The sequence below is a fragment of the Diospyros lotus genome, chromosome 1 (assembly GCF_014633365.1).
Source record: "Diospyros lotus cultivar Yz01 chromosome 1, ASM1463336v1, whole genome shotgun sequence".
Lineage (NCBI taxonomy): Eukaryota > Viridiplantae > Streptophyta > Magnoliopsida > Ericales > Ebenaceae > Diospyros > Diospyros lotus.
Genome location: NC_068338.1, coordinates 44,276,036 through 44,420,214, shown reverse-complemented (window position 1 = coordinate 44,420,214; position 144,179 = coordinate 44,276,036). Strand labels below are relative to the sequence as shown.

The 144,179-nt window shown below is 34.3% G+C and overlaps 11 protein-coding genes, 5 non-coding genes and 1 pseudogene across 21 annotated transcripts in view; 10 read left to right on the top strand and 7 right to left on the bottom strand.

Annotated features, from left to right (window-relative positions):
* Nucleotides 1–1,397, top strand: part of LOC127796701 (uncharacterized) — a 3,285-nt gene extending 1,888 nt beyond the window's left edge. The window contains exon 3 of the mRNA XM_052329006.1: nt 586–1,397. Within this exon, the coding sequence (XP_052184966.1) occupies nt 586–1,212 (627 nt within the window). The 3' untranslated portion in view covers nt 1,213–1,397. The remainder of the gene's footprint in view (nt 1–585) is intronic.
* Nucleotides 1,398–11,992: 10,595 nt separating this feature from the next.
* LOC127793554 (17.9 kDa class I heat shock protein-like) lies at nt 11,993–12,870 on the top strand. Its single transcript, XM_052324309.1, has one exon. The coding sequence runs from the start codon at nt 12,141–12,143 to the stop codon at nt 12,636–12,638; it is 498 nt and encodes a 165-aa protein (XP_052180269.1). The 5' UTR covers nt 11,993–12,140; the 3' UTR covers nt 12,639–12,870.
* A 784-nt stretch (nt 12,871–13,654) lies between these two features.
* TRNAD-GUC (transfer RNA aspartic acid (anticodon GUC)) lies at nt 13,655–13,726 on the bottom strand. The gene has a single exon. It is a non-coding gene; the product is annotated as a tRNA-Asp (tRNA).
* An 8,022-nt stretch (nt 13,727–21,748) lies between these two features.
* On the top strand, nt 21,749–25,509 carry LOC127793571 (7-deoxyloganetic acid glucosyltransferase-like). The gene is made up of 2 exons (XM_052324335.1): nt 21,749–22,340; nt 24,357–25,509. The coding sequence occupies exons 1-2, from the start codon at nt 21,833–21,835 to the stop codon at nt 25,289–25,291; spliced, it is 1,443 nt and encodes a 480-aa protein (XP_052180295.1). The 5' UTR covers nt 21,749–21,832; the 3' UTR covers nt 25,292–25,509.
* A 21,014-nt stretch (nt 25,510–46,523) lies between these two features.
* LOC127795059 (7-deoxyloganetic acid glucosyl transferase-like) lies at nt 46,524–48,713 on the top strand. The gene is made up of 2 exons (XM_052326504.1): nt 46,524–47,192; nt 47,664–48,713. The coding sequence occupies exons 1-2, from the start codon at nt 46,697–46,699 to the stop codon at nt 48,596–48,598; spliced, it is 1,431 nt and encodes a 476-aa protein (XP_052182464.1). The 5' UTR covers nt 46,524–46,696; the 3' UTR covers nt 48,599–48,713.
* A 10,542-nt stretch (nt 48,714–59,255) lies between these two features.
* On the bottom strand, nt 59,256–62,338 carry LOC127791384 (uncharacterized). Its single transcript, XM_052321228.1, has 5 exons — nt 61,544–62,338; nt 61,164–61,469; nt 60,630–60,981; nt 60,057–60,179; nt 59,256–59,874 (listed from the first exon to the last, which is right to left on the bottom strand). Exons 1-5 carry the CDS (start codon nt 61,853–61,855, stop codon nt 59,756–59,758), a joined length of 1,212 nt encoding a protein of 403 aa, XP_052177188.1. The 5' UTR covers nt 61,856–62,338; the 3' UTR covers nt 59,256–59,755.
* A 6,882-nt stretch (nt 62,339–69,220) lies between these two features.
* Nucleotides 69,221–94,520, bottom strand: LOC127805252 (guanylyl cyclase 1). 6 transcript variants are annotated; one of them, XR_008024018.1, is made up of 12 exons: nt 94,309–94,515; nt 92,406–92,695; nt 92,097–92,221; nt 88,492–88,603; nt 87,234–87,308; nt 84,648–84,736; nt 84,493–84,554; nt 74,921–74,993; nt 73,166–73,241; nt 71,108–71,150; nt 69,897–70,112; nt 69,221–69,723 (listed from the first exon to the last, which is right to left on the bottom strand). XR_008024018.1 is itself a non-coding variant. In XM_052342238.1 (11 exons), the coding sequence occupies exons 2-11, from the start codon at nt 92,571–92,573 to the stop codon at nt 69,985–69,987; spliced, it is 951 nt and encodes a 316-aa protein (XP_052198198.1). In that variant the 5' UTR covers nt 92,574–92,695; nt 94,309–94,515; the 3' UTR covers nt 69,829–69,984. The 6 variants fall into 6 exon arrangements, 5 of the variants coding, with proteins under 5 accessions (XP_052198198.1, XP_052198200.1, XP_052198199.1 ...); XM_052342238.1 differs by lacking the exon at nt 69,221–69,723 and having other exon boundaries at nt 69,829–70,112; XM_052342240.1 differs by lacking the exons at nt 69,221–69,723; nt 92,097–92,221 and having other exon boundaries at nt 69,829–70,112; nt 92,446–92,695; nt 94,309–94,520.
* Nucleotides 94,521–98,341: 3,821 nt separating this feature from the next.
* On the top strand, nt 98,342–101,645 carry LOC127805236 (rop guanine nucleotide exchange factor 5). The gene is made up of 7 exons (XM_052342237.1): nt 98,342–98,943; nt 99,118–99,234; nt 99,325–99,479; nt 99,797–99,871; nt 99,957–100,247; nt 100,451–100,810; nt 100,891–101,645. Exons 1-7 carry the CDS (start codon nt 98,664–98,666, stop codon nt 101,422–101,424), a joined length of 1,812 nt encoding a protein of 603 aa, XP_052198197.1. The 5' UTR covers nt 98,342–98,663; the 3' UTR covers nt 101,425–101,645.
* Nucleotides 101,646–101,767: 122 nt separating this feature from the next.
* Nucleotides 101,768–101,839, bottom strand: TRNAP-AGG (transfer RNA proline (anticodon AGG)). The gene has a single exon. It is a non-coding gene; the product is annotated as a tRNA-Pro (tRNA).
* A 1,199-nt stretch (nt 101,840–103,038) lies between these two features.
* TRNAD-GUC (transfer RNA aspartic acid (anticodon GUC)) lies at nt 103,039–103,110 on the top strand. The gene has a single exon. It is a non-coding gene; the product is annotated as a tRNA-Asp (tRNA).
* Nucleotides 103,111–103,221: 111 nt separating this feature from the next.
* Nucleotides 103,222–103,293, top strand: TRNAD-GUC (transfer RNA aspartic acid (anticodon GUC)). The gene has a single exon. It is a non-coding gene; the product is annotated as a tRNA-Asp (tRNA).
* Nucleotides 103,294–103,404: 111 nt separating this feature from the next.
* Nucleotides 103,405–103,476, top strand: TRNAD-GUC (transfer RNA aspartic acid (anticodon GUC)). Its single transcript has one exon. It is a non-coding gene; the product is annotated as a tRNA-Asp (tRNA).
* A 4,990-nt stretch (nt 103,477–108,466) lies between these two features.
* LOC127805313 (uncharacterized) lies at nt 108,467–109,277 on the top strand. Its single transcript, XM_052342243.1, has one exon. It carries the CDS (start codon nt 108,611–108,613, stop codon nt 109,184–109,186), a length of 576 nt encoding a protein of 191 aa, XP_052198203.1. The 5' UTR covers nt 108,467–108,610; the 3' UTR covers nt 109,187–109,277.
* A 1,849-nt stretch (nt 109,278–111,126) lies between these two features.
* On the top strand, nt 111,127–111,762 carry LOC127805345 (putative lipid-transfer protein DIR1). The gene is made up of 2 exons (XM_052342245.1): nt 111,127–111,484; nt 111,594–111,762. Exons 1-2 carry the CDS (start codon nt 111,160–111,162, stop codon nt 111,608–111,610), a joined length of 342 nt encoding a protein of 113 aa, XP_052198205.1. The 5' UTR covers nt 111,127–111,159; the 3' UTR covers nt 111,611–111,762.
* A 297-nt stretch (nt 111,763–112,059) lies between these two features.
* Nucleotides 112,060–114,018, bottom strand: LOC127805329 (uncharacterized). The gene is made up of 5 exons (XM_052342244.1): nt 113,620–114,018; nt 113,131–113,394; nt 112,950–113,022; nt 112,532–112,590; nt 112,060–112,404 (listed from the first exon to the last, which is right to left on the bottom strand). The coding sequence occupies exons 1-4, from the start codon at nt 113,752–113,754 to the stop codon at nt 112,574–112,576; spliced, it is 489 nt and encodes a 162-aa protein (XP_052198204.1). The 5' UTR covers nt 113,755–114,018; the 3' UTR covers nt 112,060–112,404; nt 112,532–112,573.
* A 12,886-nt stretch (nt 114,019–126,904) lies between these two features.
* LOC127805377 (cucumisin-like) lies at nt 126,905–131,042 on the bottom strand. Its single transcript, XM_052342247.1, has 8 exons — nt 130,960–131,042; nt 130,756–130,847; nt 130,446–130,686; nt 129,726–130,343; nt 129,310–129,528; nt 129,080–129,191; nt 128,752–128,965; nt 126,905–127,655 (listed from the first exon to the last, which is right to left on the bottom strand). Exons 1-8 carry the CDS (start codon nt 131,034–131,036, stop codon nt 127,126–127,128), a joined length of 2,103 nt encoding a protein of 700 aa, XP_052198207.1. The 5' UTR covers nt 131,037–131,042; the 3' UTR covers nt 126,905–127,125.
* Nucleotides 131,043–133,020: 1,978 nt separating this feature from the next.
* Nucleotides 133,021–142,042, bottom strand: LOC127805393 (cucumisin-like; annotated as a pseudogene).
* Nucleotides 142,043–144,179: the final 2,137 nt, after the last annotated feature.

Below are 144,179 nucleotides of genomic sequence, written 5' to 3'. Positions count from 1 at the left end.
GTTTAAATATAATAATAAAATTTATGCTAAGAGATTCATATTTAAACTTTATGCTTATGCAATAAAAAATAACAATTAGAGGGTGTATCGTTTTTTCTGTCCAAACACTCCGACACTTAAAATTACAGTTACTCGTTTGCATCTAAATTAATTAGACATTTCTTTTGTCATGAGTTAACTGAGAGAGTCTCTCAAACACACCATTCTCTTGAGAGGATCTCTTAGGCTCATTGTGACTCTCTCCTCTGTTTTGTCCCTTTTGTGAGCTTCATGATTGAATCGATGCATATTCATTAGATGAATTCATTTATCTCAAATTTTTTTCTCTTAGGATTTCCTTTTAATTTTTTTTTTCATAATTTTTCTCTAAATTTTTCATTGAAACTATTGAAGTGGATCTTGATCCATATAGGCGACAAATTCTAATATTATTCATATGTGAAAAAAGTTATATATAATAGTAAAGGAAGATAATTAACATCAATTATGTTGAAAATCTTCGTTGCGCATGCATGCGTCCTTGATTTTCATTTATTAATAAATAATAGCGAACAAAAAACTCAATATTTGATCTGACTCAAACAGGGTCTTGATCCGAGGACTACTGCCAATTTGTTCAGCAACTCAGTCTGCATCGGCGAGAAAATCGTCAACGGGGAAGACTGCTTCGTGCTGAAGCTCGAAGCGGAGACATCGACTCTCAGAGCCAGAAGCAGCAGCAACGTGGAGATCATCGGCCACACAGTCTGGGGCTACTTCAGCCAGCGAACCGGCCTCCTCGTCCAGCTCGAAGACTCGCACCTCCTCCGGATCAAAGCCGCCGGAAGCGACAGCGTCTTCTGGGAAACCTCCATGGAGTCGCAGATCCAAGACTACAGGGCCATCGACGGCGTCGTGATCGCTCACAGAGGCAGAACCGCTGTTTCGCTGTTTAGGTACGGGGAGAGCTCCGAAAGCCAGTCGAAGACTGAAATGGAAGAGGTCTGGTCAATCGAGGAGGTCGATTTCAACATCAAAGGCCTGTCGATGGACTGTTTCTTGCCTCCGGGGGACCTGAAGAAGGAGGAGGAAGGCTGTGGGGTGGCAGCGACCGGCGTTAGTGTGCGCTGGCCGTTCGGCAGGGTTCCGGCGGCGGCTGGCAAGGTTGGAGTTTCGAAGGTGGTGGCTATTGATGATACGGATCGAAGAGTCGAAAATCATCAAGTAATGTAAATTATTGATTAATTATTATTCTTCGAATTTCTTTGTACATACATATAGCGTTTAGTTAGTAACTGAGGCACACAGGTGGTAGTGCTAATTAAGCATCCAGTTTGCTGTGCCTCTTTGCTCATTATAAGACACTAAGTACCAGCAAATCTACAAATCTTTTTATAAATGAAATTACAATTTCTAAATGAATGAAATTGTTAACTTTCTCATTTCACACCACTTGATTTGATTATCCCTCATCTAACCTCAAGGGTAGTTTGGGTGTAAGTTGATTATATTTCTTTATCCGTTGCATTTATTCATAATTAGTTATATAATTATATATTTTTTTATTATTACTTATCTAACAATATTTAACTTTTAATAAAGATGTTACATCCCTCAAATGTCACCCTAAATCATGGCTGAAATTGCATTCGATGAAATTGTAGGTTTCCTGTGTTGGTGATTTCAATTTAAGGTTCTTTTTGCCTTGGAAGTTGATTACAGTTGTTAAGCAATTATGACTGTAAGATAGGGTTTGAAATTCAATTGTAAGGGCCCTTTTATAGCCATTTTTTTCTTGGGAAAGGGACATTTTTTCCACAGAATTTTACACTTATGTAATGTTTGACGGACAAAATTTTCTAAGCAACCTATTTTCTAATTTCTTGTCATGTGATTATTTTTTTTTTCAAATCACGGAAACCATTTTTCTTGGAGGAGGAGCCCCGATTTTCCAAGCAATTGAAGCAGCCAACCCATTGTGCTCCTGTCTTCATCCCCTTCCACTTCCCCTGCAAGATCTGTAGCAAGAGAGGGACAGAGAGCAAACGAGAGGGAGGGCGAGCGGGCGAGAGAGAGGGCGAGCGAGCGACTGGGTCAACGGCGGTGAGTGGCGACAGGTGGGTGAGCGGGGAGGCAGCTTTCCAAAAATATGTATGTATGTGTGCATATATATAGATACATGTATGTATCTGTGTGCAAACAAGAGAGAGGGCGGGCGAGCAAGGGAGAGGGGCGACAGCGAGAGAAAGGGCGAGCGTGTAACACCTGAGAATAATTTGAGGATAAAAAGTGATATTTGATAAAGGGCATAATTGGAATTTTGGAAAAAATAAGACTATATGGTACACTAACACAGCTTTGGACGACCGAATTAGTCAGGGGGAGTACCCCGAACCCTAGATGGCCAAGGAAAATTGTATAGAAACGACAAGTGATTTAAATTATGATTTTTAGTGAAAAAAGAAATGAGATCGGGAAGAATTTTCAGTACAGCAAAAATACAGCTGCCAATAAGCTCGTATTACCGAATTGTTATAAACGATGTCCAAAAAGTCAATGGAGAATGTCAAGGACTAGTATTCGATGCGTAGAACAACCCTTAAGTAGTTTTAGGTAGAATCGAATGGATTTGAGGTCAAATCAATCAATCGGGCCTAAGTGTAATTTTCTAAAAATGCCCGAGGGAGGTCAAAACAGTAAATTTTCAGAAATTTCAAGGGAGAAATGAGAAGTACTAATCTTGAGGGTCTTAGTGATGGTGCTAAAGAGATCAGGGGCTTGAGGGTAAAGGCCAAAATGCAAAAGAGAAATTTCAAAGGGCCAAAGTGCAATTTTCGAAAAATTGTACAAGCATGGCCGATTTGGCCATAGATTTGGCCGGAAAATCCGGCCATTTGGCAGCCTAGGACCGTCAGGGAGTGGCCTGGGGAGGTCTAGGAGGCGTGGGGAAGAAGCTTTGGCCGGAAATTGGCCACGTGGGGGTCGAATTTTGGCTATAAATAGCCAAGGGTTTCGGCCGAATTTGAATTATCAAATCGCTCAAGTTTGAGAGCGAATCGAGGGAAACCAATAAGGGGCTTTTGATCCTTGAGGGAAGAGGATCATTTCTGGAGAGTTTAAGAATTTTTGGAGCTGTGTAAAGGTGTTTTTGCATTCGGCAGCATGTATATATATATATATATATCGAGTGAAGGTGAAATCGGGTTGTAGAGTAAGCGATTGAGCGATCTAATAAGGGGCTTTTGGTCGCAAGGCGATGGGTAATTGATCTGGAAAGTTTCGTGTCAATCGGAGTTCAAATCGAAGGTCAATTTGACTCGCCAGAAAACGCAAAACTTCGCCGGAACCGAACTGTAAATCGTCAAATCGGGCAGCTTCCGGTAAGTTTTTTCGGCCATGTGATGGTTCCATTGTGATCAACTTGAAGAGGGATTCAAGATGGTGTCTTCAGATCAGCCATCGGAGAAGGTCGCCGGTCGCCGTCGCCGGAGAAGATGATCGGAGGTATTTTCTGTATTTTTTAAATACTGAAAATAAATAAAATTAGAGAAAAAATAGAATTAAAGGAATTAAAATTCTGGAAAAATATCCATAAATTTAAGAAAGATGAATAGTTTATTTTTATGAATTTTTATCTTGGAAATTTCTTGGGGAAATAATTATTTTTGATTTTTGAAAGGAAATGTAAATAGAAAATAAATAGGAGGAATTTTTATAAAATTCTGAAAAAATTCCAGAAGTATAAGGAATTTATTTTATGAGTTTTGGTGATTTTTCTTGAAGTATATTCGAAGTAAATCGATGAGAAATAAATTTTCTCAAGGAAAAGTAAATTATTGAAATTTGAGAAAATAGGAGAAAAATCTGGAAAATTTCCATAAAATCCCAGAGGCTTATAAATATTTTTTTATTAATTATTATGTAAAAATATTTGAGAAAATAGTTGTGTAGATATTTATTTTGGATTATTAGAGAGAAAATGGGAGAAAAATAGGAAAATTGTGAGAAAATTAAGAAAAATTATAATTGTTGGATAAATGTGATGATTATGGTGCCTTGAGGGTTGAGACGAAGTGACTCATGCGAAGTTCGAAGAAGACACGCAAATCGAGGCAGGCACGCAAATCGAGGCATACCGCGCTTGTCGAGAAGAATTTGAAATTTCGCCAAAGGTGAGTGTTCGCCCCCAACTTTGTTTTGACTTGTGAGTGGTTCTACCCGAAAGGACCTTGAGTGACATGTGAATGGTTTACTGTAAATGTTCATCCCTATGGCTTGGTTTATTATGGTTGTCCAAACAATTATTTACACATGCATTGAATTTCGTACGGTAAATTGCATACATTGAGATGTTGATTTTATGCATGTTATGATTTTTCGGCATTGGCTTGTTTTGTGTCGTCCATGTGGAACGTGGGTTGGTAACATGTGACGTAGCCCAGAGTGACAGCACTCGGGATGCGTACCTAGGATTAATGCTAGGTGACCCACTTGGGACGGGGCTGAGACGGACTTCACCCTACGGGACCCAAGTGGCAGGGCTGAGAGTGGACACCACCCCGGTTGTTGGCTCAAGTGGCGGGGCTGCGAGTGGACACCACCCCAGGTTCTTTTGAGCAATAGCATTAATGCCGAGGTGACGTCGATTCCGAGGATAGTGCTGATGTGACACTCTTGGGGCTGGGGTTGCGTTGGGTTTTGGATTGCTTTTGAGTTGGAGCGTAAAGCCTAACAATGATAATGGGGTGATTCCCGGGTTCATATGTCGAGGTTGTCCCTCTTAAGCAGGATTGTTTTGCCAATGGGCCGAAGTGGTCGTGTCGCCTTTAGAGAGATTGCATTTTCCCCAGTTAGGGTTAAGTGCTATGTGGGATTCTCTTAGGCTGGTACATGTCGGGATTTATCGATTTTATATATGATTTTGCATATCTGCATGAAAATGTTTTTGAACTCTCACTTAGATGATTCAGCATCTAATTTGGACTATGTCCCTGGAATATTCAAACGTTCCAGGTGAAAGCAGTGGCGCCAAGGGAAATAATGTCGTTGAGATGTAGCTGCTATGTTTAGTTTTCATAGGGTTTGACTATGATTACGATGTTCAGAGGTTATGTAATATTTTGATATTTTCATGTGAAACATCGATTTGGTTATTGTAAAGGAATTGTCGGTTATATATCATTGAGGTTTCGATCTTGCTTCCGTTGATGTGATTGTTAATACTTGTCTTAGTTTATTTATTATTAAATTTTGATATGCTAAGAAGGTACGATCGGGATTGACGGGAAATGATTATGATGAAGGTATATGTATCGAGAGACTTATGTTGTGTATTTAATATATATATATATTCCCGAAATCTCGAGTTAACGCTCGCGTGGGAAAAATGAGACGTTACAGAACGAGCCAGTGGGTTGACAGTGGTGAGCGATGGCGGGTGGGTGAGCGGCTATATTGAACGGGAAGGCATCTTTCCTATATATGTGCGTGTATATATATATATATGTATCTGTATGTGTATATATATGTCGAGTGGCGGAGCTAAAAATTTTAGGTATGGTGGATAAAAATTAAACCTTAAAACTCTACATTACGTCTAAAATTAAATAATATAAAATATTAAAAATAATATAATATTAAAATATATATATCAATAATTTATACAATCGATGTATTTTCATATTTTAATAAAAAATGCAACAAATTAAAATAAGAAATCTTGCTTTGATAACCAGATTTTAATTTAATATTAATTAAAAGTTATTATGGATTGGTCTTTATATTAATTTTGCTAACTTTATAACTAATAAGATCTTTTTTTCTCTTTAGAAAAGTCCTTATAACATATGTACTATTATAATTATACCAATAGGTCAAATGGTTGAAACTAAAGTAAAAATTATCATATGTATATATGCACACATATATAGCTGCCATACGTGTTTGTATGTGTTGCTATCATTATTATTATTTTATTGGTCACGAAAATTTATTAGTAAAATATATGATTGTGGGTAGAGAAGAAAATTTTATTTGATAGTACATGTATTCATTCTCACACAAGCAGAATAAAGACTAAATATGTTATTGTTGTTGTAAGTATATCCATCCATGTTAGCTCTCAATTTATTTAAAAATAAAATAAAATTATAATTCTAAAGCCACAACCTCTTCCATTAAATAATAACGTGCAACGCACGCACATGTTCCTAAACTAGTAGTATCTTAAAGTGCTGGGATAATTTTTTTTATTATATATATTTTTGGTTATGCTAGCTAGCTAGCTAGGGAGTCCTCTACGTACCCATTTTATGTCAAATTAATATTGATTCTTATATATGGGCAACAAAGATTATTTGATATTGTTGAACCATTGGAAGTTCCAATAGAAAGACACAGAAATTGAAGAAAAATTTGATTGCTTTTTTATAACAAAGATTATTTGATATTGCTTTTCCATTCATCATTAATTTCTAATTTAATTGCGTAGCCGAGTCTTGATAAATTTTATGACAGACTGTCATTCAATCATTAATCTCCAATTCAATGATAGACTGTCATTTAATCATTAATCTCCAACTCAATTACGTAGTCGAATTTTGACAAATTTCATGATAGAAAATATCGACGTTCGAAATTGGTCGACAATGATTCGTTGGCTCGCACTGGTATTGTGAATCCGAGAGGGAAATAAGAAGGTGTCTGATTCGGTTTTCTGACCCGTCGGCCTATCCCTGTAAGGTAGTCCGAAGCCCAAGTCAGTGAGTGAGCAAGAATATCGGGTGTTTGTAAGTTGACGAAAAATAATACATACCTCCGCCCTTAGAAAGGCTGATCAATATATATATGATAAGAAGCCCTCATGCATGCATTGTACGTTTGTAGGTAATGGGATAGAATAGTCGGCGGGGATGTCCCCACAGCAGCAAGGTGCCGATGAGACTTCCATTAATATGGATAGGATCCGTCATTAACAAGGATGAGATCCATCATTAAATGAGGATGAGATCTGAGATGGACGCCCGGAAACCTAGGCGCGGCTGTGATGATGTTGTTGCGAAAGGGTCAGGATAGGACTGGCATGGGCCGAAGAAATGGGCCTTAACAATCCAATTGGGGCGGCCTTTGGCCTAATAATATATTGTGGCTTACATCATTTCTGTTACGCAAGCTAATCGACTGAGCCAACGAGTCATAAGGATCGCTGGGAGCTCGCCCGAATACGTTGATAAGTTAGAGGCATTACAGCGAGCTCGCTTGGTCCTACTGTATGAGCCTAGGCTCTAGTAATGCGCGAGCTCGCTTTGATGGGCTTAGCTCAAAGTCTCCTGTATCTCAAGCGGTTGGGCCGGTTTACCGAATTAAATCCAACCTACATGTAGTAGAGTGGGAAATACCCGCAACAGAGAATATGTTTTTTGTCATAGTTTCAAATATGTAATTGACAAATTTATAACAAAAAATAAAATAAAAAATTAATTCCTTTAATTAAAACATAGTTAAAGAAATGGTCAAGGAGGTTAACATACACAAAAAAAAAGTGGATCAAATTTTCATATATTTTATTTTTAATTTCCGGCCAATACTGAAAAAAGCACTAACAGTCGCCACCGGCCACTATGACCGATGGTTTTCGACGATCAGAGGCAATTACTCGATATCCTTATTCCTATCGATCAACATACACAAAAAACTAATAAAATCTAACGGCCAAATTTCATAAATCTAAGTTTAAACTTTTGGTCAAACCCAATGTGCGTAAATAGACTGGGAATTGCCACAAGTCATCGTGGTCAGTAGTTTTTGGCAATAAGAGGCAATCACCCGATACCCTTATTTTCATCAACTAATATATCCAAAATTTAGAATTTTTTAATTCAAGGTGGGCATTTAGAAAAAAAATAAAAAATACTAAATTATTATATATAATAATTTTTTAAAAAATCCACGGTGGGCAACAGCCCACCCTTGGCTACATGTGTGTAACGCCCCACTTCTCGAGCGCATTATAACTCAAGACAATTCTGGAATAATTTTTTTTTTTCATACTACTAAAACTAAAACTAAACCATATCATTGCTCTTATACATCCCAAAATTTTCATTCATTTATCTCCATGGAGAATTATCATAAACATTAAATGCGGAAGCTAGAATCGAACCTAATATCATAACATTAATAAAAAATCAGCTCTTACATCACAAGAACATAAATTTCTCAGCAGGACTTAATCATAAGTTCTCAACTAACATTAACCCTAAATAGGGTTTTACATCATCATTTCTCAAACATTTAGAATTCGAAGTAGCAGAATTTAAATACATGAACAACATAACATACGTTTAACTGATCATACAATTTATCGTGCACTTTGCTAAGTGCCATGACATGCCTCATTCATCCTCGTTTCTGCTGCTATTTTCATCTGGAACGTTTGAATATTCCAAGGGCAAAACCCAAGTTAAATGATGAATCATCTAAGTAAGGATACAAAACATTTAATGCTCATGTATGTATGCAATGCACATAACATCATAGCTCTTATGTTTGGGTCGACTGCACCTTAAGATTACCCGTTATTTTTTCAGTCTCCCTTCCAGACCGAGGTGTATGGGTGCACCCTTGGCAAAGTAACGGAGCCAGTACCTAATCCCAAACCCATACAACGTATGACCGTGAATCATCTATGTAAGGATACAAAACATTTAATGCTCGTGTATGTATGCAATGCACATAACATTATAGCTCTTATGTTTGGGTCGATTGCACCTTAAGATTACCCGTCATTTTTTCAGTCTCCCTTCCAGACCGAGGTGTATGGGTGCACCATTGGCAAAGTAACGGAGCCAGTACCTAATCCCAAACCCATGCAACGTATGACCGTGAATCTCATCATGCTCATATGCATATTTCATAAATCAAACATGTAAATGCAATTTACATGACATACTCACATCAAGGCATGACAACATGATAAAATCATTTACGTAAAATCAGGTTTTGGATCGAACCACTTACAAACCAAATATTTTTATAAAACTAAATTCAGTTGGGAGGTACCACTTACCTTGCAAAAAAATAATTTTGTCCATAACATAATTTTGCCTCAAAATTTGCATCGGACTTCCAATCATACTCAATTATAAACCTTGACATATCCTGGGCATCATAATTACTTAAGAAAATCAAATTTATAATTTTCTCTAATTTTCTTAATTTCTCCCATTTTCTTCTATTATTTCCTCCATATTATGAAATAAATAGCTTCTCATAAAATTTTCTCAATTTCTCTTCATAATAATTCCTAAAAAAATATTCCTAAACCCCATAAATTTCCTCATAATTTTCAGAATCCATATTCTATTTATTTCTCATTTTCTCTTTATTTTCAAGTATCTATTGCCTCAAAAATTCATAATAAATACCAATCATGCATTTCTCTTCTAATTTCGTCATAAAAAATTCTAAAATATCATTATCATATTTTTGAAATTTTTGAAGATAACTCACCTTCCCACGGAGCGATTCGGTATTCTTTTATATTACGACGAAGTCTCGATTTGCGCATCCAACAACATCTTCTATCACAAATTTTAACATAAACTACTAAACCTAGCCTATGAGATTTTTCTAGGAATTTTTTTGGTATTTTTATCTCTCTCTCTATTTTTTTTTTTTCTCTTTCTCACTCTCAAATTTTTCTTTCAACCTTTCTCCTTCTAATTTAAGTTCTCAAATCTTTCAAGTTTCCTCTATTTATAAGAGGTTGAATTAAACTTAACATAATTGTAGTGACCCATTATCTTTAATTATTTTGTCACATTTCTTAATTATTTTTCACTAAATCTCACTAAAAATCCTTAATTATTTATCTACACCTTACTTTGTCTCCCACATTTCTCAATTATTTCACCCATTATTTTTTATTATTTGTCCACACCTTAATTTATCTCCCACATTTCTCAATTATTTCACTTATCATCCTTAATTATTTGTCCACACCCTACTTTGTCTCTAACATTTCTTAATTATTTCATTCATTATCTTTGATTATTTGTCCACACCTTAATTTGTCTCCCACATTTCTCAATTATTTCACCCATCATCTTTAATTATTTTGTCATCTTTCTTAATTATTTTCCACTAAATCTCATTCATAATTTTTAATTATTTGTTTACACCCTACTTTATCTCCAACATTTCTTAATTATTTCACTCATTATCTTTGATTATTTGTCCACACTTTAATTTGTCTCCCACATTTCTCAATTATTTCACCCATCATTTTTAATTATTTTTGTCATCTTTCTTAATTATTTTTCACTAAATCTCACTCATAATCTTTAATTATTTATTCATACCCTACTTTGTCTCCAACATTTCTCAATTATTTCACTCACTAATTTTAATTATTTTGTCACCTTAATTATTTTTCACTAAATTTTCTTCTAAATAGATTATTTTTTTTATTTAATTCATTAATTTTAAACATATTTTCTTAGCCTACTAATTAACCCATTTTCTTAACCTTTTATTTTTTTCAACTTAACCCACTAACTCCAAACCCATTTACTTAGTCTTTATTTTTTCAATTTAGCCCACTAACTCTAAACCTTTTTACGTAGTCTTTATTTTTCTAATTTAGCTCACTAACTCTAAACCATTAATTTTTTTTTAATTATAATCTCTAATTGATGTTAAAAAATAAAAAATTAATTATTATTATTCTCAAAATATTAGGATATTACAATGTGGCTCCGCCACTGTATATGTCTGTGGGGATATATATATATGTGTGTGACTGTGATTGTGTATGTGTATATGTCTGTGTGGTTGTGTAAAAATTAGCAGTTTGGAAAAAAAAAATTTAATTTTGTGATTTGATTTCATTGGAGAAATTATTTCATTAATTTAAAATAGGTTATTATTTTGATTTTTTTTGTGCATACGATTCAGTATTTTTTAATACATTTTCATGAAAAATAATACCTATTAAATATGAAATGTCATGAAAATAATCAAATTCTATAAAAAAAATATCACTAATTAAACATAAAAAGATAAAAAAAAACATCATTTTTCAAGTAAAAAATTATAACAATCAAACAGTTTAATCTTTTAATTTCTAGAAATTCATTTTTCTTATAATTCAATTCGCTATAATTTATTTTCTTTTCGTCCAAATTCTACCCTTATAATCAAAAGCATCATAAGTTCTATTTCACAATCACATATCAATTGCAAATAATAATAATAAAAAAAACACAATCCACTTTAATAAAAAAATAAACTCAAAGCCACGTTGTACCCTTAATTAAATTCGCCTCATAATCATGTTTATAAATTCATTTGCAATCAAGGAATCCTAGTTCACCCAAATCAAACGTAAGAGCTCTAACACCAACTTTTACTAAACACGATTACAATTGGAGCTTTAATTTAGGGTGAAATTAGGAAATTTAAGATTTAATTTAGAGAGATTTAATATCATTAACAGAAGTTAAATGACGTTGGATAGCATTTTAATAAAGCTTATTTGAATTTGTTAAAAGTATAAGAATTAATTTCACCTAGCATCAAACTATAAAGGTTAATTTGGCACTATAGTCTATGTAATTTATAGAAAACAATTTTTTTTAGATTTTCTAATTATTACTTACTTAAAGTATGTTTCTCATTGTTTTTGGATTTAATTTTTTTGAAAATAAATTTCATCCAATTTGAGATTTGAAGAATTATTAGGCATAGACAATGCAAGTTAATAGTAATGGATGAGACTACAGGCAAAAGAAACAAGGGCTGCTCCTTCAACGGGATAAGCCCATATGGTTGGAATTATGATGGGTGATAGTAGAACTGTTAGTGCCAGCCCGAAACGGCGCTTGGGTTGGGTCTTGGGCCGTGCTTGATAATGGACAAGCTTCATTTTATTGAAATCTGCGGAGATTTTTATTTTTATTTTATAAGTTCCTTTTGAAATAGCCAGATATTTTTATTTTATTGAAACCTGCGGAGATTCGAGAAAGAGAGCCGTAGAACTCTCTGGAACCATTGTGATTCCTCCAATTCTGCTTATAAATCACCATCCTGCAGTTCCGATTCGCACTAGTAGTATCGATCCGTTGAGTTTTCTTGCTTTCTCAATCTGCAATCACTCGAAAATGTCGCTGATTCCGAGCTTCTTCGGCCGCCGATCAAACGTTTTCGATCCTTTCTCTCTCGACGTTTGGGATCCCTTCGAGGGCTGGCCGTTCAACAACAACAACAACTTGCGATCACTCTCCGACCAGCTCCGCTCCGGCTTCCCCTCGGAGACAGCGTCGTTCGCCGGCGCGAACATCGACTGGAAGGAGACGCCGACGGCGCACGTGTTCAAGGCGGACGTGCCGGGGCTGAGGAAGGAGGAGGTGAAGGTGGAGGTGGAGGACGGCCGGATCCTCCAGATCAGCGGTGAGAGGAACCGCGAGCAGGAGGAGAAGGGCGACACGTGGCACCGGGTGGAGCGCAGCAGCGGCAAGTTCCTCCGCCGCTTCCGGCTGCCGGAAAACGCCAAGGTCGAGCAGGTCAAGGCGGCGATGGACAACGGCGTGCTCACCGTGACGGTGCCCAAGGAAGAGGCTAACAAGCCCGATGTGAAGTCCATTCAGATCTCTGGTTGATTTGCTCCTTTCCTTCCGTCGGATATCTACTATCTAGGGTTTTGAATTCCTCATCATCGTAGTTGTTGAATGCTGATGGTGTTTGGTTGTCTATATGTGTGGTCTTTGTGTATCTAATCTGGTGGCTGTGCCTTAATGAGCGTGTCAGTGTCAACTCTCAAATTTCTGTGCTTCGCCTATATATATGTAAAATTGCCTGGTGGAATCGAACTACATTAGTGGTTTTCTGCAATTGAGCTTATGCTTTGGGGAAACTTGTTAGAGATTTTGCTCGTTGGATTCTTGACTCTGTTTCCGGAAACAAACAGAAAACGATGAGAGTAGTGGGCAAGTGAATTTGGTTTTGATGGGATGGGTTTCCAGCTCTCGTTTTTTTTCAAAAAAAAAATTAACATTCTTAAAATGATTTCCATCAAAATTAAGAGGTACACAGAAGCAAATGGTAAATCCCATCCATGGCTTTTTGAGTCGAGGGAAAATGGCAGAAAGAGGCGATCACTGATCAGATGCTACTTACGAAATAATTTCAATCAACTTTTATAAGAATATGAAACCGAAACCAAATTAAATAGATAAAACTAATCCAAACTAAAACAACTCGTGAACATACATGGGTTAAGTTCATTCTTTTTTAGATGAACATAATAATTAGTTTAATTTTTAAAATCCACTATAAATTAGATTCATAAGAATTAATTAAATTACCTGAGCTCGTCTTTTATCAAGCGGATTAAAACTGACATATAATCAACTTAAAAGATTGATTAAGCTCATGACACAGCGATTTTACGAAGGCAATTCGCACCAATTTTTTAAATTTTCTCTTAAAAATCAGTGTACAAAATATGCTTTCCCAACCAGTAAACAAAATAGATTCATTTTGATTCTTAAATACTAAATTAAGAGCGCGCGGCTGGCTCATGTGGAAAGCCAAGCCCGCAAGCCGCGCTTGTCAGAAAATTATTGAGGCGCCGCTCGCCGGCTTTCAACAAAATTTCAAAAACGATATAATACATCGCCGTTGCCGGGGATCGAACCCGGGTCACCCGCGTGACAGGCGGGAATACTCACCACTATACTACAACGACCTGCTGTTTGTAACTTTCTTCGTAACAATAAAATATCATCCAACTAAAACAAACTCTCAAAGATTTTTATTTTTAAGGATAAATTATCCCCCCCCCCAAAAAAAAAAAACTCAATTTTTTTTTAATAAAGACATCTAGTCCCTTATTTAGCTTCAATTAAGCGTAAATTGGTTATATTTTTACTAAACTTTGACTATTTGACTTAGATATTTCTTACACTTTAAAATTGAGTTGATTAATATTTTAAAATTAATCACAACACTCTTCTGTTATTAACAACGTTAAGGAAATTAGTTATAAAATCTCTTAATAATTTTATGAACTTTTTTTTTTAGAAATGTATTTTTAAAAAAGTTCAGGATTGATTTGATAAAAAATAATTGTTTAATAAAAAATTATCAATTTATTTAATGTCATTAGTAATAGACGGGTGTTTTGACTCATTTTAAAAAAAAATAAAGACTAATTAAATAAAGTTTGAAGTTCAAAAAATATTAATCAATTTAGTTGAATTAAATCAGCGGGTTGGACTCTCGAAATTAGTGGGCTATAGGCCCGTCGTTTCGTTTGGACATTTTATTTCAAGGATTTTGAAGGCGGATTACTCACTTCACTATGGATCTCCCTTATTTTTCTGTGTAAATGGCCCACGTATGTGTGTACATATATACAAATAAACATTGTTCTTTTGTTTTGAAATGATTGTTCTTTTTAGATTTTCGATGTTCATATTCTGAATTACGATAAGGAAAATAAATTGTAGATTGAGGCTTTTTCCCTTATGTAGGATAAGAATCAAATTCACAATCCACCAAACTAATACCGATATATTATTCATCTGACTGCTTGATCGATATCTTAGAGTATCATTATTCTTTTGTTTTGTTCATAGGAATTGCAACAAACAAATAATACTAGCGGTTAGCTTGAAACCATCCTAAAATCAATCATAATCAAGTCCAAGCTAAACCATCCTAAAATCAATCATAATCAAGTCCATAAAGCGAATGAATGATTAAGAAAGATTTGAACTAACTCAATTATAATTGCTAATATTATACTAAATGTTGAACCAACTTGTTCATATTAATTAAATTTTGATGATTAACAAAAAGAGAATTTTTAATATACAAATTATAGTATTTTTTGTAATTAACAAAAAAAAGTATTTTTCTTAAATATATTAATTATAATATTAAATTATTTTTTATTAATTTATAAAATATTTTTTTCATAGCATATGTATTACTAAAAATATTATTTTCTATTAAAAATATTTTTTAGATTAATTTATAAAATATTTTTATATATCATATATAATATCAAAAATATTACTTTCTATTAAAAAAACTTTTTAAATATATTTTGAATTAATTTATATAATATTTTTATACCGTATGTATCTTACAAAATATTTTAACCACTGGGAGCATTAGCTTGGATTTGAACCCAATATCTCCACTTAGTCATTGCCTTCCTTTTCCAGTTGATGTATAATTTTCTTTAGTCATATGTGTGTCCATATTAAATTTAAGTTATATTAATTTTTTTCTGCTATAATGGTCAGATTTTTTATCGTTGAAAAAATGGTTAAAATGCCTATAAATATCCCTCAAACTTATTTTTTGAGTATGTAAGTGCTTCCATTGTATATTCAAAGCACTTGAAAACTCTTAAATGCTCTCAAGCAAAGCATTCAAGCAATCCAAGACTCTCAAAGCATTATTGCACATCCACTGAAGAGCCACAAGACAAAAGGAGAAAGGTTTTTCAAGTTTTATACGATAAATCCGAACTTTCTCCATTTGAGGTTACAAATTTATTTATTTAAATATTATTGTCTTGTATAATTTATTCTTAATTGCTTATTTGTGTTTAAGTGTTGACAAATTATTTGTAATATTTAAATTATCATTGTGAATTGTATAAGTTTCCTACAACTATTAAAATCTAGGTGAATTTAATTGACAAGATAAGTTAGGAAGAAAATCTTGGTGTAGTGGTTGCCTAGAACTCATTGTAATCTAGATGTGTATTTAATTTCTAATGTGAGATAGTCTGAAAATCTTTGTGATTTTGATTTAGTAAAATTCCAAAAGTGATTAGAATTTGGGAGAATGGATTAAGTGTGTGTGGAAATATCAAATTACTATAAATTGTGTTTTGCGCCATATTATTTATTCTTTTTATATTTTGTGACTTGCATTAATTATTAATCTCAAATATAATTTATTATATTTATGAAATATATATTTTTAAATAATTATTAATTAATAATATTTAAAAAAAAAATTTAATTACTCAATTCATCCCCCTCTTGAGTAGCCATACCCCAAAGGACCAACACTAAATAATGTACTATATTTGTTATTTGGTATCATATGAGGTTGATACTTTGCAATACAAATGTATGATTTTAAATTAAAAATATATTATAAAATAACATAATAAGATTTTCAATATAAAAAAAAAAAAAACTCCATAACCTAACATAAACATATATAATTTAAAAAAATAATAGTAATTTTTCCCTAAATAACATAGTGAAGATTTGGAGTTTTGGTTGTTATCTTAGTTGAGTGGTAAATTATGAAAAGGAAAATAAAAAGTAAGAAAAAAATTGCTTAAAGGCTGGCAAGTTTATTGTCGGTGTCCTAATATCTTAAGATTTTGAGAAATTTATTGACCGACATATGGATTAAAATAGTGGTAGGCATATGTAATACTTTTTAAGAAAGGTAAATTAATTGACAACCACAAGTCCAATTCAATAAAAAGACGGCTGGGTTGAATTTCTAATTTACATACAAAAACTAAATAAAAGTTGGATTCAGTGTGTGAGACTTAATTTTCACACTCTATTTCTATTTATTAATTAAGGAAATTAAGAAGAAATGGTGGGGGCGATGGCGAACGAATTCCAATTCATGCATGCACTTCCAGCTAATCCACCTGCCTGCTTAAAGTGACACCTCAATTCCAATTCCAATGCTCCTTTCCTAATTAGGCCACCTTTGCCTGCCGGGTTTGGATTTTTATATGACTTCTTATTGGTCTTAATTTATTATTAATTATTATTTCTAGCCAGCAAGCAAACTAATATATATATATATAGGATAAATCATACTAACTAATAATAATAGGATATTTATAGAATGAGAAAGAGGTAAACTTTAAATATATATTAATTAATCATATAAACTCATAAATTACTAAAAATATTATTTTCTGTAATTGAATTTTTACGTAAATAATTGAAAATAGTTAGTTGGGCGTTGTGTTCTAAGGATGATGGATGGATGGATTCCTATGTAAATAATAATAATTGTATTGTCGGGTACGTTGGGGGGATGGATGTGGCCGTTGTTCCTTTTTTTTTTTTTAACTTTGTTTATTGAAGTTGTCGGTGCTTATTTCGTATTGGATAACTCTTTGTCCGACTTGGATCAACACTACGTCACTCCTCTTGTTTGGTTTTGGTTTTGGTTTTAAAAGAAAGCCGTCTCGATTCTCGGAGGCGCCGGGGCCCCAGTTTTTTTATAATAAATTATTTAAGCCGACATCTATCGAATCTTTTTTAAGTCTCTTTCAAAATATTTGCTAATTTTTAATTATAAACTTTCTAACTATTTTTTTAAAATATTTTAGATATTTTTTAAGAAACATCAAAAAAGAAGATTTTTCTAAAGCAAAACAAACATTTTTCAAATAAAAATTAAAAATAATTTTTTTAAATTAAATTAAACTAATATATATCATACGTTAATTAGATTATTTTTATTATATTAATATTAGATTAAATTAATTGGTCAAAAATTAATTTTATCTCGGAATACCTTTTTTTGGCAAAATTTTTGTGATTTTTATCACTCAATCCCATAATTTTAACATAAAAATAAATTTAAATCTGATCTAGTCTCATAATTTTAATATGAGAAATAAATTAATGTAGGTCAAAAGATAAATTAATGTGAATCTGAGTCAATCTTTATCTTCTCAGATGAGTTGGAATGGCCTTCATTATTATCGCTATCTCTTCTTTCGAAGCATATCCAAAAGTTTGTTTTCTCCTCGTAAAAGGCGCCCAAATTAATAACAATAATTATTTGGTCATTTTTATATATATGTATAATAATTGAATACACAACCATTTGTCTTTTTCCTAAGGCAAGCGCGTTCAATTCTGCTTTCTGATGTCAGAGGGGACTCACTTATCTTGGTTTTGTTGCATTAACGGCCCCACTTGGGTTGGGGTTGGGGTTGGGGGATCCCAAAGACAACCAACCAAGCCAGCAAAATATTTGCCTAATTTAGTAAATTTTTGTTAACAAATTTTGCAATTAAGAATTTAAGTAAATTTCATGTGAATTTATTTTTTTTTGGCTTATTAAGATTTTTAAATTTATATAAGTAATGTTTATCTCAACTCCAAGCGTTAAATTATTTTGAAATGATTAGTGAGTTATGACTTGATATGTTGAAGATTGTGGGTAAGAATTGTTTATAATATTATTAATTAAGGATGTGAAATACTATTAATTTATTAATATGAAATAATGATCTCATAAAAAAAAAAACATGGACTAGTGATGGGCCGGGGCTTTCAACGCTTGAGGTTGGATTGATTTATAGTATTGCTTCTTAATTTACTTGAAATCTATAGTTAAAAACTGCTTCATCCAATTCAAGAGGTCTTTCTCAATCTCATGCTTAAGCCAGCCAGCCAGCCAGCCAGCCAGCCAAGGGACACTTGCGTACAGAAAAATAAGTTCATAGTCGCAACATAATAATAATAATAATAATCAAAGTAAAAGAAAGGAAGAAAGGGCGTCACTACAGAGAAGAGAAAATGATTGTATTAATTAGTTATTAGCGGCGGTGGCTTGTATATATGCATGTATGCTGCCTGCTGGTGTTGGTAAGAGTCTTAATAGGAGTTGTACTTCCACACCTTCTGCTCAATCCGTGATCTCTTGGTGTTGGTAGCCTGCCTTCATAGGAATTTATGCCTCTCAAATACTCTCTATATAATATAATAATTAATTTTGGCTTGCTTATCTTGTGAAGACCAAGTCATAAATGATAGTTGTTGGGAATGTTGATAATTCTTTCTTTCTTTTTTTTTTTTTCTTTATTAGTCTGATATTAAGATTTCGCTTGACTAGCTTTCAGGAGAAGTGAGTTTCACCCCAACTCACATTTTAAATAAATAAATTATGATATAATTTTCATATAATATTTTTAAAAAAATTTAAATCCGAGATCTCAAACATATATATGCACTCCGTGATCTACGGTTCATTTCCTTGCTTTTTTGAGGTTACTTCATGGGTATTGCCTTTCAAGGAACTGCCTTAAAACTTTTTTACAGTGGCTTTCTTACCTGCCTCCTTTCATAGAGAAGCTCAAAGTGAGTCTACTTATTCCATTCATTTAATATTTTTTTATTGTCACATTAACATAACATAAAAGATATTACTTCGTGTCTATCTCTTTATATAAAAAGTTTAAAAATGATCATATATAATAATTTAAAAATTGCAATAGAAAAAGAGAAAAAGAATGGATTTTGTGATGATTTTTAAATTTTTTTATAAGATAATCTAGTATTTTTATGCATGAATTAGATTATCAATTCAATAATTATGGTCGGACTCTATTATGAATTTCTAATTATATTTTTCATATAATCCTCTTGTTTCTTCCTTTTCCATGCCCAAGTTATGAGAGGAGAAATTGAGAAGAATATATTAATATTAATTAGTTTGATTATGGAATAATTTATGATATTTATATCGATTTATTATATATCTTTTTATCTAATATTAGATAGATTTTATATAATAATTATTTTATTTCTGTGTTATCTTTTGTTTCATTCATTCTTAAACAATTATGAACGGTGTTCTCATTACGAATGTATTCCCCAAAATTCAATGCATAATCTCAACATTCAATTAGTATTTTTAAATAATCTCATTTTTTAATTATTTTATCCATTTCATTTTACGTTATTGAACCCAACAAGAAGGGTATCCTTATCCCCTAGACTAGATGGTGCCATATATACGAGAAGGGTCTAGAGTAATGTGGCATCTAGGTAGGTAGCTCCCATACGTGTCAGTTTTTAGCTACAACCTTGGGAGCCACAACCTCACGCCAAACCCTGCGCAGATGGCACCACTAAAGGGTGAGGTAACTAAGGAACCTGTTAAAGCCCTCCACGAGGCAACTTCAAAGGACAAGAAAATGATCACATGTCACTCAACAAAGTGGTTGGCCATCATAAGTTAGGTTATTAATAGCTCGAGGGTGGATTTATTTATTTATTTATTTATTTTTTTTGTAATAAGATAAACAACAAACATTAAGACATAGCAAAATCCATGGAGCGACGTACTTCAGTCAAGAGCCAAGACTAGTTCAAAGTCATGACTAGTAGCTAATTAACAAACAATTATTTTCACTTCTATCAATTGAAGTTTTTTATCTTCTCTTTCATTATTATTATTATTATTATTATTATTATTATTATTATTATTATTATACTACCGTTAGCCTATTTTTTTCTCCTTAAACTTCCATTGATTTAAGGATTAGAGCATTTGCTTAAGATATTCCCTTAACAGTTTTTGAAGTGGTCACAAGTTTCAATTGAGTCAAGATTGAGAATTCAACCTCAGACGTTGAATTCTCATAAACTAAATCAATTGAGAAGTTTTGTTTATAAAAACTAAACTAAACATAAGAATTTATATGAAAAGGTGGTATTATTAGAAGTAAATCTTTTTAAGTGTTGTTTAGGGAAATAATTTTTAGTAAATTTAAGAAAAATAAAAACTTGAGTAAATAAAGATTTTGAAATTAAGATTGTAAATTGTAAGGGTGAACGAAGAGTTTTTATGAAAAATATTCTTAATTTTTTTAAATTATAACATAAAAATATGCTTTTAAAAAAAGTTTTAATATAAAAAAAATAATTATCATAACTGGTGACTAAGGATTAAGCCAACAGTTAGAAGTGGTCCCTATTAATTTATCAATCATAGGTATAAATTAAGATAAGATGTCAAGTGATTAGATCATAATAAATTGTGATTGACATTAATAAGTCGTGAATTTTTTTTTATATATAATAAAATAAATTTTTTATTTATAATTTATTTTTTTTCATCAAAATTAAGAACTTGAATGAATGATGAAGGATTGCGCAAATCCGATAGTCTCAAAATAGGTGAGCAAAAATTCATTAATGTCGTGACCCGGTGCTTCAATGCCATTGAACTACCACCCGTTCGTAGTGAATTCTGGACACAAATACCATATTCAATTGAGCACATGTTTAAAACACGCCCAACCAAGTACCCCACACATTAACAGAGGAATTCAATCACCGCCGACTCAATCCATAGGCACCATGGCCGATGTCTAGGACCATCCATCACTAAAAATTGAAAAGAGCGTGTAAGTAAAGAAAATTAATTTAATTTAATAGAAATTATATTAAATAGAATATTTTTTTACATTAATTTATTTTAACATAAAAGATGTCTTACTAAATGTAGAATAATATAAAAATAAAAAATAAGAATATATAGTCATAATTATTAATGGTGTGAATAATTTAAATTAATAAAAAAAAATTTAAAATTATAATTAAACAAACTATTATTATATTATATTTATAAATTAAATTTATTATAATATATTTTATCTCTCCTCGAAGATTGGACGAGATAAGATGTTAAATTTTTAATAAATTTTAATTTATATGCTCAATTTATATATGTCTAATTTGACTTTTGATGTAAATAAATTTAATTTATTTATTTATAAATTTGAATCTATTATTTATGTAATACCTAATTTAGTTAAAATGTTTTGAAGAAAAAATATTTAAATTTTAAATTTTTTCTAAAATATGACATAATGATTTAGATTTATTTTTAAAATAAAAAATTTTAAAGAAAATTATAACTATAGAAACACCTGGTCTTAAGCTGGCCCTCAATTCAAGTAGAATCGCAACGTATACCTGCAGGCTTTATATTTATAATAATCCATGATCCGTCTCAACGTTCCCCGCAGATCTGAAACCCAACTTCAATGGAATCCTCACCCCAAACCCACCTCCATCTCCTTCTTCCTCACGTTCTCATCTTCCCCATTCCAGTCCAGGGCCATGTCAACTCCATGCTCCGCCTCGCCGAGCTCCTCTGCGCCGCCAATCTCCGCGTCACCTTCCTCATCTCGGACTTCGCCCTCGCCCGCCTCCAGGCCCACTCCAACGCCCAGTCGCGGCTCTCGCTCTACCCAGATTTCTCCTTCACAACCATCTCCGACGGCCTGCCGGCCGACCACCCTCGCGCCGGCGACCGCGCCATGGAGGTGGTAATGTCGCTGAGAGAGACGGGGAGAGCGAAGCTAAGGGAGATAATGATGCGGCTGCTGCCGGTGACGTGCGTGATCGGAGACGGCGGCTACAGCTTTGCGGCGGATGTCGCTGACGAGTTTGGGATTCCGTTCATGTCCTTCCGGACCGTCGGGACTTGCTGCTTCTGGGCTCATTTCTGTGTTCCGGACATCATCCAAGCTGGTGAACTTCCCTTCAATGGTATGTTATGTATGCCAACCTTTTCCTTTTACATGATTTTTTTTCTTTCTTCTTTCTTTACATGGTTTTAAGTTGGCTTGTTTTCGTGTCTACTTATTTCCGGTTTTATATATGTTCTAATATAAACCGGTTTCATTGAATCTAAAGTCATGGTTGGATAAATCATAAATGTATGTATATATATATATATTATTAGCTAGTGGGTATATATCTGATATTTATATAAGTTATTTAGAGCCAACCTAGCTAATTTAGTATTGCTTGGCAAAGGAGAATTTTGTCATAAATGATTATTGTATATCATAATTAAGTTGAAACATAGAATTGTGAAAATAATAGTCACAAATAAATTTTAGTGACAAATTATTAACAAAAATTAAATAATATATTTATCTTAATGTTCGTACGAAAGAGTTCATGACAATACCTTTGGGATTAAAAGATCTTATGATTTTTTTTAAGTAATTTAATTAGTAGTTGTCACGGTATTACTATACCTTGCTTATGGAAATTATTAATTTATTTAATTAATTACTATATTTGTCATTTGAAAGGCTTAATTTATGCTTAAGGTGGTGTGTGAAAAGAATAGTTTATTCATCATAAAAAAGATTGTTTTATTAATTTTCATATTTGAAATGCTTAACCCGTTGCGTTGTGGGGGTGGGAAAAGATTACTTTATTAATTTCTATATTTGAAATTTTAAAATGCTAACTTTATGTCGTGGGAAAAGATTCCGACGCCGTAACTTCAACATGTCAAATATAGAATCATTAAGATTTTCCAACTACAGTATAATATATGTAAATGTATTAAATAAATTTAAAGCTGACATCATAAAATTAAATAATTAAAGGTCTATCCTATATACAAAAGAGGAAATATATATAAATTAGAATAAATTACACTTATTACATACTTGGATTTACTGTAACTGTGCAAAATATTATTCTACTTATTTTGCAGCTAATAAGTTAATGATTAATTGTGTAGATTGACTATTTCCTTATTCATTTAATTGTATAATAATATGGGGTACTCTGGATAAGTAATTCATGCAATCTAAGATCATATATGCTGTAAAGAGAACAAGATTAATTAAATATATTATTTAAACTCGTAAATTTAATTTAATTGCAAAAATTCTATTTTTGTAATAGTTTAAATTAAATTATCTAAATTTAAATTCAAGAGAATCACAAAACTGATTAATAAACCCAAATTAGACATGTAGTTGGGGCCTAGCCCATATGCAAGTCTAAATTTTTAGTTTTTGAGCCGCCCGCACTCACTAGACATGATATGTCATGTCAGCCTAGGTTAGCTTAGACCTAGTCTAGGTTCGCCACACTAGACATAACGGGCTTAAATTTAGGTTGAACCTTATCCATGAAATAACAAGCTGAAATTGGTTGAAGGATGAGGCCACAAAGTGAAGTGAATAGATGTTGATAAAAAAAAAAATCAAATTAAAAAAATGAGGTGAAAAATGCAGTTATTCTCAAAGTGTTTTTGGTTTAATTTTACAAAACTATAACATTTGGAATTTTTTTCTTTTATGTTATCAAACATCAAAACTTGCTAACTAACTCGGCCTTCCTTCAATATATACAATACTTAAGCTTTGTCAACTTATCGTATAACAAAATTTATTGACAGGACAAATGGCAGTTCACTGTTAAAAATAAAAAATTAATTAAATATTACTGTTAAAAAATAAGTCTAAAGTTAAATACAATTAACCCATTAACCCTCTTGAAAAACACCACTCACCACTAACAAATGTTTTCTTTCTTTCTTTTTTTTTTTTTTCTTGGGGGTGGGGGGTAAAAATACTATTTAAATAATTTATATTAATATTTTACATAAGACTCTTAACGTTAATTTATTTTATTGTACACTCACTTTGACCAAGATTAAACGTCTCCAATGTTAAGTAAAAATATTATTTTACTTTTTTGTGTGTTTTGTAGCTGGGTGAAAAATGAGTTACTAATGTCATCATCTGGTTATAGGAAGTAGCGACTATGAAATGGACTTACCGGTGACAACCGTGCCGGGAATGGAAGGGTTTCTCCGGCGCCGGGATCTGCCGGGCTTCTGCCGGACGGAAGACCCAAGCGATCCCCTTCTGCAATACATCCAATTCGAGACCAGGCAAAGCACTCGAGCCAAAGCAGTGATCCTCAACACATTCGAAGACCTCGAAGGCCCCATCCTGTCCCAAACCCGCTCCCAAATCCCCAACCTCTTCACCATCGGCCCGCTCCACTCCCACCTAAAAGCGCGCCTCGACGGCGCCGCCACGCCGCAATCTTCCACCAGCTTCTGGGAGGAGGACTGGAGCTGCATGAAATGGCTCGACGCCCAGCCGCCAAAATCCGTGCTCTACGTCAGCTTCGGGAGCATAACGGTGCTGACGAAGGACCAGTTCATGGAGTTCTGGCACGGGCTGGTGAACAGCCGGCAGCGGTTTCTATGGGTCATTCGGCCGGAATCCGTGAGCGGCGGTGGGCAAGGGAATATTCCGGCGGAGCTCTTGGAGGGGACGAGGGAAAGAGGGTGCATGGTGGGGTGGGCGCCGCAGGAGGCGGTGCTGAGCCACCAGGCCGTTGGAGGGTTTTGGACTCACAGTGGCTGGAACTCGACTATGGAGAGCATCGCCGCCGGCGTGCCCATGATCTGCTGGCCGTACTTCGCCGACCAGATGATTAACAGTAGGTTTGTGGGCGAGGTCTGGAAGCTGGGCCTAGACATGAAGGATTTGTGCGACAGGGAGGTGGTGGAGAAGATGATCAGAGATTTGATGGAGGTGAGGAAGGAAGAGTTCGTGGAGTCTGCGAATCGAATGGCGGAATTGGCCAGAAAAGCCATCGGAGACGGCGGTTCTTCGTTCCGGAACTTGGATCGTCTGGTTGAGGCCATAAGATCCTTGGCATTTCGAGCCTAATTCACTAACATAATCTGTAATAGGAATAAAGTTGATTGGATAATATGATCTTTAATGTCTCCAATTAGAAGAAGGCCTGAAGCTCATTTGCTTAATTAATGAGGAACAGGGCTTGCTTGGGAGTGGAATTTATCCTCTTAGGACCATAATTGAGGTGTTGTGTTTGATAGAATTATAAAATGATAATGCAATTTATGGATTTACCAAATCACAAATAGTATTAATTAAAATTTTGAACAGCACGTACGTCTCTGCACCAAAATCAAAACAAACACACTCATTTGATTTGGCCTAATAATGGTTTACTTATTGTAGAAAAAAATAAGATTTGATTTAATCGTTTAGATCAACCTAAGTCGTAAATGTAAAAAATGCAACAATAATTAATTAATTGATAGTAATCGGCAGTCATATGTTCAAACATATATTCGTAAAATTAATGCAGCAAATGGATAGGTCCTGGTCCGGCATCTATATCTGTCGGCCAATAAAATCATTTCCAACTCACCTCCTTATTTCACTTTTTATTATATTATAAAAAATTTATTTTTTATTTTAATTTTATTTTAAAAATTATGTGTGTTCCAACTAAACTCTTTATTTTTTTCTATATTTCACTCTCTATCCCACTTATTTATTAATAATTTTTTACTCTATTTATTTGACCTTACTTTTAATTTTGATTACTCTAAAAATTTATTATTCATTTGATAATTTAATAATAAATATGACGGTGTTAGATTTTTATAATATTTAATATATTTGTAAATAAATTTATTAATATTTTTTAAAAATAATTATTTAACAAAATTATTTGAAATATTTTCATAATTCAAAATTTAATATTTTAATATATTAAAATTAAAATTTCAACAACCCTCGTATTCCAACAACTATATTTCAATAGAATATTACAAATTGCTCATATTCTAATGGCTATATTTCATTGGAAGATTCTAACAACAATCATATTCTAACGGTTATATTCCAATAGAATATTCTAACGATGATCATATCTCAACGGCTATATTTTATTAGAATATTCCAACAACGGTCATATTTCTATACATTACAAATAGATGATCCATCTGGTCAAAAAATTTATAACCCAAAAATCTACAACACCAATTGCCATCACCAATTTCACTACAAAAAAAATCAGTTTTAGTGACGGAAAAATCCGTCACTAAAAACATAAAATCTGTCACTAAATTTTCTGTGACGGGTTTAGTGACAGGGTGAGTGCTACCCGTCGCAGATCTGTGACGGAATTGCTATCCCGTCACTAAAACTGTGACGGGACAGATTTGTGACGGGACACCCGTCACAGATCTGTGACGGGGCAGTAGTACCTGTCACAGATCTGTGACGGGGCAGTTCCACCCGTCATAGATCTGTGACGGGGAAAGTGCTGCTCGTCACAAATCTGTGATAGGGAAATAATGCCTGTCACAGATCTGTGATGGGGAAGTACTGCCCGTCACAGATTTGTGACGGGGATTCCCGTCACAAATCTGTGACGGAGAACTGTCCGTCACAAATCTGTGACGGATATGACAAGCCGTCACAGATCTGTGACGAGAAGTACTGCCCCGTCACAGATTTGTGACGGGCGCTACCCGTCACAAACACTCTTAAAATAAAAAAAATAATTAAAACAAACAATCTGTGACGGGTAGTACCCCCGTCACAGATCTGCGACGGGAGTACCCATCACAAATATTCTTAAATATAAAAAAAATAATATTAAATAAATAATTTTATTTAAAAATAATAAAATTAATATGATCAATCTGCGACGGGACAGCCATCGCAGATATTTTTTAAATAAAAAATAATAATTTTGAAAAAAAATATTAAATTAATATTAATATTTTAAATCAATAATATATTTTTATGAAATTAATATATTTTTAATTTCAAAAAATATATTTTTAATTTTTAAATTTATAAAATTAAAATTTATATTTATTACAATTAATATTTTCTTTTATAAGAATAAAAAAATTTAAAATAACAAGAATTTTTTTAAAATTTTAAATAAAATATTAAAAATAACATTAAATAAAATTAATATTACCCACATTCACATTAAAAATAAAACAAATTTAACATTAATTTTTTAAATAGAATTATCTAATTTATTTCATATGTTAGTTTTAAAATTTTTAATTAAAATTTTATTTATTATTTTTTATTTTTTATTTTTTATATTTTAAATAGAATTCTTATATTTTTAATAGAATTTTTTAATGTATACACATAAATATTTTCTTATGACAATAAGAAAATATTAAGTTTATTTTTAGTATATAAACTTAAAATATTTTATTAAGTTTATTTTTAGTATATATTTTTAGTATATAAACTTAAAATATTAAGAAAATATTTTTAGTATATAAACTTAATATTTTTAGAAAATATTAAGTTTCTTAAAATATATGCTTTCTTAAATAGTAAGTTTATTTTTAGTATATAATTTTTTACGTATTTTATTTAAAATTACAATATTTTTTATTAAAAATATATCTAAACTTAAAAATAAAAAAATAAACATTATTTACACATGCACAAGTTTCCTAGTCCAATTATTACATATCAAAATAACTAAATAATTAATTAGTTGTAGTTTAATTATTTAATTAAGCATTACAAATAATATAAATAATTAAACTAAAACTAAACTAATTAATATAAAAATAAACTGCTAAACTAACACAAAAATAATAACTACAAATAAACTAACACAAAAATAAAATAACTACAACTAAACTAACACAAATAAATTATAATTAAACTAACATAATATAATTAAAACTAAAACAAAATAAAAAACATAAAATACTTAGCTTGAGAGCACCGAAGATAACTGAAGAAGAAGAAGAACCAAGAAGACTGTGAAGAACCAAGGAGACAAAGAGACTGTGAAGAAGAAGAAGAAGAACCAAGGAAACTGTGAAGAAGAAGAAAAATCGAGACAGTGAGAGAAAGGGAAGGGGGGCCGTTCAAAGGTGTGGAGAAAGAGTGGGAGGGAAAGGGGGGCGGGGGTTATTTTAAAGGAACGATTGTGACGGGACGTCAGTCCCCGTCACAGAACTGTGACGGGGTGTCAGTCCCGTCGCAAAACTGTGACGGGACTGACAAGTCCCGTCGCAGTTCTGCGACGGGGCGTCAGTCCCCGTCACAGAATTGTGACGGGGCATCAGTCCCGTCGTAGTTCTGCCACGGGATTGACATGTCCCGTCGCAATTCTGTGATGGGGCGTCAGTCCCGTGGCAGAACTGCGACGGAACATCAGTCCCGTCGCAGTTCTGCGACGGGAAACCTCGCTCCCGTCGCTGATTTGCGACGGGAGATTATTTTTCGTCACTATTTTGTGACGGGATACACTATCCCGTCACTGATTTGAGACGGAAATAGATATCCCGTCACAATTTTGTGACGGTAATTTCAGACCGTCACTAAACCACTTTAGTAACGGCTTTCCATCACTAAACCCGTCACAAATTAGTGACGGGAGCATCCCCGTCACTAAAACTGATTTTTCTTGTAGTGTTTGTAGTAATCTTGTGTTAGCCATCATATCCAATAACATCCGTATGTTCCTTCGAATGATCCATGAAGAAGTTGAAGAGGATGAAGCTATTGCTACAACTTTAGTTGAATAATATGCTTAGCATGCGGATCACGTGTAATACTTGAGAATTTTAAAAGGACTCAAGAGTAAATTATTTTGGGGAAAAAATAAAATTTGCAGATAAATTAAGGATATAGGGTAATTTATAACTGTCTCTATTGTGTCATCAATCGCAATAAAGGTGAAGGTCATGAAAGGCTTTATCGTGATTATTTTGTGGACTCCCCAACATATCCACCATAATTATTTCATAGAAGATTTTGTATGCATCGATTATTATTTCTACGAATTCAAACAGCAATTGAAACACATGATCAATACTTTGTTCAAATATTTGATGCCTTAGGAGTTCCTAGATTATTATCATTCCAAAAATAATAGTTGCATTAAGGATACTCGCATATGGATCACATGTAGATGCTATTGATGAATATGTTATGATTAGTGAAAGTACAACAACAGAGAGTTTGAAGAGGTTTGCGAAAGCAATAATTGAAGTATTTGGAGAGCAATATTTGAGACGTTCAAATACTAGTGATATTGCAAGGTTGATGAGCGTGGATGAGTAGTATGTGTTTCTAGGTATGTTGGGGTAGTATTGATTGTATGCATTAGAAGTGGAGAAATTGTCCAATTGCATGGTATGGAATGTATACAGGTCATGCCCGTGAACCAACGATTATTTTGGAAGCAATAGCTTCTTATATATGATCTGTGGATAGGCATGCCTTTTTTGGATTACTGGGATCATTAAACGACATTAATGTGTTAGATAGATCCCATGTATTCTCTGAATTGGCAGAAGGTCGTGGTCCTGAAGTTTCGTATATTATCAATGAACATAAATATACCATGGTATATTATTTTGCTGATGGTATATATTCCTCATGACGTACTTTTGTTAAAACCATTCCATCTCCTAAAGGGAATATGAAGAATTTTTTTACTGCGTAACAAGAGTTCACTAAAAAGGACATCGAACGAGCATTTAGGGTCCTATAATCACGATTTGCAATAGTACGTGAATCGGGATGTATGTGGGATGTTGAAATACTCAAGTATATAATGATGTCTTGTATCATAATACACAATATGATAATTGAAGATGAACGTGATACAATTCATGAAGATGTAGATTTCAATTATGATACAATTGTTGCTACTCTAACAATTGATTTGTCTCGCACTTGCAAAGGTGAAGTTATGGAGTTCATATAGGTTTATGATCAAATTCGAGATAAACAAACTCATATTGTAGTGGCCCACTACCGGATAGTCCCGCTAGCATAGGATATCCGAAAGGAGGTCATCACAAGTGTGATATAGAACAATAACATACAACACCATAATACTATCCTTAGATAAAATCAGCTGAAGCTAACATAAAGGTTTACAACATCTTAGACCATAGTCTAAGCAAAATGAAATACAAGGGCACTAACAAATTTTACAACATAAAATTTCCTCACACTTGCCCTCATCACAAATGCTAACATAGACCATCTAATTTGGAAGGTCTCTGTACACTTCTAACCCTGGGCTTTAGCCCCACTGGGCTCGCCCTCAACCACTGCTCTACTTGTACCTGGAATGACATGAGAGTAAACAAGGTGAGCCACAAGGCTCAGCAAGTGTATTTATAAAGCATGGAGATATAGAATCAAAGGCAGGGATAATCAAGATAGAATAAACAACTCTATGAGGAGATATTAGTATAACGCGACTCATAAGTTCTCGGTTTACATTAATTTCCCATGCCGTGATTATTACATATATTATGCACTCGTTCCCATGCTCATGCATATGCACCAATAGTAGGGAATTTTTCTGCATAATTTTCAAGGCTCTCACGGCCTATATATATATATATATATATCCATTCATGAATATATATGCATCATGAAAATACATCAACAAATGATAACAATTTGAGCCACGCCTTCTGGGTTGATGGCCACCTCACCCGCGTCAAGCGCTCATAGGATATCCTCTCTCATCCACGGACTTAGCCGTCGCGCAAAATAATAGGTGCGCAAATCAGTATAATCATGCATCACATATGCATATCCCCATTTCATGTCAATCCTCAATGATTAAGAAAAATCTCAAATCATGCTTAACATGCACAATTACATAAATTAAAGTGTGCACTATCTTATGATCACAGGGTAAATTTTAATACATTTATTGACTCATACTTATAGAAATGCCCAAACCAATATTTACGGTATATTTTTACTCCAATAATAATCGCAAGGAATCAAAATTTATACATGCAAGAAACACTAAATCTTGCATGACACTAGACCCTAATGAATAAATGTCATTCCTTAAGAAATGTAGGGTGACACAAAACCCTATTTAGATTTTTGCAATGTTCAACAAGAAAACGAATTAATATTGCAAGATTTATCGAAATAAGGAAAATAAAACCCTTTTATCCAACAATGAGGGTTATCAAGAATAATTCAAAAAAACAATGGAATAACTATACAAAAATCATAATTTTAAACGTAGGAAGGATAGACTACATAGGAAGAGTTGAATAACAACATATTTCAGAAATTTCCAGATTTCAAGCATATTTTCAAAAATCCAATCTGGGCTCAATATTTGGTCAAATACCACAAACGATATACCAAATCAAAGCCTAATGAGTCTAGTTTCTGGAACATCAACTGGATTTGAAATCGGAAATAACCACAAGGAGATATTCCACAAAAACCGAAACAAGGCAGAATTTGTAACAGTAATTTACAGAATTCTACATAGAATTCAACAAGGTTGTTATGGGTACAAATCATAACCAAAAATTTCAAATCTTATACCGAATCGAAGCCCATGAAGTATATTTTATAGAAAAATAAATGGATCACAATTTGGATATAACCACAGAGCATTATACCCCAAAAACCGAAGCAAGAACAAATTATTCAAAAACAGAGCAGAAAATTTTCAGATTCTGGGCAAGAATTTACAAGGATACTGTAGGCTCAAAACATAGCCAAAAATTCTAAAAAATTTACCAAATGAAGATTATCAAGTCTAGTTTATATAGAAACAAACAGATCTTGAATCGGATATAACCACAGAGAGTTATACCCTAAAGAGTACAACAAGGTCAGTTTACTCGAAAGCAGTAAAATTTCCAGATCTTAGCAGGGATTTACAAGGCTATAACATGATCAAATCTTAGTCAAAAAAATCGATTCTTGTGTCTAAAATTGAGCTTAAGATGTCTAGTTTACAACCCAACAAACGGATCTCAATTTGGATATAAACACAAGGAGTTATAGACCAAAGAACATAACATGGTCAGTGAATCCGAGAATAAGAATTTAAGAGCAACAACTTAAAAATGAAGGAAACAAGCCTTCTAAGATGGAAACAGGGTTCAAGAACTTGCATTAAAAGATAAAAAAGAGAAGAAAAACTTACACAATCATAAGGAGAAGAAGAAGAAGAAGATCTTGAATTTGAAACAAGAAGGAAGGGAACTTGCCTTAGATGGTTGCAATCCAAAGAGATGAAGACACCCCTTGAAATTGAAAATTCCATAGTCTCCACTTAAACCTTCAATGAAGAAGAACAATGGAGGAAGAAGAGACAATCGGGAGAGGGAGAAGAAGAAGGGAACAAGAAAGTAAGAAGAAAGAAAAGGAGGAAAAAAAATGTGGGAGACTTGTCTCCCAACTCCTTTCAATCCATCTCCCTTTTAATTTTCTCTAATTTACCCTTCATACTAACACACACAATTCACATATCTCTTACCCATTTTGGTCATTTTACCATTTTCTTAATCTTTTTTTCTTTTTAATTAAGATACCATTCTCTATGCCCATGGCCCAAGCCCAAGTCAAAATATATAGCCCAAGCCCAAGTCAAAATATATGGCCCAATCCAATTAAGGCCCAATGGACTTTTCTTGAGATTTGGGTTTAACCCAATTCATTTACACTTAAGATTTAATTATTTATCAATGGTCTAATTCAAATAAGGCCCAAACCCATTTAGTCCACAACTTTGAGACTTTTTCACACCAAATATTATTTTCATTAATTTACCCCCATTACCAACTCATATAATATTTTTAACAATTAATTAATAAAGGCAACAACTCTAATGTGCAAACTAAAATACCCATAACACCTAGACCCACTAACGGGTCGTTACACATATACAAATTCAAAATGATCTTGTGGAGCATTTGTGGGAATTGTATAGTAAATATTCGAATTGAAATAAATTAATGTATTTGGTTTCTATTGTATTAGAAAAAAAATAGTTAGTTTTGAGTTAACACTCATGAGAAATAGCCATCAATAGTAAACGCAACAATACATTATTAGAAGGAAAATATACATTACTAAATTAATATTCATGAAGTTCACTTAATCCCAACTCCATACATTATTAAAAGGAGAAGATACATACGTTAATCCTAACTGCATTTTTACAAATCTAATAACCTTGCGCGTTGCCTTTTTTGAATAATTTCGAGTTTGAGCATGTAGTAATATTCATTATGAAATTCATCCATATTACTAGTTGACTGCACTCTCACCCTGCAATTAAAACACAATAAAAACAAATCATAATAAATTTTTTATATTTTTTTTATTTTAGTGAGAGATTTATACTCGCCAGTGTACGAGTGCAGTTGTAGTCCAAATTTAAATTTATATTTTCTGGATGAATCCAGGTCGTCCACTGAGAGATTTATTTATGGCAAAAGAAAAAGAATATCACACACACGCACACGCATTTAGACAAATTGACAACAAGATTTTTTATGGTTTTGTTTTTAGACAACAGATACTAGAAAATAAAGTAAGGCAAAAATTGAAATAAACATTAAACGTAAAAATATGAATTTGGATAGTGCTTGAGTTAAGACAATTTCAGTACCAACTCGTTGATTCCCAAATTTTAGCATAAAAGATTAGCAACATTAATTTAATTTCAGATATGAGGGTTTGTTATTAAATGCAATTAGAGATGATGATAGTTTTAGGTTAAGCAATCCCCATACATGATATGTGGGATTCTAATTTAAGCAACCACCATAAATCCAATTGCAATTAATACACAAAACAACTAAATTAATAATCCGGGTTTGGGTATGATAGCGTTTTCAGTTCTAGTAACTCTCATACATGGCATGAAAGCTCTAAGTTAGGCTTACGCTCCAATCCAAACCTATTGATTTTTCAATAATTAATATACACTTATACTGAAATTTAAATTAATATTACTTATTTAAAGCGCAGTTTTCTTTGTGAATCATTGGCGTTGGACACTTTCCTTGCCTTAACCCAAGATTAGATTTAGCTACTCATCTTTATTTGAAAGTTAATTGACAGGAATTTAAATGACGTAATTTAAATAACAGAATTTAAATGACAGGAATTAAAATAGTAAAAACTAACCAGCCATTTAGGCGGTGAATAATTAAATGACAAGAATTAAAATTACAGAAATTTAAAGGCATAAACTAACCGGCCATTTAGGCGGTGAATAATTAAATGACAAGAATTAAAATTGCAGAAATTTAAAGGCATAAATTAACCGGCCATTTAGGCGGTGAATAATAAAGTAATAATAAATGACATAAGAATTTAAAAGAAAAAAGGAAGGAAGTAAGATCACAAGAAAGAATACTAAAGAAAAGGGGAATGAACAAGAACAATTTTCAAAGAGAGAATTCTAAGGAAATAACTAAACTTTGATTCAAGAATAATAATCACACTTACAAATGCAATCAAGTGATCTATTTATAGGCCACAAGATGCAATACAAACCACACAATTTCAATTATTCAACTAGACATAATTATATCTAATGGGCACTCACACACTTAAAGTTAAATAGATTTTAGCTATAATACACACTTAATATTAAATGAATTTTAGCTAAAATACATATCTAATAAAGCACTCATAAAGTTAAATGGATTTTAGCTATAATATCCACCTAATAGTTAAATGGATTTTAGCTAAAAACACACACCTAATAAAGTTTTCACATAAAAAATAAAAATAGATTTCTATAAATTGGTTTTTAATCTTCATTAGGATTAAAAATAATCCTTGGGTCTTCTCCAAATAATATCTTCCATGGGTTGCTCAAATTGGGCCTTAATTCTTCATGGGCTTGAATTCTTCATGGGCTTGAATTCTTCATGGACTTTAATTTTTCATGGGCTTGATTTCTTCATGGATTTGAATTCTTCATGGACTTTAAGTCTTCATGGGCTTGAATTCTTCATGCCTAAAAAAAAAATAATAATAATTTAATGTTATTAATAAATTATATATTATATATATATGTATTACACATGGCACATATATATTAGATTATATTATATATATATATATTACATGCATGCATATAATGATGTATATGTATTATATATAATTTTATATATTATTATTATTATTATTAAATTTTACTTTAAATTTTCATTTCATTCATTTTTCAATTTAAACTTGCATATAACCATAAAATATATATTAATACCTAATTTAAACCATTTTTAAAATCAAAAGAAGGGTATAATTATAACAAAATTTTTACAAAATTAACCACTAATCATACCCCCAACTTAAACATTGCTAGTCCCTTAGCAATCAGATTATACTCCTGCCAAGCTTTATTCACAATAACTGTATGAATGTAAAAATTTCAAATTCGAAACCAAAATGCATAAAATCGAATAAGTAATTTAGCATTCTAAATCAGATTTTTGGTTAAAGGTCATACAATCTCAGGAATAGAAATTAGGATAACCAACACACAGACTTACTCCCTCGAAGTTTTGACTTCAAATCTCACTATGGATTTTCTCTCCAATAAAAAGGATTCCTCAGGTGTACACACAAGGGGGTGCACCATTATAAGAGTAAATGCAGAACAAGTTCAAAACTCGGTGTCATCCCAAATACAAGGAACGTATTTTCATGAAAGAACAAGGAAATTGACATAGCTTCATGATTGGAATAATGCTCTAGATGAATAACTTCTGAATTTAAACATGATTCCCTACTCCAAACTCGAATTCTGAGATCACATGATTTATAGCATCAAAAGGGACCAGACTAAATTGTAATGGGGCTATAAGGTTAATACGGATTGTCAAAGAAAAGGTAGAGTGTGCAAAGGGTGTGTCGGGATTTTTTTTTTTTAGCATTTATTTTGAAACAGTTATGCTGAATAGCTAAGAGAATTTGCCCCCTTTTTTTCACTTTTTTTTTTCTTCTTTTTTTTTCTCTTTTTTTTTTTCTTTAAATATGAAAATAGATAAATAGACTAATTCCCAAAATCACACCAGGTTGGATAAAATTCATATGGTTATGGGTTAAACGAGGGTAATGAAAGAAATTGTACTACAAATGGCTCAAATGGGATAGCAAGTGAGGTTAAGGTAAAGAAAGAAAAAAGGTTTAATAAGCTCAAAATGAAAGAAATTGATCCCTCTATCATGCTTCTACAAAACGATGATACTCAGTCATCTAATTCAGAGTTTGAAACCAGTCAAACTTATCCGCTATCATACTAGACATTCAAAGCAAATTGATGTTTTGAAGCCATTGAAAAGATAAGATAAACAATAAAGCATATTTAGAGTAAGTGTTATTTCACTTAGAATTAACGGTTATTAGGCTCAAACACTCACTTGGGTAATAGTCTCCACTTCTGTTGAGGGATCATACAGTGTACTAATCAGCTAATTACTGTCACCTTTGACTTTATGACCGATAAACAATTTTTAAATTTTGAATCCCCGATGAATGCAAATTACTTATTCTAATGCATATACGTTTTCAAATAAGAAATCAATGCATTCATGTTTCGTATTGCAAACTTAACCGGCTATCAGTGCATAACTTCAAAACTTTAGGAATAGCGTTATTTAAAACACATTTTTTTTTTTTAATAAGAGCAGATAAAGATAATCAATTCACACAAGACTACAAACTAGCAATAGCAAACTCACACTTAAATATGAACCAAATAATTTATAACTAAACCTTACACCCCCCAACTTGAATTGCAGTAATAAATTAGGGTTGTTAAGAATACCTGTAACTCCACAAGTCCATTTTGCTGTGAACTGCTAAAACTTAAACAACAAATGAGCACACCATATATATATATATATTTATATTTTCACACTAAAATAAAAAATTCATACAAGTCATAAGATAAGTAAAATGTGTCTCAAGAGTACAAAAAGTACTCCTTACTCAGCCATCTTATCAAAGACTTTGCCCAACAACATTCCACAATTTTTTTCTTCTTCTTTTTTTTTTTAAGAACACAACCAAGAAAAATCCTGCAAGTTGTACAATAACTAGATGCGTCTCAAGAGTACAAAAAGTACTCCTTACTCAGCCATCTTAATAAAGAGCATTTCTCACAGTGATAAATCTAAATTAATCGGACCCCTTTGGCGCTTGTTACTAATTGCCTTAGACCAGTCTATCCGAGGCTCATGAGGATCGTACTGTGGAACATAAGCGTGTAATTTCTCTAGCAGCTTATCAATGGTGGATGCAGAAATGAGAATCTTTCTTGCTGAACGAGAAATGAACTGTTGGTCCACAGCCTGATCAAGAAAAGAAAGTAACCCATCGAAAAAATGGTTAACATTTAAAAGTCCAATGGGTTTGGTATGGAGATTACTCTTGGCCCAAGAGATTATACAAAAGATTTCTTCAAGTGTTCCAAAACCTCCTGGTAAAGCAATGAAGGCATCTGACTGATAAATCCTACAAGCCATGCGCTCAGACATAGAAGTCGTTTCTATAAGTTGACCGCGTGTAATCCCGGAAATATGTGGTTCAGCTAAAGGGATTGGCATTACACCTACCACAGATGAATTTCCAAGATGTACAGCTTGTGAAACATAACCATTCAATCCACGACTTCCCCCTCCATATACCAAATTAATTTTTTTCTCTCCTAATTTTTTACCAAGTTCGCTCGCTGCAAGTGCGTAACAAATATCGCTCCCAAGTTGAGAGCCACAAAGTACACATATGGTATTGATTCGACGAACTAACTGGCCTTCCATGTTTGTTCCTTTTGTATGTCCTGAAAAGAAGTTTGACGATCAAAAGTAGCTATACAACAATTCAACAAGAAATAAATACAAACAAAAATCATGTGTATGTATAAGTAGTTGTGATTTGGCTCACATTTTCCTCTGGTTTTACGTCCAGAAACGACTTAAACACTTTCTATGAAGTGGGGATAAGCTTCCCATCCAATTTTCTTATAGATTGGCAAACAGGGTCGTTTTTAGTCAGATTCCCAAGACTATAGCGTTGGTGGTCACTTCTGAACTGGGTCCATAAAGCAAGAAGTTCTCTTTGCACTATTCCACATGGATGCGTCTCAAGAGTCAATCGAATATCATCCAAAGACTCCTTACTCAGTCCATCCTTTATGAAACTAATTTTATCTTCTCGATTTATGGACGTAAACCCCACAGATTTGCATCGTGTGTTACAGGTCGATCGAGCACATTTGTAACAACCATTCACTCTTTTTGCTCTTATTTTCTTCGCAAAACTACTCTTCCCTAAGCCTGAAAAATGCTTAAAACTAGGTGAAGTTTCACCAGCTAATCGAACTTTTGCTTCGATCAGCCAACGAATATCTTCAGGGATGTTATTACGCATCAACAGCCTAAGTCTTTCACACCTAGCAGCATAAATTTTTTTCAAATCATTCTGCAGAAGAGATGGATAGTACTTGTGAATTTTTGAGAAATAAAGATCCATTTTTTTTTAAAAAAAATATATACTAAGAAGAAAATAAAGAACTATAAACTTTACAAAAGGGATGAGAGTACCTGATCGAAGAATAACACAAAGGAGAGAAGATTGAGCTCAAGAGGGGTGACTTGCCTCATACAGATATGGAGTCTCTTATAGAGCAATGAGCATCACTATTCTACACTCGACTCGAGGCATGCCATAATTGCACCGTCAGACTTGACGTCATTTAGTGTCTCATTTTTCAACATTTGGCAGTGCCTTTTTTTTTTTTAACGCTCGGCGCCTCTGTTTTCAACATTTGGAAGTGTGATTGCACTGCCCAAGAAAAGATGGCTACCACCAGCGTCAATTCTGTCTCTCTCAATTCAATTTTTGTTTTTAATTAATTTTGTTTTAATTTTTGTTTTTTTTTTTAGGTAAAATTTTTTAGACACCTTACCCCCCAACTTAAATTGCGCATTGTCCTCAATTGGCAATAAAAGGATAGAAGATAGGCATACCTGGCGGTCTTCAATACATAAACTCGTATGGAGAAATTTTATTTAGACTGCACATAGAGAAACACTAGTTAAGTAATGCAGAAAAGGAACAACTTATATGTATATATAAAATTATTTTATTATATATTTTTATTTATTTATTTTTTAGAATTTTTTTTTTCTTTTCTTCCAATTAAGGATCAAATGAGAGGTTGCCCACCTAATCGTATAATATCTCCCATTCACTATACCACTTTTAAAGTTATTTCAAAATTATGTAAATTGATTTTTCTTATGAATGCACATACATATTTTGAAAATATATCGTCCGGAGGTGTTGGTTTTATTATATCCGCGTATGGCACATTAATTTGCACAAACATCTCACACGTGTTTGGTTTAATTTGATCCTCAATAATATCGACTAACTTAAAAGATAGAAATTGAGGGGTAAATGTGGATAAACTTATGATTTTTTCACATTTTGGCTCTCGAATTTTATCTTCTTCTTCCTCCCAGGTTTCTTCTTTTCTTACATCATTTTGGTCTTTTTCTTCCTCCAAGGCTTCATTGACATCTACCTCACTGTGATCAACCACTCTCTCTTCTTGCACCAAAGGGTGTACTGTCCTAGGGGCATCAAGTTTCTCAATTATTTCTCCATTCCTTAAGACAGTCACTCCTATGTCCTACTCCTGACTTTCACTTTTGATGATGGGTTTTATTAATGGGATTTGGAGTGAGTTGGGATGGACAGGCTCTAACATGCTCAAAGTCTGTGTTAGCTGTGTCAATTGGTTCCTAATGTCCTCTGTAACTCTAGTGGTATGTTCTTGACATTTGGACATTTGTGTAAAAATTTTCATTTGGCCTTGCATAAATAGATTGAAGGTATCTTCTAATGAACTCCCATGAGGGGGTTGATATGCATCGAATGTAGACCCTTCATTCGTTTGAAATGATTGAGGCTGGGAAAGGAAGTGCTCATGTGGTTGGGTTACAAAATCATTTTCCCATGAGAAATTTGGATGAAAGTGTGAATTAAGGTGATATGCATCAAAGTCCGAATGGTAGTTTTCCTCATGGTTCTGGTAATACATTCCCTCATAGTTGTGTGTGTGTGTGTGTAACTGGATTGACTATACAATACCTCCTTAAAAGCAGGTAGTATAGGGCAGTCATCCGTTAAATCAGCTGAAGTTTCACACACAGCACACCAAACCTCAATTTCATGGTAAGTGGGTAACAAATGGGTAGTGTCTGGTTGCAAATCAAAAGTGGTTTGCCTAAGAGGGTATAGATAATCCTTAAGAGGTCTAGATAAATCGGATTCAAAATGATAATTTTCATCATGATAAGTATCTTGTGCAGACAGATTGTAGTAATTTTGAGACATGAATGTAAAGTTGACAATCCAATTGCAGGTAAAGACTCAGAATGATATGAAAATACTGTTTCAAAATTCTACCTGATCTCAGTCTCATATACAATGCACAAACAAAAATAAAGTAAAAGAGAAATAGAGTTACCGATTTTATCAAGAGATGCTTATTCTTTTATTTTTTTTTATTATTTTTTTTCTTTTTGTTTTTGCCTTAATCTCCCCGACAACAGCGCCAAAATTTGGCTGCACTCTCACCCTGCAATTAAAACACAATAAAAACAAATCATAATAAAATTTTTATATTTTTTTTATTTTAGTGAGAGGTTTATACTCGTCAGTGTACGAGTGCAGTTGTAGTCCAAATTTAAATTTATATTTTCTGGATGAATCCAGGTCGTCCACTGAGAGATTTATTTATGGCAAAAGAAAAAGAATGTCACACACACGCACACGCATTTGGACAAATTGACAACAAGATTTTTTATGGTTTTGTTTTTAGACAACAGATACTAGAAAATAAAGTAAGGCAAAAATTGAAATAAACATTAAAAGTAAAAATATGAATTGGATAGTGCTTGAGTTAAGACAATTTCAGTACCAACTCGTTGATTCCCAAATTTTAGCATAAAAGATTAGCAACATTAATTTAATTTCAGATATGATGGTTTGTTATTAAATGCAATTAGAGATGATGATAGTTCTAGGTTAAGCAATCCCCATACATGATATGCGGGATTCTAATTTAAGCAACCACCATAAATCCAATTGCAATTAATACACAAAACAACTAAATTAATCATTCGGGTTTGGGTATGATAGCGTTTTCAGTTCTAGTAACTCTCATACATGGCATGAAAGCTCTAAGTTAGGCTTACGCTCCAATCCAAACCTAGTGATTGTTCAATAATTAATACACACTCATACTGAAATTTAAATTAATGTTACTTATTTAAAGCGCAGTTTTCTTTGGGAATCATTGGCGTTAGACACTGTCCTTGCCTTAACCCAAGATTAGATTTAGCTACTCATCTTTATTTGAAAGTTAATTGACAGGAATTTAAATGACGTAATTTAAATAACAGAATTTAAATGACAGGAATTAAAATAGTAAAAACTAACCGGCCATTTAGGCGGTGAATAATTAAATGACAAGAATTAAAATTACAGAAATTTAAAGGCATAAACTAACCGGCCATTTAGGCGGTGAATAATTAAATGACAAGAATTAAAATTACAAAAATTTAAAGGCATAAATTAACCGGCCATTTAGGCGGTGAATAATAAAGTAATAATAAATGACATAAGAATTTAAAAGAAGAAAGGAAGGAAGTAAGATCACAAGAAAGAATACTAAAGAAAAGGGGAATGAACAAGAACAATTTTCAAAAAGAGAATTCTAAGGAAATAACTAAATTTTGATTCAAGAATAATAATCACACTTACAAATGCAATCAAGTGATCTATTTATAGGCCACAAGATGCAATACAAACCACACAATTTCAATTATTCAACTAGACATAATTATATCTAATGGGCACTCACACACTTAAAGTTAAATGGATTTTAGCTATAATACACACTTAATATTAAATGGATTTTAGCTAAAATACATACCTAATAAAGCACTCATAAAGTTAAATGGATTTTAGCTATAATATCCACCTAATAGTTAAATGGATTTTAGCTAAAAACACACACCTAATAAAGCTCTCACATAAAAAATAAAAATAGATTTCTATAAATTGGTTTTTAATCTTCATTAGGATTAAAAATAATCCTTGGGCCTTCTCCAAATAATATCTTCTATGGGTTGCTCAAATTGGGCCTTAAATCTTCATGGGCTTGAATTCTTCATGGGTTTGAATTCTTCATGGGTTTGAATTCTTCATGGACTTTAATTTTTCATGGGCTTGATTTCTTCATGGATTTGAATTCTTCATGGATTTGAATTCTTCATGGACTTTAAGTCTTCATGGGCTTGAATTCTTCATGCCTAAAAAAAAATAATAATAATAATTTAATGTTATTAATAAATTATATATTATATATATGTATTACACATGGCACATATATATATTAGATTATATTATATATATATATATTACATGCATGCATATAATGATGTATATGTATTATACATAATTTTATATATTATTATTATTATTATTATTATTATTAAATTTTACTTTAAATTTTTATTTCATTTATTTTTCAATTTAAACTTGCATATAACCATAAAATATATATTAATACCTAATTTAAACCATTTTTAAAATCAAAAGAAGGGTATAATTATAACAAAATTTTTACAAAATTAACCACTAATCACTAGTATTAATGCCCATAATTCTTTTTTCATAAAACAATTGTTCTCGCCCTTCCCTTTGTATTTCTATTTCCACTATTTCTCTTTCAAGCTTTAACATCTTGTTCGATTATTCAAGTAATAATATTTTGGACTGTGTTCTCATTTCAGTAATTTCCATCAACATATTTTTTATTGAATCAATAGAAACTTCTGTTACCTTAGATTTTTTTTTTTCTATCCACATTCTTTTGAAGCATTTTTTCCCATTGGTTGTTCCAATGAAGGATCGTTGATTTGGACATCAAAATCATATAAGTTTGCTGAATCGGGAGTAGATGGCGATGATTTTTTATTACTTGCATGTTCAGAAATTTTGGATTTCTTTTTCAAATAATCCGAGATGAATTTGGGTGCATGTCCTGACTCATGCAAGCAATGTAGAAATGTTAAAGAAAATTTTTGTATGCTCTTGTACATCTCTATTGCTTTAGAAATCTAGACAGTTAAATAATAATATTAATAAAACAATGACTAGCAACATGATATTAATAATTAGCAAGCATCAAATAATGATGGAGGTTACCTTATTTTGTTATGTTGTTTCACTTTGATTTATGTCATCTATTTGATTATAGTATCCAGAGAATTTGCTCACAACAAGTTAAATTGTAGACCAACGATGCATCAACGAATTAGGATTTTGATTAGATTCAAACTCTTTATATTAATTGAAATAAGCATGAATCATTTTTCAATACCTTTGTTTTGTTTGATCGTTATCGTGTTTAGCATCTGTACTAATATTTAGCCATGCTGACACAAATATTAAATCCTCTTGCGTTGAGAAATTTTTTATTCATGCCTTTCTTTGAGTGTTGAGTTCAAATATATCAAGTTGGAATGGAGTGGCTGCCACATTCGTATACTTGTCATAAATATTCAGGTTATCGTTAGGGGCTTTTCACCTGAGGCCTGTGAGGGCAGTTGCCCTGATTAGGCCAAATTTTTTTTTTAAAAAAATATTTTTTATAATGATTTATTATTAAATATTATTAAATATATATATTATTTTACTACTATAAATTTAAAAAAATTAGCATTGAAGAAAGCAAGTATATAACGGCCAGTAGTAACTATCATAGTATTTTTTACAATTTGTTCATAATTTTATTTTTTTACAATGATGATGCAAATAAAACTAAGTATTTTAGAAAATTTGAAGTAAATAAAGCAAGTATGGAGGAAATTTATATTGAAGAAAATGAACAAATTAACAAAGCAAGTATTGAGCAAATTGATGTTGCACAACTTCTTATGGATCCCGGGCTAAGAACTACAATAATGGATTACAATGTTAATTTTTAAGATTAAATTAGAAGAGTGTACTTGCAAAGATGTCTGTGTCAATATCGAAATTAAAACGATTCATTCTAACTTGATTCAATGAATTTGGTAATTTGTTGGAATATAATATAAGCAAAGATGTTGCATTTTGCTTATAGTGTTATCTTTTTAAAACAAATAATGCGAAATAAAGAGATAATGATTCTTTCATAAAAGAATGGTTCAGTAATTTAAAAGAAAAAAGATAGACTTAATGAATCAAGAGTAAAATATTGAGATAGCTTTCTTCAGATAGTCAGAACAAACATTGTGTGATTATCGAATTCGTCTAAATATATCAATTGATTGTGTTTGACTTTTTCTACAACAAAAACTAGCATTTCATGGTTATGACGAGTCTAAAAATTCAAATAATCAATGTAATTTTCTTAAACAATTACAATTTCTATCATAAAAAGGTGTAAGAAATAATTGTAAAAAAAATTCATTTTAATATTATCACTATTACCTTATTTTTAAAATTATATTTTTTATATTTAACTTCTCCCCTGCTGGACCAAAATCCTGGCTTCGCCCCTGGCTGTCGTTGAGCAAATTTGTGTAGTATTATTCATTATCTCATTTCATGGCAAACAAAAGGTAATTGGTCAAATTGCATAAAAAATCACAAAAATAAATACTCTCCTTGTGATACAATGACTATTATTTTAAATACAACATTAAATAATTTAATTGAGTAATTTTGACATCAATTTTAGGATCACCTTCAAAACATTACATTGAAATAATGCAAAACACGTATATATAATTAATAATTAAATACACAAAATAATAAAATATACACATAAAATAAATAATTAAATACACAAAATAATAAGATACATGCACACACAAAATGTATAATCAAATACATAAAATATAATTAACCCAATATTTCAATATATACAAAATATAAATCAGGAACTCAGTATTTGAAGGAGGGAGTCGTTGCCGTTGGAGGAGGGAGCAGTTGCTGCCGTCGCTGCTAGTAGTTGGATCTAGTTTTTCTCCACCATTGGTAGCTCGATTTGTTCGTCATTGCTCTTTCTTCTCTGTCGTTGTCGTTATTACTTGTCGTTGATGTCTTCTTTAAATTTCAAATGTAATTGAGTTATTGAAAAAATATAAAGAGCAAATTTTCACTCTTTAATTATAGAGAGCCATTTGAAACTTCATAAAAAGTTGGAGAGAAAATTGTTAGATGGAGAGGTTCGTTGAAGATAATTTTCAACGGTATCGTCATCAAATTTTGGCTTAGCTTGGATTTGGCCCCAACATTCTAGATGGCCTAATATAAGGGTGGTTTGGGCTGGTGGAAACTTGGGCCAAGTTGGATCCACGGTCAAAGTTTAATTTTTATTTTTTAAAATAATTTAAAATTACAAAACATGTTACGATCATAGCATAGCTCTCTATTTTACAAAACATGTTAAAATTACAAAACATCTCTCTATTTTTTTTGGGGGGGGGGGGGATAACGTTCCCTCGCAGATACCCCCATCATCCCACCCAGCCTAAAAATGACAAAAGGAGATAAATCAGAAAGTCTCTTATCGAACACGGGTTTACGTGAGAACGATGTGACCTTTCATGCAAACCCCTGCTCTGTCGCCGCCGGGGGGGTGGGACCCTCAAGAAATACTCCTCCTGCCCATAAGAAAACAAAAATGAAAGAATATAAACAGCATGTCTTCTTTTATCTGTGCCAATCACACTGGCAGTAGCAATTTTTAGATTCACAAGATCGGCTTTGATCCTATGATGGTACTTCTAAATTTTTAAAATCTCTCTTTTATTATAAACTAAAACCAAAAAAAAAAAAAAAAGTCATAGAATTTTATTATTGTTGGTTGCTTTTAGATTTTTAAAAACTTTTTAGTATATAAAAAATTTAAACATTTTACTATTATTGCCTCCACATTTACTATTCTTGCGGAGTTGTATACAAGTTTAAATGTTTACTTTTTTTTCAGTTTTAAGTTGTATTTATTAGGAGGAGTCAATATGGTTGGGGTTAATAATAATAATAATAATAATAATAATATTTTTATTTATAAAAAAATCTTAAGTCCGGAGCAAGTGAATCTGTTCCGTACCATGGCAAAGATTTAATTAATGATGACAAAAGAGAAAGGAAAAAAGTTACTGATAAAAATACCAGACTATGGATTCAATGAGATATGCCGGCGCGGGAACTTTGTTAAAGATAAGCCCTTCTTTATCAGGGAGCAGGTGAGCTTCCATATTCAACGAACCTGACAACCCTTCTTCATTACATTACTTTGCCCTTGATTTCCACGGACAGCCTCTCTCTCCTTCCTTCAAACCCAACTCAGACGAACAAGAAGAATAGTGGATTCGGGAAGAACAGTTGTATCCAAGAAAAGGAAAAAAAAAAAAAAAAGGAATTAATTAACGCCTCAAATCAATGGATCCTCATGTTCTAATCTTCCCGCTGCCGCTACAAGGACCCATCAAGTGCATGCTGAAGCTGGCCGAGCTTCTCTGCCTCGCCGACCTCCAAGTCACCTTCCTCAACACTGACGACAGCCACCGCCGCCTCTTCCGCCGGACCGGAGGCCGGGCCGGCTTCAAGGGCTACCGGAAGCTCCACTTCGACACGATCTCCGACGGCCTACCCGACGACCATCCCCGGTCCGCCGACCGGCTGACGGACTTGGTTCACGGGTTGGAGTCGGTGACGAAACCCCGTTTCAGGGAGATGTTGGCTTACGGCAGGCTTAGTTCTGGCTCCGAAAGGCCGGTGACTTGTATAATAGCAGATGGGGCTTTGAATTTCGCTCTTGATGTTGCCGAGGAGTTTAAGATTCCTTTGATTCACTTTGATACGATCAGTCCTTGTGGTCTATGGACTTACCTCTGTCTTCCCAAACTCATCGACGCCGGCGAGCTTCCTTTCCAAGGTGAGTATGGAAATCCCGATTATCCCTTTTGCACAATTGTAGGTATGCGTGAAAGGAAATTGTATCTTGATTGATTCATGATTTTGGGCGCAAATGAGTTCAGGTCGAGGTTAAATGTGTTTCTTTAATATTTTATTAGGTTCCAATTTTGGTCTTCACTTAAAGTTTAAAATCGAGACTCGAGCATGGCTATTTAGCATTTTATTTTGGTCAAACCGCATTCGTTTATGTTAAAAGAGAGTCAAAAGCACTCAAAATTTAAACTCAACTCATCTATTAGTTAAAGTTAAAAATTAAGGTAAATCTAATTTATGTAACTAAATCAATAAACTTTAATCGAGCCCAAACTTTGATAATGATAAAAATAAAGCTTAGCTTATGTGAAATCAAATCCTCGCCTTGCTGTATAGGTGTGATGATATCTATATTTCCAACAGATTGTTAAATTAACTATTTATCATGTATGTACAGGAGATGACTTGGACGCAGCAATCAAGAACGTCCCAGGAATGGAGGGCTTTCTCCGGCGCCGGGACCTCCCCAGCTTCTGCCGCGGCTCCGACCTAAACGACCCCATTATCCAATTGGTCTTAGAAGAAGCCCAGAAAGTCCCACGGAGCCACGGCCTTATCCTCAACACATTCCAAGAGCTCGACAGTCCCATCCTCTCCCACATGCAAGCCCTCTGTCCAAACCTCTACCCCATTGGCCCACTCCACACCCACCTTAAAACCAAGCTCACCCCCGCGTCGCCGCAGCCCGCCGCCGCCTCAACCACCAGTCTCTGGGAGGAAGACCGGAGCTGCATGGCGTGGCTGGACGCCCAGCCCCCCAAATCCGTTGTCTACGTCAGCATCGGGAGCCTCGCTTTGATGACGTGGCACCAGCTAATAGAGTTCTGGCACGGCTTGGTGAACAGCGGCCAGAGATTCTTGTGGGTCAGGCGTCCCAACTCTGTAGTCCGTGGGCCGACAGGCCTAGTTCCAGAGGAGCTGGTGCGGGCCACGGAGGAGAGAGGGTGCTTAGTGGGCTGGGCTCCGCAAGAGGAGGTCCTGGCCCACCAGGCTGTTGGGCTTTTCTTGACCCACAGTGGGTGGAATTCGACTTTGGAAAGCTTGGTTGAGGCCGTGCCAATGGTTTGCTGGCCTTATTTTGTGGACCAACAAGTGAATAGTAGGCTTGTGAGCGAGGTTTGGAGGGTTGGGATGGACATGAAGGACACTTGTGATAGGGTTGTGATTGAAAGGATGATCAGGGATCTTGTGGGCACGATCGACGGTAGCGATGAGGTTGTGGAGTCGTTGGAGAGTGTGTCAAGATTGGCTAGAGAGAGCGTGATGGAAGGGGGATCGTCATTTTGTAATTTGAACCGTCTGATTGAAGATATCAGGTTGATGAAGATGTGAGTGTACTTACCCACATGTTACATTTGTCCTCACATTATCAAGGAATGATTGTTGGCCATTGCTAAACATTTTCATTTTGCATTAATTTTAATTAAATATTAAAGTTCTTTTTTCATATGTTGATGTGGATGTTATACAAGAATTTGCTTTGTCCATGTCTAGCACTGTGCTGGAATACAATTGAATAACGCTTGTGATGGGCCTGAGTGCCTTTGTATATCTACCTGTTTGCAGAGCCCGGCCCAACAATATTCTAGCAAATGGACTGGAAAACATTGAGCCATTAACATCTTCTGGCAAAATGAACCGATAAAAATGGACCGAAGACTAGGCCCAACCCATTACAATGAATTAACAAGCATCTTTCAAACAAAATTCCAAAAAGCATATTTCGTGGCTAGTTTATTAAATGGAATCAAAGACACAGATTGATTTTTAAAATCACGAGTATATGAACCATTCCGTTTGTAAAAGAGACTCAATTTCCTTGACAAAGGAAGATGTGAAACTCTTTATGTTCCAAATTAAAACTCTCGTCATTTGCAAGATTTTTTTTTATTTTATATAATTTGTTTGTTCTGATATGTGGTTCAAAATTACATGATAAATGTTTGCATTTTATTTACATTTCATGTGCATGTCATTTGGGCTTAATTTCATGTACACTATAGTGTTATTTGGCCGTATTTAATATTAGTTGTTATCTCTTATAATTGGTGATCGTATGATTTATATTTTTTCAGTCTCGGTATTTAAAGGCCTTATGAAAACCTAAACATCACTTTTCACTTTTGCAACCAAAAAATCCTAAATCGACAACAAGGAACGAGACATAAATTGTTACAATTTTAGGGTAGAATTCATCATTAAAAATTAACTGTTAAGAGGAGGGTGTCCAAGAGATTATAAATCCCACACTAAGAGCCTGAATTTCTAATGTGGGACAAGTTTGATATCTTATAGTAAACTGTAACATAAACTCGTGAATCCTCCGATTGATAAGAACTTTCGTTGTATTGTCCTATTTCCAGTTTAAATCGCTTTATCATGGGAGGTAAGATCAGGAGACAGTGGTGAGTACAATGTTTGTTCATTTTGATGCATCTTGTACTTGGTTTTTGGGTTTTGTCTTCTTGATGCAATATTTGTTAATTCGGTGTAATCACGTTGTACTCTTTTTGATATAAGGGATTGACTAACGACAAAAACTCATGTCGTGATTAGGATACATTTACGAATCTAAACACATATATCTTGTGTGTGTTCTGTTGTATATTGTGTTCTTAATACAATTAATTTATTTTGATTCGATTTCTCAACTCGGTTATTGGTTTCATTTTTGAGCTGGTTAAATTGATTGCGGGACTAACAGTTGTCGACTTCATTTGATTTATATATGATGTAACTCGATTAATTTGTAATTAGATATTTTAATGGATTATAAAAGAAACAGAGAGTTGCTCCAAAGGGGTGGTGAACATTTATACTAAAACAAAAGGAGAAAAGGTACTACTTGGTATCATCACCTCCACAACATTGGAGTACCCAATAAATTATTACTATTGAGCACGCTGCTCTCAATCATTTACATCAACCAAACATGGCATTATTATTTTTAGGACAAAATGATAGGTAAGTCCTTAGATTATAATTTTGGGAATAATTTGGTGATTATAATTTTAGAAGTGTCAAATAACTTATTATATTTTTAATCATAAGCTTAATTTATTTTTTTATTTCAAAATGTGTCATAATATATATATATATAATTTTAATTACATTAGTCATTGTAATAGATATTTTTTTAATATCGTCTAATAATATTTTAATTTTATTAATAATACTAACTCCATTTCCAATTAAAATAACTCTAGAAAATCACAAATTTGTATGTAAAGAACTCCACACACTTACATTTTGTGTGTGTGTGTGTGTGTGTGTTTCTTTCAAATATGGTAGTAATAATTCAACCCTAATTTTTAAAATACTGTATTTGATCATTTCTAAAGTATAATAACTGATTTTAATCCGGAACCAAACTACAATCACTTCAATTTGACACTTAATTCATCCTTGTTTCTATAATATATATCATTTTACAATGATATAAACCAATTTATTATAATTTAAACATCAACCCCTAAAGATGTGTAAGGATAGAGAGTTCTTTATATTATATATAGTAGTTTGAAGCTCAAATATCGTGTGAAAACACGTAATTCATCTGTTAAGTACTTATCTTTGGGTATTGGGATGAGTTTACAGTGATGATTGATCTGCATTTTATCCAAAATTAATATAAATACGAGCAGGGAAGAGGTGTACAGTTATGATTCTTCTTCTGCACTCTTCAAACTAACAAAGTATTAATTAAATGCTAGGCTTGATTGATGGATATAAATAGTTTGTCTCTAAAATCAGGAGAAAGTGGGAAGAAAAATGAAGAAAGTTGAAAAGATGATAAGATTTACCAACTAAGGTCAGGTGGTAGCTGAGTGGAGGCATTGGGTTTAAGGTATTATTATTGATTATTAATGGGGGGGAGGGGTGTCTTAAAATGGTGTTTGTTTAGGGTGAATGAATTGAGATGGATTTTAGTGCTTTTAACCATTATTATTATTATACTCAACGTAACGGACCCTTGTCGCTCTTGTCAATTTCTTTTACTTAATGAAAATCAAAAAGCAAAAGGAGAGGTGGTAGGAGCATAAAAGGCCTACGTCTTAGCTTAGGTGGTTGAAACATCAATGAATTACCATGCTATGATTGATTGGTGTATAGTAGGAGTGGATCCTCCACGCATTATTTTTTGGTAAAAAGGTTAAAATCCCCTTTTAACTTTTTCGATTTTAGTTCAATTCAAATTGCCGTCAAAATTAAGTTTTGAGTCAATTAAACCTAATTTCTTGCTTGCTCTCTCATGCTTTGACTTATAAGCATTGTTAATTTTTTAAAAAAAGAAAAAGGGGTACACCTCTCATTTTTCACCCAAAACAAAACCCTAACTTTTTTTTTTATCTTCCACCAAAATCAAATATCACATAATTGATGAATTATTCCCACTGCATCACGATGACATCGGGCTAGCAATCAATCTGACTTTAACTATGAGAAGTGTACTAGATATTGTTGTTGTGGTATAAAGGCATCAAGATGGATATCTTGAAATATCATAAATGTAGGCAAAAGATTTTATTCTTATAAGATATTTGTTTGCAAACACATTATTATTTTTTCTTTATGTTATAAAGGAGTTTAACAAGAAGGTTATACGAGTAAAACTACTTGATTTTATTTTTTCATTTCTCGGACGATGAACTATTGAATTTTTGAGTGGCATAATCTTGAGCTTATAATGAGGTTCGTGAAAGTAATAAACGAGCTAAAGTTTGATATTAGAGATTTTGAAGAATGCAAATGAAGAAAATGAAGAGATAAGGTTCAAGTCGTGATAGTAGAAAAGATTTCAAGTTGTAGAGAAAAGTGAAAAATGAAAGAGATCAATGTAGTAAAATATATGTAGAGGGTTTATGTATTGATTTTCTATTTCTTATGTTCGTGGATTATATTTGTAGTTGTGATTGTTGATTTTGCTTGAAATGAGATAGAAGCTATGGTAGTTTTTTAAATTGGTTGAATGATTACATAGAGAATTTTACGATTTAGGGTAAATTTTTGATATCTTTAAAAAAATGGTTTACTTCTTTTGAAAATTTAGTTGATAGATTTTGCAACTTATTGGCAATTTTATATGAACGGTCAACTACTTTATGAAATAGGTTGACAATTTTGAGAAATTTTTTATATGTTACAGTGACGGTTAATATTTTTTGAACTTATACAAAAATTACAAAGAGGATAAAAATGTCCTATCGACAATTCACAATAACAATTGACTGTTTTTGCTTGATTCATCGGCCAATTAAAATGGTGGACAATTTTTTCAACATAGTTGACAATTTTGCCTTATGTTTTAAGCAAGTATATGATTTTAGAAGAATTTTGACACACTCCTCTAAAATCTATTTGATTTAAAAATAAATTTTCTTTAATTCCTTAATACCATAATATTAACTTCCAAATTGAAAATTTATACCACAAAGGATTTTTCAAAACTATAAAAAATCTATCATAAAAAATAAAACAACAATTTCTCCTTTTTTATGATTATAAATTTTTTATATAAAACCCAAAATTCTCCCCTTTTGTCTTCTTAGGCACTACATTGAGGGCTTGTAACTATAAGTCACGCAAAGAAGCATGCAAGAAATTGAATTTATTTGACCCAAAGCTTAATTTTAAGGTTAATTGACCTAATTGAAAAAGTTGGGCCCATTTGCTAATTTTTCCTTTGCTTTGCTGTATTGAGAAGTTAAGTTGTACGGAAATAAAAATAAAAAAATATTTTTGATATGAAACGGAAGCAAAAGAAGGAATATTTTTTTAAAAAATTAGATGTAAAGAGTTCCAAAACAAGAAATATTTTTCATTTCAGAAATGGTTCGAAAATACTTAAAGGGAGTTTCTGCCATTTTGGTGCTTCACTGTTGAGAAGCATTGGGATGAAGTGTTTTATTATTATTTTTTTTGTTAATAATACGAAAATCTTATATTAATTGCGTCAAACAAATTTTATGTTACCCAACATGGACAACATAAGATTGGGCAACATAAAATTCTCCTTTGAGTCTATTACTTTTTAATTTGACGGGCTTAGTAAGTTAGTAAGTTAAAATATTTTTATAACAATAAAAAAACCTTGTTAGGTGTAACTTGTAATGACATTATTAACTTTTTAATTCAACACATTTTGAAGAATTATTTGAGCATAAAATTTTATTAATATTTAATTAAATTGTAAATTTTATTTTAATTTTTAAATTTATATATTACCACGATAAGTTTATCATGTATTCATAATCTCAATACATAATGTATATAATTTAGACTGTGAAACTATGTCAATTATCACAATTATTGTACATATTTAATGTTATAATATTTTTTTGTGAGAATTATAGAATTTATTTTTAAAAATATATTTTTAATTCATAGTATAAAGTTAAAAAACTAGAAAACTAATTTTCTATTCTCTAATGAGAGATTTAATTATACAATAAAAATAAAAATAAAAATAAATTCCTTTACATATCTATCTTTTTTTCTGAAAATCTCATACTTTTTTTTTTTTTTTTTTTTTGGGGGGGGGGGGGGGTTTGTTTAGGAACTCCATTTTTAAATTAAACAAATTTGGGTACATCATTTTAAATTGGATAATTCCTAAAGATTTCAATCTTATATGTACAAAGGGCATTTTACTCTTAGTAACAAATATAAATAAATATTTAACTTGGTTGAATGAACTCCCATGTTACAGACCTTATTGGGTATTAGGGTCAGGCTCAAAGTCACTAAGCCACTAGTTAGTGTTAAATTGTAATTTCTACTAATTAATTAACCTTTTATTATGGAATGAAAAAAAAAAGGGACCCATCCTCAAAAGGCCATGGAATTAACTGTTAACCAATGTTCTTGCTTATTTGGTAGGTGTTTTTTATTTGGTTTCTTCCCCCCGAAAAGTAATAAAAAATTAAATAAAGAGAGAGTTTATATAAGTGGACCATTCCGACTCAATCTCGACCTATCTTCCATGACGCCAGTCTGTAGCAGCATCATTGTCTGTATGCTGAAAATTCGCGTGCTTGCTCAAGATTTTATCATCATTTATGACAGGTCTCATTCTCATTTATGGAGGATCTCATTCACATTAATGAGAGTCTCGTCGATCGTCTGAGAATTTTCATCGGCGTCGGATATTCAATCTTATCACCCTACAAATACACGACGCATGCATGCAAAGAACTTTCTCTCATTCTATATAAACCCATTCTCCTCAGAGTTGAGGTATATTCTTTTCTCTGACTCACTAATATTCTGTCACTTTTTACTCTTTTACTCATTCGGACGTTGGAGTGCTTGTAGGTGCTAGTTGCCCCTCGACGAACCAATTGCCAGTCCCTCACTGCTGCAGGCTCGTCTCCGACAATCCTTTTATCAAGAAGAAACAATAAGTAATTTTTTGAATAAAAAATGTTGCCTATTTTTAAAATTTTTAACACTGCTTTAAAGAGAGTCAAGAGTTCATTAATAAATAATTCTTAAAATTATTACACTAAATACTTTATAAATTTTTGAAAAATATCTATAAATTTAATATTAAGTCTCACAAAGCCAACCCTTAATCTCATGCCAAAAAAATACAGAAATTTGTAGGTGAAGCACTGAGCAGGCCACAAATAAGTAATGATTTTTACCCAAACATCACTTGAATTGAATGTGCGACAGAAAGAAGGAATCTTTGACCAATTATACACGCATGTGATGTGAATGCCATACATATAACATACATTTAATAATAATATAATCAATCCCCAACAACAGACCATCCTGCCCAGCGACATTTTGGCTAAAACATACCCTTTCCAAATCTAGCTGTTAGAGGTTTGTCTTGTCATTGTTTACCCTTGACCACATATATATATATATATATATACATAGGAGCAATGATTCAGAGATTAATGTTTCTTGAGGTCAGCTAACATTTGATATATTTTGGTCTAAAAAGGGAAATCGTTCGTTCCGAACACCCTACACCTGATTTGACAGGACGTGGGGGGAGATTAATCATGGTGATCTAGCCGGACGCAGTGGCTAGACCTGGACTTACTGCGCACAAGGAGCCCCCTCACTTTGGAGAGAGGTACCCACACTGCTGCTTGCGAGATTCGATCCTCGATTTTGGTCCAAGATTCACCACGAAAGACATTTTGTGCCCCCTTCTTGACCAACTGAACTGCCCATACAGGCAACATTTAATATATTTTCACTCGGAAGGAAAAGTGGTTTGATTGATACCGTGATATGTAAACATCTAAAGTGACATGGTAGTGGTAGAATCTTATGTCTCTAGGGACGGCCAGAATGCTTGTAGTCTAGGCATGATCGATCATATTACTACTTAGATTATCTTATTCACAAGTGATCATAAAATGGTAAAATCTATAAAGGTTTTAAAATGTTTAGATAATTACTTTACTTGGGATTAAGTGATTAGTTTAATGATAACGTTATTACAAACATGTACAATAAATAATACCCAAATCGACTATAAATAGTATTATATACACCGATCCATTTTTATCACCCCTAATTGGTGACGAGATCAAAAGGGAATCATGAATTCAAAAAAGTGCTTGCTATTGCTCTTCTATCACAACAAGTGTGATTGATCCATTGATCCAAAGAACGAAGACCAACAATCACACTTTATCCACAAAATCTAGTTAGAGTGAGGCATGTAAGACAGTAGATTTCTATTAAGAACGACATGAACATTTTGATTATAATTTTCTCTCTCTTCGATTCCAAATTTTACTTGATTTTAACTCAATTATTATTATTATTATGGGAGGGGGTATAAGACAATTCTTCTCTTTAATTGTAGAATAAACCTCTAGTTAAACTGTACTGGAAGCTTTTATTGAGCTGAAGCACCATTTTTGTAGAATGCATTCAAGCCCCAAACTTCCTATTAAACAGGACTAAGTCCCTCCGGCCTATCACGTCCTCGAGGAAGAGGAAGAGGAAGAGGAAGAGGAAGGAGATGGAGCAACTAATAATTTTTATTTAATTTGGGGGGTTGGTGTGAGAATGGGCATGCGTACTTGCTCTGTTCTGCATGTCCTAAAAAGGCACCAGAAAGGGAAATGGTTTGAAAATGTATCAAAGAAAACAAAAGCAAAGAGATGACAAAAAAGAGCCAACCAACGCAACCTTCTTTCTTCCTCAAAGTCGAACATATCTCTGACAAATTGCATTAGATCTTGAAAAGATTGAAAAAATAATCCATCCATTGGCTCATCCTATTTAGGCAATTAAGGATCATTCCATTTCACTAATTAATCCACCACCCAAAGCAACCTAAACTCTTTTTTTTTTTTTTTAATTATTATATGGCAGAAATATATTCATTTATTTGATAAAAATGAAATGAGAGAGAGAGAGAGAGAGAGTGTATTCGAAGGCAAAAGGCATAATAAACACCACAATGTTTGACATGAATGAGATCCAAATCTTTATAATTTTCTTGCAAGTGATGGTGAAGATTTATGAGTGTGGATTAGACTTAAAGTGTTGGGTAGTTAACATATAACGTTTTGTCCCAAAAAAAATAGTGTAACTAAGATTAGGTTTCAAGATAGAAGTACAATTCTACAAGTATATATATATATATAAAATAAAAATGAGAATATACTTAAATGACATCAAAATGGCATCTAATGTAAAAAATAAATAAATAAATAAATTAAACGGGAAAGAGCAAAAATAATATACGAGAAAAGAATCAAACTAAGATATACCAGTCTCGGAGCACTAATCAAATAAAAAAAAATCATAATAATAAATTATTATTATTTCTTAATGAGTGGTGTTGGAATCCAATTCTTCCCTTTCTTTTGATTTCCTTCCTTCTAAAAAAATGGGTTCAAACTCGAAGATTTTGTCTTGATTTTAGCCAAAGCTAGATCTCATCTGGCTACAACCTCATATTGAATAATTAGGCAGAAATCTAGATTAAAAGTACTAGATCTACTCCTTCAGGTCAAAAATAATAATACAAATATCAAATAAATAAATTAAAATAAAAAAAGGAAGAACTAGATCTCCTTTCTGTTTCTGTGGATTCCACCTCTATTTAATCAATAAAAGCGTAGCTACGTAAACAACAAAAAAGAAACCAATCCTAATGTGGCCAAGTGACCAGAAATATGAAGAAAACAAAAAAAAAAAATGCCGAAAGGGGTTGTTTGGCTGGCGGTTGAAATCCCATTGAAGAAAACAAACAAAAAGCCAGAAATTGAGGAGAGTTTCTAGTCAAAATAGTCTGATTTCGTTGAGAAAGAAAAAAATTACACTAAGGCACACCAAAAACTTTTTTAATTATTTTAAAATCTAAACAAAATAAAATAAATACTAGATAGAGAGGACTATTTTATTAATTAAAATTACAATTTCTATCTAAATCTTGGTTAAACTGAAGCTTTCGAAATCAAACTTCAAACACTGAGTTTCCCAATGAAAATAGCAATTGTTTTCAGAACTCATACGTGTGCATATATTATCTGTTTCTGTAAAAATAAATTAAAAATTTTAAATATAAATTCATTAGAAGTAATAATTTATTTTTAAACAAAATGAGATTTGATAGAGTAAATAGAAATATTGTAAAAATAATTAATTTTTATTTACTAACCAAAATCAATATTTATTTATTATTAATAATAGTATAAATAATGATATGGATCGATGTATTAATTATAATATTTCAACTAACAAAGTGTACCATCATTCATTCATTAATTAAATAAATACATTTGCGTTTTTGTACATCATATATGAAGTTGTATTTAAAGTAATATATATATATATCTTAATTTGAATATTACCTTGATTTTTGAGGGCATATTTGATATTTGATACTGCATGCAGCTTAACTTAAGACAAGTTTGAAATTAGTTGGAGGTGGCGAGTGATTCCAAACACCACCAGTTCCATCACAATTTCTCAAATCCCATGACTCACCATCACTATCACTATATCACTTATGAGACTGAATATATTGGGTTAACTTTCTTTTCCTCCCAATCAATGGTTGGGATTGATTTCATGTTTAAGGTAAAGAATACGATTATGCTTTTATTTTTATTTTGTTTCAATAATAATAATAATAATAATAATAAGAAAATTTTACTTCTAGATATATAACATATTTATTCTGTCTTACTTTTTAACATTTAAATAATTTTATTACAAAAACGAAAAACACAATACACTTATTATCGTCTAATATTAAAAATATTTTTAAGTACTAAATATAAAATATAATAATACATATTTATCAAAAAAGAAAATACACTTTTAATTATATAACACTACCTTAATCAATTGAGAATAAATATATTATATCTAATTAATTAATTTAAATATTAAAAACAAATTACAACTTCCCGTCCTCGACAATCATTAGTTTTACATTTAAAAAAAAGCAATGAATTAACCCTTTGCTACTGCAACACGATCCGTGGAGTTTGACCGGGTCAAGCGTCACCCCACTCACACACTACATGACAAAATCTCCCTCCCTCCCTTCTTACAACCTTTTATTTCTCGAAATAAGGAAAGAAAATAAAAAAAAGCGCGAAACCCACAAACAACCCCCATATCCCAATCCGACGCCCAATAGTTTCATAAACGGCAACAGCGACCCACACATCCCAATCGGGGCGGGCCCCACAATAATCCGACCCGTACAGCACGCACCCACCCACCCACCTCCCTCTCCCGCACCCTGTCCCCACATCCACAATACCCAAGACCATTCTCACCCCAATCCTCGCGCCCAAACAAGGGCCAACATTAACATTCTTTCACTTATCTTAGATATTAAATAACAAGAAACAATGCAAAATTTAAACTAATCAAAATTTAAACCCATAATAATAACAATATCCACAGTGGTAATTGGATTCAAAATGAGTCCCCCATACTCAAATATTATATATATATATATATTTTAGTACGACCTAATAGACTCAGGTTCGAAAGAAACATAAGACTTATTATTAAGACTCTCGTACTAGGCAAATGGATGGATGATATAATATGTTACAGCGATAGGATTGTGCATTTGTCTTCAACTGGAAACTACAGCCACAGGGCCCAAACAAAGAGCAAGCGAAAGCCAACCAGAGGTGAGGACAAGGCTCAATAATATATCTCCTAGCAATAATAAAACCTAAAAACAAGAAACAAAACCAAAAATCTACTACCTCCCTCCCTACCCATTTCTTATTTATTACAAAACCCACAAAAGCCATCGTCTCCATCTTGGATCCTCCTCTTATTTTACCTTTCCTTACCCTTCCCTAACTACACTCCTTCCTTCCTTATATATATATAATATTATATATATGTGGATTGTCTTTCTTCCCTAAACGAACCGAGTTCCAGTATCTTCTTCTAACCCTTTCCTATACTTGCTGCTTTTCCTTAACAATTTTTCTCCAACAAAAACCAGAGAAATTGCCAAATTGGGTTTCAATATGTCCACTCCTGCGGCAGGCACAGTTCATGATGATGACGATACATTGCCCCCTCTGGCCTCGTACTCCGCCTTTGCTGCACCAGCAGCGCGGTCCTTCTTGCCATTACAGCCTCTGCATATCAAACCCGCAAAAAAGAAAGTAAAGATTTAGTGTTTTAAGTTGTAATGCCTGTGAGCTCGATACCACAAATTCAGGTCTTGTGACCCTTGGCCGCTTCACACCAGATTCCAAGTAAAAAAATCTGACTTGCCAAAAATGTATGAGAGAGAAACAGACTCTGACAATAGAATTACCAATCTCCTCTGGCAAGTAGGAAGAAGCGTTAATGTGTGTCGGAGTAGCAGTGGACTGGGCAAAGAAGCCATTGGCAGGGACCACTCTAGATGGAACCGGCGGGGCTGTGGCTGTTGAACTACCTGAAAAAGTGAAAAGCAAAGCAATTGTTATTGATGGATACAACTTACAAGGCGTTTAAACAAATCGAAAGCAAAAATATTGGGTTTATTATTGTGATTATTCATGCATGAGGACTTTAAGCCCAGGGTATGAGTGCATTAAATGGAAAAGAACAGAGGCGTGAATTAGATCCGAGGACCGAAAAGATAGGCTTTTTTACTGTGCATTTTGGAAATTAATTGAATCTGGTCAAAAAAATTCGAAGAGATTATAAAGATAAGGGAGAGAAAACAGGAAAATCTTCGTCGGATGAAGATGCCTTTTCTTGATCTGTTTTCTCGCTAGCCAAACGGGACAGCTAAGTGGGAAGCAGTCATCATCCAACCCAGAAAATACAAAAATCAAAAGGGGCCATCAACACCCGTAGCGGATGGAAAACGCAAGAGCGAACGCTACTAACTCTCCAATACCTGGCTTCTTGCGAGTCGCGGAAGAAAGGCTAGCGTAACGACGAGGCAGAAACACGCCGGTGCCCGCGCACTGCTTCTTCACCGCAGATCCGCCGTGAAACACCGCCCCCACGGCGGAACGGCCTCCCTGCAGCGGCTGACTTAGTTGGCTTTGATGATTCGTCTGCAGAGGCGGCCATGCAGCCTGCGGCAAGCCAAGCGGCCGCTCGCTTCTCTCCTTTCTCTCGAACCCACCGCCAAGAACTCTCCCCCCTCCGTTCTGAGGCATCATCTGTTGATGAAGATGTGGGAAAACGGCCTCTCTCGTTTGTCTTCCCCATAACGAAGCGGACTGCTGCTTCAGCAAGTAGTCCTGAAGAAATACAGAAATCAAAACAATAGATATTTTATGGCTACGAATCAATTATATCCTCTTCTGAAACAAGTAGTTGAAGAGATGACAACTTGAGTTTGAGAACAAAGTCATGAAAGCAACCAAGAAGATCCCCTGCGTATACAGCGGTTAAACAGGAATGTTTATGACAGACGGTTTACCTGCGAGGGGTTGCAGTGGCTGAAGTAGAAACCGAAGTCGGGGTATTCCACCGGCGGGGAGGGGTGATGAAGTGGAGCCGGACTACGGTGGGGACCAAGTAGGCCACCACCTCTAGAAGGCCCTTCGCTGTTCATCTTCAACCTCGCGACCTGTCCGGCGGCGGCGTAAATCAGATCCCAGGCGTCGGTTTCCCCCAGAGGCGTGGTCGGCGGCGAAGGACCATTGGGGCTCCCGTGGCTAGACACGGACCAGCTCCCTGCCGCGCTCAGCGTCGACTGGGGTGAACCGGACGAGACCCAGAACTTCTGAGAGCCAACACAGACCAAATCAGAATCCATGCCATGAAAAACACAGCAAAGCGGAGAAATCGAGAGCGTACCTCAAAATTTTGCGCACCGGAAGGGATTTTCTCGGCGTGTTCTAGCAGAGATGACCGAGCGAACTGGCGAGTCAGCCCGGCGAGCACGTCGTCCTCGTCGCTCTCCGTCTCCGTTGAGCCCACCACCGACTCCACCGGCGAGCCGAGCGAACCCATCTCGTAGGGAAACTCTACGGGAAAACCGAATTTAGGCCCTAAACCAGGACGGAACCCGTTGCAGCCCAAGCCCTGCTTGGCCGAGAGGAGGACGTCGTCATCGGTGAGAAACTCGGCCGGAAGCCAGAACTTGCCGTTGTCCAAAACCTCAGCCATTCGAAAAGCCCCCGGAAAAACAGAGAGGTAGAGAGAGGGAGAAACGGAAAGGTGGGGGAGGGTTTTGATGGGGGTAGGGGAGTTGGTCTTCCTCCTTGAATGCTGGTTGGAGAAGATTTAATAAAGGGCCAAACCCAAGTGAGTTGCAGATAGAGTGAGGGACCCAGCAGCAGAAGAGAAGGAAGAATGAAAAGAAAAAGCAGAGAGAGAGAGAGAGAGAGAGAGAGAGAGAGGAGATGGTTGTAGTGAGGGGACAGGAGAGAGAGGGGTTTTTATGGATGAAGACGAAGAAGAGAAGGCGGTTTGGAAAATCAGAAAAAGAGGGGGAGGGGAGGGAGTGGGAACGCGAAGGGTGCCAGTGGAGGTGGTGGTGGTGGTGGCGGCGGTGGGAGATCTCCCTTCTTAAACATGCAAAAGAAGTGGGGAACTGAGGATTGTGTGGCCTCCGACATTTGTCCTCCTTTGCCTACCCAGTAAGTAGCCAGCCACCCCACCCCTCCCCTAACCCTCCCCCTTCTTTATTTCATTCTTCTTTCTTCTTCTTCTTTTTTTTTTTTTTAAATAATAATATATTTAATTTAATATTTCATAAGATAATTATTATTAAACTAAAATAAAATGTACTATTTTTTATTTTTTTAAAAAAATAATATCATCAAATAATAATAAAAATATTATATTTACTATTAACTAATAAAATATTTTAAAACTACAGATAATAAACTTTATCTTAAATTATGAAGGTATATATATTTATTAAAACCTAATGATTGTCAATAATGCATTTAAAATTTTATTTTACTTGTGGATAATTGAATGAGACGTTATACAAGGCTAACTAAGGTTTACACATTTTAGTGTTATCGTATATTGTATGTATTCATAACTATTATTAACAAGTAAGGCTAGCATTATTATTATGTGGATATACTACTGTTGTATGAGTGTAGTAGTAGGTTAGTTACGAATGAATCTGTTGCAGATTGCCTCCGAAGAAATTAAGAAACTTCTTAATCATATGTATTATTATTTACAGGTCAGGTCTATTTTATAACCGGTCAAGTCTCGTGGGGGCGGGGGGATTTCTTCATGCGTTTCTATTATTTGAATTAGTCCCAACTGCGTTAAAAGGAACCCAATTGTTTGACTTTAATTAGCACTCTAATGTCTTATATTGTTAAGTAATTGAATATTATTCATGTATTAATTAATAAACAAGTGTAACAAAATGAGGCGCTTCGATTCGGTTGAGTTCAATCAATCTTTAGGACACCAATTATTATTATGAATTATATGTTAATAATAATAATGTTATTAAGAAAGAATGATTTGAATAACGGAACTCCGTTCCTCCCTCCGTGTATTTCTAAACTTTTGGGAAATTTAATTAAAAAAACAAACGGAAAACGCTTGCTTTGCTTGTGCCAGCTGTTTTTGTCATTCCTTTTCGTACAACGAGAGGGCCTGGAAAAAACTGTCCCACTTGTCGTGAATTGGGACGGGTTGCATGGACATTCCATGCGACTGCGGAGGAGGATATGGTCTCCGCCTTGCATTAATGTCTCCGTGCACCGCACACACAGGAATCTGAATCTCTTGCTGACGTGCGCGCGCGAGCAGTACAGATTCTGGCAATAAACCGTCACGCGGCCCCACCGTTTGCGTTTCGCCGTCTACTTTAACGGCTGTCGCCATCCTTACGCTTCGCGCCGTGACGGCACCTTCGCTTTTTTCACCCTTTTCTCCGAATTTAAAAGAGACGCCGCCGCTTAAACGGCGGTTGTAGCGGCAACGGCTGCCCCCCGGACTCCAAACCTCATCCCAATTCCATTTTTGTGAAATTCCCGCCAAATGAAATTAAAATTAAAAGAAAATTGAAATTTTGAAAATATGGGTGGGGGAGAGTGAGAGAGAGTAAGTGACAGTTGGGGGCCAGAAAAGGACGGAAGCCGTTTGGTCAAAATGGCGGGAAAAGCTTTTGGATTTTAGTTTTTTGAAAAACTAAAAAAAAAAGAAAGAAAAAGAAGAGAGAATTCCTTTTTTGAAATTCACAAGTTTGACATGACATAATAATAATAATAATAATATTATGAGGATGATGATGGAGATGATTGGGCTAGAGACACCAAACCTTATTAAAAAATTAAAGAAACAATTTAGGTTAGGTGAATTTTTTAAGTATTTGTGATTTAATAAGTAAGTAAAAATGACATACAGAGATGGAGATGATTGGGAATTAGAAGTTTTTGAATTAATTCAAAATTTAATTTAATGCTGGAAACTGGGAACAGGCAAACAAACAGGAATTAGACTGATCTTTTATTTGTATAGTGAGAGTCTTTGGTCTGATAAGGGTTCCCCCCCCCCACAACAAATGTTTTGAATGTCCCTCCCGCCCAAAGCAGGGCTATGGGCCCCACCCCCAAAACCAAATAAATAAATTTCCTTTTTTCTCAAGTCCTTATATTCTTCTATCGTCTATTATGAATAATTTTATTATAATTTTATTTTAATTAAACACGTAACTTGTAATTGTGCATGGCTATTTTTAAGGGGTTATTAATTTCTTTTAAGAAAGTGAAAAACTAAAAGAGTTTCATTTATTCCCCTGATGCTGTAAGTAAGTCATAAATAATAATAATAATAATAAAAAGTTATGATTACTCTAAAATTTATTATATATAAAAACTGAATTACAACAAGTCAACAGCTAACTCTGACCTTTTTTATAATATTTTAAATTGATTTTAAAAAATTAATATTTTAAAAAATCGAATACGATGTCGTTGTGCACGGTTATCGAAAATTGAACTCAGAAGAGTCAAAACGGTGAAGTTGGGTTTGGTAGTAAAGGCAATTGGGCACCTGCTGCGGCAGGCAGCTGTTTCCAACTGGAAAGAAGCAAAATGACAAAAATAAACAACAACTTCAGCTTCACGTTACTACTACGGCGACCGACGTTGCTGATCCCTGGCTGGCTGGCTGGCTGCATGCTACAGCAGCCTGCTTCTTTTGCTTTCACCGTGTTGTGTTTGTTTTGTTCGTTTGCTTCGGCTTCCCAAAATAGACAAATTTTTTGACAGACCCCACCCATTTGATAATTAATTAATTGCATCTTCTTCATCCTCCCACTTCCTTCCCCCACCAAATTTCAATTTTAATTTTGAACACACGCTGGCTGCTTCACTTTGAAACAACAACAACAATAATAATAATAATAAGCTACCCTCACCTCAACCTCAACCTCAAGCCTTGGGGATCATCAAGGTGGGTGGCTACTTCAAATATATATTTATAATTCAAAACTGAGACTGAGAACTTATATAGAATCAATCCCAAAATTCAATCTTTCGTTTTCATTTTACAAAAATCTCCCAAAATATATATTATTATTATTATTAGATTGTTCGCTCGCATACTACCAAATTATGTGTCTGTCTGTCCGTCTGTCTTCATAATTTAAATCTCTCAGCAAATAGATGTACGTAATTTAAATTCTACAACAGAACAAACAGGGTTTGATTATACCCATTTTCACATTCATTTAGTTACTTAATGAATTTGTCAAACATTTGAATATATATATATATTATTACTCACCATATGTTTTGATTCGTTAACTTAATTAAAGAACTTTTGACTGTAAAATGAATTCAGTTGCTTTTATTTATAACTAATGTCTTACATGAATCTCTCTCTCTCTTTTTTATTTTCTTGTTAATCATAATAATTTGTTAGCTACACAAGTACTAATTAAACAAAATAATTATAGGTATAAATAAATATAAAAATGGGAATACAAATAAAAATATGGGTACCCGAATAAGGGGATCGAGGGGTCCTCTCCTCATTATCTCCTTATTGCTGTGTCTGCCTTCTTGTTGAAAGTAGCAAGCTTGTGAGTTTTACTTACGTTAATTTGTACACCAGATTAATGTTAATTGTCCTCTAAATTTATTTAACGTCTAAAACAGGAAAAGGTAATTTTAAATTGCTTTTCGGGTTGATTTGGCACATATTTTTTTAAAACTGTTTTAATCTTAATTTTTAGATCAAAAAATTAACATCAGATGGAATTATCGAGTTTACACTTATGATCCAACTTGAGCAATATACTAGTTATTAATATATTTTTTTATCCGTTTGTATATCATGTAAAAAGAGATTTGTCACATATTTTGATATAACTAATATATATATATATATATAGGGACTTATGCTAAATTTGATGGAACACCAATTAAATTAATTTCGGTTTATTGATTTTAAGTCTAAATTTCAAATGATTGTTTTAGATTCAAAATTATATAAAATTTGAATGAACCCATAACATCTTTAATAGATCCCAATAGGAGAGGACGCTTTTTTTTTTATAAAGCAAGTGTTCTGGACTTATTTGTCTAATCTCAGAGAAAATGGATCTTTTTTCTAGTTCGATTTTTAAGTAAATCGGATGTGATTGTAAACTATACTCTTAAGTAGACAAATACTCAATTCTATTAAATGAAATATTTTTATCTAATCTCCCATCACACCTAAAAAAATTTAAAAATTTTATCACTTTACACCTATGCTGTGAGAGAAAACGCTTCTGGAGATAATTATTTTTATGCAGCCCCAATGTTTGTATTTTTTATTATGTTAAAGAAGATAAATTATAAATATAAAATTTTATCTCATTACATAAGACGAAAATTGAACACACAGCTCTACTCAAGCTATACTGGGGGTGGGGGTGACAACACTATTCTTAGATCATGAAGCGGTGGTAGTGTGGTAAATAATGAGAGGCTACTATGGAGTGATTCTTAAGGTTGGGTTGTCATAATAATAACTTAATCGATCTTAATCTGCTCATCGTTGCATTGCCAAAATAATAATAATAATAATAACAATAATAAATGGGCAGAACCCCATGTGACCCACAAGCCCATCCTCTAGCGGGCCCCACCTAACTCAAATATCTATGGTCTTGCTGGGCCTCATTTGATTCAGGGGACCCACCTGCTAAAATTAGATCTTCCACGGCTTTTGATCCGATCAGATGGCATTGACACGGTCTACCACTCACGCGTTTTTTTTATCCATAAAATGTTTAATTAATAATAATTTTAAAATATATACAGTAAATAAGTATATATATATATATAAAATAAAGTCATTTTTAAGAAAACGAAACCACTCGAACCTAAAGCTTATTAAAGACAAGCAAATTTTGATGGGCAAAGCGAGGAATTTTAGAGGGTTCTGTAGGCAGAGGCCCCACACAGTGTCTCACATGCAATGGACATAATTTGGGAAGAGTGGTAGTGGGATTAGTTGGAAAAGAGGAATAATAATGAGTAGCAGCAATGGTAGTATGTATGGCTCTAATGAGATTTGATTTGGCAAAGACAAAGCAGCGCTGCGGCGCAGGTGAGGTGGCTTCACATGCGACATCACTTCACTGGTGTGGTGTGGTGTGGTGTGGTGTGTTGAATTCTATTTTAAAGTATTAGAATTCTATTTTTCCCAAACCCCATCCCCATGCTGGTGCTTGAGTTTTTTCTATCTTCTTTCTTCTCTTTCCATGTCACTTCTCTTATCACAATCTCCTTTTCTTTTTCTTTATTTACGCGTGGAATAAAATAGCAACAAATTTCAAATACATATTGTTATTGATAAAAATATATATTATTATTATTATTATTATCATGGCTCTCCAAATGTAGATTGATTAAACTTACTATCATAAGTCATAAATCACTTACATATTGAACACACAAAAAGTGATATGTTGGCTGATTCTCAAAAAATAAAATTGAAGGGTAATTACAAAAAGGAAAAGGGTACAAATTAAAGACTCTGCATGAATGGACCAAATACGATATGAATTGGGGCACGTCTATGGCAACTGGCAAGCTGCTTTTTTTTTTTTGTGGGTGGGTTAGTTTTGGACTGACTCATGGGAAAAGAATTTTTGGTTGATGGGAGATGACAAAAGTGTTTTTAAAGCCATCAAAATCCAATCCTTTTGACTACAAAACAAGCTACTAAGCAAATCAGATTTGCTTAACAAACTGATAAATGAATTGGAACAAGAATGGCAGTGGGCAAGCTTCCTTTGATTAAAAAAGCCAAAATAGAAAGTATTGGGGTGGCTTGCTGCTTGTTCCATCATTCATTAATTAGCTAATCCTCGAGGCTTTATGAAAACATTGAGACTGAGAGTATCCACCCTTGTTATTTTAGAAACCAAACCATTCTCTCACCAACATTAATGAATTAAGAAAGTTACTACTTTGCCCTTTAAATAAGAAATATTTTACAAAAAAAATAGTAATCAAAGGGTACTCCTTGCATTTTGAAATTTTGAGAAAAATGAACTGAAACTTTGTTGGAGAAACCAAAAACAGAAAGAATAGGTTACGAGAACCTGCTTGTTAAGTCTAATTAATTCATCTATTTCTCCAATATATACTGCACTATCAAACTAAGAGTGTTTTTTTTTTTTTTTTACTTGGTAGAAAAAAAAAATTATAATGTACCATTTGACTTAGCTTAAATTATAAGAGTTTACGAGTTTAATAGTTTATTAAAGTATTTGCGAAAATAATTTATTTATTTTTCTCAACAACTAAAATTTTATTTTGATAAGAATAAATTAGACATTTATTTGATCAAGGTCAACACGTTTATAAACTACCAAAAATTAAATTATAGAGTATCAACTTATAAAATAAATTATTATAACAACTTATGAACTCTTCTTAATTTTCAAACGGATGAAAAAAAATATCAGAACTCATGAAAAGCTTACAAACTCCCTTTTTTAACTCAAAATTTAAGCTAAGTCAAACACTCTTTCAATCTTTTTTTTACCACCTCTCTATATATAATATCTTCTCCTAAAAGCTTAAAAAAATGAACGCACCACCCAAACACTGCCTTTACCATAAAAAGGACATTCTTATGTATATTTCTATCTTCTTCAAAGTTGAGACAAGGATCAACAATCTGTAATGTTCATTGGCTTCAAGGGTTTACCTAAAATGTGAGGGTGAATAACCTCTAAGAGAGTTTGGGTTTTTACTGAATTTGTATTGACATTAACCCATTTTTCGGTAATAACACTCTCTTAAATGTTTCAAGAGCATGTAATTTCTTTTTTTTTTCTTTTTGCAAAATAAGAGAATGTAATTCATTTTAAGTGTGGTTTACATAATGATATGTGAATTCTCATCAACAATAAAAAAAAATATTTTCAGTGTTATTATTTTACTTTTTTTTTATTTATCAATCTCTCGGAATATCTTCCTCTTAGATCTTCCCTTAACCTTTAACTATATATACACATTTATAAATATATATATAGATTTGACAGACATAGAATTAAAAAGTGAAGGGAAGAAGGAAAGAAATGTATATATAAATTAAGAGTCTTTTTTTTTTTAAATTATATATACAAATAAGAGTTGATTAAACATATTGGATCTTGGATCACATTAAGAACAAAACCAAAAAATCAACATGGATTGGATATTGGATCCATTAAATACAAAACCTAAAAACGAAAACCCACCTGTATTTTTTTATATAAAAACTGATTTGGAAGACGATTATGAGTAGAAAATGTGGAGTTGTAATCTGGCGTATCTATGGTGTGGAGTAGCCCGGCGGCTAGGCTATATAGATGAATGGGGTATGGATTGGAGAGACAAGATAGCGTGATTAGAAGGGAGGGAGAATGAAGATGAGAATGATTCAACTGCCCACTTCTACGTTTGATTGAAAAAAGAGAGACAGTGACAGAGACAGAAAAGACAAGAGGCATGCTGTTCAAATCAACATTGCTGCCGCAGTATTTTTGGGTACCAATATCTTTAAGACTGTAGTATTAAAATAATGGAAAGAGTTAATAGAAAGAAGGTGTGTGTGATGTAAAAATAAAGAATAAAAGTGTGGGGGTAACAACAACAAAAAATATGTATATATATATATAATATAAAATAAAAAGAAATATAATAAACTTCAAAAATAAGAACTTCGATACTGAGAATACCTTGAAATGGAATGGAACCCTAGGAGACAGCGCCCACCCCTTCCAACCATCCATTGCAGAGTTTCAAGTCGGCCATCACCACATTCACTTAAAGGCCCCATCCCCAGTCTTGCCCCATCCGGGGGGATTCAACAAGCAGGTTCCGCGAACGCTCGTGCAGTGTCCAAAAAGTCTTGTCTTTAACAATGAGACAGAAGTTTCGGTATAAATAGTAGCCTGAACGCACAAACAGACCGTTTTACCATTATACCAACAATCGGGGTTCAGTATTAAATTATCAATGCAGGGTAATCGATATTTTGCACCATTGACCTACTGTTTCTGCCAAAACTTTCAGACGTATTATTGTTATTCATTATATTTAATATCTTTTATAGTCCAACTAAGTTGTTGCACGAGACAAAATATTCAATAAGTTTCCATATTGGTTTTGGCAATTATTATGATTGTTCAAAATTAATGAAAAATATATATATAAAAGATATTTTATATAATCAAACTATTAAATTAGACTACAAAAAAGAACTGATTATCGTTATTCTAGAATTTTAAAATTTGAATTCAATGCACCCAACACAGTCACAGTATATTACTTTTACGAAATTCATGTTTCTGTTCCCCACAAATTTCGACTCTCTTGTTTCATTACTGTCACAAATTTTATTATATATTTTTTATGTAACTTTTTATTTTTTCAAAGAACAACAGCACTACATAATAATGCATAATAGAATGAAATAAAACAAGAGAGTAAAAAAAGTAACATAAACGTTATTACTTTCTTCTTCTTTGGAAAGATAAGAAAGTTAAAAAAAAAGCCTTATAATTATCTTTCTTTTGGTTTAGATAGAGAAAAAATGAAAGGAACAAAAGCATAAAATAACAATTATGTCCTCCTACTTTCAAGTAAAAATGCTCAATCATGCAAAAAGAAATGATCAATCTCAATCTCAATATTCATTCAATGTGTTATACAGTATGATTAACAGTACAACCTTATCGTCCGAGAAAAAATTTAAGACTTGATCAAACGATATTTCCGACTTAAAAAATACAAAGAGTCATGCAATAATACCTAAGCATAATTACTATTTCACAAATTCTACACCCACGAAGAATACACATGTAACTAATAGAGAAATGGGACAAGCTAATCAAATTGACAGAGACCATCATGATGTATCAGAAGTGAGACGAGGAGAAAGATGTACCGATGGACTGTCTTTCTTGATTCTGGCTCTCTTGCAATGATACCTGCATCAAATGAAAAATGGTCATCTTTACTATGGCTGCCTGTAAATTTCCATTTTTCCGGTCCTCTTTCCTTCAATGTTTTCAAAGAAAACAAAAGGAAAAGGAAAGAGAAAAGGACCGAATGAAAGAACACTGAATAATTAAAGTAGATCCCACAAGAGGAGCAGCCAGAGATAGGCAACTGCAATGGATTGAAAAATAAACGCAGTATAGTAACCAAAATACCCTCTCTAACTGTTAATATTAAATAAAAAGAAACAAAGCAATCAAACGTCTTTCAATAAAGTATAAACTATCAATGGTAAGTTGCTATCTAGGTCATAGATTCTGAGTCGTAGAAGTAATCTTTTTTTTTTTTTTTTCCCGCGGGGGGGCGGGGGGTTAAAAACAGGGGAAAAAATTGATCGCAAAGAGCTTCATGCAATGGAAGGAGGATATGACACGAATTTACCAGAATAACAAATGATCCTCATTCAGATCACGTTCGACAAAATCCTTGGCCTGAAAACCTTAAAAGTTGAACACAAGAAAACTTGAAGACTTCGGGCTCGTTGGTACTCATTTTGTTTTCTGTTTTCTGTTTTTGTTTTTATTATTTTGAAACAGGAAACAGAAAGAGATGATTGGTTATTTGCTTTCATTTTTAAAATTTTTGAAAAAAGTTAACAAGAAAAAAGAATATGTTAAGCTTTCATTTAAATGAAAACAAAAATAGAAAACAAACAAAATTGAAAACCAAAATAGAAAGCAAACAAAATTGAAAACCAAAACTGAAATTTCTAGCAACAGGGCCCTTAAATAGGACTAGAAATTTTGAATAATTGATATAAGCAAATTAATATTATGATTCAATCTTTAGTTGGTTTTTATAATAAAATATGATTGTTTTAATATGACCAAGTATAGTTATCAAAATAACAAGTTTTCATTTTTGTAAATGAAAATGAAAGCAAAACACACACACACACAACGATATATACACATATATAATTGGAATACTTTTTTGTATAACAAATATATTTGTTTCAATATGACAATAATTATCTAAAACTTCTAGTTGATTCACTTATAGGTTGCAACATTATGTTAATCGATAGAAATTTCTCATATTTAGTCATTTATTTAGAGTTCTATTTCTCAAAGTTGTCTATTATCATTTATTACTATAATTCATACTAAAAAATACAAAATTGAATGGCTGACTCTATGCTGGCCCAGCCAAGCACAAGCCACTTTGCCAGGGCCAGGGGCTGTCACTCTATGCGGGGCCGCCCAGGGGGGGGGGACTCCCATGGGCCCCACGCTCCCTGCCTCTCATTTTGGCAACATAAGAATTGCTCAACGCGTGCAACAGAACGGAATCATATTTCTAATATACCAGGGCAGCAGAATGCATATTTTTGTGTGCCCAATAGAAATGTTTGTTAGGCTGGCTCTGCACGACCTATCTTCCAATGATCTTTTGGATGATAAAAACTGGGTGAGTGCCTCAGCCCCAATAATTGGTCAACTAATTAATCCAATGTTAGTAGTCTAAATTTTCACCTGAACTACTAATCTATTCATTTTTGGAGACCTCAAAAGGGTGCAAATAATAGAAACTAGATGCTTTAACCATTACTCCCTTGAAGTGCGAGTATTTTAGCAGGAATTGCAGTTGTTAGACAATTCAAACTTCAAAGTAAACATAGTTATAAATTTATAATCAAATTCAAAATCGCAGCAAAATGGGTTGCATGGTCAATTCGATGATTTCTTTCCAAGAATTAGCTTTTTGAGTGGTCAAATAGCGCAGCAACTAAATGGCAGATACTCTCTATGATTTAGAACTAATACCTTAGGATCCTTTATAACTTCTCTCATGGATGCAACTCCCATTCATTCAACACAGAGGAGTGCATGCTATTAGAGTGGCTGGCTGTATTTCAAACAATATGTAACCACAGAAAGATGGTCCTATCCCTTTTATGGCTAACTATATCGAGTAAATAATTTATGAAGATGAAATAGATTACCAAGAGAAGATCCTCATCAGTTCCAAAAGATTTCCGAGCTTCTTCTAGGCGGTTTGATGTGATCTTCTCATGTTCTCTGCACAAGAGTCCGACTTAGCACCATACTCAGTTTAACCTAATTGCATAAACAAGATATGTATGAAGCGTAGAAGTCATTTCATTATGAAGTATTAATTACAACATGGCAAGCTTCGGGCTAAGATGCCCACTTCTGTAAAATGTTTTAACGCAAAGTTTCAAAACTTGAAGTCCATACACACAATTAATACATGGGAAGAAAACTAGTTACTAATCATTTTGCAACACTTTCACAAATTTAACTGACAAGAGAAGCATTCACAGTTCAAATGAGTCCACTACCCTCAAATATAAATCAATTTGCTCCAGACATTTAGATGCACTGGGGAAAGTATCTTCCTTTGAGTCTTTGACAAAGAAGAAGAGAAAAATGATTGGACAATTATGGCCTAATTTGTTTCAAAGGAAAATGTTTTCAGCATTTTCTACCGTTTGCAAGTTCATAAAAGGCATGCCCAATGCATGAGGCTCCGGACATTGTGAGGGTCAGAGGGGAGTTGTTTTTGTACAGAGTCAACCCTCACTCTGCAAAGATGCTATTTCCACAACTCGCCTTATACATCCAGTTGCAATATATATATATATATATATATATTATCAAAAATGATTTTACACCAAAATCAATTGAAAGCAACTTGCTGGATATCAATTTCAGTAAGCTGTTTTTTGAAAAACTTATCACATGGGATTCTCTCCCCACCACGTGACCCAGCAAACTGACGAACAGAAGAATCACATGGTAAAGACATAAAAATTTGTTGCCGCCCTAGTCATTGCAATAGGACCTTTTGAAGATTAAATTGTGGAATCTCTTCCCTTCCTTTGGCGAAGGCACCACTACCACCACAAAGGCTTGGACACTCCTCTACCATCCATCATCAAGACTGTTATTTCACTTACGAAGCCGTGGACACTTCCGGAATAAAAAAAAGAAGCCCCGGATGTTCCTGTACTGTCAATTTGCTTCAAGTAATTGCAATTATTGAGGGATATATCTCATTTTAATGAGTTTCTATGGAGGTAAATAACAGTAGAATTGTCAAGATCTTTGGTCAACATTTACCTAATGGTTTTGGCTCAAACAAGTGCGGTTTCATCTAAAATCAGAAATATATATATAGATATTATTTTCAGGTTCACAATTCAATTGATTTGGACTCTAATTTGAAAAATTACAAGGTGTTTCTCTCTCCAGTCTATTACCCGTTCATGTGTTAAGGTTGACTTTGGGTTTGGTAAGACAGTATTTAATTTCCGTATAAGTTTCATGTCATGACAACTGACTTGAAATGTTTGTGAAATGGAAATTTAATGTCGGTGAACAATAGAAAATTAGTTAAACATAATTTTTTTTATGTATAAGAATATTTTTGGGAAATAATTTTTTAAGTGTAAAATAGTTTACTCAAAAACAACAATAATATATACACCAAGCCTTAATCCACTAGGTGAGGTCAGCTACATGGATTCCAGTTTGCCAATCATCTCTTTTGGTGACCAGATATGTGACCCTAAGACTTTCTAACCAAATGGAGCCTAAATTATATAATATACTCTGTTCTACTCTACTAATTTTGGGGTGATATTCAGTGTTTGTGCAATTCTAATCTGGGGGGAAAAGAAAAGATTATCAGTATCTGTGTATGGTTATAAGGAAAGTACAGTATAAATATATACCTAGAGCTTGCTGGATCTCTGATCTCAAACTCATCTGTCATGGCATCATAACCACATATTACAACATAGTGACCTAAGGAAGATGACAGTATAGTTAGCAACGGATACAAATGAATCATGCATGGCAAACATAAAGTCACCAGCCACAAACTTTTGAGGATGAGATCACAATTGTGCCATATACATTATTCCAATCTATGCATTTTGTTCACAAACTCCAACTTGCACCTTATTGTTTCATTTTAAGTTTTTTAAGGTTGCATTACTGATTTCAACAGTTGGCACTATCAATCTTCATGCCTTTTCCATTTAGAGAGAATTTCTAGTTTTTGAGGTTTTGAGCTACCTCAATCCTTGATTGGCAACCTAATACAAAAGATCAATTTACTGAGACAAAGAAGGAAATAGCTTGATGTCCATCATTGAACCTTAACTACAACAAGAACATATTTTCTTTATTCTACTAGGTCACCATATCTTCTGTAAAGATTTATATTCCATGTCATATTAAAGGGTTTCCCACTAAGGCTCCATTTGTTTCAATGTAAATATTTTACATAGGAAAATAATTTTCATAAAAAATGATGTTACACAAGAAAATATTTTTCATCTTAGTTTCTTGTGTTTGGCTTACATTTAAAAAAAAAAAAAATCAATAAAAAGATGAAATGTACCCCTTAAATGCATATAAATGCTTGTTTAGCATTTATGTATAAAACATATGCAATGAACAATATATTTTACTTATTGTCTGAGAAAATACTTTTGCTTACAAAATGTTTTATTAAAACATTATATGTAAAAAATTATGTTATAAGAAATATCTTCTATTTTATTTTTACATAATATTTCATGCAAAAAAATGCTTCTTCTTTTTTTTTTGTAAAAAAGTCTTTAACACTAAAGATCTAAACAACATTTCGTGTGTATATGTGTAGTTTGTTGTTAAAATAATAAAGTTTGAAATTTTTTTTATCACAAAACAAAAAATGATTAGCCAAATATTTTTGTAAAGACATTTGTACATTTTGATGTAAAACGTTATTGCTTCAAAAATATTTTCTTCATTTTTTGTTTTTAAAGCACCAAAAAATAAATAAAATATTATGGTATAAATCATTTTACATGAAAACAGAGGCAAAGTTTTTCTTCCTTTTTTGTAGGTCTTCCTTTGCCTCTTTTGTCATGAACTATTTCCATTCCATTCACTTGCCTTACCGGGGATGGAATGGAAAAGGATGAAAAGGGGTTCACCATGTTTGGGAAACTTATTAGTAATGGAATGGAATGGAATTAGGTCGAAACCCTATCCATCCAATCTTCTTCAAATCACCATTTTTATCTCGTCCAAATTGGAGGAGAATGGACAGCAAACTGTGTTATTATGAATGGAGAAAATTATACTCAATATTTTTATAAAAAAAATTCCTTTTATACATCTATTATGATTTATGAGGGTATAATTGATACCTGTTGTTTAATAATGTTCCATTCCATTCATTTCGATAGCTCTCCCAATGAGGAAAAAGTATTTTTCATTACTTTGCATCCCAACAGAGCCACCCTCTGTTCAGTGGGGTCAATTGACCACACTGAACTATTATTTTTTTTCATCACATGTACCTAAAATTTGAGGTTTATTATAGTTCAACTCCACTAAAAAATGAAAATTTTCATTGACCCCACTCATTAAAATATTATAAAAAGTAATTAAAAGAAAACAACATTTGACTCTTCTAACAAATAAAAAATCAATTGTTGAACCGTGTGCTTATAAGTTTCTGACATTAAATTAGTGTAATAATGTAATTTTAAGAAGTTATATATACTTTATAACTTCAAGATAATTTTTTTTCTTCTACTTTTCACCTATCTTTTCTTACAGGACACACAAGTCCCAATTTTCCTTTTGCAAGTAGAATATTAGAGATTAATTATGCAATTTATGATTTGATTTTTATTAAATTGGCATTGTTGAATATCTATTACTAATTATATTTTTTAAGCATAGAGTTAATAGTGTTGATAATGAGTGATCATATAACATTTTCAAAATATAAATTTGCTGTGATCCATTATAATAATATATTTGTACTGTGACTAATTATAATATACTATTATACTATATTATGCCCCTTAATTCTAGGAGTTTATCTTGCTGGTAGTTTTACTCTCTATGGGTGTATTGTCTCTTGAAGTGTGGTTGTTTTCTGGGGATATGCTCTGATTCTTTTGGATTAATTCAGTTCGGTTATTTCTGTTGGGGTTTTTTTGGGGATTTATATTCAAGATTATTCTAATCTCTGGGACACCTTATCTTGCTTTTTGATAATATTATCTCACTTATAAAAAATATATGTTAAAGCATTTGTTCTAGATTAGAGTTTGTAAAAGTAGGGATATTTTCATGTAATGTTTCTGCTGTATTTCTAGAAGGATTTTGTTAATTTTCTAGGGCTGACCAAGTTGGTTGTAACTGCCAGTTTTGGGCAGTCGGTCAGGGGCCTTTTCTCCTATTAGTTTCTTATATATAGAGGCAGAGGAGAAGGCTTTTGGTGTGGCTTTTCTTTCTCGGGTATATTGATCTGTCTTGGGGTAAGATTGAGCAGTGAGGAAGAGTGAATATCTTTCTTGTATCAACTCTATATAGCTTTCAGGTTTTTTGGGCTAGGTGAGAGTTGAGTTTGAGTGCTTTGTAATCTTGTATTAACTTTCAAATTAGTGGAGAAAGTGGGGCGAAATCCAAGCTGGATGTAGGTCTTCTTTAAGACCGAATCAGGGTAAATTCTTGTGTGCTGTGTGTTCTTGATTGATTCTTGATATGTTTTCTAGTTGATGGTTATTTGCGAATTAAGAAGAGATTTGTTTGAAGTGTTATTGAGTGATCCTATAAAGGTGAGATCTAGGTTAACAACTTGGTATCAGAGCTGGTCACCTCTGGATTGGATCAACGGCTCAAGAATCTCAAGTCGCAGAAGGCAATCTCAGGAAAATCAAGAAATGGCGCCAATTGCCTCTGGGTCAGATATCGACAAGTTCGATGGGAGCAATGATTTTGGCCTATGGAGGATCAAGATGGAGGCACTTCTTTGCAGTCTCGGACTGGAAGATGCGCTGGAACAAGAAGAAGCAGAAAAGGGAGAATCAACCGGGAAAGAACTTCAAGCCCTAACTGCAGAACAGAGTGAGGCGCGGGTGCAAATTAAGAAGGCGGCCTATAGCCTTCTTATTCTAAGCCTTGGAGACAAAGTGCTCAGGGAGGTATCTAGGCTAAAGTCTGCGGCAGAAGTTTGGAAGAAATTGGAGGATCTATATCTCAAGAAGACCCTCTCCAGCCGGTTATTTCTAAAAGCCAAGTTTTTCAATTTCAAAATGCATGAAAACCAGAAACTCCAGGATCATTTAGATGACTTTAACAAGCTATGTTTAGACCTAGAAAACATAGATGTTAAGTATGTAGAAGAAGACAAAGCCTTAGTTCTCCTATATTCTTTACCCAAGTCCTATGAGAATTTTGTAGATATTCTTCAGCATGGTAGGGATAAACTATCTCTAGAGGATGTTATAGGAGCTTTGAATTCTAAAGATTTGAGGATCAAAATGAACAATAAATCATCTCCAGCAGATGCATTAACTGCAAGGTCTAGAAATCCTAAGAAAGACTCTAAGAACAAAGGTAAATCTAGATCTAAATCAAAGAATGAGAAAGGGCCGATTAAGTGTTATTATTGTCAACAAAAGGGTCACATTAAAAGGCATTGTCCTAAAAGGAAGAAGGATTACGCCGAAAAGGAAAAATCTGATGGTGGGGTAAATGTATGTCATACTGGTTATGATAGTGCTGATGCACTAACTATTAGTGACAATCATGACAGCCAAGATTGGGTCTTAAGACTCAGGCTGCTCTTTCCATATGACTCCTAGAAAGCAATGGATCCAAAATTTCAAGGAAATTAATGGGAGAAATGTTCTGTTAGGGAATGATTTTGAATGTAAGGTCCAAGGGGTAGGAGATGTAAAATTGAAGATGCATGATGGGACTTATAAAACCCTCACTGCAGTTAGGTATGTCCCAGAACTTAAGAGAAACTTGGTTTCCCTTGGGGAATTGGATAGATGTAGATATAAATACAAGGGTGAGGGTGGAGAAATTAAAATTCATAAAGGTTCTCTAGTATGCATGAAGGCTGTTTTAAGAAATGGAATTTATTTTCTACAAACAACCACTTTAAGTGGCGAAGCTGCCAGTGCAAGTTTTAATTCCCATGATAAGGCGCAAAGTTGTGGCATCTAAGGATGTCACACATTAGTGAGCAAGGGCTCAAGGAACTTGCCAAACAAGGGATATTAGAGATAGGTCAGTCCCTAGACCTAGGCAAATGTGAATCCTGCATTTATGGGAAGGCAGCTAAGATTAAATTTAGCAAAACAGCCATCCACTCATCAAAAGCACCCCTAGATTACATTCATTCAGACCTATGGGGCCTAGCTCAAACCATGACTCATGGGGGCTCCCGATACTTCCTATCCATTATAGACGATTTTTCAAGAATGCTTTGGGTATATGTTCTAAAGTCTAAGGATAATACCTTTGAATCATTTAAGACATGGGCAAAAATGGTAGAAAATCAAATGAGCAGAAAAGTAAAAGTTATTAGGACTGATAATGGGCTAGAGTTTTGCAATAGGGACTTTGATCAAATGTGCAAGGAGGGAGGCATAGTTAGACATTTGACAGCCCCCAAAAATCCTAAGCAAAACGGGTTGGCTGAGAGGATGAACCGCACCTTGCTAGAGAGAGTAAGATGTATGCTCTTTCATGCAAATTTGTCAAAAGCATTTTGGGGTGAGGCTGTGTCTACAGCAGCCCATATCATTAATAGATCACCCTCTGCAGCCATTAACTTCCAAACACCATATGAAAGGTGGACAGGACACAAACCGAGTCTATCACACCTTAAAATCTTTGGATGTTTAGCATACGCCCATGTGAAACAAGGAAAACTAGAGCCTAGAGCCAAGAAATGCCTATTTATAGGCTATCCCTCAGGTGTTAAAGGTTATAAGCTCTGGAATCTAGAGTTAGATGGCCCTAGGACTATAGTCACAAGAGATGTGACATTTGATGAGTATTCTACCATTAAGGCAGACAACCCTCATATCCAGAAAAGGCTAGGAAAGGATATAGGAGCTGTCCAAGTTGAAATCCCAGGTGTAAGCCCAGAAGATACCCCAGAACCATCTGAATCTGCATATGACTCTCAGGAAAATAACCTTGATAATGATCAGGCTATTGATCAAGCCCCAGAACCTTCACATCATGATGAAGATGAGGAAGACAGTGATGCAGATTCCAGTTTAGGTGATAAACCAAATTTGGACAGATATAGTGTTGCTAGGGATAGGCAACCTAGGGTCCGAAAACCTCCCAAAAGATTCGGTTATTCTGATCTGGTAGCTTATGCATTTACCAGTGCAACCGAAATAGGAGGGGAAGAACCTCTCACTTATGAAGAGGCAATGGCTTCTAAGGATGCTGGAAAATGGCAAGAAGCCATGAAGTCTGAAATAGAGTCTTTGAATAAAAATCAGACTTGGGAATTGGTTGAAAAACCAAAGGGGCAGCGCATAGTAGGCTGCAAGTGGCTGTTTAAAATCAAGGAAGGGGTAGGAATTAACCCTAAGCCTAGGTATAAGGCTAGGCTAGTTGCTAGGGGGTTTACTCAAGTTCAAGGCATTGATTTTAATGAAGTTTTCTCTCCTATTGTGAGGCATACATCTATAAGGGTCCTTTTAGCCATAACAGCCCACTTAAATCTAAATTTAGAGCAGATGGATGTTACCACTGCTTTCCTTCATGGGGACTTAGAAGAGAAGATTCTAATGGATCAACCAAAGGGCTTTGAAGCTAAAGGATAGGTGGAGAAGGTATGTTTGCTTAAGAAATCTTTATATGGACTTAAGCAGTCCCCAAGGCAATGGTACCCTAAGTTTGATATGGTTATGATTAGCCAAGGGTATTTGAGAAGTTCCTATGATAGTTGTGTGTATTATAAGCATATTTCCCCTAACATTTCAGTGTATTTGCTTTTATATGTGGATGACATGCTCATTGCAAGTCAATCCCATCAAGAAATCCAGCTTCTAAAGAAAAGATTAAAAGCTGAATTTGAAATGAAAGAGTTAGGTGAAGCTAGGAAAATTCTAGGAATAGAAATTTCTAGAGACACTCAACATAGGAAGATATACCTATCTCAAAAGTCCTATTTAGCTAAGGTGCTATCCAAGTTTAAAATGTCAAATGCAAAGGCAGTTGGTGTGCCTTTTGCACCCCATTTTAAATTGTCTTCAGACCAATCCCCTAAAAGTGAAGGAGATAGGAAGGAAATGAGTCATATCCCATACTCTAGTGCGGTAGGAAGCCTAATGTATAGTATGGTATGTACTCGGCCAGATTTACCTCATCCTATGAGTGTTGTGAGCCGATTTATGGCAAATCCAAGGAAAATTCACTGGAATGCAGTGAAATGGATACTTAAATATCTAGCTGGAACCCTAAATCATGTCCTAACATATGGTGGTGCTAAGATAGGAGTTCAACCTAGTATCCTAGGCTATTCAGATGCAGATTATGCTGCTGATATAGACAAAAGGAGGTCCACAACTGGTTGGATATTTAGATTATGGAACTCTACAATTAGTTGGAAATCAAGTCTCCAACATGTTGTAGCTTTGTCTACAACCGAGGCAGAATATATAGCCCTTTCGGAAGCTTTTAAAGAGGCTATATGGCTTAAGGGTTTAGTTAGTGAACTCCTAAGTTTAGATGTTAAAGCAACCTTGTTATGTGATAGTCAAAGTGCCATACATTTATCTAAAAATCAGGCTCACCATGAAAGGACAAAGCACATAGATGTTAGATTTCATTTTATAAGAGAATTGATTGAAAATAAATCTGTTTTCTTATCCAAAGTGGCAGGTGAAAACAATGCAGCAGATATGTTTACAAAGACAGTTCCAGCAGCCAAGCTTCATCATTGTTTGAAGATTATTCAGCTGGTTCTTGCAGGAAACTGAAGATTGCTGGATTCTGGAGAAGTTTAATCAAGTCAAATGGGTGGAGAATTTGTTAAAGCATTTGTTCTAGATTAGAGTTTGTAATAGTAGGGATATTTTCATGTAATGTTTCTGCTGTATTTCTAGAAGGATTTTATTAATTTTCTAGGGCTGACCAAGTTGGTTGTAACTGCCAGTTTTGGGCAGTCGGTCAGGGGCCTTTTCTCCTATTAGTTTCTTATATATAGAGGCGGAGGAGAAGGCTTTTGGTGTGGCTTTTCTTTCTCGGGTTTATTGATCTGTCTTGGGGTAAGATTGAGCAATGAGGAAGAGTGAATATCTTTCTTGTATCAACTCTATATAGCTTTCAGGTTTTTTGGGCTAGGTGAGAGTTGAGTTTGAGTGCTTTGTAATCTTGTATTAACTTTCAAGATAGTGGAGAAAGTGGGGTGAAAGCCAAGCTGGATGTAGGTCTTCTTTAAGACCGAACCAAGGTAAATTCTTATGTGTTGTGTATTCTTGATTGATTCTTGATATGTTTTCTAGTTGCTGGTTATTTGCGAATTAAGAAGAGATTTGTTTGAAGTGTTATTGAGTGATCCTATAAAGGTGAGATCTAGGTTAACAATATATATTTATACATTTAAAAAGTTATTATAAGTATATTCTTTTTACATTTTTAGGTAAATTATTGTTTTGCTTTCTTTGATAGTTATTTCACTGGCCAAAAATCCTGGCTCCACCACTACATCTTAACTCTCCCAGACATGGAGAAAGATTTTCCATTACATTTTATTACCTTTCATTCCATTACTATATCTCTCCCAAACCTCTTCCTTTGGGAATCAAGTTGTCTCCTAATCTCTCAATCAAAGGATCAAGTTCTCCAATGATGTTTCTCCTAGTACCAGCCTTGTGATGTGGCACACTGCATCTTATATTCTCTTCCTTTAGGGCATGAAGACCTGATTGACCTTGATAGCCTATGGTGATGCTATCAAGGCCCACATCTCCACAAGGGTGCATGGAGTTCTAGGGAATGCGTGGAACTAAGGATGCACCCTGCCAGCCTCCACCCCCCACCCCAAACTGTCCAGTATTCCTTTTTATATAAGTACATGGCTGCTGTTGTAATTCTCAGTTTTGTAGGTTGGCCTCAGTTTGTAGCGAGCTTGCAGCTTGTTTAGTCTGAAGCTAGGCAATTTTGTTGCTGTTGGTTTTGTTATGCTCTGATTGATGGGGAGCTTTGTTTCTATGGAAGTCAGTTGTTTCCTTTTAGTAACATGATCTCTATTTATATATGTAGATGGTTATTTATCATATGAGTAAATACTTTATTTTGGTGTTTGAAGCTCTATCAATAAAGTGATTTTCTAAAAAGAGAAAAATACAACAAACAAATAATTTTTTTCTGGCTTGAACCTATTGACCTCTAAGTCATAATCGAGCAAGAGCAACCTTATCTTTATTTTAAAATTTGTCTAAGAAAAAAAAAAAACAAAACTGTAACATCCAAGAGACACCAACTTTTTCTTGTTCCACCCCTGTTCTTTGTGTTTTTTTTTTTTTTTTTTTTTTTTTGGGGGGGGGGGGGGGGGGGGGGGGGCACTTGTAGGCTGGAGGGCTTTTATGAGTTTTGTTGAGATCTTGCTTCTCCTTCAAGGTGGTTTGGTGTTGATCAATTGATATAGAGTAAAGCATCTCCCACATGTCCTTCCATCACTCCATAATTCCACTATCAAGGCCATTGTCATTACCACCATAATTGCTCATCATATCCCATTATTAATAGCCCATGTCCCTTGGACTTGAACATTAAGGCATACATACGACCACTGCCAAAAAATAGGATCTGAAGCCATCAAAAAACACACTAATCTAGGTATCCGGATCTATCTCTCTCTCTCTCTCAATGGAAGTTCCCTCTCTCTCTCCCTTCACAACTCTAGCAGTACATGGATGCTCACCTCCTATTGTGATTCCAAGTTCATTGCATATCACTTGAGGAAGAGCAGTACTTGTTCAGTAATGTTCTAGCTCAATATCTACCACAACCTCCCAGAATTCTTGTTAGTCCACCTACTGAAGACCCCTCAACACCTTTTAGCCGCATGAAGGGGCCAGACAAGACCAGTTCCATTCTTTATTACTAGCAGTATAAACAAACATTAGCAAATATTCAGTTGAGCAACCTCATTTAGCCATTTAACTATTTTATTACTTCAATTTATTTCTAGTCTACATGCAAGAATGAAGTCTAATTAGACCAATTATATATACAAGTCATAATGCCAATCTGCATTGACATGAAAATCCATGGAGTTATTCAGTTGGAACACAATATTTTGATAAATGCTTCATTTTAGGTCCAATGATAGGGAGTTGACTCACTGTCAGATCAAAGTCAAAATGGTACAGCAATAAGCGAACAATAACATGCTATCCTTAACATACCAAGAAAAATAATGCCAATTTTTCAAGCACAAGAACATAAGAGGAAAAGAATCATCACGCACCACTATAACCTGAGTTGCCACTGTTGAAGCCTGAAACACAAACTTCCTCTAGCCAAGACCGACTGCATTGAAAAACAAATAGAGAATAATATTAAGGGAGAATAAGCATTTAAGTTCAATGTTTTGCAATGCTAACAGAGAAATCACAATCATACCTTAGCTTATACTGGTCAACTAAAGCAATAGCAACGTATTTTCCTGACAAAATCAACAGAGAAATTTCTTCTTTACTGATTGACTTGCACTGTAAAAAAAGGAGGTTCATTTACTTATGAAAGAGAATACAAAGCTTGCACATGGCTAAGAACATTTTAAGCAGGAAAAAGAATTTAACAACCAAGATCTGGACCATTTATGGAGAATACCAATTAAAATAATGCACCCTCTTGCATGTTCACATGAATAGAGGAGCTTTTTTTTTATTTTTTTCTTTTCTGTAGGCATGATTAGATTGTCAGGAACAGCTTTCAAGACTTGCCATATCAGACTACAACTTAAAGCAGATTACCAATCAGCAGGATGTCTGAGATCAATCATCTTACAAGCTACAGAAAAGGGACTCTCTTAGTTACAGCTAAACTCCCCCAGCCCCCTTCTCCCTCCCCATGCTTTACGGCAACAAAAAATTTCACCAAGACACAATCTTCTTTAATTATAAATCAGCAATAAGATCAAGCCTTTTCTAAGCAGGATGGCTTCACTGACGTAAACTAACACCATCAATCGGTCATATAATAGATTATATAACTATGTCCTCAGATGGCCTACAATGGAAATTATAATGCATTCTGGGTGAATAGTTTTTGATTTTGGTTTGATGAGATAGAAGAGAAGTAAGATGGAAACCTGAGTTATCACCTGATTGCAGTTGTCTGCAAGATATTGGACTGGAACAATGGCCAAATGCTTGGTCTTTAAATGGTGCTAGACTGTTTATGGTGACTGAACACATGTAAGACACGTTTCTTCTATAGGTTGAACGTGGAAATTGTTCACCAGTGCACAAGACAAGCATCATCAATCAGTGATACAAAAAAGGCACAAGCAGCGTGTAATTAGAGTAGACCTGTCAATGGTCTGGATGTGTACCAGAATTGACAAATGATGGTCTGGTCCATATCCATTTATATGTAGCTAAATCTTGTAGATCTAGATCCTACTAGATCTGGATCTCACAACCCAGATCTGGTCCATATCTATGTTTCCTTTTCAGCTTTTTCTTCATCTTTTCTACAAGAAATGTATACAGGTATATATGTACATGTATTCATATATGTATATATACATATATGTGAATATATCTACATTTATACATATTTATATTATCTACACACACACACATATATATCACGTGGTATCAAAATCCATTGTTGTATATCCAGAGGAGGACCAATTAAAATTTGTATCTAATACATCCACACCTGATATATTAATTAACTGCTCCCACCCCCAATGGATATTTTGTTTAACCCTCCATCCCCAATTAATTAGACTGATCCAACTCCCAAAAGCTCCTCCGCATAGGGTTCCAGCTTAGAACATAATATCTACACCTCTTCAGACTCCCGTGTACTCCCTGGTAGTTCCTGAGTGCCCTCATATTTCTGCACTGGCTTCCCCACAGTTCTTCTTTAGCGGCTTCAAGGGGAAGGAAGTGCTATTGTGCCATGGTACTCTACTTACTCCAAGTTTTTTCATGACTTCTTGGGTTGGCTAGATGGATGCTCATCTGCCATTCACTCCTATTCTTACCTTCAATGCTTCTAGCATCTTTCAGATTCATCATTCCTAACTATCTTCTAGTATTATCACACATTCACCTCAATATCCTTATCTTAGAAGCATTTATTATGATGACATACTGCTTATTAACTGTCCAGTGCTCTTTACTATAAACTATGACCAGTCTTGTTATTGCAAGTATCATACACAATTCTCATAGGTAAGCAAAAATGCACCAAACACCAAAAAGAGGCATCCACTGGGCCCATCATGGTCCAACTTTGAGAGTCACACAACACCAATATTTCACTCCTTTATGATTGAGCCTAAAGTACAGATATCACTTACTCTATGGTATTTTTGCCCTTTAATATCAACTATGTTTGTCCATGCCCTAAATTTTAATAGTCACATTCCAAATATTCAGTTCTATAGTTACTTATCATAAAATACTTTTCAAAAGCTTAAACTCACAGTTCTAACAAGTAAACTTTATTAACAGAACCACATGTAGAAGAAAATGAGTGTCTGTTCAAAGGCATCAAGAACTACAGATGTATTGAAGAATAGAGGGTCAGGTCACTTGCTTCTAGAGTATTGCAATGCATTCTTTCCCCTTCTTTCTTTGGTATAAGAGAAAGAAGAAAGCTGAACTCTACCTTTTCAATCAAATTAAGCTTTATCAAGGAGGCTCATGAGATTTAAACGCAGTGCAACATCTGGAACCAGAGCTGATGCAGGAGACAAATTGACTAAGAAAGAGGAGATTGTTTTTTTTTTGCAACTAGCAGCATAACAACTATCATGAACTTTGAAATGCTATGACAGTGAAAAGGTGAGACGGTTAAATTGCCTTGATTAATATAACTGGCATGAAAAGTTATGCTTGAAGAAGTGTGTGCTTGGGGGGAGTTGAGTTAACCATATACAGAATTATGGTATAACATCCCTTGTTATTATGAACAGCAGTTTATTAGACAAACATCAAAGTTCTTCCCACTCAAACGAATAGATTCTACCTGTATACTAATTCCAGTTTCCATTGCTTTCTGGAATAGCATATCCACTCGCACTAGATCATTTGGCAGTTGCTCCTGTAGAAGAGCAACATCTACGAATTGGAGTCACAAAAAAACTAAGGATACATAGCAAAAGTAATTATCATGGAAAGTCCAAGAGGAATCCAAAGTCAATGACTCAACAAAAGCTTCAGATGCATAACAGAATTGGTAAAATTTAGAAGCCAGCCTTTTTCTTAAACAATAATTTCTTTTTTGTTCTTTCTTTTTTAGCCCCCTTAGCAAAGAGGGTAATAGGAGAATGACAGATGCCAGCAAATGTTTCTTGGATGATGCCATAGCAGCCTCTACTCACTGGAAAATTGGCAAGAGGATTGGGGCCTCAAAAAGGGTTTAAGCACAGCTCAACACCCCCTCACTAGGTGCAAGTGAATGCAGTTGTCCCAAATTATCCCAGTAGGTGCAAAGGAACTGACCATAGGTGCAATCAGATTTTTTCTTAAGCAATAATTTCCATTTCTGTCTATTATTTGCTTTTTCTTAGCAGTGGGGATACACTTCTCAGTGGCATCTAGAATATAAGGTTTGATAAGTGCCATGTGAAAAAGGAAGCAAGGCAAAATACAAAGCCAAAATTATGTATGAATGATTAACATACCACACACATACATATAAACCACACATCACAGTAATTGGAAATATCCAAAACAGATAAAATTAACAATAATACAGGAAATCAATGCCAAAACCATCATTTTATTCAACAGTTAACTAGTTTGAGTCATGCGAATAAAATTAGATTGTAAAACAGAATTTAAATTAAATCATGCAGGACAACTATAGCAACAGTATAGATATGCCATTCTTCCATATATAGGAAATTAGGAATTATCTACTATCTAAGTCCAAGGATAGCACTCTGGCACCAAATAATGAATACCTGAAATCTGAAAGTTTACTACTATCAACTAATATATACGTTACAAGCCCTGCTCCCCATGTTCAGTAAAAAATGATGTGATACAGTACCACAGATTAAAAACTATACAAAGGTGACTTCTAGTCCCAGAAGATAGTTTCAATATCTTTGATAACCACATATTCCACATTCTTTTACCAAATCCAAGTCAAATAGAGAACATATAACTAATATTCAATTGACAAATTACCATCCAAATTATATCCACCAGCCAGCAGGACCTCACATTACAAATAGGTAACTGGTGGAAAAGAAAACTATTCAAGAGAGAGGTGTTACCTTATAAAAAGTTTCCACAGAAAAATTAGGGTTTGCTCCTAAAGTAACTGTGAAGTAGGAAAAACTAACAGAAAATTTCTGCAGCAGGTATGCTAGATCAACAGTCCAAATGCTGCAAACAGCAGGCCACAAAATAAAGATGTGAGGCTGCTGATCATGTACATAAAGATGCAGACTCTACACAATATGATAATAGAAATAAAACAGTAAATATCCATAGCTACCCCATTTCTCCTTCCTTGGACATGAGTATGATAATCAGCATCCATGGACAACATATATGCATGTGTGCATATCAATATCTGTGATCAAGCTTACTGATCACTACAAAGACAAAACTGGGCCCTAAGTCTCAAATTTATGAGGAATGGGAAAGTCAAAGAATTCAAGGAGATTGATTTGTACATGCCATTTCTACAGAATTTTTCTAGCCTTGGCATGCAGAAATTCTGAATCTGCAAACTTAAATGACTTTTATAGCTCCTGAAGAAACAAAAAGAAATTGAGATAATACGAGAAGCTATCGTTGTGACTAGTGGAGAAAGAGCACTCCAATGTGCATCAACAATAAATGACATATTCAAAGTTACAAAACTAAAAAGGAATCATACATAATGAGTCATTTTACAGAACTTTAGGAGAGAGCAATTGAGCAAAGGTTAAAAAAGAACCAAGGTCTTCAATGGCCAATTTGGTTTTATGGCTAGTGTGTCAACAGTGGAAGTTGTCTACTTACCGAGACGTCAGATGCAAAGGTTTAAAGATAAATAGAAGAATTTGCATATGATGTTTATAGACTTGGACAAGGTTTACGACAAAGTTATTGCAAAAGTCTATGGAGGATTTAGAGAAGCAGCGAATTGGAGTGCTCATACATAGGTTATTTTGTGACTTGTAACACAGAGCTAAAACATATGTTAGGACTTGCACATGAGATATTATCATTTTTTCAAGCACCATTGGATTATATCAAAGATATGCATTTTGCCATTACCTTTTCGTTCTAGTGATAGATGAACTAAGCACCTAACAGAGAGATGTCTGTCCTATGTTATTTTTAGACAATATTCTTTGTGGATGAGACAAAAGGAGGTTGAAAACTAAACTTGAGTTATAGAGAGGCACCTTAGAATCCAAAACTTTCATTTGAAGTGTTGGCACTAGTATCAGTTTGTTATGCCAAAACATATTCTGAAAAAATGAAAATATGGAATTTTTTATTATTTAGTAAGTGAGATTCATTAAACAATTTTAGTGAATACCTAGGAAACATGAGACACCTTGTTTTTAAGATGAAAAAAATACCCAATTACAAGAGATTTGTAAATTTGTACTAGGAATTAAATTTCAACTTTTTATTATTAAAGGTTTTGTTTTTATATTTTATGGAATCCAAATTGGAGGTACTTCCTTACTATAAATTTATGTCTCAAATAAATGAAAAGTAAAAATATAAATTAAAAAATGAGGGTATTTACTTAAACGACAGTAAGTGTAAATAAGTACGAAGTAGTACAAGGATAAATCAGTTGAAGTGGCTCAGGGATCAGAAATTCTGAAGCCTTCAATCGAATGTTGAAGGCAACAACTAAGATAAGATGGTCACTAGTTTGCACAGTCAACTAAGGCAGGCAACAACTAATAAGGTAAGATGGTTATCAGTTTGCATGGTGACATAACAATCAACTATCCAAATGGATATCCGACCTTCCATTTTGCATGCTCTTTACAACAACATAAAACTCACAGCATAGATAAATTTTATCTCATCAATTATTTCTATCTATGACCTTATCATATGTAAGGCCCATATAATTCATATAGTACCTAAGAGTCTTCTATCAAGTTTTTCTTGGTCTCCCTCTCTCTGCTTTGCTAAAAACTTATTCCATTTAATCCACTCTTCTCACAAGAGCTTCTATTGGTCTTCTTCTCACATGACAAAACTATCTTAATCATGCCCCAAGCATCCTATCTTCAGTAGGAGTCACATTGGCCTTATTATGAATAACCTAATTTCTAATTTATCTTTTCTTGTATGGATAAACATCATTGTAAAATCATCACCTCCATTGCACTCATGTTTTGCAAATGTTGGTATTTTATTGGCTTGCATTATGTACCATACAAGAAAGCTAGTCTTATGGCCATCATATTTTGCATGCTCTTTGTTTTCATATTTTTCTCATTCAAAGCAAAACGGTTGATCTCACAACCTATCAAGCACTAATGGTTTAAACTTTTGCATTAAAAAAAAATCTCAATCAACAACTTTACATCTAAAGTCATAGGTAAAAAATCTAGGGTGCAAATGTTCTTTATATACTCTTAAACTTAAAGACAAAAGGCACAAGAACTGAAGAAGAAAATTGAGAAAAAAGTGTTGATAAGCCTACACTACATTCAAGCATTCAAAGAGTGTGCCTACAAGTTTTTTATCTACTTGAGAGTATTTTGAATTTCAATTTTTTATATTCATTCAGAGAGCTTTCTTTTGTACACATGATCTTTGAGAGATCTTTCTTTCTGTGTAACAAATTACTCTTGTGAGTGTGAGAATTCCTAGGGGGAATTCTTATTGGTGAGCTAGCCCCACATCCACTAGGAAGGATTTTTTGGGATAAAATTCTTAAGTTTTATTCTCTTTTTTTTTTTGAGAATTTTTTGAGGTGGGATAGGACCGGATCAACTAGCACTTGCTCTCTTTATCTCGAAACTAATTTGTTTTCTCTTCTCATTTTAATTTCTGTATACTTTTCAAAAATCTTCATAAACCTAATTCACCCCCGTTTGGTGTTAAACTCCATTAATTGTGCTAACATTAAGCAAGTCAAAACTGAAAATTATGGAATAAAAGTTTAGTGAAAGTAGACATGTGGATGATGTAGCGGAAAGAGCAAAAGATCAAGTTATTTCAAGAAAAGATCGGTTCAAATATCTCTTATCAAAATTGTTCAAAAAAAGAGAGAAAACCATTGAGGATATTACTCACAAAATCAAGGCAAAATAGTTAAAGTACAAAGTTGTTTCCAATATTTTATGTGATTGTAAAATCCTTGAAAGCTAAAAAGAAAATTTTATTGGATGACAGTAAATCTAACTGTATTGTATGCCACAAAAATATGAAAACAATGAGATCTGGGTGTTAGGACAATTGTGCAACTAAACAAGAAAAGAAAAAATTAGAAATATGGTCATACATAACAAGATTAAAGTGGGATTAATAAAGATATGTGATGCATGATCAAGATAGTTTAAACATGTGACAAGAAACCAATAGACACAACTGTGAGGAGACTTTTAGCGTATTTAGCCATGCTGTGATCTGTTCTGTTAGAAAAGCACTTTTGTATGACAGTGAAGGTTATGAACAGAGATGATTGATGAGCTATATAATCCATGTAATTGATCCCACCTAGTAGGATTAAGACTTAGTGTTGTTGCTGTAATATGAAAACCTATTGTAGCAAATCCAAAAGCATGACTAGGACAGAGCTCTGCAACTAATCATTTTCTTTATCTAGATTTGCAAATGATATTAGAGAACAATTTCCATTCTATTTCCATTTCCAGAAATAGCAAATGCTAGTTTTCTGCAGAAGCACCTAGTCGTGCAGCAGAGCTCCTCCAGATCCTGCATGTTACAGTTAAGGATGCCCAGAGTTCTCAGAACCATCAAAACACAAGCAAGACCACAATCCCATGAGTGTTGTTGGCTTATGAGTGGTACCTGCAAGCAAAAAGTACCCAAATATACTAAACGAAGAAATACAGTTTTTAAACAGAAGATCTCATCTATTAGATCAAACAAATTTGGTTAGATTCATGTGATTTTGTATCAGTCCACAACGGCTGTTTAACTCCATAGAGCCACATATCAAACAAAAGGAATGACAAGAAACGCATGGACTTACTTCAACAAGATATGACTCAGGTAAGACAGCATCATTGCACCTTTTATTACTCAATAAATCTCCAACTGGGCAGGCTTCAGCCTCAGTTAAGGGACATCCATCTGATCCTTGGTCTTTTTCTTCTTCCGCTTTCAGAAATTTGTTAAGGAGAAGATGCAAAGGCCACATCAACGACCAAAGTAACTGATATAATTCCAAAGCATTGAACTTCAGGCATAAAGCATTCCGGACACTAATATGTCCAGTCTGCTAGTTCTCAAAAAATTGTTCCAGAATGTCATTTGTTGTACCTGATGTCATTAAGGCATAAAAAATGAGCAACCAGAAAAACAAAATAATAATTCCGCAAGTTTAGCGACAACTCTATTTATTATGATCTGAAGAGATTAAGAGTAACAAGAAATGAAGTAACACATGGCAACCTGTCTATATGAATGCTTATATGATCCAGAATGCGTAAATTGATGGAACATAACAATATAAATTATCTTCACTCGTTGCTATCTTATGAAACTTCTCAATATGAAAATAGTATTGCAACTTTATCTCATCATTCTCTCACTAGAAGATTGCATCAAGAATGGCATCCAATGTAAAATTTTGCTATATTATTCCTTAGCATGGATTTGTATTGTCAATGTGACTTGAGAAGTCAATTGACATTATGAATATTGCTCCAAAGACCCTAACTTGGTTAGGATGAGGTGTAGTTGATGAGGATGATGATCTCATCCCCTACATAACTACCTTCCAACCAAAAATTAAAAAAATAATCTTGTCACTCAAATTTAGTACCAAGGTTTTCCTAATCCATGAATAATCCCTAAGTGTTGCCAATCCTCAAAATTTCACCAGCAAAAAGACATATAACCTTAGTTTCTTATCCGTCAGTCCGTTGACTTCTTCTTCTTCTTGATTTTCTTCTTATTTAACAACAAGAAACCTCTTCCCAATGGTAAATCAGATGTATCAATGGCACTCAAACAACTATTATCTGGAAAGCTCAAGAGGAAAAGGGTGAGAGTATCTCATAACATCTGTCATATGTACATTAGACTTTTGAGTTTCATCTATACATTGTTTTTGAGCTCAAGGATTCATGCAATCTGTGATCTGAAGCAATTATGTGAAAGAGACAATATTTTCAGACTGCTTGGAATGAATGAATTCCGCAAATTTTCAGGTTTGGAATAAAAAAGAACGTTCATTTCAATTCTGCAAATTCAATTCTAAGGAATTGAACATAACTAAATCAAAATCAATCAAAAGAGATGAAATTTCCAAATGAATTCCACAAAACTCATACAAGCAAATTTTGTAGACAAAACTATCCCTTGGCAACCTTTTCTTTTCCAAAATGAAACTTCAATTCTGCATTTGTTCCAAACATAAGTTTGTGAATTCAATTGAATTTCACATTTCATTTGCAAATGAATTCTATGCAAAATTCATTAATAAATGAACTCCACATTTCAAATTCATTCATTCAAAAGCCCAAACATAATGAATTGTGTTTGATTCAGTTTTACGGACTGTAGGAAAAAATAGCAGCAGCAAACACATGTTACTGATCAAAGTCGATCTCCAAACAGTCGAAGAATTAACGGCGACCTAATGTTTCTTGGCAGACTAATCGATCGAGTTAATTACTGTAATTAATTTTCTTGAGATTTCACATCAACGATTAAAAAAGCAATAAAAATATAAAGTCGGTAAAAACAAAGAAAAAAATTTGAATCTATTCATACGTATGTGTTACATAACTATACGAACGTATACACACACAGAATGATTTACGATCATCAAAGAACTTAAGATTGATTACAACAGTGCATAAATTGAAATCAATCAACCGTTAGAGAGAGAGAGAGAGAGAGAGAGAGAGAGATGCGAAAAGGCATGCCTTCGGGATTAACGGCGAGGAAATCCACGGGCTAGTCGGAGAAGACGACTTCGTGTCTCTTTTGCTTTATCCTCTTTCTTTCTCTGGGCTTATAAGATGTCGCCTTTGCATTAATCTTCGGTTGCAAAAAGGGCAAATACTTTTCGGGAGATCCGGCGAGAAGGATTTATACATACTTCCCCGCATCTCCCTCTGCTCTGCTCAGCACTTTGTTTTGCTCAATTATTGGCCCAATTTTATTTTCCGTTTTCTTTTGCTCTTTTTTCAGATTACTATATTTTTTAGATTTTTTTTATATATTATTATATTCTTTATTATATATTTTATTTCAGATTATAATATATATTTTGTGGAATAATTATTAGTTTTAACAATTCATTGTATTATTAATGATATACAAACTTATTCGTGAAGGTGTAAACAATTTTGATTTAGACCAAAAAATTGGATTAATCTAAGATTAAATAGATTTTAATCTAAACATTTAAAATACTTATTTGTATTTTTTTTGTTTTTGTCAAAGTTAATAAAAAAAATACATAGGACCAAATTAGATCAAAATGGGCCGAATCAATTTGGTTCTTCTTTATTTCTAACCAAGAATCTTGAAGATAAAAGGAACACTTCGAATTTAAATTCGTTACGCGTGTTTTATTAATTTTTTAAAAAAATTAATAGTAATCCTATAATCTTTAGCATAACTTATTATATTTTAATATTTTATGAGTCAAACTAAAAGTGTGGAAAAACTGGATTAATATATCAAAACAAAAAAGGTATTGATCTAATGGTTGAATTGAGATATATTTGTTTTTCATAAATAAGTAAATTCATTAAAACTATGATATAGAAATTATATTTTTTTAAAATTGAAAATAAAATAAAAAGCAGAAATAAATAATTTAGTTGGTTCAATCAATCCAACTATGGTTCTTATGTCAATCTTTTGTTAATAGATTTTTTGACTAACAATGGACGAGCAATCAATAAATACTTGTTACTTAATTAATTTATAGAAATAAAATAAATGATATTTATTAAAAATAAAATGATACAAAAACATATTAAAAAAAAACGCTTTTTAAAAAAGTAAAATATCATTAATGTAGACCATAGTCTTAAAGTACCTCATTGCTACCCTACAATCAAATGCACGAGTTTATAATCATTCCAATAGTTTAATGAAAATGGGCCAAATAGGTTGCGGATATGATTGATGACTTACCAAAAAGGTAGATAGACATAGATCTACGCGGTTGAATTTAGAAGGTTGCCGATTTTACTATGGATTGATTTTTTAATATATATTATTCATATAAAAAAATCATAGAGAAGATATAATGAAGGGCCTGGGTGAATGTTGCTCTGTGGGCATCTATACTATATATGAAATATTCATTTTTTAAGATTGGGTGGTGGGCCTGGTTGGTGGCCCATTATTTTGGGCTGTTTCGGCCATTAATAAGGTATCTCTACTCGTATCAGGAAACCAGATCAGCCTCAGCTGGCTTTGCCCCACTTGATTTTCTGTGTGATATTTTTTATTTTTTTATTTTTTTTTCATAAATGATCCAGTTACAATGTCACATGGTTAAGAGTTGAAGTCAAGCTCCCTTGTTCAAATCTTGAACCTTAAACCTCATTCAAATTCATTTGAAAAGGAGGCCTACTCTCTAGCTCTAACCTCTCTCATCTTCAACCTTTGAAATACTCTCTCCACTCTCTTTAATTACATTTTCTTTTATGGTCACCCTCCCTCTTGACTCTTAAAACGTTAGGACAATTTTAAATTCTTTATTTTGCAAGCTCAACACCAAGATGTAGCATATTTTTTTCTTATCAATATTGGACATTGATGAATTATATTATTTTATATTAAAATTTTATTCATATAATTTTAACATATGGATCTAAATTTCAAGATATATGGAGACAAAGCAAGGGGGATGTGTGTTGGGTGGAGACGGAGAAGAACTACGTGAATGTAAATGATGAGCTTTGGCCTTTATTCAGAGTGGAACATGCCATTTGTGTACTGAAAGGTCACTGTCTTTGTCCATTTTATTGCTTTCTCTAACAAAATGAAAATTATAGTCCATGGAACATGATGATGCCTTTTCATTCCTCAACTAACTAGCCGTTGGTGGTCCGGTTCTTGGGTTTTGGTCGATGTCATTTGAACTTCTCAAACTGGTGACAACTTCAACCAAAATTCAACCACCAAAATTTTAGCATTCACTTCCACTTTTTTTCTTTTTGCTTGTTTTGTGAGAGTTAGAAAATTCGTATTTACATATATATATATATAATGCATCAATGTGAGAAATCTCTATAGTTATAGGCTATAAAAGAGCCGGATTTTTTAAATTAATTTTGACCCATAAGGCTAAGAGCTGCTACCTTGCGTACCTAGTTAGTAGTGAGCTAAAATCAACGAATTAATATTATAAAATAATGTTTCATTAATATCGAGGTTACCGAATTTACAATAATTCCCCACTCATTTCCCTCCATTCTGAATTTGGAGTTCTTCAATAGGAAGGACAAGGAAACAAAATACAAGTTTTATTATTATTATTATTATTTTTATATATATACTTGCACTTTATATCTTAAATTAGTCGAGAAACCCAAGTCATTAAAGAACAGTGGGGTCGCCGTTAGGTGACTCTAGCATTAGGTCACCTAATATTTTTATTAGCCTAGCCTTGTCCCTTCTAAAGTCCAATTTTATAAACCATCCTAGTTCAAAATTAAACCTGGGGGGTTGTTTTCAAAGCAGTGGTCCTTTTGAGATTGACCTTCACAATCTCTTTACTTTTTTCATTTCTTCTATTATGATGAGAAAAATCATCGGTGCACCTAATCATTCATAAATCACACATATTAAATAAATTAATCACAAAATTGACAGTCTAGTGCTTTTAGAGAAATTTGATCATTGATACTTAATATGAAATGCATATTTACTTGACCTTTAAAACAAATTCTAGAATAGACCTCCACAATCTCACCCTTATTTGAAGGATTTTTTTTTTTTTTAATAAAAAAGGGTTTTCTTTTGTTATATTAAAGTTACTAAAAACATCCATGACAAAGGGCGTAAAATTGCTGGAATCTATAATTTTATATTTACCATAAAAGTATTGGTCAATATCTAATTAACTACTCTTACATATTTAAAGAAAAAAAAATTGAGTATATTTGATCTAAATCTAAAAAATGTTATGGTGTTCTAAAACAAAACAAATTTGGGTAATATAAGGCAGTTTTAGGAAAATGATTAAATAATAATAAATATATCTTATTTTCAAAGAAATAATTTTATTAGTTGATTAAATAATTTTAAAAATAATATATTAATTAATTATTACCCAAAATAGAATTGATTGATTCCGAATATTGTTGGCATGCAAAAATAGAATTATATGAAAGTTAGGGCAAACAAAAACACGTAGACCTCGTGAAAAGCTGGGAGTATTTAAGAAATTAATTACTATGGCAGCTTTATTTATTATTATGATATTTACTATGGCTAATTAATGTATTATGTATATGATAAATTTGAAGTATTCTTCAGTTCTTAACGTATTATTACTTGAATTTTGAACTTATTAATACCCTTTGAGTTGTCCTTATCGAAACCAACCTAGTAGTTATAAATATTTGGTATGAAAGTTGCGAAAATTCAAGTTAAATGAAAAAAAACTGAGCTATGACCAAACTGAAACTATTTATATGGACCCTACGAGAAGTGAATAAAAATAAAATAAAAAAGACAACTAAAAATGAATATATTTATTGCTTGCATAAAAGAATATATTTATTTACTAAAAATGGATAAACTTAAAAAAAAAACAAAAGTACCAATTTTCATAAAATAATAACTGGAGTGGTTTAACTAAAGTTCGGTGAACCTCGTGTGTCGTTAGCATATGAAGTTCGCCGGTGTTGACGTGTCCGTGCCCTTGCGGCTAACGTTATCATTTCAATAGTATTTTTTTTGAATGGATCGTGTTGTAAAAATTTGAATCTGTTTGTCAATACTTTAGGCAGATAGACGTTAGCGTTCTGCAATCGGCAACTTTAAATCAAATTCAGAGAGAGAGAGAGAGAGAGAGAGAGAAGCCGTCTATCTCTGAAATCATGCGTTAGAGCAGCTTCTACTTATCATTTTTAGCTCTCAAACCCTTCAAAAGTTTCAATTTTCCTCCATCAATGGATGAAGGGACTGTTTTCATTGCCAAGCTCAACCGTATAACCGTATCTTCCTTTTTGGTTGAACCAAAACAAGAATCCTAGTTCATATTTGGCCTTTCTTGGCTTGGTTTGTTTTCTTGGAAACCAGGCGCAGTATGGAGATTTCAGCTGAGAAGAGCAAGAAACAAGATGGAACTGAGTCGTTCACCGATTCGGCCGGAGACTGCAGAGACACTAGCACATGTTCGAGCAGATCGAGCTCAGATGCTTCGGCCGACGAAGCCAAGGCAAAGCCGTGTTCGTCGCCGGCGCCGTTAGGTTGGCCCATTCGCAAGGCCCATCTGTCAAAGAGCTCGGCTTCTGACGTTTCTGGAGGCGAAGCCAAATCCCATTTGGACGATTCGAGGTTGAAGAAGCTGGGCTCGGAAATTTCAGGTCGGTAATGGTGAATTCAGAATCTTGAGTCCGAAGACTTGAGACGGCTTCAATTCAAACATTTTGAGTTTGCGTTCTTCACGCGCAAAAAGACAAACAGTTCGTGTGCATCTTTTACGCATTGGCATTTTCTGGTTTTATAACTTCGTTTTTTTTGACATTTGAATCGAGTAGAAGTTGACATGATGAAAGAGAGGTTCGCAAAGCTGTTGCTCGGTGAAGACATGTCGGGAAGTGGTAAAGGGGTTTGCACGGCGCTGGCAATTTCAAACGCCATCACCAATCTCTGTGGTAATCTCATTGTGTCTCCCTCATTGCTGAAACTGGTTTTCTTTTGATCTTTCGCTCTTGGTTAATAATTGTATTTCGAGCTAATTGCAGCATCTGTGTTTGGGCAACTCTGGAGATTGGAACCATTGCCATCTGAAAAGAAATTGATGTGGCGAAGAGAGATGGAATGGCTTCTTTGTGTTAGTGATCACATCGTTGAGTTAATGCCTTCTTGGCAAACATTTCCTGATGGAAGTAAGCTCGAGGTAATTGCAATCTTAGTTTCTTATTCAATTAGCAGTTTACTTAATTTTCCTAGATGTTATACTTCTTTTCTCTAATTTATATTCTCTTCTTAGTTGAGATGTTTTATTACGAACTTTGAATTCGAAATTGGCTTTTGCAATGTTAAAATTGGCTAATGCTCGGAGGCCATTTTCATTGGCAAAGTCATGAATAAAGTTTGAAATTTAGTTGACAACTCCTCTAGGTAATAAGTGGACAGGGAAATGGGTAAAACGCAGCTTCTTGGGTGATTGTCATAATTACATGCTTGGCGACTGGTTTTGCTTTTGTTGCTCAGGTTATGAGTTGCAGACCGCGATCAGATCTTTTCATCAACCTTCCAGCTCTTCGTAAGCTAGATAACATGCTCCTAGTAAGATTTAGCCTCTCCTTTTCATGTTAACTTCTCTATTTTGAAAAGCATTTCAAGTTTAAAACAAATTTTTTTGCTGTCCCAGGAGATACTAGATAGTTTTAGGGACACAGAGTTTTGGTATGTTGATCAAGGGATTATAGCCCCAGATGCCGATGGTTCAGCCTCTTTCCGAAAGCCCATTCAGCGACAGGAGGAGAAATGGTGGCTACCTGTGCCTCGTGTACCTCCTGGCGGTGTCCATGAAGATACGAGGAAGCAATTACATCACAAGCGGGAATGCGCAAGTCAGATACTAAAAGCTGCAACTGCTATCAACAGCACTGCTTTAGCTGAAATGGAAGTTCCTGAATCATTCTTGGAATCTCTCCCAAAGGTTTGAACTTCCACCCTAGCCGTAAAAATTCGCTTCTTAAAGCTAGATTTTGACGGACGTCCTGCGATGGATTTGAATACAAGTGGGTATCAAGGCAATGCTGTTTTATATAACCAAACCGTAGCATAATTAATTGTGTGCAAGTGAGAGATCTTACGCGTAATTTTTCTTTCCTTTTTTGTTTTCCCCTCCTCTGATTGCAGAATGGGAAGTCTTGTTTAGGAGATTTTATTTACAGGTACATCACTTCAGAACAGTTTTCCTCAGAGTGCTTGCTTGATTGTCTTGACCTGTCGTCTGAACATGTTGCTCTGGAGATCGCAAACCGGGTGGAGGCATCAATTTATGTTTGGCGTAGACGAATTCACTCAAAACCAGTGATCAATGCAAACCGTTCATCAGCTTCGAAATCATCTTGGGAGATTGTCAAGGACCTAATTGTTGATGGGGACAAGAGGGTATTGCTGGCAGAAAGAGCCGAAAGCCTCCTGCTTTGCTTGAAACAGCGGTTCCCTGGTCTAACACAGACCACCTTGGATACCAGCAAGATACAGTACAACAAGGTTTAACACTATCGTATTTTCTCACCTCCCTATCCCTATTAATTGCTTCAACGAACTTGTTAACTTTTTGAATCTTCCAGGACATCGGGAAATCCATTCTGGAAAGCTACTCAAGAGTTCTGGAAAGCCTAGCATTTAACATTGGTGCGCGTATTGACGACCTGCTATACGTGGATGACCTGACTAGGCAATCCGAGAAGCTCTCCTCGGTCCCCGCCGCATTAAGTCTGATTGCCCACAAGAGAGTTCCAGTCCCCCATTCGGTGCCAGTCTCGGGCACTCCATACAAAACAGCCTTTGGCACACCAACCGCCTTTTCGCCTGCTGCACCCTTGGTTAGTCCGGCAAGGGGAGAGAGAACTCCATTTCTGAGCATCAACGTCAACAGGCCTCCTCGCCGCGGGTTTGGTGTAAAACGGGTCTTGACAAATTATCTTGGCGGGGAAGCGAAGACCAAGAACTGTGGGAATGCCACCAAAGCTTTGGCTTTAGTCCCCAACCAGCAGGCTGCTGAAGTGCATGCTTCTCGGGTTGGGACCCAAAGCAGACACTGTCAAAAGGAGTCTTCTTCGGTTCTCCAAGACGCGAATAGGTCGCTGCAGATTGATCGTTGATGAGTATGATCGGCCGTAGACTTATTGTTTAGCACTAACTAATCGGTTACTAGACCCCGCCTGATTTCTTTCTGTGTTGCTAGTTGTTTGCACTTGTTTAATTCAGTTTCAGACAGTAGAATCATATCTATAATATAGTTACGATGTTGTACTTATGGATGGGGCCAGAGCTGAATCATATCTAAATATACACCTCTTTGTGAAATGCCATTGCTTTGTCTCAGTTGCTTGGCAGCTTGTGAAACTCCAAAGAAGAAAGGAAACACATTTTAAATTTAAAAGAAAAAAAAAAAAACAAACAAACTGCCGACTGGAAGAAAGCAAATGGAATTTGAAAAAACACGGGGCATTCCGAGAATTGAACTCGGGACCTCTCGCACCCTAAGCGAGAATCATACCACTAGACCAAATGCCCAAGTCACTAAAATTTTCCAGTCTATCAATTTTAATGACTTTTTTTAATCCCAATTAAATGCAGAGGATTAATTATACTTAAAAGAGACTCAAAATATAAGTGTACGAGGTTCTCTAAAACTATATTTGAGACTGTATGAGATTAGTTGACATTACAAATAAATTAAAATATAATCAAATAACGTTAAAAAATATATATTATAGTCGCTAGCCTTTAATCTACAAATATAATGGTTTATTAGGCATTTTTTAAAATACAATACTAAATTGACCTTGAATCTAAAAGTATAATAATTTATTTTATTTTTAACTAAATTATTCTTAAAGTCAAAGTTTAGCAATTTTACTTTATAAGAATGTGATTGATCTTTCTTAAAAATTTCTTATTTATCAGAGAATAATTTTGTAAAACAGTACTCCTAAACTTGTTTTGATTCCACATCTTAAATTTGTAAAATGAGAATTGATTCAAATAAAACCAATAATAAAAAAGTGATGTTGAGTTTGAGTCTTGCATTTTATGCGCAATTTTAATAACGGTTCGTCATGCTTAATAAGAGTTGATATTGATGATGCCATTATTAATAATTCAACAAAATTAATTTAGATAGTCTTTATATACAATAAAAATATAATGTTAAGCTGGTTTTTTATGAACTCTAAAATCATAAGTAGAATATCTAAAAAGTAAAACTAGTTAAAACCTATGTTAGATAATCATGAGTAGAGTATAGGGACATTTTAACACTAGTTAAAACCTTTTTCTTGATAAACAAATAAGGTAAATTACCACACAAAAAAACCCAACTTTCACTTTATTTTAATTTAATTTTAATTTTTAAATTTATCAATTAAGGTATCTAATTTTTTATTTATTTTTAATTCTAATTTATCGCTTTTTATTGTCAATTAAAAGTGAAGAAAATTGCCAAAAAAAAACATGTTTTTTGGAATTAAATAATACTTCATTGTATTATTTAATAAAAAGCATGTTTGTTTTTCCACTTCATTGTATGTTTAGCTTGAAATCATCTAAAGTAGCTAGTAAATAATCACGACAATAAGTACTCTAATTGGAATTAAGTAATGCTTAAAATTTAAGTCTAAATTTGAATAGAAAGTTAAAACGGAGTGTGTTTTTACCTACACTATTTTTGGATAGATTAATAGCAAATAATAGGTTACCGCTCAATCAATCAAGTCGTTGTAGTATAGTGGTGAGTATTCCCGCCTGTCACGCGGGTGACCCGGGTTCGATCCCCGGCAACGGCGTGTTTGCCTTTTCAATTTTGTTGGATGATATTTTATCATTAAAAATAAAAATCTTGTGAGAGTTTGTTACTTTGATGATATTTTTTTATGAAGAAAGCAGCAAAAACGTAAGTCGTTGTAGTATAGTGGTGAGTATTCCCGCCTGTCACGCGGGTGACCCGGGTTCGATCCCCGGCAACGGCGTGTTTGCCTTTTCAATTTTGTTGGATGATATTTTATCATTAAAAATAAAAATCTTGTGAGAGTTTGTTACTTTGATGATATTTTTTTATGAAGAAAGCAGCAAAAACGTAAGTCGTTGTAGTATAGTGGTGAGTATTCCCGCCTGTCACGCGGGTGACCCGGGTTCGATCCCCGGCAACGGCGAGTTTTTTCATTTTATCATCTGTTGAAGCCTCGCGTCGAGTGAGGCCGTGCCGCGCGTGAATATCTGAGTTTTGCTTGCCTGTTCCCGTGACGGACCGCGGACTGGGGCGGCCTTCCACGTGAGCCACGGAACAATAATAAATTTTTTAAATTCAATTTTAGATAAATGTGAATATAGTTCATAAAATTATTAATTTAATATTTAATAAATAGTTAAAATTAATAAGCACTCACTGACCTTTAAAATTATAATTATTTACTCACTAAACTTTAAATTGTAATCAATTACTCACTGAACTATACTCAACATCAACCATCCATCACTCGTTATAACTCCGTCAACTATTACAAAAAAAAAAAATACCAACGAAATCTAACATGACAAAAATTAATTTAACATACACTCACTGAATTTTAAAAATATAACTATTTACTCATTGAACTTTGTTCAATATCAACCATCCATCACCCCGTTACATCATCGTCTGATTTTGAAATATATTAAAAGATTTTTGTATGCATTTGAGATCATTTGCTTCTCAAATCAAATGTCAAAAACTAAACTAATGATTTAAATTAAAAAAGTTACTAATGCAAATCAAAAGTAAAAAAAGTGTTTGCTTAAATTTTTTTACCTCAATTGTGAATAAAGAAATTCATAAAAAATGTATTTAATAATGAGACCAAGAGACAAAAATTGATTACAAAAATCATTTTAGACAATACATATTTATTCTATCATATTTTTAGTCTCAAAATAATTTTATTAGTTAATAAAACATGATACATTTTTTATTGACTAATAATAATGTTTTTGAATTCAAAATAAGATACAATAAATGTACATTTACCCTATAAGTTTAAAGATTGTTAGTTTTTAGCATAGAATAAATACAATTTTTATAATCAATTTTTGGCTCTAGGGCTCGTTATTAAGCAAATATTTTTTTTACTTTTGATTTACATTAGTAGTTTTTTTAATTTAAATCATTAGTTTAGTTTTTGGCTTTTAATTTGAGAAATAAGTGTCTCAAATTCATACAAAAATATTTTAATATGTTTCAAGATCAGACGGTGATGTAACGAGGTGATTGATGGTTGACGTTGAACAAAGTTCAGTGAATAAATAGTTACATTTTTAAAGTTCAATGAGTATATGTTAAATTAATTTTTGCCACGTTAGATTTCGTTAGTCACGTCAAATTCTGTTAATATTTTTTGTTTGTAATAGTTGACGGAGTTATAACGAATGATGGATGGTTGACGTTGAGTAAAGTTCAATGAGTAACTGGTTATAATTTAAAGTTTAATGAGTAAATAATTATAATTTTAAAGTTACGTGATAGTTTATTAATTTTACCATTTAATAAATTAAGAAACAAATATTTGGTTAACCGGCCGTAAAAGCATTTTTTGTAGATTGATTTAATGAAAAAATCTACCGCCTTGGTAAATTATTGCACATAAAATGAAGCCCATACGAGAATTACAATTATTTTGACAGTTTTATAATTTTCAGATTTATTGCAAAATCCTTATGTCTCACGCTTAATTAATCTTTTAAGTTGATTACAAGTCAATTTTAATCCGCTTGATAGGACTCCGGCTGGAGTAATTGGATTACTGCTTCTCATCAATTTAAATTAATTTATAGTGGACTTTAAGAATTAAACTAATTATAGAAAATCTAAATACACGTATTTTAGATAAGGTGTGGAGTACAAAATGAGCTGGAGTCACTTTATTTGTTTCTGAATTAAATTTAAAAAAAAAACTATATACTCAACAAAGCTATAAAAGCATAATTAACAATTTAGGTGGTTCATATAGTTATGAACTTGAAGCCAAAGTTAAGTACAAACATTGTTTATGGGTTTAAGTAAATGTAAGAAATAAGATGAATTAGATTGGATTTATCTAGTTTGGTTTTGTTTTGTCAATTTAATTTGGGCCTGGGTCAAGAAATATTAAATAATATTGAATAGTAATTTTATTAAAAAAGGATTTAAGTCATGTGACATGATTAAATGATGGAACCGAATCCCCTAAAAAATATGGCCAAATGCTTGGGCATTGCTTTGGGGTGAGGTAGAATGGGAGATGGAAAAGGATGGGGCGAAAGGTAAAAGGGAGACAACCATGGCTTTGGGACAGTGAAGTAAAAAGTGGAGAAAGAGAAATTTGATGGTACTTTAGTTGTTTTAAAAAGTTTTATAGTATTAAAATAGTGATATGGAAAAAATAAAACTAGCAAGTTTAATAAAGTCAAATGGAGTCTCTATTACTTTAAAAAAGGCAAGGGAGAGATACTTTCTAGCTTTTTTTTCCCTGAATTTTAAGAAAATTGTATGGAATTTATCCAAAAATAAAACCATGTGGTAAGAAGTTTCAAAAGCAGTAACAACTACCCTCAACCTTTAATACTATCTTGAAATTCCTTCTTCTTGTTGTGAACTTACCATTTTTAATTTTTTTCTAAGTATCCAAAATATTCTCATCTCTTTCCATTCTATTTCTTTTAGCTCTTTCTCATCTCTATTGCTAATGAGTTGAACCTCACCTCTTGTTTCTCTCCCTCTTTCTTTTTTCTCTTGTTTGCTCCTTCTTTCTTCATCTTTCTTTCACTCACTCTTTTGAGTTTGCACATACACATTGAACTCCATTTAACTTGAAGTTCGGGCAACAATAGGAATATAAAGGCTACGTGAACAATGGCTTGCTTTTGATCAAAAAGAAATAATGATGAAGGGAAGACAATATGATAGAGGTGATAATGAAAGAAATCATAAAGGCCATGAGATTGCAATGACAAAAAAAAAGAGCAATGGTGGCCTTTATCAATAATATAGAAATGTTAGAGAAAAATATAACACTCGTGGTGACCGATTTCAGTATAAAAGAGAAAGATCCACTAACAGATATATTAATAGTTATAATCAATTAAATAGAGATCTAAATAAGAGAGAAAACGATATAAGGTGAAATAGATCGAGATTGTGGGAAAAATAATGATGATATTGCAATGTGTGACAATAATAATTAGTTGATGATAAATGAGATTAGAGAGAGAAATACAATACAAAAATGAAAGATAAGATAAGAAAAATATGGAGAAAGATAACAGAGCTGACCCAATGAATTTGGGGGCCTTAAGCGAAAAAATTTATCAAGGCTTTCTCAAGAGTATTAATTTTTTTTATAATAAAATAAATAATACACCTTTTTACACAAACATTTCCTTTATTTCTCAAAATAATTTTCACAAACAAACTATAAGCATATACTAACATATTAGAATCAATGAATCAAATAACCAAAATGAAAGACAACCAATCACAATTTTACAAGTTCACAACAAATCAAAACCAAAAAAATACCACACACAATAACACTTGGAAATCCTCAAAAACAACAAATCAAGAAGTTAAAACTTAAGAAGAAACTTGCTATTGCAGTGGAGGCGGATGTGACCTTCAAAACAATGGTGTCACTGGCTAGTGCCTCGACTAAAGCCCAGGAATGCGTCAGTGGCTGTAAGCTCACTGATAGGAGAGACTGCTTCGCTGTCAAGGATGGACAAAGTTGACTAACAATCTAAAGGCTGAAGTAAACAGTAAGTATGTTGTGTGTGGTGACTGTCGAAACGCACGCGTGCAAGAGAAAAAAGGAGGAGAAGAGAGAAAACTTAGAAGAAAAAGTAAGTTTTATGAGATTATGGGAATTGGGATTTGGGAATAGCAATAATAATAAAAAATTGAGAAATGAAAAAGGGAAGATAAAAAAGTTTATTGTGTTTTGTATTTAATTATTTTAATAAAATATTTATTATTAAAAAAATAAAAAATATATATTACAAATTTTCAACATTATGGGCCTTTTAATTTTGGGGGCTTTATATTCCCGTATATACGACTTCACTGTTGGGCCAGTATTAAAAGGTAGTTGGCATGATAATGCAACAAAGTGGCAATAGCCAATAACCAATTAGAGTTTTACAATGGCTAACACATAAAAAAAAAAAAAGAGAGAGAAAAACAAAAAAGTAATATAAATTTTTTAGTTTTTTTAACATAAATATTCTATTTTTTAGGAAATGCATATATTAGAATTTATTTAGTCTTTGGACTTTTTTCTTTTACTAAGAAAATATTTTATTACTTATTTATCTTTTTTGTAATGAAATAAAAAATAAGAGAAAGGAAATGTGAAATTATGAGGGGAGAGAAAATGTGAAAAGTGAGAGAAAATAGTCTCAAATAGTGTACGATCATTTTAATGATAGAGGTGATTATTGCTATGTTTAAAATATAATGAGTAATTTTTGTAATTAAGTCAAAATTTAGGGATGATTAATGCAATTTACTTAAAAAAGAAAAAAGGAGTTCACTGTAGTGGATAGGGCTGGCAATGAGTCGAGCTTGGCCCAGCTCAAGCTCAGCTCAATTGATTTTAGGTTAGCTTATAGCTCGGCTCAAGCTCGATATGAACTTATTTTTTTAGCTCGAGCTCGGCTTGATGATGACTACGAGTTGGCTCGGTTCGGCTTGGTTCAGTTAGAAATTGACTATTACTTTACTTTTATGTATATATATATTTAAATAATATATGAGGTATATATAATATATATATTTAAATAATATATTTATAAAATTATTAATTATATATTTATATTATTAAGTATTAAGTAATAAATATTTTTTTATTTAATAAATTTATAAAATTAATATATATATAAGTATATTGAGCTGGCTCGTGAGCCAAATGAGTCGAACTAATGGTAGCTCAAGCTTGACTCATTTACTAAATGAGCCAAATATTTGAACTCAAACTTGACTCATTTGTATCATGAACTAACTTATTGAACTAATTTTCGAGTCGAATCTTGAGCCAACTCATGAATAGCTCAGCTCGTTGCCAGCCCTTGTAGTGGACCATCTCGCCTCAAAATTGATGCTGCATGTTGCAGGCAGGCCATTTCAAGCCCATTTCGTACTACCCGACCCGATTATCTCTGCGGCCTCCGTGCTCAAAACACTTAATACTTTCTTCCTCACTTCCCCAACGAATCTGCCTACTTCTCCGGTCAATCACGTTACACCCTCTACCGTCCGAAAACGCTTCTCTCCGGCGGGTAATGGACGACAACGACGCCGCCGCTCCCCCCACCAAGCTCGCCACCAGCATCCAGATAACTGCCCTCGACGGCATCGTGAACGTGAACTCCCTCTTCACCTTAGCCGTCTTCATCGGCCTCGCCTGGAACCCCACCGACCCCTCCACCCAACCCCTCAACTTCGACCCGAACTGCCTGCCCACCGCCAAGATCGCGCAAGACCTCGTCTCCTTCCACGTCTACTCCTTTAGCTCCTTCCTCTTCTCCAGCCTCATCGCCTTGGCTCTCAAGCAGGCCATCCGGATCGCCCGCTCCAGTAACCACTACCCCCGGACGCTCCACATCCGGGACCTGACCTTCGATCTCGCCGTCGTAAACAAGAGCGCTCTCCGGGTGGGGTATTTGGTCTCGGCGGCGGGTTCGGTTTCCGGGTGCATCTGCTTGATGATGGCTCTAATCAATGTCGTGCAGTTCAAGCTGGGAGCGCTCGGCTGCGGGAGCTTGCACGTGTACGGCGCTGTTGTGCCTCTCGTGATCTTGGTCCCCTCTGCGCTTCTCATCTACGTTTGCTTTGTTCTTTATGCTTTTACTCGGTAGAGCTGTGTTCTAGGGTTTTGATGTCATTGTGCTTGGTGCGAATTGAGAATGTTGTTACATCGGAATGAAATGATTCTGTTTTTGCTTCCCATTTCCTTTTCTGGAGTTGCAATCTGCATATATGGATAATGAATCTCGTCTCAAATCATTGAAACCTAGTGAATCTTGAGGCCTGGATAAGCTAAAGATTTAACACATTTTCGGACTCTTTAAATTTTTGAGCTAGGCTAAAAGATCTTTACAGTTATATCGAGAAACCGAGTTCTCGGCCTCAATTGAAATTTGTTTAAGATCGGGGAGAGAGTTATGAAACCTTTGAAGTTTGATAAGTGAGCAAACCCAAAGCTTGAAATGAGCTACTACTTGGTTCTGTTTTACTTGTTTGCTTGCTGCTCAATTGCTAGATAATGCTATCATCCCAACTGGGACAAAAAGGATATTGTTGTGGTGGAGGCTAGATTAAGAGTTGATCGTTGTGAAGGGTGGTAAATAAATTGCTTTATTCTCTATAAGGATAAAAGGAAACAACATAATCAAATAGAGGGCAGTAGAGGTAGCTGAGATTTTGTCATGGCTGGCCCTTCTCATATGTGCAGACTTTTCATTTTTCTTCCTTGTGTGTGTAATCCTGAAATCGTCATAGTGTTGGCATCTCTGACATAGTGTGCATATCCATATTTTAGTCATGAAATTTGGTAGGACATTCAGATGGTGACATAGAAACTTGTTGGGACCCTGTTGCCTTTGTATTTGTGGTACAGAGGTTGCATGTCTGCTTATGATTTTTAGCATTGAAAATGATCCTTCATGAAGCTTGCTGTGGGATATTAAGGGATGTACAATGTGTTGATAACGACCCATGTTGAAGAACTGTGAAAATGGGAAGAGGAGAATAACTAAACATTGATTGAATGAAAAGAACAGAGAACAAGAAGAGAGCAGAAAACAGGAGGAGTAGGAGAAGAAAACATAGGGTCTACCTATCAAGCTTGAATTTTGTTCATATCCAGAAGGCTAAATTTGTTTTACAGCTTCCGTTAAAGTCCTAAAGTTCCTTGCTAACATGGGAATCCAAGTTACCAAACCAACAGTCTATCTTCTTTCAGAAACCAATAGCACCAACCTACTAGCTGCTTCTGTATCTGAATGTAAATAACGTGTCGAAAAGAAATAATTGCCTTGCATGTCTGCTAATTACTACCAAATAAAAGTTTGGTCCTCTTTTAGTTCCCATCTCTTCTTCAGATTTGAGCGTTGACTGCATCTTAGGGGAAAAATCCACCTCACTCTGGTCCCTGGATCCATATGCAACCATTTTTTAAATAATTTTTTGTTCCTGACTTCAGATTTCACATCAAGAACAGAGAAAACTTAATTTGTGTGACAACTTGGGTTACACCTATATCTGCCCTTGCCCTTGATGGAAGAGTTTGTAAGTACTGGCCTTCTAAACACAGATTGGCTCAAGTGCTGATTCACTTTTGGTTTTGATTTGAGCTCCATTCAAGGTTATGCTTTGTTACATGAGATGCTTTCTGCTTAGTTGCTTATTGCTGGTCTGATGGCCAGTATCATAGGGTCCTCACGACGATGGTTTTGCAAACTGGATTCATCAAAACCAGTTTGGTGAGATAAGAATTCTAGAGAGGAGGTTTGGGTAGGTTTTGATATTTAATTTTGATTGCTGCCAAGTTGACAGTGGTTGCGATGAAAAAGTAGTAGGGCATTGGCTGGCTTCAGTAGGTGCTTTGCATACATTGGCTCAACATAGCCAGATAACCCACAATCCACTTTTTAATGGAGAAAGTGCCGCAATAGAAACAATAAAAGTTGCTCTAATGCTTTCTCCACCAAGATCTGTGGGTTTTTCTTTTTCTCTTTGTGAGCATATGTTGAGTTGAGCTACTTTTTCATCTTGTTTAGTATAAAAAGCCACCACAGAGTTGTGGGTGTTCATACATTGTAGTAAGGAAATGGAAGCTCCAATGAAATACATTTTGGTCCTGGGGGTTCTTTTGTTTCTGGGCATCGCCGATGGTACCGGTGAATGTGGAAAATCATCCCCAGATCAAGAAGCTTTCAAGCTGGTTCCTTGTGCAGGAGCTGCAATGAATGTGAACACTACACCTTCAAAATCTTGCTGCCTTCAGGTGAAGAAACTGGGCCAGAACCCAGCTTGCCTCTGCGCGGTCATGCTTTCGAACATTGCTAAAAGTTCTGGGGTCAAACCAGAAGTTGCCATCACCATCCCCAAACGTTGCAACCTTGCTGATCGCCCTGTCGGCTATCAGTGTGGAGGTCTGATATCACATTAGTTTTGTTAATGAGTTCCTTTACTTCTGATCAGTGATTCTTGCACTGTTGTTCTATGTATTTGAGTCCTGAAACTCTTAATTTTGCTTTGCAGCTTACACTTTGCCCTGAAGACCGAAGGCCATGGGTCATATTCTACCCTATGCGACAGAAAACTGTATGTTATTCTTGCTAGAATTTGCATGCTAGCAAGATGACCCAGCTATTGAAGTTACTGTCACGCTCAATCTTCTGATTAATAAATAATAAACTGCTTTGAGCTATGTTGTTGAGTACTGACTTTCTTTGGGCTATGTTATACTTTACCCCGTCGGTTAAGGTGCTTCTTGTTGAGTATTGACTTTCTATTGTCTATATGGTGGTGGGAATAGGATTTAGCTTCCATCCAATGTTAATTAATTTAGGCTCCGTTTGAGATTGAGATGAGGCAAGTGATGTGGTTGAATTATAAACAATTATTTGGTAAATTTATTGAGTTGAGTAATAATGTTTTAAATGACTAAAAAAACATATAAGTATATACCTAGCTATGAACAAACACATAACTTACAAAAAGACAATTGGAGGAAGAGATTTCACTCGACCAAACTCACCTCAACCTTTGTACTCAAAAATACCATGCAGAGACAGAACATTCAGAGCATTGAAAGTGGCCTACTGATAGCTTACAAGAAGAGCTTTATACATACAATTCAAACAAGATCAGCTCATTTGCAAGACTGTACCCAGATTGTCCAGCTGAGTCCCATGGAGAAATAAAAAGAGAGAGAGAGAGAGAGAGAGACAGAAAGAACATCAGCAGTTTTGAGAGTCATCATCATCGCGGTTACAGACTTTATTATTAAGTAAAATATTAGAAGCATCACCATTGTCAATGTGTGAAGATTGTTGCCGGATCACAACCACTGCAAGTTCAACAATTAGTTCCAGTTAGCTGAATTCAAGATCATAAGCATACACAAGTGTTGTTCTTAAACAAAAAACAGATGCTCGAAAGAAGCCAGACATAATCATCAATGGGAAGCAAGATACCTTTCCTGAGGATGGAGAACTGGCATGAAATACATGGAAGACTTAATAATACAGTGATCCTGCAAGGAAAGAATTTGTAAGGTTGAAAAAGATCAGTGCCGTAGTATTCATTAGAACACCCCCGCCGCCGCCACAACCCCCCTTTACAATTAGAACTTGAACCTTTTCAGGACGAGCCTATATATAGATTTCTATGTGCTTAACATTAGTGTGTGATCTGTGAATTATTGCGCATGTTCGGTAAGTTTACTCGGTGTATACATCCGTCCAATAAATAATAGCTACAAGTCCTTATTAACAACCCAAAAGAGAGAAAAAAATAAAAAAAGAAAAGCAAATACCCTGCCTACATCCGTCCAATGGATTATAGCTACAAGTCCTTATTAATAACCCAAAAGGAGAAAAGGAAAACGCATACCCTGCCACCAGTTTCCTCTCGATGCGCCATTTAAGTTGCTTCCATGTGGATCATCTCCCCCATCTTTCTTGACCTTGACATTGGAAAGATATTACAAAATCACCAGTGATATTGTATAGTTCACAAAGCATGTCATGTTCTGTTTTTCAATGGAAAGGGGGACAGTGTTGAGTGAACTCACAATGTGTTGAGAAGCAGTGGGCTGGTTAACTGGGGAATAAACTTCTTGGCCACCATAGTATATTGATGAGCTGAAATAGCATGGCTCTGCTGGTTCACTGTGGTAGATGGAGCTCTTGTCTTTGCTGCTTACCCCACAGCTCTCACCTTTGCCTCTGTAACTGATGTTATCTGAAGTAGTAGTTCCGTGTTTTCCATTGCCATATTGATTCGCCACATCATGCTTTGCCATGGCCCCAGGCTGAGAACAATCCCTCCTTAAACCCTACCAACAGATGATCAAAATTACCACGCATCCAAACAGAACCCTGTGAACGAGCAATATACATCAAAGTATCTATCTCACCACCAAAAACTCAATAATCCCCAAATGGGTAAAAAGGTATACCAAATATGGTTCCTAACCATAACAACAATAAAAAGAAGAAGAAGAAGAAGAAGAAAACCCTCGAATATCAAAGAAATAGAAAAAGAAAAGAAAAGAAGTTACCATGGAGGGGGGCCCAAAAACAGAGCCAAAGAGACCAGTAGAGGAGGAAGAAGAAGAGGAAGAGGAGTCATTGGGAGCAAACAGATCGGTGAAGGAGGAAGAAGATGAAGCAGAAGCTTGCCTTCTGTTGTCCATTTAATTTTAGTGATAAAAATATGCTTTCTTTGGCTTGTTAACCAGCGAACAGAACAGATGATGACTGATTAGAAGAGACAGAGAAACCAAAGTCAGAATTAAGGGATAAGATTTTGCACGGAGGGAGAGAGAGAGAGAGAGAGAGAGGGGCGGGGGGAAGAAGGAGAGCACGCGACGATGGCAGTTGAGTTAGAGTGGTAGTATGTGAAGAAACTGATACGGTCTCTGCTATTTATAGGGCTGCACTGCTCTTCTCCCCCATACTCTCTCTCTCTCTCTCTCTCTCTCTCCCTTTCTCCCTCTATGATCTATTAATTTTCCTCATACGTGACATGGATTCATGACTTCCAGCCAAGTGGACATCTTGCCAGCTCCAAAGTTTCCTTCACCCTGCTTTCATGGATTAATGGAAACGGCTCTCTACAAAAAGAGATGTAAAGCAGCTATTACAAAAAGGACCCTGTTAAGAGTTATTATCTTTTAGAACCTCCATAAATTAATTAGGTCCATGTAGTGGGATGATTGTATCACAGTAAAAAAAGTTTAACAAATAAATATAATTTATCTAAAAATGAAGTGAGAATTTGTATAAATGGGGCATGGAAAGAAGATATTGGGGGAGAGGGTCCCATAAAAATGGGGAGATGGACTGGAGGGAGGGAGGGGATAAGCGGATAAGATCACGTGTCCACTTGGGCTTATTTTATGATTCGGATATGGCATATGGCCTTGCGTTGCTCCCATATGGCAGTCTCTCTCTCTCTCTCTCTCTCTCTCTCTCTCTATATATATATATATATTTTATTCCCCTTCTCTCACAAACTACCCTGAAATCACGAGACAAAGAAAGATGACTCCTTTCAATTCTTCGTTTATTTCCCTTCAAGAATCTGAGCATTTTGACTTTCTACACTGATTGAGACTATTAATAATGCATATACTTACTATTCTTCCAATTTTCTTTTGAACATAAATAATGGTACAGAATGATAAGACTCTATTTGTTCTCAAATGATGGGTTAATTAATTCAAGGATCGTATCGGTGTCACATTTTTGTTTCTTTAGGGAAAGAGAGATTTTGCAGAAGAAGGTAATTTGATTTCCATCACACAGTGCCACCATTTTCTCTTTTTCTTGCTGCTGGGATATCTTTGCATACGAGTCTTGTGGAAGTTTGTCCGCAGCACAAAGTAGGGCATGAGTGTCTAATGAATCAGATAAGCAAAGAAAAGATGCTCTACCCTATATCCATAAATTAATGAATACACAAAAATTATCACCAAGTTGAAAGCTAAAAAGTAGTTAATGTGGTGGGTGTTAAACGTTTGAAGGTCAAAGCGTGTGAATTTTAAAAATTTTACTCAAAAGTAATAGATGATTAAGTATCAATTGAACTCTTGTTGTAGTAAAAATTTGAGTACACCTTGTGAAAAATGAATGTATTTATCCTATTGGACCTTAATCAAAAAGCATCACTAAATTAATTATATTTTTGAAGTTTTTCTCTTTTTACTTAAAAAGAGTAAATAAATACATAAAAATTTAAGTTTAAAACAAACTTTTTTCTCTAATTCTATCTTTAGAGGTTCATTGATTTTAATTTTTTTTATGCGCAATAATTTATTCAATTCATACACACTCATTTTAGTAATTGTAGCTTAAAAGTTTAATTTTGTTGATAGACATAAAAAAAGAAGAAAAAAATGCGCTTTCTTTTTTTTCTTTTTCTAAGCACGAGAGAGATGCACGCATCTCTCATCCCAGCCAGAAGAGATAAAAGTATAAAATAATGGAAAAAGAAGAATGAAAGAGATTAGGGATTAGGATAATGATGGGAATGGGATGGGACGAGGGAGGGACAGCAGCCAGCATGACTGAATATTATTAAATAATTAGACGTAGAAAGTACTAAGAAGAAGGAGAAGAAGATATGGTCCCAAGTTATATATATATAATAATTGTGATCCATAAGATGTCTGAGACCAATGATATCTAGAGGGCCCTACTGCTTTCTTACTTATTGGTGGAAAGTCGATAAACACCAAACCCCACTACTACTGCTGCTGCTGCTGCTAATCTTTAAAATTCACAGCCCCCTTCTTCGTCTTCTTCTTCATGCTGTGTATCAATATTAAATATACATATATGGCGATGGCGGCCTCTTAGGATTTTGGACGTTTTCTCTCTTCGGCATTTTCAACGGTGCCAAAGTGCCTAGGTAGTCAAAAGCCATAATAATGGGTTTCTTGTCCAGCCAGCTGCAGGCCCCCCCGGCCTCCCTCTCGTGCTGGAAAAGAAAATGACCAAATACATGTCTTAATATTTGAGCCGGTAATTTTGGAAACGATCCGATTACACGACACGATATGATATGAAGTTAATCAAGTTTGGATTATATGATTATTTTTGTGTCTTAAATGAGTCCACTTGTCTAACCCATTTAGACACGTAATAACCCTTTTAATTAAACGTGTTAATGGATTAATCCAAACACGTTAATACGATTATATACAAAATGACACGTCTAATTAAAAGGGTTAATTGGTTGATCTGAACACGTTAATACGATTATACATAAAATAACACATTTAAAACTAAATAATACGTTTAACAGGTGACACAGTATGACCCGTTTAAATTAAACATGTTAACAGATGACATAACAGGACACGACATGTTTAGTTAAACGGGTCGTGTCGTGTTACATGTTTAATAAAAGTGTCGTGTTCGAATTTAAGGAATTTGACACTATTATTAAACGAATCGTGTTTGGGTTTGCCTAATACGTATTATACGTGTGTCTCAACACGATACGATTACGACCTGCTAACCCGTATTGCCACCCCTACTTCATATCTATACTTGCCCCTTTTTTTAAGCATTTTAAATTTTTTATTATTTTAATTATATATCCGAAGAATTCATTATTGAGAATAATAAATTATGAAGTGTAATTGAGATAATAAAAAATTTAAAGATATAATTGACTTAAAATTATATAATTTAAGAATATTTTTAAAATAATAAAAAAATTGAATCTATATATATATTATAAGAAAACAGTCGTCAAAATTTTTCCCGCCTATTTCCAGTTACTATTTTGATATTTTATTATGTTTTTTAAATTTTTTTTGCTTACTCGAAATAGAATTTTTATAGGTCATTAATTAAGTCTTGGAGATGTAGTTCTTGAAATATGTAATTCTTGGAACATGTAAATAGTTTTTTTCATAACTAAATAGTGTTTGGAGAATGTGTAAGCATGCTGGTATATGAAGAGCCAAGATAAATATTATTAATTTATCCATATTATTAATTTTTAAATATTAGCATAAAATTTTAATTGAAATAAATTACAAAAAAATGAAACTTTTTTAAATCGGAAGAAATCTTGAGATTAGGTAATAATGTTGAATATCGACTGTCAAGTAAATTTTTTATTTTATTTTTATATATATAGTTTAATTAATTTAAATTTATTTTTTTATAATTTTAAATATTATAATTTTATATATAACTTAAATGTTATAATTTTATTTCTGAACTTTTTTTTTTGGTTACTTTTTTAAAAATGTGACATGTCTTAAATGTGATAATTGATTGCTAGGAGAAATATGTAAAGTCATGTATGGATAATCAATTTTAAAATTTTGATTATTATTATTTATATAATTAATTAATTATTTAAATTGTCTTTATTTTATATATAGTTTAATTATTTTAAATTTATTTTTTTATAATTTTAAATGTTATAATTTTATATATAACTTAAATGTTATAATTTTATTTTTTAACTTTATTTTTGTTTGTTGCTTTCTTAAAAATGTGACATGTCTTAAATGTGGTAATTGATTACGAGAAGAAATATGTAAAGTCATGTATGTATAATTAATTTTGAAAAATTGATTATTATCATTTATATAATTAATTAATTATTTAAATTATCTTTATTTTATATAGTTTAATTAATTTAAATTTATTTTTTTATAATTTTAAATATTATAATTTTATATATAACTTAAATATTATAGTTTTATTTTTTAACTTTATTTTTTTTTGTTTTCTTAAAAATTTGATTTGTCTTAAATATGGATTGTCAGAAGAAATATGTAAAGTCATGTATGTATAATTAATTTTGAAAAATTGATTATTATCATTTATATAATTAATTAATTATTTAAATTATCTTTATTTTATATAGTTTAATTAATTTAAATTTATTTTTTTATAATTTTAAATATTATAATTTTATATATAACTTAAATATTATAGTTTTATTTTTTAACTTTATTTTTTTTTGTTTTCTTAAAAATTTGATTTGTCTTAAATATGGATTGTCAGAAGAAATATGTAAAGTCATTTATGGATAATCAATTTTGAAAATTTGATTATTATCATTTATATAATTAATTGATTATTTAAATTATTCTTATTTTATATATATTTTAATTAATTTAAATTTATTTTTTTATATTTTTAAATGTTATAATTTTATATATAATTTAAATATTATAATTTTATTTTCTTAACTTTTTTTTGTTACTTTATTAAAAATTTGATTTGTCTTAAATATGGATTGTCAGAAGAAATATGTAAAGTCATGTATAAATAATCAATTTTGAAAATTTGATTATTATCATTTATATAATTAATTGATTATTTAAATTATTCTTATTTTTATATATATTTTAATTAATTTAAATTTATTTTTTATATTTTTAAATATTATAATTTTATATATAATTTAAATATTATAATTTTATTTTTTAAACTTTTTTTTTGGTTACTTTTTCTTAAAAATTTGACCTGTCTTAAATGTGGTAATTGATTACCAAGAGAAATATGTAAAGTTATGGATAATCAATTTTGAAAATTTGATTATTATCATTTATATAATTCATTAATTATTTAAATTATCTTTATTTTATATATAGTTTAATTAATTTAAATTAATTTTCTTATAATTTTAAATATTATAATTTTATATATAACTTAAATGTTATAATTTTATTTTTAACTTTTTTTTTTTACTTCCTTAAAAATTTGACCGGTCTTAAATGTGATAGTTAATTATTAGGAGAAATATGTAAAGTCATGTATGGATAATTAATTTTGAAAATTTGATTATTATTATTTTATATAATTAATTGATTATTTAAATTATCTTTATTTTACATACAATTTAATTAATTTAAATTTATTTTTTATAATTTTAAATATCATAATTTTATTTTTCAACTTAATTGATTATTCTCATTTATTTAATTCTCCTTTTTCCCATTAGTCTACACTGAAGATGTGTTATATGTTGGACTTGGAGAAATTAAATGCAAATTAAATTTGTGTTTTGAAAATTATGTTAAGTGAGTAAGATTCAAATTGTGTGACAAAGCATGGGAAAAAAGAGAAACTTAATGGTGGCATGTGATTTGATAAATTGAGAAAAATAGGAGAATTTGAAGGAAGATAAATTAATAAAAGAAAGTAAATATCTCTCTCTCTTCTTCTTCTCCATTCTCGTTCAACCCTTTCATTTAATTTTAACCGTATTTTTTTACCTAGTTTGGTCTTCTGGTGTAACATAGCACCACTATTCTGTCAAGTGAGTAATGTGAATGCAACTAAGAAAAATTAGGCCTTGAGGGTTCATGTGGTATGCACATATGAGACAAATACACGTAAAAATTTCCCCCCAAAAAATCTACCCCTGAATGCATATTTCAAAATAAAGAGGTTGGTTATCGTTTATTTTTTTTTTCCTGTTATTGTGTAATTTTTTTATTTTTTACGCATGGCTTATTGTATTACATGTTAATTTAGGTTTATTTTTACATGGTTTCGGAATAGAGTTATGTGCTTTTAATTGTTCGTCTATCATTGAATGCATATAAGGAAATCTTTCAAAATCTGTAATCTTTTTGTTGTATTTTCATGATTGTAACATGATTATTTTATTTATTTTTTACTTCTTTATTGTGATTTTCATTTATTGTAACTACTAAATTATATAATTTTTACTTTAACAATTTTTTTTTTTTTTTTTTATGATATCCATTCATCCATGCATCGCATGGGTGATCCACTAGTATGTAAATAAAAAAACGTACAAATATACAAGTTAAGAAAGAGAATAATTTGTGTAATACCCCATGTTCGTATGAGGCTGTCACATAATTTCGATAAATTTAGAATACCAAAAAATTAATTTTATAGCAATTTCAGATACCGAATCAACTACAGGGTATGCCTCGGAGTAAAATTGTCTAAAGAAAATTATATGGTCTCGACGAGCGTTCCGAGATAAGATTTATGGTATTGAAAGAAAGCAGATCGGGAACAGTTTTCGTTACAGCTAAAATACAACTGCCATTTGGCTGAAAAATTGAATCATTGTAAGAGGCTCCCGAAAAATCAACGGAATCCTATGGGGGCTCCGGTTTTACGTAATGAGCAACCCTTTAGTGGTTTCGGGATTAAACGATAGCCCGGTGAGGACACTCGGGCGAAATCGTTATTTTCAGCTAAAATTTGGATTATTAATTGTGGAATTTCAGTATTATAATGAAAATTAATTTGAGATTTAAGGCTGTAGTTGCAATTAAAGAATTGCACTAGTGTAATAAGGATAAAAGTTTGGAGTTTAATGTATAATTTTATGTAATTTTTATATATTAAAGTGGTATATAATTATACATATGTGTGTGCGCGTGTGGGCAAGAATGGGCAATAGGCGTGAATGAGCAATGGCCAGCTTCTGTGAAGCTTTAATGGCCGCGATTTTGGGCTGCAAATTGGAAGATAATGGCAGTCGGATTTGCGGAGGATAAGTTGCAGCTGGATTTAAGGGATATAGCAGCCGAATTTGTGAGATTTTGCAATTAATATGATGTATATATACTATACATACACGCCGTTGGAGAGCAAGCAATGGCTGCCTATAAATAGGCAGGGGATTTGGCTGATTGAGAAGCACTGAGAAGAGAGCCGAGAGAGAGAGTCGCAAGTGAGAGGGAGGCCGATCGGTGGCTGCCCCAAAGCAGCAAGCGGCCATAGCCGCAAGCTTCAAGCGGCCATGGCCGCAAGTTAGAGCGGAGCAGGGCAGCAGCGAGGAAGGTGATTGCGGAGGCTAGCGACGATGTTGGGCTGCGTGAGAGGAGGCACGCGGTGACGCAGGCAAACGGCGGCAAGGCTGGCAGGCAATCGGAGGAGCTGCAAGCTCGCGGCGGCAGCCATGGTCGCGAGCTCGCAGCGACTGGGCAGCGAACCAATGGCGGCCGCGAGCAGCAGCTCTCGGCGGTGTAGGGTGTGGCGGTACAGGAGGCCAAGGCGGTCGGCGACCGAGGCGCGGGAAGTTGCAGGTCGCGCGGAGGAAGGAGAAGGGAAAAAGAAAAAGGAAAAGAAAAAGAAAAAGAAAAAGGAAAAGAAAAGAAAAGAAGAAAGAAAAAAATAGGAAAATAATGGTAAAAATTCTAGAAAATTCTGGAATGATAGGAAATTATGTTTCAATGATATTCCGGAAATTTTGGTGAGAAAAACAGCCCGGGCACCCGTTTCGAGAATATGGCACGCATACTGAGGAAGTCGGAGACGCTGAGTCAAGGTGAGTAAAATTCTTTAAAAAATTTCAAAAATTCAAGAATATTATTTTATGAATTTTCGTAGAGAAATATTTGATAAAATATTTTAGAAATATTTACTTTGGATTTATTGAGGGAAAATAGGAAGAAATAGAGAGAAAATTATAGAAAATGTCAGAAATTATGGAAAAATAGGTTTTAATATTTATTTAAATAATTATGGTGATTATGATACTTTGAGGCTAAACTTGAAGAGACTTGTACAAATTTTGAGGTTGGCACGCAAATCTAGGCAAGACACGGATATCGAGGTAGCCCGATAAGCTTGAGAAGGTAAGTGGTACTTTCTCAAAAATGTTTTCATCATATTGACATGCCCTGATATGTATCCATCACGTAGACTGCATACATGACTATGAAATGCATAAATACACGTTGATATCATCGATCACACGCATATGAGGCCGTAGGGAGTACGAACTGGCACCGCTGCCTTACTAAGGGTGCACCTATACACCCCGGCTTCGAAAGAGGTGGCCGCTAAAATGGTAGGTAGCATGAGGGGTGCAGTTGATACCTACGATGAAAGACATTGCATACACTCATGACATAGCATTATGTACCCTTACTTAGATAGTTCATCATCTAACTTGGGTTCGCCCCTGGAACATTCAACGTTCCAGTCGGGACTTGCAGAGATGATTCCGAGATTGGTGATATGTAGTGACGTGAGACGTCAAGAAGCGAGTAAATGTACCATGTTATGTTGTAATATGAGTAGTTTAAGAATTATGTACATTGTATTTATTGTCATACGCTTATGAATCAACTTTGTAATGAATGTCATGTATAGTTATTATTATATGAACAGGTTCTATTCAGTTTCCACTTTGTATTTATTTTCTAGTGTAGATATCTCGCACTAGATAAGGTCTTAGGGAATTTCGGGATAATGTAAAGATAAAAAAAAAAAAAAATAGACCAAATTTCCTAAGGCATAACACGCCCTGAAGAAGTGAGCTGTTACAATTTGGCTCTTCATTGATTGTAATTGTGATATGATAATTATCGATTATCTTTTCAATATATATATATAGATATTAAAATAAATGCATTGCTAATGCTATAAAATGTTAGCCTCCTAAGATTATATTTTGGTGGTGGTGATGATTGTGTGGATGTGTGTGTGTGTTTTTTTTTAAAGATTTATGATGTAATTATTAAGTTTGTAGTCATAATAGTTTTCTCCCAATTATAATTAATATAGAATGATGAATTTAAATATTTATTAAATTTAATATAGATGTGGATTATCATCCGTATCACAGTTTAATGAAAAGTTTATATTCGAATCTGAATGCTCTTTATTTTATTTTATTTTTATAAGAAAAAGAAACAAAAGATCTAGGAATAGGATTGAGTGAGTAATTTGTTTGCAGAGTAGATAGAGGGAACATTAATTAATTAATAAAGTAAGGACTACATAAGTAGAAGCCCAAATATTCTATGGAGAGACCAAAAGTAGTTAAGCTTCGTAATGGTACCCAATTCTTCCAACTTTTTTGTTTTGACATATCTTCCAAATCTAAATGCGGGCCCACCTTATCACGACTTGCCAGTTGCCACACTTGAGATTGGGATAAATAAAGAAATATGCTGCTGCTGCTGCAAATTCTTCTTCTTCTTCTCCAGATTCCTAGTTTACAAATATTTAATTAGTCAACGGGAAATTTGCATGGTTTCCACATTTTTGTTTTTGGTTCATTTGGATTTGGATTTGGATTTGGATTCCCCCTATCCCATCTTCGCCCACATTTGACCAAAGCCAATGAGTTTCAGACAAGAAGAACAGGATACGGGAATGGGATCTCAACTCTTCACACCCATACATATTTCTTCCTTCGTCTCGTCTCTGTATATTCCAATACATATGTTATTCGTATTCCCAATTTATATGCATTCATTATTATATACTTCTTTTTATTATATTGCACATTTTATTCAACTAAGAATGTAAGAGTGTTCATAAGCTTTTAGTCTTCAATAAAATAGAGTTGAAGTGTACACTAAACTTCATATAAAATATATAAAAATTACTATTTAGACAACAAAAACAAACTAACTAAAGTAGGTCCATTGTTGTGGTTGACACCTGTCGTGGAAGTTCAGGCCAACTTCGGGGACGGTTTTTGTTCCCTTGGATAAGGCCAATCGGACCAAACAAAGCTCAGTGCATTATTATTATTATTATATTATTATTTGGCCTTAGTACAGAACCATTCAATTGTTTGGCTAAATTCATACATACCCAAAAGAATGTAAATTCTTTTTTTTTTTTTTTAGGAACAAAATGCATTTAATTTGCTCAATCGGGTAGGTGTAGGCCGTGTGTCTACAGCGAAGGCTGTGGGGGCGGCTTTGCAGGAGATTTTCGGTTTTGCGGTTGTGGTTGGGCTGCTGGGACGGTGGTCCTCTTGGGAAAATATTAGGTATACTCAAAAGATACAGGTTCACATAACATGCTGAATATTTAAAATTTTGTCATATTTATTAATAATTTTAAATTTAATTAAGTAAAACAAGAATTCACCAAATATGAAATTATTGAGTTTAGGTAACGTGGATAAATCTTATTCATTTAATATTGGTGTAATCCGAAAACTACGACAATAAAATTTGTAATGCGAGAAAGCTAGAGTCGAGACAGAGCAAGGTGGACAACTAGCAGAAATCTGCTGGTAGAGATTGGCGTTAGGTAGCTCCGGTCTTCGATATCTTGGCTGGGGTCGTAGCTGGTCTCTTGAGAGCATCTTTGGTATCACTCGGGATTGGCCTCTTATGGGCTTGAGGTATATTTGCGGTCACCAAAACAAGTTAGAAACCATGCAGGGATTCCTCACTCGAGAATGCCCTCCGATGCTTAAGTCAGTATGAGGAGGAAAAAAATGCAATAGACAAGTAAGCATGCTATCATTAAATATAAAACAATTATACTTTACCCGGTCAGAGAAAATTGATCACGGTACTGTTACAGGGAATCGGGAATGTGCCTGCATGTCAGTAATAATTGGAGGGGCTTGAGAGGAATCCCTCTGAGAGGACCAAACAATTTAGGGAATTTTCTGAGAGAAGGTGAGCCTCACAGTGGGCTGTTGAAATAGGTTCTTGGCCTCTAGATGGTCTGCCGAGCAAAGCCTTGGGTTGGCAAAGAATAACTCTAGACATTGTTATACTCCCCAAAAGACTTCTAGGTCTGTCCAAGAGACTTGCTGCCATTTCTAAGAAACTTCTAATTTTTTCTGAGAGAACCATTTTCTTGCTGAGAGAGATAGAGAAAGAGAAAAAGAGAGGGAGCCTTTTTTTTATTGTAGAAGCCATTCTTTGCCTTTGTCTTTTTCTTCCTTACATGCTATTTATGTCTTGGACCATTTTGCACCTCAAAGTTTAACCTATTTACCCTTGGTTCTTTGTTTATTTGACCACGATTTTTTCTTGGAAAACGTATCCTGACACAAGACCACTTTTGAGATTCGTTCGCTTTGGACTTATTGATCAAAATACCCTTAAGTGGACATATAAAAATTTTATGACACAACAAATATATAAATGGATTCATATATTGAGTGTATTTAAGTATTTTTTTGATGCTTTTAGTTGTTGATTGATAGCCAGTACAACTAATTTTATTAGTATTCTTAATGTTATTGTAGTTTTACAACTATCTTAAAGAATTTCGATAAGAATATTCTTTTTTTATTATTTAGTGTATCTAAAGAAAAAGAATGATAACTTGTAAATCAATAACAAAAAGAAATGATCGACCATATGTTAATAAATCCCTCACGAGTAAAACCTTACAATCCCTCACGTGTGTCACGTGTTAATAAATCTTATTTGTTGTAAAGTTGGGAATGATTCGGTTTGATTTCGATTTTTGTCAAAATTATAATCAAATCAAACTTAAATTACTAAAACCAAAAATAAATTATCACTCATTAGTTTTAAAAATTAAAAACCATAACCAAACTATTCGGTTTCGATTTTAATCATGTTTTTTTTTAATTTGATCCATACCAACAAACAAAAACAAACTCTTGTAAATAACATTTATAAAAATTTTTAATAACTCTACAACAAACAAAAACAAACTCTAAAAAATGTATCATTTCCGGCGCCAACTTCAATTTGGTGCTAAAGAGCTCTTCAATGAATACATCATTTTGATATTGAGCACAATTTCTAATTACCAAATTTGGTGTTAACCAACACTAAATTTCTTTTTTTATTTTCAATTTTACCCATCTTTCTATAATTTCAAAACAATTTATTCCCTTTATATCCTTTATCACTTTTATTATATTTGTATATTTTGATTAATAATTAGAAATATAAATTAAATTATTGTAAAAAATATATATCGATGTAAATATCTTATTAAGATCTATAAAATGAGTATAATATTGAATATATTTTAAAATATTTAATATATTTATAAATACCATGTTAATATAAAATGAACTATTTTTGTTTATGTATATGAAAGTTTTTTATTTTAATTATTACTTAATAGAAAGAAAATATTCTTAAAAATAAAATGCTTTCTATTCTTATATTATGCTAAGTTAAATAAATTAATTAATATTTATTAAATATTTATTTATAGAATATTCTTTAAAGATTTTCTTTTACACTAATTTGATGTTAATGCATTAGAGACAACACCAATTTAGTATTAAAAATTTTGGTATAAAATACTGTTAAACACCAAATTAGCGTTGAATTTGGTGTCCAACGTTGGAGTTGGTCTAATAAAGTTATTTTTTTATTGTATAAAGTTATAAATTAACTTCAAACTTTTTTGATATAATTATTTAATTGATAAAAATAAAATAATTTAATATTAGATTTTATTTTTATTTATTAATTACTTTATAAATGTTAAATATTTTATATATTTGTAATGTATTAGTTAAAATACTTGTAAAAAAATACATTAGTTAATAGATATATTATATGTATATATAATATATTAAATAAATAAATATCTATTATATATATATATTCGATTCAATTTGGTTCGGTTACTTACACGTTTGGTTCAGTTTCGGTTTGAGTTTTAGTTTAGATTTAGTAAAAATCATTACCAAACCATACTCATCGAAACAATGCTCGATTTTTTCCTAAATCAAACAATTACCCAATTAAACGATTTTTAATCGTGTTAACTTATTTGGTTTCGATTCAGTTCCCCACAATTTCGATTATAATTGCCATCCTTGTAGCAAAAATCCCTTTGTCACAATTAAAAATTCCTTACATGTAAATAATAAGCACACCACTCTTAATATGCAATGATTTACAAGAAGAGACGAAATTGATAGATCAATGTAAAGCTGTTTTCTTCTTCTTTTAATGTGAGAAATAAAGATAAAAATAAGGTTAGAGTTGGAATAAAACAATATTGAGCCCAGAAGAGATGGTTTTGGAAACAAAGATATATGAGAAGAAAAAAAGAAAACGAAGATATGAAAAGATAAGGATGGCTCAAAAGCACACTTCATTGTTCTCTCAAAATATTTGTCAATAAAACTCAAAAGAGCATTTCTTCGAATTGTAGGTGAAATTTCTACTACTTCAATATCTCTATAGAATAACTGCCCGCTCAATATATAAGATGCCAATACTCTGTAAAAAGTACAGTATCAAATTTGACTTTGATGTCATCCAGTCATCATACACTTGCCAAGAAGAAGAAGCAGCATACATGGTGGAGAACCTTGCATAAGAACTTAATTAAGAATAAGAAGAAGCAACAATGGGGCTCTTCACTTGATGCACCCCATCAAGCCACATTAAATAACCAGACGCCACCTTCCCCTCCACCTTCCCCCCAACTGTCACCGTGAAGCTCTGTTGCTGCCCAACTGCCATGAACTCCAGTACGTCCGGCGAAACCGTCACCTTCAGCCCCCGCGGTGCCACCACTCTGGCCTTGTAGGTGGCCGCCGGAGACCCAACATTTATCACGGTCCGGCGGAACACCCGGGTGATCTGCGCGCTCTTGCTCTTAACAGATAGGGCGAAAGAAGGGTAGTTCAGATCCCAGACGGTGCCATTGCTGGATTTGGAGCAAGTGCTAGTTTGATCTCCGGTGACGAGCCTCAGTAACGTGGTGTTGTATCCTTGCCCGCATAGAAACCGGGCGTAGTCGACCTCTCCGGCTTCGTATACCAGACCCGGATCCCCTGCTTTAGCCGGATTCAGATGGCCCGCTCCGTACGCGAACTCCGCATCCGTATTGGTTTCTGGACTCATCGGGAAAGCTGTTGGCAGTAATCTTGTGTTAACGAGAGGAGAGTTATGGAGATAGGGAATCCGATTTTACTGAAGCTGTTCTGTTTATCATAGGCCTGTTTGCAGCCGAAGAGCTGTAATTTTTAGCTTTTAATTTAAAAAAAGTGTGAGAACGTAGTATTTGTTTTAATTTTTAGAATTCTAATTTATAATTTTTACTGACTTTTAGAAGAGATAGAAATTGACTTTTTTAAAGGTGGGGTATTCTAATTTCTACAACTTCAGATTAAATAATTATATTTTTTTAACAATTTTATCTCTATTGATAACAAAGAATTACTCTTCTGTCCACGCAATCAAGGGTCTCTTTTCTCTACCGTCATTTCCATTTTCAAATCTCTTATTCTTTCTCGTCATCTCCCTTTTTCTCTATACACTAATTAATTTTTTTATAACACTTGAAACTTATACATATACACTAATTAATTTTTAAATTATCATTCTATAACTATTAAGGGTATTATGGACAATTATACAAAAATAAGTTATTTTACAACTTATGGTATCAAACATCACAACTGTTTAACTACAACTTCTGAGAAGTTGTAACAAACAGGTTCACAACTTATTCTAAATTTTAAAAATTATAATCTAAGAAGTTAAAAATTATAATTTCTTTAATTAATGTACAACAAACGGGCATTATGGACAAACATAATTTGATACAAGGGAAATTTTGTTTGTTGTATTTTGTATTAATATTTTTTATTTCATGTAATGTAATATTATTTAATTATTTGAATTTAACATTTAATGATAATATTCTGTTGATGTCTTATAATTTTTATATATTAAGATAAATTCACAAAATATCAATTAATTAAAATATTAAATTTAAGTATTTAAATAATATTTTCTTTAATGAAATTAAAAGATCGATATGGTTAGAGAACGTAAGCTACGAGTGAATAGTTACTTAAAACCCTAAGAACAGTTACTGTTTACAGTTGTCTTTTCTCTGTGTAAAGCTGTTTTATTAATTGAGTGGATGGATTAGTGTGAACGTAAGTATTAGGATTTTGTAATGATTTGTGCGATGCGACGCTAACTGTCATAGATATATACCAGTTGTCATAAGAGCGGACTTGATGGCTGCCGGAGACCACATCGGGTGAAGCGACTTCACATAGGCGGCTACGCCGGTGGCGTGGGGGCAAGCCATGGACGTGCCGGAGATGATATTATAGGGAACCACCCTTCTATCTCCTTCTATGCCCGTCACCGTCGTAGCCTGCGACCAAGCTGCCAGAATGTCCACTCCTGGCGCACAAATATCCGGCTGCGCCCACCACATGTTCGACAAAATGTCTCAAACACCCGGGATAGGTACCGAAAGCGAAATCTTAAACAATGCTAAACCACAAATGGCGGCCTTATTGATCGATTAGCGTACCTTGAGGATGTCCCTTGTTATTGGGTTTGGGCCTCTGGATGAGAATGAAACAACAGATGGAGCCAGTTTGTCTTTAACCGATATACTCTTCATTATGGTTGCTGTCGGCCCTCTGCAAATGCAGTGTTATCTTAGATATAGACTTCTCCTTCATCATTCCATCAACCACGAATATCTTTCATTTTCATATATAGATATACATTCAAATATATATTTTTATATATATATACCTTGTTGTGTTTATATAGTGATAAACTTCACTGCCATCCTTCAAATCTAGATAGGCAGCAGGCAAGGGAAATAAGTAGGCATTATCTTCGTATCCTTCATCCTGCATTATGGTACCAGCTGCACCTGCATCTAGTTGTGATTCTGCTGTGTTCAACTGATCACACAGAACAATTGTTCCCTTCACCAATTTTTTATCCAGCGAGTCTGGGATGCAGTACCTGCATGTTATACAAGACGTCAGTTAAAAGGGCGTCGTGGTGCACGAGGCTTCTTTTTGCAAGGGTTGTTTTCGTACCCTGTTTCCAGACTTTGAACTTGTGACCTTCCAGTCACAAGGGAGTAACATTATCGTTGCTATAGAATTAGTTGTCAACTATAAAATTAGTTTTCGTAATGATATTCGGCTTGTCTTTACCTGGAATCTGATCCATCAAAGCCTGCTGCAGTATTGGGCACATCCCCACCATAAACTAAAGGGAACCTTTTATCTTTAGGGTTGAAGGTGTTTATGGAGACACCTTCATAAACCGCACTGTTTCTTAGCTTCACTTTGGTGACAAACTTTCTGTCTATGGTGCTGGCAGCCACAGAGAGGGACCATGGAGAGAAATTAGTGATTGTTTCTGGATCAGGGCCGGAATTACCAGCAGAGTTGGATGTGAGTATTCCATTTTTCATAGAATGGAAAGCCCCAATGGCAATTGAATCTTCGAAGTACTCCAAGGGATAGAAGCTCCCAACTGAAAGAGAGATTATGTCTACCCCGTCGGCAATTGCATCATCGAATGCAGCAAGTATATCAGCGTCAGCACAGCCATCCGACCAGCAAATCTTGTACACAGCAATCCTGGCAGAAGGAACGCCTCCTCGTGCTGTCCCTGAGGCCAGGCCTACTAAGCTGGCCTTTTTCACTACCCGGCCAGCAGCAGTGGAAGCGGTGTGTGTGCCATGGCCTTCTGAGTCTCGCGGTGAGTCAAAGTCTACTTTACTGAACTTTCCATCAGCTTTGTAGTACTTAGCTCCTATGATTTTGCTGCACAAGCATACAAATTTAGCAACAAGGTAATTATCCAGTTCCTATAGTTTTATTGCATAAATTACTATATTTCCTTGCACGTTTTATCAAAGATGTTACTTGTTGCAGGTGAAATTTGTTGAGGACTGGCAAATGCCCTTCCATTTGCTTGGACGTGGGCCAAATCCTTCATCGTCAAAGCTAGGAGATTCAGGCCAGATACCAGTGTCAAGCATCCCAATTATAATGTCGCTCTCAACTCCTGGTTCTGCTTTTTGTGGGAAGCCCATGAAGTCCCATGACCTCGTCGTATGGAGCTTCTTCTTTTGGTTGGGAAATACAGACACAACACCCTCCATGCCTGAAAGTTCAAAGATAAGTTAGGTTGAAGGAAAGAGAAGATATTACAGTTTTATCATTATTCACTCACCAGCTAGTTTTTCCCTCTCTTTCTCTGTTAGCTTTGCTACGAATCCGTTGAAGCTCCTCTTATAGCTGTGGATTAGAGATTCTGATGCCCTGCTGCTGAATCCATTGCAATATCAATGGAGAAGTTAGGTTGTAATCAGTTAAGGAGGCTGTCTCATTATTCAATTTTCAAGAGAAAATAGGCAGAATAGCAAGTCTAAAAGACCTGCCCAAAACTTGTTGCAGCATCCTAGTGTGCAGGGATGATGCAGAGAAGCCACCAGCCTTTGGAAGGTCACCCATGTATACAATGTAGGTCTGCGATCACAAGAACATCACCACTAATCAATTGTATCAGGATAATTTGCCAAACCAGAATCAGTATTCTCATAAAAGAAAAAGGCACACTGTTAGCAAAAAACAAAAAAACAAAAGCATCAAGTCTTTTTCAAACCAAAAACATGCAAGACCAATAATGTCATGACCCATTTGCCAATCCTACATTGATAGTCAGTCTATTGGGAGGATTGGTTATATTATTTGGACCCATGACTCACAGATCACCTTTAACTAGCACTTTTGGGTGAAAATTTACAGTCTTATAAGTAGTATCAAACTTAACACATGAGTATTATCAAATGGATGCAGGCTAGGAAATTATTGTGAGATTGATTCGGGTTTGAGGTGTGTTGATTTCTGGCTTGACGAGGATGCCAAGATTAAAAGGAGAGGAGTCGTCCCAAATTGGAATTCTACTAGAGCGGCATTTTTGAGAGAACCTGTAGTGAACAAATAATGCCAAGAGACGAATAGTTATAGACTTATAGTAGAGATGCATGCCTTTTGACCACCATCAGACTCTCCATTACAGCTAACAAGCAGAGTAGAAGCAAAGCTGATCAGGATAATCCATGAAAGAGGAGGTATATGGCAGGCCATTGGAGGGAGGATCCTATTGTTGGTGATATTTTCATGCAAAAACCCATGAATGGCCTTTCATATAGAGAAAATATTTGCTTCTTACTCCCTCCATAGGGTTCTCAAATTCATATTGTTGTAACCGCCTGTAAAAATAAAAATAAAGGTCCAAGGCCGGCTTTAACAATGATTTTGGGGGACTTATACTCTTCCATTGTTGGAGATGGCACCAATGATTCTTTCTACTGTATCTTTGTGGGTCTTAAAACTATTTGTGCACACTTGCAAGTACTAGTTCCAAGCCAATCTTCATCTTACATTTAAAGTGTGCAAATGTTCATTAAAAATGTTTTCCAATTGATTATGCTTCGCATTTTGTTTACCAGATTGGCAAGACCTCTATTTAAATTCTTTGTTTCTTGGTTGGAAACCCTTGAATTGGATCGACGAAGATGCTGTCAACATCCATAGCCAAGACTGACAGCTATCAGGTTCTTGTAATTTCAGAATATGAATTTGGAGCAATGCATTTCTTCCATAACCTTGTCATGTATGATCAGAGCATTCTGATTGTCCGCTTCTTCCTCTTTTTGAAAAAAATGCCTGCCACTGCCTTAATTTTTCATCTTATTCACTGGTGATAAAATGGAAGTCAAAAAGTTTATCCTTACTGGTTCTATTGCTAAGCATCAGGGCCGACTTAAGGGTTGGTATGGTCTTAGCCAACAAGACAACACACACACACACACACACACACACTCTCTCTCTCTCTCTCTCTCTCCCCCACCGTCTCGTGTGACTGCCTAATCGGCAACGAGACTGTGTTAGCCATCTATTGTGACTGGTGATTGTCTTTAAAGACGCCATCACTCCTGATTTAAAGACGCCATCACTCCTGATCTCTGATAGTGCCATCTCTCTTCATCATCTTTAAAGATGCTGACTGGATTGTGTGACCGTTTGTCTTGATTGGTGACCGTGTCTCCTAGCCTCCAATGGTCGGCATCTCTTGGTCTCTTCCCAGCTCCCATCAGTGTCTCCTTTCGTTGCCGTTGCCGTTGGCGTCTCCTGGGTGTGGTCAGTCTTCTTTCTAGTTTGCGGCCTCTCTCTCTCTTTTTCTCTTTCTCTGGCATCTCTTCTCTCTCTCTTCGGTGCCTCTTTTGGCATCTTCTCCAGTGTCTCTCTTTTCTTTGGCGTCTTCCATCATTTGCCTCTCCTCTGGTATTTTCATTTTTTTGAGGCCCTAGCCATAGGCTTTGAACCAGTTCTGTTGAGCATGATTGGATAGCCTGTGTGAGAAACTGTAGAATCCATTCGGAACTTAAAAAAGCAAAAACAAAAAATGTTTAGCTGAGAAACAAAGATCATAAACTCCAAAAGAAACTAAATGCAGCCCATTCAGATCTTATTCTTTAGTACTTCAACATGCAATTAACAGTTTCTTATTCTCGACAAATGGCCTTTGCTGAATAATTGCCATTATTAAAAGGAGTACACGACAATTGGACTCCTTCCTTGATGGATCCCATCATCCCACACCAGAGATGCAGAGGCTATAGTACTACTGGCTATAGCTCCTTCAACGGTCACCGTGAACGATGACTTTTGCCCGAGAACTGTGAATGTTAGAATGGCAGGCTCAACCGAGATTCCAAGTGCCTGTGGAGCAACCACTGTAGCTGTATACGTCGATGACGGCGCTCCAACATTTGTCACGGTCCTGCTGAATGTCTGACTAAAAGAAGGCGACGAAATTGAAAGAGTGAAAGAAGGTAGATTTTGTTGGAAGTTTTGTGCTGTTTTTTTATTGAAGAAGAAGGCGACAGAGAGATAAAGAGAAGGATACAAAAATTCCATTACTTCAAAAACTTATATATTTGATACAAAAGTATGGGTCAATACCAAATCTCCATAATTTAAGGAGAGTTGGTACCTTGTCTAAAGCTGAAATTAAGCTCTACCACAATTCATTCAAACTTCAAGTACATTCATTAATTACATTACAAAAGATTCAAAAAAGCAACATGATTGGCGCATAGCTTTGTATCACATAGGAACCTTCATCACTCCTCCTTGATGCAAGAGCTATGCACAACACCAAGCTTGTCTCTAAGTTCTTCGAATCTATTCTTCTGCAGCCCTTTAGTAAAAATATCAGCAACTTGCTCTTCTGCTGAACAATGTAATAGCACAACTTCACCTTCCTTTTCTGCTTCTCTAATAGCATGATATTTGATTTTAATGTGTTTAGTTTTTCCATGAAAAACTGGATTTTTAACCGTTGCAACAACAGACTTGTTATCACACAAAATCTTTGTAGCAGCTTCTTGCTTAAACTTCAGTTCATTAATAACTTTTCTCAGCCATAAGGCTTGATTAACAGCAGCAGATGCAGCCATATATTCTGCCTCTGTAGTTGATTGAGCAACAGAGCCTTGTTTTCTTGAACTCCAACATATAACACCTGATCCAAGAGTAAAGCAATAGCCTGAGGTGCTTTTTGAATCTTCAAGTGATCCAGCCCAATCACTATCAGTGAATCCTAGCAAGTTCAGAGCTGAACTCCTCCTAAACATCACACCATATGAAATTGTCCCCTGAATATACCTCAGGACCCTTTTGGCTGCTGTGAAATGATTTTCAGTTGGCATGTGCATATATCTTGATAGAATGCTGGTTGCATACATTATGTCTGGCCTTGTGATTGATAAATACAACAAAGAACCAACCAAACTCCTAAAGATTGAAGGATCAACAGAAGCTGACCCATCATCAGCTTGTAATTTCAATCTTTGAACTGCTGGAGTACTAACAACTTTGCAACTAGTTAGAGAGAATTTCTTCAGCAAATCTATTGCATATTTCTTTTGAGAAATGAAAATGCCTGTTGAAACCCGAGACACTTCCATTCCCAAAAAATAACACATCTCCCCCAAATCATTCATCTCAAACATGCCCTCTATTTGTTTCCTAAATTCTTTCACAGAATTTGAATTACTTCCGATAACAAGAATATCATCAACATAGATTGAAACAATTAGAATTTCAGCAACCACTTCCTTCACATACAATGTTGCTTCATTGATGCTTCTTTCAAATCCCAAGTCAAGCAAATAACCATCAATTTTTGCATACCAGGCTCTAGGAGCCCGTTTTAAGCCATATAATGCCTTTTTCAACAAATAAACTTTATCAACAGCACTTTCAATAGCAAAACCATCAGGCTGCTCAATATAAATTTTCTCCTCAAGAATACCATTGAGGAATGCAGATTTAACATCAAGTTGATAAACTTTCCAGCCTCTGTGAGCAGCAATAGAAAGCAACAATCTAATTGTATCAAATCTAGCTACGGGAGCAAAGGTTTCAGTGAAGTCAATACCTTGCTGTTGAGAGTAGCCTTTCACTACCAATCTTGCCTTGTATTTTTTGATTGAGCCATCAGGATTCATCTTAACTCTGAATACCCACTTTGTACCAATTACTTGTTGATCTTCTGGTCTGTCAACAAGTAACCATGTGTCATTCTTGACTATCATGTTAAATTCTTCCTCCATGGCTACTTTCCATTTTGGACACTGCAAAGCTTGATCAACTGTGACAGGTTCCAATACAGTAACATTGCATCTGTTGTAGATATCTTGTAGAGGTCTCATACCTCTCACAGCATAATTTTCATTATCAGAGTCCTCCTCAAAGGTTTCACCATGAGTCTCTGATGCATTTTCACCATTAGTGTTTTGGTTTGAAGACTCTCCAATCATTTTCTCCCAATTCCATGCATCTTTTTCATTAAACTTCACACTCCTGCTCACATAAACCTTCTCAGTTTTAGGATTTAAAATTCTGTATCCTTTTGAAGCAGTACTATAACCAACAAATATACCAGCATTAGCTCTTTGATCCAATTTGTCTCTTTTTGCCTCTAGTACATAGGTATAACAGATGCTGCCAAAGATTTTTAGATGTCTTACTGATGGTTTAACACCTGTCCAGACTTCATAAGGTGTTTTACCATTAACAGCTTTAGTTGAAAGTCTATTCTGCAAATACACAGCTGTATTAACTGCTTCAGCCCACAACTTCTTTGGCAATCATTTTTCAAACAGCAAGCACCTTGCCATGTTCATGACTGATCTATTTTTTCTTTTACTTACACCATTTTGCTGAGGTGTATAAGCGACTGTGAGTTGATGATGAATGCCTACCTTTTGAAGGAATGACTGGAATTGAGAAGAAATATATTCTGCCCCATTATCGGATCTTAAAGTTTTGATCATTTGCCCACTTTGATTTTCTGCCGCAGCCTTGAACTTATGAAACATCGAAAATACTTCGGATTTGTTTTTGAGAAAATAGACCCAGCAATACCTTGAAAAATCATCAATAAACAAGAGAAAATATTTGCTGCCATTGTAAGAAGGTATACTCATGGGTCCACATATATCTGTATGAACCAGCTGGAGCTTCTTAGTTGCTCTCCAAGCTTGGTTTAGAGGAAATGGAGTTTTACTCAACTTACCAAGTTGACAAGTACCACAAACATCAGAAATTACAGTCACAACAGGCAAATCATTCACCATTTTTCTCATTTTCAAGCAACTTCAAGGCATCATAATTTATGTGCCCCAACCTCTTGTGCCACAGACAAGAGTCTGATTCAATACTAACTAAAGCTTTAACTTCATCATTTTTCCAGTCAATATTAAAGCTCCTATTGTACATTCTGATTGTCAGAAGCTTTGTACCAAAAGGATCTATAATTTCACAGAACTTGTTCTTGAATTCAAGTGAATAATTCTTGTCTAACAGTTGACCAACACTTAGTAAGTTATGTTGAATTTCAGGCACAAACAACACATAAGAGATAAGCTTTGTACCTGATGAAGTTTGCACAGACACAACACCTTTGCCTTTGACATCCACTAGTCTCCCATCACCAAGCTTTACTTTGGAAGAATATGTTCTGTCCAAAGTTCTAAAATTTTCAAAGTTTGCTGTCATATGATGAGTACAACCACTGTTAATCATCCAAGCATCAGTGTTTTGAGTTGCAGCTAAACATCTCTCAACTCTGGCAGCAACAAAAAGTTTATCCTCTTGAATTTCAGATCCTTCTATGACTTGAGCTGGTTGAGCTTGATTTTGTTGACTAGAATTTCCTGGACAAATCCTTTCAACATGTCCAAACTGCTTGCAGGATTTGCATTGGACCCCCGATCTGTACCAGCAATAATTTTCAGTATGATTTGTCTTCTTATAGTGAGGACAAGGTGGATACTTTCCTTTTCTATTCCTTCTTTTGTAGTTTTGATTAAACTTTTTATCTTTACCTCTCTTATGATAGCCTTTCTTTGCATCATCTGTTTGCACTTTTGCCTTTTGAGATGCAACAAGTGCACTTTCAGTTGAGCCTTCTTCTTCTCTAAATGCCTTTCCTTGTTCAACAGCTTGTAGAGCATTTACAAGCTCCATGAGAGAAAGTTTAGATAAATCTCAGGCATCTTCAAGTGAAGAGATTTTTGCCTCAAATCTTTCGGGAAGAGTTACCATTACCTTCTCCACAACTCTTTTTTCTGGTAAATCCTCACCCAGCAGCCTTACTTGATTAACAACTTTAATAACTCTATCAATATACTCTTTCACATTCTCAGTTTCTTTCATCCTGAGAAGTTCAAACTCCTTCCTTAAGTTGAAGATCTGCATCTGTTTAGTTTTTTCATTTCCTTGAAACTCTGACTTTAGTTGATCCCAGACTTCTTTCGCTGTTTTGCATGCCATGATCCTGATAAAAATAGTCTCATTTACTGCTGAATGAAGACAACTCAAGGCTCTATATTTTCTAGAGACCTTTTCTTCATATACTTTGATCTGATTCAGAGTTGGATTCTGTGGCTCTACAGTTTCAAAGTCTGATTCAACAGCTTCCCACAGTAGCAGACCCCTGAGATATGCCTCCATTTTCACAGACCAAACGTGGTAATTTTCTCCAGTGAAGATTGGAGGAGAAGGAGCAGAGATATTGCTGCTTGTAGCCATCACAAAAAAACACTCAAATCTTTCAAGTGTTTAGGCTTTTAAGTGAGGTTTTCTTACTTGTTTTCTCTCACACACAGTCCCACTAAGATCAAGAAGGCTCTGATACCAGATGTTGGAAGTTTTGTGCTGTTTTTTTATTGAAGAAGAAGGCGACAGAGAGATAAAGAGAAGGATACAAAAATTCCATTACTTCAAAAACTTATATATTTGATACAAAAGTATGGGTCAATACCAAATCTCCATAATTTAAGGAGAGTTGGTACCTTGTCTAAAGCTGAAATTAAGCTCTACCACAATTCATTCAAACTTCAAGTACATTCATTAATTACATTACAAAAGATTCAAAAAAGCAACATGATTGGCGCATAGCTTTGTATCACACAGGAACCTTCATCAGATTTAGATCCTACACAGTTGCGCTTGTGGCAGCCGAGCAAGTGCTACTATCTCCGGTGACAAGCTGCAGAGACCCGGTACTATAACCTTCTCCGCACAAAAACTTTTATGTAGTCAATTGCTTCGACATCATAGACAAGACCGGGGTTCACAGCCTTAGCCGAATTTAGATGGCCTGCGCCGTATGCAAATTCAGCTTCGGGGCTAGTTTCTGTTAGAACCGTAGAGGAAAATAAATGCAGATTGTTGAGACAGCAGCAACAACCAACAAGATCAACAATTATGTAGAAGCTGCCAAAGTCAAAATTCCCAATAGCACACTAGCACAGCAACGAAATATATATATATGGAGTTTTCGATTGCAGTAAACAGTCAACCCACGACAATATATTCTCAAAGTAGCAATAGGATTAGGAACTTAAACCTAGCTTTCGGCAATGGCAGAAAGATGATGGAACGACCGAGGCACGCAGGGATGCGCTGGCCTGAAGACAGATGCGCCCTGCTCCGGTCATTGGCAGGCTACGGCGACTGTCAACGCAGGCTTCAACGATCTATCTCCGGCGAACGACGACCACGATCGACCGGATCTGGCAGAACTCGAGGAAGACTTTGCCTTCTGTGATTGAACGCAAAAGAGAAAGGAAGGCAGACGCTGCAACTCGAATGCCTTGAACTGGAGGAACATCCATCCTTTTATAGGCTGGAACGAGGGCACCGAGGCGACGCAACATTCAAGTCGGCATTGATCGCTGGCTTGAATGTCCGATGATTCGAGGAGACGAACAGACCAGCAACTTAAATAAAGGACGCCACTTCGGGTACCTAGAGCCACTTCTAGAAGATAGAAAAATAAAATTAAAGAAAATAATTTAATTTTAGATTTTTGGGTATCCGGCGGCGGCGGCTCGTGTGAGGGTCAAGGGGTTCGCCCGCTCACAAAATCTGGGTGCCCCTTAGGGCCCAAACCCAAGTGTGAGGGAGGAGTATAAATATCCACTCTCACCTCTTTACAGAACCAATGTGGGACAACCACCCACACACACACTTACACTCACACACTAGGAAAATCCAACAGTTTCCACACTCATGGGAGATGCTGAAACAAGGGCATAACCGGGAGTTGGTCAGTGTCTGGTACACAAGATTAAGATACGTATTAGTATTACCAGTCGTCATCATAGCAGACTTGATTGCAGCCGGAGACCATGAGGGCTGGAACGATTTGATGTAGGCAGCCACAGCAGAGGCATGTGGGCAAGCCATGGATGTTCCAGATATCACATTGAAGGGTGTTCTTCTGCTGTCCTCTTTTACCCCCGTCATTGCTACTAATGGCCATGCTGCTAGAATATCGACCCCGGGAGCAGCCAAATCCGGCTATACCAAATGAACACCAAGGGTGAAATTTGAAGTGACATTTGTAATCTATAACCAAACCAAACCGAAGAAGTGACACATAATATAATAATATGCTAAGAAGAAAGGCAGAGGAAATACGAAGTCTATCTTATCTTATGGATTGATTACCTTGAGTATATCAGGTGTAATTTTATTTGGACCCCTTGATGAGAAGGAGGCTACATATGGTGCCTGCGTATCATTGCCGGCGTAGCTCTTGAATATGGTTGCAGTTGGATCGCTATGTCAGTAAACGAACGATTCATTAGAACTAAAATATGGGCATTTCCTAATCAAGGGAAACAATAACAGTTCTTAGATTCCTATATGTATTATGTATACCTTGTCAACTTAATGTAGCTATAAATTGCGGTTCCATCTTGGGCACCAACTACAGTTGCTGGTAGAGGAAAATAGTCGGCAGTATCCGGGAGTCCGTTGTCCTCCATCACAATCCCAGCTGCCCCGGCCAACAGTGCCGGTTCCCCGTTAGTCAAGGCATCACAGAGCACAATGCTACCGTTGACTAAGTCCGGGTTCAATGAGTTTTCACCGCAGTACCTGGTAAACAAAAAGAACTAGCCTGTGCTTTTACTTTTGTCAAATTAAGTGTTACGGACATCTGTTTATTGAAATATTTTTGCAAGGTTTCATTCTTCTGCAGTACCTGGATGTTGAACCATTAAAGTTGCCGGTGGTATTTGGTGCATCGCCACCATAGATCATGGGATGCGTGTAATTTCCTGCCTCAAACGTGTTAATGGAAATTCCCTGCATAGTTACATCATGCATATATTATTTGATAAATTCATAGGCAATGCTCACAACTAAATTAGTGAATTTCAAGTATGTGTAGGAGAGAACAGGAAGTAATACCTCGTAAACATTATTGTTGCCTCGCTGAACCCACGTAAAAAAATTTCGGTCTATGGTGCTAGCAGCCACCGAAAGAAACCAAGGAGCAACGTTTGTAACGGTTCCAGTGGCAGGGCCATCGTTACCACATGCCGTCGATGTCAGTATCCCGTTCCTCATGGCGTGAAAAGATCCAATTGCTATTGAATCATTGAAATAGGCATAGGGAGAGTGCCCCGCAACTGAAAGAGGGATTATATCAACACCATCTGCAATAGCATGGTCAAATGCTGCTAGAATGTCAGCATCATAACATCCATCGGCCCAACATATTTTGTACACAGCAATACGTGCTCCCGGGACACCGCCTCTAGCAGTCCCCGAACCAAGCCCGTACAGGCTAGCCATGCTAACTAGGCCTCCGGCTGCTGTTATGCTGTGTGCGTTCCATGTCCATTTGTGTCTCTTGGAGACAAGATTTCATCTTCCTCTAAGGTGCCATTGCTTCGACAGAATTGTGCTCCAATAACTTTACTGCATCATAATTGCTAGGTTTTGATTTAGTTTCATATTCCTTTTACTTTCTACAATGCAAAATATTGAACCGTAACTAATACTAACTTGTTGCAGGTGAAGTTCAATGAGGTTTCGCAAGTGCCCTTCCATTTGCTTGGTGGTGGACCAAAACCTGTATCTTTGAAGCTATCAGACTCTGGCTAAATTCCAGTGTCAAGGACTCCAATGATAATGTCACTTTCAAGAGTAGCTCTGTTAACTTCTTCGGAGAAGCCCATGAAGTCCCATGACCTTGTCGTCTGGAGCCTATACTTTTCATTGGGGAACACAGAAACCACCCCGTCCATTCCTGAAAATTAGCCAGCACAAGTAGAAGTTGTTAATCAGAAACATAGATAACCTTCAAAGATGCAAATTCACTCACCTGCTACTTTTACCATCTCCTCATGTGTTAACATGGCAACAAATCCATTGAAGCTCTTGCCATAACTGTAGAGCAGAGATGTCCGTGCACCACTGTCAAAGCATTCAATTGGAAAAGCTAGGTAAATCTTGCATTGGCATATCCAAAGCTTGTCAAGTTTCATATTCACATATTGTATCTTTTCTGAAAATGTGTTTCTTAGCTCTTTATCAGCACGTGATTGTGTACACGCATATTCTTTTTTCTTATCAGCCAAATTGTCTTCTTCAAACTATATATGGCAGCATGGCAGACCCATAATTTCTTTTTCTTGAAGCTGGTTTGTATGCGTTTTAAAGGGTTTTTCCTAGCTGCTAACTTATCCCTGGAATTCATTAAGAATTTGAGCTATGAAATTACTTAATTTTATCAATCTTTATACAGAAAAGAAAAATCTCACAAAAATGATGTCTTGGGCTTTTTTTTCCATATCATTCTCATTCTGTAGGTGCAAAATTTCTCTTTGTTCATCAACAATGCATAAACATTGATGTCAACAACCTGCCAAGAGCTTCTTGCAGCATGTTTATATGCAGGGATGATGCAGAGAAGTCTCCCTTTGGAATGTCACCCATATAAACAATATAGGTCTGCTACATGATATCGAATTTATTAGTGGGGAAAAGAATGATAAAACAAAGGCAAACAGATCAAACAAATGCATTTGAGACTTTAGTATCCAATATCACCACCCAAATAGGAAAAAAAAAAGATGAGAAAAAGATGAACAATAGTAGATATAAGATATATTTGCCCCTTGAGCAATGTCAGAAGCTCCTGTGCTACTTGTGAGCATTGTGCAGAAGAAGCTGAGAAGAAACCATGAAACAATTGAGATTTTGCTGGCAATTGATTAGAGCCTTTTAGTTCTTCAAGTGTGTAAGAGTTGTTTCGACTCAAGCAAATACTTGGGAGTTCTTATAGAAGAGAGGGCATGAGGAGCCCCTCCCAATCCTTCATTTTCATTTTTGGTTGATTGGAAAAAGATGAAAAATAAAAATATTTTTTAATTTCATAAAAAATAATTTCTACCTCCTCCTAATTTTAATTTTTTCACAAAAAATGAATCAAAACATACTTCAATGTGTTGTATCATAAAATTTTTTTATGAAAAATTTTAAGAAATCAAACATGTAAGTATGAAAAATTTTCTCTTAATGTGACATTTTTCATGAAAAATACTTCCCAATCAAACACATTAGAAAAAGATGAAAAAAGAAAATATTTTTCAATTTCATAGAAAATAATTCTCACATTTCCTAGTTTCAATTTTCTATGAAAAATAAATCAAAACATGTTTCAATGTGTTGTATTATAAATTTTTTTTATAAAAAATGTTAAATACTTAAATATGCAAGTATAAATTTTTTTTTTCTTGATATGACATTTTTTATGAAAAATACTTTCCGATCAAAGTTATTATGTTTGATTGGAAAAAGATAGAAAAAATATTTTTTTAATTCTATAAAAAATAATTTTCGCCTCCCCTAGTTCGAGCACTGATACGTTATTTTGTTTAGGGTTGGCAATGGTTCGGTTTGGTTTCGGTTTTTGCCAAAACCATAACCAAACCAAACTTAAATTACTAAAACCAAAACCAAACCATTTCCCATTTGGTTTTAAAAATTTAAAACCATAACCAAACCATTCGGTTTCGGTTTAACCATGGTTTTTTTAGTTTAATCCATATCAACAAACAAAGACAAATAACATTCATAAATTTTTTTGATAATTTCACAACAAACAAAGATAAATTCTAATAAAGTTACCTTATTCTTACATAAAGTTTCAAAACTTATTGGATATAAAATCACATTTCCAAACCTACAATTATTAAGATCAATAAATTAATATGTGCATAATTAAATTGTAATTTAAGTTAAAACAAATTAGCTACGAAAGTTAATACCTTCATCAACAACATTAATATATTCTTCATAAATTGATGCATATCCATGTGAAATGAATGAGCCAACTCCATCTAACAAAATTATAAATATAAAAAATAAATTAATATGAAGAGAGATGAGGCAGAGAGCGAGAGGCAACGAGGGTGAGAGAGATCGAGGGCGAGCGAGAGCAAGAGGGGCCAAGCCCTAGCGAGAGTAAGAGAGATCTAGCGAGAGCGAGTGAGAGCAAGAGAGATGCAGAGAGCGAGGGCGATTGGCGAGCTCGCGCAGAGGAGCAAGAGAAATGAGGTAGAAGGGGTAAGAGAGATTGAGGGCAAGCGAGAGTAGGGGCCAAGCCCTAGCAAGAGCAAGAGAGATCTAGCGAGGGTGAGCAAGAGCAAGAGACATGCAGAGAGCAAGGGCGAGAACGGGCAGATGAGCGAGAGGTAGCGAGAGTGAGAGAGAGTGAGAGCGAGGTTGAGAGAGGAAGGAGAAGAGGAGGGGAGAAGGGTTTGCAAGCAAGGCAATTGGGCTGGGGTGGGCTAGTCTCAGGTGGACGGGATTGTATATAATATATATATTATATATACATATTATACATATTATATTATATATATAATATATTATATATATTCGGTTCGGTTCGGTTACCCACCATTCGGTTCAGTTTCGGTTCGAATTTTGGTTTGATTTCAGTGAAAACCATAACCAAACCATACTCATTGAAACAGTGTTCGATTTTTTTCCGAACCAAACTATTACCCAGTCAAACGATTTTTAACCGCGTTGACTGATTCGATTTCGATTTGATTCCCCACAATTTCGGTTGCAATTGACACCCTATCGGGTAACATATTGTTACCCCCACTCACCGCCCGCAAACGCCCCCCCCGCCCCGTCCCGACGTTGACGTGGCTTTGCCACGTCTGGGCAACATATACTAATCCCCCACTCACCACCCGCAATTCA

Bases quoted from the DNA above. Each gene is read 5' to 3' on its own strand.
- LOC127805236 (XM_052342237.1), top strand. From the start codon at position 98,664: ATGGAGATTTCAGCTGAGAAGAGCAAGAAACAAGATGGAACTGAGTCG. The intron at 99,235-99,324 runs GTAATCTCATTG...AGCTAATTGCAG, and splicing joins CGCCATCACCAATCTCTGTG to CATCTGTGTTTGGGCAACTC. The intron at 99,480-99,796 runs GTAATTGCAATC...TTTGTTGCTCAG, and splicing joins CTGATGGAAGTAAGCTCGAG to GTTATGAGTTGCAGACCGCG.
- LOC127795059 (XM_052326504.1), top strand. From the start codon at position 46,697: ATGGATCCTCATGTTCTAATCTTCCCGCTGCCGCTACAAGGACCCATC. The intron at 47,193-47,663 runs GTGAGTATGGAA...ATGTATGTACAG, and splicing joins CGGCGAGCTTCCTTTCCAAG to GAGATGACTTGGACGCAGCA.
- LOC127793571 (XM_052324335.1), top strand. From the start codon at position 21,833: ATGGAATCCTCACCCCAAACCCACCTCCATCTCCTTCTTCCTCACGTT. The intron at 22,341-24,356 runs GTATGTTATGTA...ATCTGGTTATAG, and splicing joins TGGTGAACTTCCCTTCAATG to GAAGTAGCGACTATGAAATG.
- LOC127805345 (XM_052342245.1), top strand. From the start codon at position 111,160: ATGGAAGCTCCAATGAAATACATTTTGGTCCTGGGGGTTCTTTTGTTT.
- LOC127805329 (XM_052342244.1), bottom strand. From the start codon at position 113,754: ATGGACAACAGAAGGCAAGCTTCTGCTTCATCTTCTTCCTCCTTCACC. The intron at 113,395-113,619 runs GTAACTTCTTTT...ATCTGTTGGTAG, and splicing joins TTTTTGGGCCCCCCTCCATG to GGTTTAAGGAGGGATTGTTC. The intron at 113,023-113,130 runs GTGAGTTCACTC...TCCAATGTCAAG, and splicing joins CCACTGCTTCTCAACACATT to GTCAAGAAAGATGGGGGAGA.
- LOC127805252 (XM_052342238.1), bottom strand. From the start codon at position 92,573: ATGTGGCCTTTGCATCTTCTCCTTAACAAATTTCTGAAAGCGGAAGAA. The intron at 88,604-92,096 runs GTGCTTCTGCAG...TGCTGTTTGCAG, and splicing joins GAGCTCTGCTGCACGACTAG to CATTTGGACTGTTGATCTAG. The intron at 84,555-84,647 runs GTATGATTGTGA...TTTTCAATGCAG, and splicing joins GTTGACCAGTATAAGCTAAG to TCGGTCTTGGCTAGAGGAAG.
- LOC127805377 (XM_052342247.1), bottom strand. From the start codon at position 131,036: ATGGGTGACCTTCCAAAGGCTGGTGGCTTCTCTGCATCATCCCTGCAC. The intron at 129,529-129,725 runs GTAAAGACAAGC...TATAACATGCAG, and splicing joins TTTGATGGATCAGATTCCAG to GTACTGCATCCCAGACTCGC. The intron at 128,966-129,079 runs GTACGCTAATCG...TGGTGGGCGCAG, and splicing joins TAACAAGGGACATCCTCAAG to CCGGATATTTGTGCGCCAGG.
- LOC127791384 (XM_052321228.1), bottom strand. From the start codon at position 61,855: ATGGCTGAGGTTTTGGACAACGGCAAGTTCTGGCTTCCGGCCGAGTTT. The intron at 61,470-61,543 runs GTACGCTCTCGA...GTTGGCTCTCAG, and splicing joins CCGGTGCGCAAAATTTTGAG to AAGTTCTGGGTCTCGTCCGG. The intron at 60,982-61,163 runs GTAAACCGTCTG...GTATTTCTTCAG, and splicing joins GCCACTGCAACCCCTCGCAG to GACTACTTGCTGAAGCAGCA.
- LOC127805313 (XM_052342243.1), top strand. From the start codon at position 108,611: ATGGACGACAACGACGCCGCCGCTCCCCCCACCAAGCTCGCCACCAGC.
- LOC127793554 (XM_052324309.1), top strand. From the start codon at position 12,141: ATGTCGCTGATTCCGAGCTTCTTCGGCCGCCGATCAAACGTTTTCGAT.